This window comes from Amblyomma americanum, chromosome 10 (genome assembly GCF_052857255.1).
Source record: "Amblyomma americanum isolate KBUSLIRL-KWMA chromosome 10, ASM5285725v1, whole genome shotgun sequence".
Classification (NCBI taxonomy): domain Eukaryota; kingdom Metazoa; phylum Arthropoda; class Arachnida; order Ixodida; family Ixodidae; genus Amblyomma; species Amblyomma americanum.
The window spans coordinates 9,056,804-9,199,976 of NC_135506.1; the positions used below are offsets into that span (position 1 = coordinate 9,056,804).

A 143,173-nucleotide genomic window follows, 5' to 3' on the forward strand; every position below is an offset into this window, starting at 1 on the left:
AACTTAAATCTCGAGAAGGATGGCAAGTAGCAGTCTAAGAAAGGAGTGAGGAGCAAACATACCCATCTGGCTCAAGCACGGGTTCCAGCATGACAAGTGTACAATGAAGTTCATGCTTTGATTTAACGTCTTTCTTCTGGAGCTATTCCGGCCACATTGCATAATCATAAGTGACACTGAAATTTTGCAACTCCACCACGTATCTTCAGCAGGCCTTTCTCGTCGACTGGATGCCTGTGTTCTAAAGCAACCCACTAGATTGTTGTGAAACTTTTCAAGCAGTGTATGGCTAGTGATAGTAGTTCTCAGACATTAATTCATTCTACTTAGATATCCCCCTTTATGCAGTCTTCAAGAGAAGCCTTTAGGTTGTCGTCTTACAAAAATTTGCGACTTTCTTTGTCATAAAATTCTGTGATTTGTCGATAGAGGTCACATGATTTTGTGATGTCATTACAGCCTGCCCTGATAGGCCACCCTGATTGGTTGAGAGAGGTCGCGCGACCTTGTGGCATTATCACAACCTGCCAACCATGCCAGGTGGAAACCTGGCCACTGAATTGTGTGCAACCTGCCTGAATGCACTCAAACATTCTAGAATGTGATGACTCAAGACTCATGTATGCCGTATAACGGCAATGGAACCGGTTCCAATGGGAGCTTTGGGAGGGAAATTGCGAAAACAACATTAGGCACTCATTGTAGACATCATAGCAGGCAACCTAAATGCTCTCGCATTTTCTTTTTTAAGAATGGTTAAGAAAGCACCCAAGTTTTTTTACCTGATGAGTATATCTGCAGAAGATGCCAGTACAAAAGCAGGCCAGCACAAAAGCAGTGTTCAGGGATGCATGAAACGCAAATAAGGATAGGCAATGACTTCAGCTTGTTGCTAACTTATAGAAAAGATGGTTACAAGTGCGTGGCAGTTTCTGTAGCTGGTATAACTTTTTATTTTTTCTTAATTACTACGACTGCAACTACTTGATTACTATATAAGTAGTAGTATTGCTGCACATGTGTAAATGTAGAGTAGTGACTTTGTTCCATACTTTTCATGCAACATTGTTCAAGCTATGCATGTTGTGGGATCACAAGAGCATACCACTTTTAATTAGTACATCACTGCTACTCCACTAGGCCTTAGCAGAAGTAAAACCAAGATGATTTGAGAGGGGGGGGGGGGGGGGGGGGGGGTATAAAATGATAAAAAACTGGTAGAGAATGAAACAAAGAGGTATTACAATATATAATACTAAATATGGCTGTTGCAGTAGTTGATGTTTGCTTTTTGGTATTGCAAAGTGTTTGGTTATTGCTTGGCCTGAAAAACATTGTTTCAAGCTTTTTGCCTTGAACAGGCGACCATTTTGTAGCTGCGAGTATAGCCTGTGCAAACAGGCATGCTAGGTTTCGCAGCATGGCACACCACGTGTGAACCAAGTTGCACTTGTAACTTCCTCCCGAAGGGGAAACACCATCATTGGAAGTCGGCACTTGTCCATGTCTGTTCCTTCATTGGCCTTATCTGCTTCTTTTGTGCTGCTCTGCAATTGTGAATTCAGTGCCTGGATGCCAGCTAGCCTGTCCATTAGCTATGACAGCAAAGGCCGCACTGCTGTTTGCTTACCCTGGCAGGCATTAACTAAGTTGCAGCCTTAGCTTGTAAATCCATCTGTACCAAAAATGGTACTCGTGGAAGGATTTGACTCTTGAAGAGCACAGGGGAGTTTACGAAATAGGGCAATGTCCTGCTTCTTGTGTTACTAATTTCCTGAGCTGTATCGCATCATTTCACTTGTTTCACCTTAGCAGGGCCGAGTGAAACTGTTTAAGGTTTCATGACACCATTTTTCATACTGGGGCTATTTATTGCATGTTGTTTGCTATTTATCTCTGAACAACGAGACAAAATGTGAGCTTATGTGGTGCAGCGAGTAATTTGTAATTGAATTTTTAAAAGTTCTACTGAACCGTGTGGCAGTCAGGCAACACTAGCACGCTCGCGGTTCGTGACGACATAGACTGACAGTCACATGCTTGCTTGTGACTGAACAACTGAACTGCATGTAGTGAGCATAGGGAAGCGAGTTATTTGTTGTTTAGGCTTGAGTTGTGGTAGGGTGAAGGGGGAAAGTTGGAGGGGGACAAAGGCAACAAAGGTGTGTGTCCTTCCTTGTTTTGTCTAGCTTCTGCCTGGTCTCGGCGACTTCATCACAATGTGCCATGGCTGCACTCGAGTAGGCGCGCGCAGCAGTTTTGCAGCAGTCGATGACGCTGCCAGTTTATGACGTCACTCACACTGCTTCAATGTGGCCATCACTGCCAGAGGGAGGGACTTAAAAGCCGATAACTTCAAATTACAATTTCTAGCTCAAATGTGCGCATAGAGCCCTACTTCTTTTTTAAGTATGCATACTTACATTGTGGCTAGTAGCTGCAACGTAAAAGCACGATTTGTTGGTGGACCATGTCATGACCTCTAAGGTTTCTGAAAACGTGTACATGATTTTTTTTTCACTAGGAAAACTTGGTGCTGAGCTTGGAAGTTGAAACTCCCTAACCTGCAGTGCCTGAACGTGTATTTCAGGATAAGCTGGAAGAGAATTAAATGAGTAGCGACACCTGCAGTGATGTTGCTCAACTTCAGTGCATCAAAACAGTTTGTCATCTCGGAACACCTTGAACATGTTGAGCTTCAGGACTGGGTAAAACAAGATTGTTTTAGACCTTTCCTGTGCAACATTAGCAATCATCCTGTTTATGACGAAACTTGTAGTGCTTGAAACATAGGACTAGAATGAAGCTCATATGTGTTGTCCACGTAGTTCCATCTTTTTATTTCAGAAGTGTTACAAGGTTCATCATAAGCAGCCATCTATTCCATGCAGCTGCTACCCTGACTCTGTTTTTGTTTCTGGCAAGTGCATACGCCTATTGCACTTCTCTAAGCACAGATATTTACGCTTTTTTTTTGTAAGGCTCATTTTACCTTCAAGGAAAAAAAAAGCACTGTCTTCTTCCTCCATAAGCACAGGAAATATTTTGTAGTCGCGACCTCACCTGAAACTTCCCGGCAGAAAGCCGTGAAAGTTTGTACACTCTCCTGCTGCCAATTTGGTATCATAAAGACTCATGTTTACTTGGCATCTATGGACCAGAACATGACTTTTGGCATAGAAGCAAATGTAAGTTTGTAGGATATCATTTGGTCAGAACAGCAAGTCAAGTGCGGCTGGGAGCGGCTGATTTGACATTTTGGTTGGTCTAAAAAGAACATCGAATATCAGTGTCATGCTGTTCTTGGAAATGTTTGTATGACTTTTTGGAGCATGAATCGACATTGCTGTCATTTTGTACAGATTGCAGTAGCCTCAGTTGCCGTTTGCGACACAACAAAATGATTCATCTATTGCTGGGGTGGCCTGGTGTGCGTGAACACAGTGTACGAAGAAAGAGTTTTTTTTTTTAATGTCGACCAATTTTACAAGCTGGTGTTGCTAGCATTTCAATGCAAAGGGTTATGGTCGAAACACATTTGTCAACTGGTTATGCATTGTTGTTGTACTACGTACTGAATGATACTTAAAGTGCATTCGTACTATTTCATTTATTTGCATTTAATTCCAGCACCTAGTGTAGCACTATCAAATGTTAGTAATCGTTGCTGGTATACTGTGGGCTCTGGCATTTATGTGTGCAGTGAATGAGGTTTAGCACACTATTTGCGCTTTTGCATTAGTTTTGATCTTCAGTTTTCTGCAAGTTTCACTGCAGACTTGTGCTTAACTCTGTAGCAGTTGTTAGCTGTGGTGATTTTGTTGTGCTTGATGAATAGCAGGTGAGCTGAAGATATCCTGTGTATAGTCACTCACCACCAAGGTGCAACCATAGGTGGAGACAGCTGTTGGTCATGGAGCATGAATATACAGGAGCAGGAACTCCATGCTGTGGAGTGGCCTGATAATGTCACAGACGGCTCAAAGCCACTTAAACACTGGCGACATCTGGTGGTCGGATAAGCAACCATCCCTGATTTTTTTTTAGGGTGCTATTTTTTATGATTTGGCAGTTAACTGATGCTTTTTGTTTGCTATCTGATGGCTTAAAGAGCACCGAGTGATCTATCTTGCCATTGCTTCCTTAGCAATACACAGAGCAGGAAGCTTGCATTCTGTCCCTCCAGGTGTCACCACTGCATGTGCCTCTACCGGCGCTTTGGGTCATGCAGTGCTGTCTGATCGTCTGCTTGCACTCTAGTCACTGGGGGGGTAGTGCAATCCTGTATGTTCCTGTTCTGTGCCAATGGCGGAGCACATTTGCCTTTTACACAAATGAGCTTTTTATGCCTTGCAGTAGAATTCCGTGCCTCATGTTAGGTACTTTACCTTGCACCTTTTATTGCATTCCGTTGGCTCTCGGTATGGCTGTGATATTTTAACCACTTCACTGAGAAGCTGCGCTGGTTTTGAAATGATGCAGAGTGTTCTTGTGTATTGCAGTGCTCGACCAACGTTAGCAGGGGCCTTCCTCGGGCATGATTATCGTGCCGACCTCTGCATTAAGACTGAGACTTTTGTTACATAATAATAGTTGATGTCTCGTGCCAGTCTTCATTCCCTCTCAATGGCACTTTGAGCATGCTCACATTCTTTTGACGGTACTGCAGAGATGTAGTGCGATGGAGAAGAAACATGCTTGTTGTGAATGGCCACTCGAGGAAAGTTCACCCAAGAGTGATGGAGCTTATCGGCGTGCTGCGGAAAGGCACCAGTGTAGACTGACAGATAGGAAAAACCTGCCCAAAGTTGATTCTCCTGATGTGAATCCTGTCTTTGAGTTACCTATCATTTTCAGGTTGTCACAACGTTAGCACATGTGCACCAAGATTAGAAATGCTCGAGGCCAAAGCTAGTCAAGTTCGCTCACCACATAAAGCACAGCTCTTTTCTTCTCTGAAGTCTGCACTTCCCAACTTGCCTGTACCAACTGCTATCGATTACTTTTGAAACGAAAAAAAAATGTGAGGTTACACCAAAATGGGTGTGTCATATGATCATTAAACAATAGTTATCTGTGGAGATTCATTTTATGTGATACACGTGTGCAAGTTCCTTTTGTTTCTGAAGTGCTGAGAAAGATGCAGCACTACTGAAATGTGAGACCGTATAGTGCACTGTTCAGAGAAAAAGCACCAAAAAATGGCACCATGCTGCATCAAAAATCCACCCATTTTGGTGTAAAATTTCTTAAAATATAGGTTGCTGTGCCTGCCTCTGTCTCCTCATAGCACCTATACGTGCAGTGCATTCGAGGGAGATTGCCCGTCCATGAACTGATGTAACTTGCATTTTATCGAGTTGTTTCCTGTCACTTTGGAACAGCAGTACAACACCACTTACAACACCTTACTAGTGTGTTTTCTCTGCAGCCTTTTTGGATTGTATGACCATACTTTTCTTCGCTTTAGAGGCTAACTTTTGCCCAAGTCGTGCTAGTCATGTTTTTCCACCTCTTGTACAAGTTCTTTCCTTGTTTTTGGTAATAAAAAACTCAACGAATATTTCCGTCTGCTTCACTGCAATATCATTTATAAAATATCCCACGCACTTGCAGCAACTAATCCACAATAAACGCTCAGAGATTTTCTTCTCGAATTGAACACTAAAGTGTTCGGCAAAATCTAGCTGTGTGTTACTACACAACTATTGCTTTACACTACTTTTATCTGACCGGCATGGGTTGTCAAGCATACATCTGACAACTGCAGACATTTGGTCTTGCTGGTACAATATGGTCTCAAGCAAGCAGTGCAGAAACTCTGGACAGGAGAAAAAATTGAGATAGTCAGATGGTGTGATGCTATAAGCTGCGTAAGCTGAATGTGCTTTCAAGATGATGGTTTTCCAATTGATGCTTTTCTTTTTTGCCGCATCTCACTGCCTGAATGTTACACCAATTAATTTCACACTACTTTGGCTAGATTTTTAGCTTGGTAATCATTATTTTCTGCTTTAACGTGTATTCATTATGCACATTTTGCCTTGGCACGCCGCATTGGATCAGCCAATGACGTGCATTCATTTTTGGCGCTGCTTTCCTTCTCCGCACTAGCCGCTCGCTTGGAGGCATTGCTGCAAACGCCTCTCCGCTGATGCAGATTGGCTCGCTACAGACGTGGGCAGCTCACTGCAGCTACTGGAGGCGCCATGCGGCAGCCATACAGAGACACACGCCGGCATTTTCGCCTAATGGCACTAGCACTGACAGTAAGATGGAATGACACCAAAAAGCACCAAGCTCATAATTACAGGGAATTGTGTACACAAGATAAGCAATCATGACTGCCACCGTGCAGAATGCGATGTATAGCACTCAAGTGCATATTCAAGATGTACTTCCAATTCTCTCTTTTGAGTTTGGCACTACATCAAATACATTTGCTGGTATGCACATACATTACCAGTATTGGCCACTTTGCTTGTATCTGTAATTTAAGACCTAAGATGATCCTTTTGTCTGCGTAGAATGATGCAGTCTTTTAACAAACAGTAGTAACTGCATGTGTCGCAGTGAGCTGGAAGGTATTGCTCATGCCCATATGCGATACTGTCTGTGTTCCCACAGTTCAGTCCTCAATACAAGAAAGCGATTCTTACAATGTAAAAAAATCGCCAGTCATTTGCCCTTGTGGTAATGCAAATTTCAGCCACAGTTGCGCCAGTGAAAAATGCCGATGCTGGTCAGAGTGTTTAGAAACTACTGCTAGAAGTGTAGGATGTCTGTTGCATTTATATCACCATGGGTAAGCTCGAGCGAATGTCTTCTGATGAGAGTGGTAGTTGCCGGGTGCAGTAATTATGGGGTAAGGGTGTCATAGGCATGGCACACAGTCGCGGCTTGCTGCGCTTGTCATCGCCAGATGTCTGCCTTATCTAACAGTAGGCAAGACTATTCCAACCAGCCAGCATGGAACGCAGCCTCTGCTTTTTCTCTCCTTTCCTTTTTGCACTGTTTTGTGCTACACCACCAACGACAACGCATAGCCAGAAAACGTGGCCTTAACAGCTGTCGCTGTACAATGACGAAAAGGTTTGTCGAGAGTACAGAAAATGTTGTGCACCGTATCCATTTATATGTGATAAAGAACATTACGTGCAAATGTGCTGCACTGGACGTACTAGATGCAGTTACAAGAGGTGGCGGGGGGGGGGGGGGGGAGGAGGGTTTAAGTGAAGGTATGACGGTTGGCTCATTGCAACACATGCAGTTTAAGTTGGTCTCACTAGCTGAAAGACAGTGCTATTTTGAACAGACAGAAGGAAAGCCTTACACATGAAATAATGAGGGCAGAACAGCCTGCACCAGTGGCGCATTTGTCGTTACATTGTTGAGCACTGCTGCCGGAAAATCAGTGACCATGAATGCACATGCCATTAATTTCTCTTCCTGCGTGTCAGTTCTAGTCTCTACAGCTGCAATCATGATTTCTATTTGACATGGTTCTAAATAGATTTTGTTGGAAGGTCAACGCTGTGCAATGTCTGTCCTTTTTACCAACCTGCTTCTTAGCATTAATTGCTTGACCACGGTTGAGTCCTGCAACGTCTGCACTTTTCTGCGACCATACAGAAGCGCACGAAGTTCATGAATACTGTCTCAGTGTTTGTAACATGTTTATGAGAACACTGCATGCACGAATAGCTCGTATGATACCTTTACAATTGTACCAATCTTTTATCGTGCTTCTAAATTGAAACTCCTGCAAAGCAGAGGAAAGTGGAATCCTGTGCTCAATTATTTTCTTGCGAGGTGAGGAAAAAAAACTTAGTTTGCCTACACATTATGAATTTTATGAAAAAACTGCCATACCCCGGTTACCGCTGTCAAAAGCGAATTTCAGCAACAGCTATTAGTGGTGGTTGTGGCTAAGCACACATTGAGCTGCAGCCTCTTGTATGTTCACTTTGACGAGCGACCAACAACTTTTGCGCTGTTGTTGGTTAAGTGCATAGTGAGAAGAAAAATGTTCTGTATAGGGTCTCTTACTTAGAACAAAAAGTTAATACGTCTTCTGGTCAGTGGTCACACGTACTTCCCAAAGTAGTGGCAAGGTCCACCACTGTCGATATAACACACCTGGAGATACCTGCAGAGAAAATGCTACTACACTTGAAGGGGCCCTGCCAGACGTATAAGCAGTCAATAAGCCTTCCCAGTCGCTGAACTATGCCATCAAGAGCAGATCTAAGTTAAATATCATACTTTTGCTAGTAGTAGTGAGTGTACAGCAAAGTTGGAAAGGCTGTGTGTCTTTTTCTTCAGTGACTTAGTATCGCTGCTACCTTACTGCACAAGGCACCACTGCTTCTGTGGCAATTGGCTGGTTTTCTCTGAAGCATCAGGAGCAGCTTCGCAAAGGACATGGTATGGTACAGTACCTGGGGTTTTTAAAACTTTGAACCTAGAAACAGGTGGGAAAATGGAGGGCTCAGGACCAAAGCCATTCAACACTCAAGCACCAGTTCTTTAAAATGCACTGAATTCTCAGAACACCAGAATTTTTGCATTTCACTTCAGTGGAAATCAAGCAGCTGCTGCAGAGACTCATTCCTGTAACCTTGTGATCGGCAAAAGAGCACCTTAGCCAATGAGCCACTGTGGCATATGCAGCTACAATGGGTACAGAAACCAAAGAACCACAGAAGCGTAGAAATTACCACAACGGTGAAGAATTACGAGTGACCGAGCAGTGCACTGGGTAGCATGATGACTGTTGCTGGCGAATGGTCAGTTACCAGTGAGCTACAACCAATGAAGGGGGTGAGAAAGCCTTGAAAGTGGTGAAAGGTAAATACAGATGTGACACACATCACTGTACATTAAATTTGTATGGCCCAAGCATTCCATATATGTGTACGGGGTGCTACGAAAGCTCAACCAAAGTAAAAGATTTAAGTGATAGATTTGTTCGAAACTCTCACGCCCCATGGCTTCTATCGTGCAGCTAAAGTATCGCCTACTACCTCAAGTTGGATGACATACAAACTAGGTTCTTCCGAGCACATAACTGCCTTAAAAAGCGCGAAGCGTTATTTTCTTTCTAATAGTTTGACATCCATGTTAAAAACTAACGTCCGTAAGTTCTGGCGCGTAGTTAACACCTCCCCTGAAAACTTAATTTGCAGAACTTGTATGGCCAACATGTTCCACCTCCCCTGAAAACTTAATTTGCAGAACTTGTATGGCCAACATGTTCCCAACACCCAATGTGAATCTTTATTAAACGATACGTTTGTTAAAAATTTTTCCTCTACTCGTAGTTTTCACCTCCCTGAATTGCAGAATTATAATTACCCGATCATGTTCCCAATTTTTGCCGATGTCGCGGGTGTTGCTAAACTTACTGAAAACATTTACTATCATGGTTCTCCTGGTTTTGACTGTGTCAATGCAAAATTTTTGAAGAATACTTCCACATATAATTCCATCATACTAACGAGCATCTTTTAGCAATCTCTTGACACATGTACCTTACCTACGCAATGGAAGATTGGGAAAGTGGGTCCTCTTCAGAAGTTGAGTGGCAAAAAAATTGCCAATAATTATCGCCCCATCTCCCTAACAAGTACATGCTGCAAGTTACTTGAGCATATAATCTTTAAAGTGCTGACAGAATTTCTTGAATCTAATTCATTCTTTACTCTGGCACAACATGGATTCCACAAGTCATACACGTGAAATTCAGCTCGTATCTTTCGCCCATAATCTGCACCGCATTCTGGACCATTCTTCAATCGCTGATTGCACATTTTTAGATTCTTCTAAGGCTTTTGACAAAATCTGTCATAAATTACTACTTCATAAGCTTAGTCATTTTAACATTCAGCCTAACATTTTAAAATGGACTGAATGCTTTCTTACTGATTGTTCGCAATTCGTCTCGGTTAATGGTCACAACAACTCTTCGCTTTCCGACGTGCACTCCAGTGTACCTCAAGGATCTGTACTAGGCCCTTTACTTTTTTAATTTATATTAATTTATACTAATGACCTGCCCTCTCAGATATCTTGTAACATTCATCTCTTTGCTCATGATTTATGTTATTTTCCATGAAATTAACAGCTCTGATGTATTCGGATTATGTAATGCACCTGCAACATTCGAGCGGTTCATGGATACAATCCTGCGTGGCCTCAAGTGGCAAATTTGTTTATGTTATCTGGACGACGTTGTAATTTTTGGCAAAACGTTTAGTGAGCACAACCGCCGTCTGGATATTGTGCTTGATTGCATGGAACGAGCTGGCCTTATCCTCAATTCCAAGAAATGTCATTTTGGGAACCGTGAAACAATTGTTCTTGGTCATTTAGTTGATAAAGAAGGTGTTCGACCAGATCCAAAGAAAATTGAAGCTGTCAAAAGTTTTACGGTGCCTCAATCAGTGAAAGAGCTGCAGAGTTTTTTAGAACTCTGCTCGTACTTTCGACGCTTTATAGCTAGGTTTGCGGACATCGCTTACCCACTCACGTGTTTGCTGCATAAAGATGCACCGTTCAATTGGACCAGCGAATGTGACGCAGCTTTCCGGCATCTGAAATTTCTTTTGACCTCGGGCCCCATCCTACGCCACTTCTGCCCATCTGCACCAATTGAAGTGCACACTGATGCAAGTGGTATCGGTATCGGCGCTGTACTTATACAACGCCATGGTCACGATCAGCACGTGGTAGCATATGCCAGCCGTTCGTTGAGTAAGAGCGAAAGAAATTACACGGTTACTGAGCAAGAATGTCTCGCCGTTGTTTTCGCTGTACAGCGCTTCCGCTCCTATCTGTACGGGAATGCTTTCACCGTCGTGACTGACCACCACTCGCTTTGCTGGCTAGTGAGTCTTCGTGACCCCTGTGGCCGGCTTGCTCGATGGGCTTTGCGCCTACAAGAATTTAATTTCACTGTTGTGCATAAAAGCGGCCGTAAACACTCAGATGCCGATTGTCTTTCCCGTTTGCCGCTTCTAACGACTGAGGACGACGCAGACAACTTTGATGAATACTTGTCGTCACTTTCACAAGCCTTCCCCGATCTTCAAGTTTTTCGAACTGAGCAACGCAAGGACCAAACATTAACCTCTTTGTTTGATGCCGCTCAAGATTCTGTAAAGAATACTTTTTGCATTCGCGACGGTTTGCTTTATAAGAAGAATTTCGCTTCTGGAGGAGCACGCATGCTTCTTGTCGTACCCGAAAGCCTACGCATCACAGTTCTTGAAATGATGCACGACGACGCCACGTCTGGGCACTTGGGAGTGACACGCACACTCCACCGCACACAACAACGATTTTACTGGCCTAACATGCGTTCAACCATCCAGCACTATGTAGCCAGCTGTGTGCAATGCCAGCGCTTTAAGCTGCCGACTTCAAGTCCACCGGGCAAATTGCGGCCAATCACACCTCCAACAGCCCCATTTGAGCAAGTTGGCATTGACCTCCTTGGACCTTTCCCACGATCCTCTAAAGGAAATCGATGGATTCTTGTGTGCGTAGACCACTTAACCCGTTATTGTGAGACAGCCGCGATACCAGTTGCTACTGCGTCTGAAGTATCTAACTTCTTACTTCAATTCGTCATTCTTCGGCACGGCCCTCCTGCAGTTCTCATTAGCGACCGTGGACGTCAATTTACAGCGGACGTTGTTGAAGAACTTCTCCGCCTCAGCAGCTGCAGTTTTCGCCACTCCACGCCATATCATCCCCAAACGAACGGTGTGGTAGAACGCACTAATCGTACGCTCACCACCATGCTTGCCATGTATGTCGCTGCAGATCATAAGGACTGGGATGGCGTACTCCCGTTCATCACTCATGCGTACAACACCGCGCAACATGAGACAACTGGCTACAGCCCCTTTTACCTGCTCTATGCTCGCTCGCCTCGCTGCGGCCTTGACACCATGCTACCATTTTTCATCCACGATGAACCTTCTCTTGCGACCACACTCTGCAGAGCTGAAGAAGCTCGCCAGCTTGCCCGCGTTCGAATTTTATCTTCGCAAGAGCGTTCCAAGAACCGCTACGACGTCCAACACCAAGAAGTTTCTTATGTTCCTGGTGACATTGTGTGGTTGTGGACCCCTCTACGCAAGCGTGGTCTGTGTCAGAAACTGCTATCCCACTACACTGGACCATTTGTTGTGTTGGAGTGCATAAGTGACGTTAATTACGTTATAGCACGACTAACTGCTAGTGGTCGACGGTCACGCCAATCTCAGGTGGTGCATGTAGCCCGCCTCAAGCGATTCCATCCCAGACGGTCTGTTTAACTCGCCCGACGGGCATCGTCTGCGAGGAGGGAAATGTAACGTGCTTCCACAGAACCTCGACGGAAGAAGCAGAAGATGAAGGACTGACCCGCGGAGAAAGAGGAAGAAAAAGAGAGAGCTGAAGGACGCTGCTAGGCTTCCTGCTTCCATCCTGCTTCGACCGCTCCCCTCTTTGAATAAACCCCCGTGCATGCAAAGCACGTAACAATATTAACTCCCTTCAGTTCGATCTCACTACGATTGCTATCTGGTGTGAATAACAGCTAATCCAACTTAACATGAGTAAATGTAGATCTATGCGCATAACCAGAATTACTAATGCCCCGCACGTCTACTATTTAAATAACGTTCCTTCTGAATCAGCAAATTCATATAAGTACCGAGGCATATTTATTTCATCTAACCTCACATGGACAACCCACGTCGAGTATGTAATTAACAATGCTAACCGCATGCTTGGCTATCTACGCTGTAACTTTTCTACAGCTCCATCCTCATTAAAGTTATTGCTGTACAAGACTCTAAAATGCCCAAAACTAGAATATACATCATCTGTATGGGATCCAGGCTACGAAACACTAATCACCGCCATGGAACTTGTTCAGAATAACTCCGTTCGTTTTATTTACTCAAATTACAGTTGAACTGAAAGTATTACAGCCATGAAGTGCGACCTTCAACTTCCATCATTAACATCATGACGTAAAATAGCTTGCTTAGTCTTGTTTCATAAGCTGTATCATCATCCTATCCTGAATAACGAATTTGTTTTTCAACCTCATTATATATCACGTCGCTTAGATAATCATCATAAAGTCTTCCTCGATAGATCTAACACACAGGCTTTCCTGCAGCCATTCGTGCCTCGAACATCAACAGAATGAAACCACCTTCCCAGAAACACTGTTTCCATCAACGATAACTCAAACTTTCGTACCGCTTTAGATAATATTGTATATTGACAGGACTATTGTGTTGTTGCTCGTATTTTATTTTCGTGTTTGTCATCATGTTACTGTTGCTATTCATACCCCTGTAAACACTTCAGATATGCATTTTTGTTTTGTTTGTTTAACCCACTCCCCTCTTCAATGCCTTTTCTAAAAAGGCCCCGAGGGTATTGTAAACAAATAAATAAGTGCATTCCACCATGAATGCCAATCCTTAGCTTAGTCACTGTCCAAAGATTTTTTGTTACGAAGAAGCCAAGCCGCCATGCTGTGTTTAACAGATGATGAAATTTTGCCCAAGAAGACAAGAAGCTGGTCCACTCGAGATGTAGTTCTTGTCGAAAGAATTCTAACCCTTTCCCAAAAGGTTGTAGTCATGCTCGGCATTAGCTGCAACAAGACAATGTGCACTCAGTTATACCAGAGGAGCTCTATGTTCTACTGAAAAGAACAAAAAAAGGCTTTAATGCAGCACTTCTCCATGCTTAATCCTGTTTATGGCTGTGCATTATAGTGGGGCAAAGCATAAAGTGCGACTCGGTCATCACTATTCCAACAGACTGCAGGAATGTTAACACATGCATGGAGCTCACGTGCTGTTCATAATTGCTATGAAAAGTTCATGACAGCCGGAATTGCAAATGCATGCGCAGATGATAAGCTAAACCTGGTTCTCAGAGCGCATTCCCCTCATTCACCAGCAAAGGCAGTGCTTGTCACAAGACCATGCTTAAAATATAGGCCACGTGCTGTGTAGAAAGTGCTGCATTTACAATGTAAAGCGGCAGTAATGCAACATTACTGATGGTAATGTTACAAGCCAAGACAAATCACTCCTGTAGGCACAGTGCTTGAAGGGATGATGCCCAAACTGTGGCATCAAGGCAGCATCCCGACACCTATGAGGTCAACCTGTTTGCACGAGAAGCTGAGGCAAAGGTGAAAGTAACAGATTGCCGCATCGTAAGAAAGCTCTAATGCAGCTGCTATTTTTAATGATGACAATCACTGAGTGCTCTGTATACACTTGGCTTGCCAAAGTGGCCTGAATATACATTAAAAATTTTTCATTTACATATGACAGGACAGGGTTAATTGGAGAGACATGGGAGAGGCCTTTGCCCTGCAGTGGGCATAGTCAGGCTGATGATGATGTGGTCCTAAGCTCAACTCACCTGATGTGAACGCAAGGAAAAATGGTGCCTCATGTAGAACAAGGGTAACTTTACTTTTAATGCTTCCAACTGGCTACCAAGGGCATATGCTGCCCAAACGTCACGCCACGGTGCAAGAATAGGAGTTAGGGGATTTTGTTTTGATTATAAAAATCCCCAGAAACAGATACCTTGACACCCATGTCCAGTTCTCATTTTGCCACCGCGGTGGCTCAGTGGTTATGGCACTCGGCTGCTGGCACGACCGACGTGGGTTTGGCTCTTAAGGAAAGAGGTGGTAAGCGATATTGTGAGGGGGCATAATAAGGCTGCAAAGTTTCTAACCGAGGGAGAAGAGTAACGTAACTGGCCATTAGGTTGTTCACAGTTGACAAGACATGCTTTTAATGCACCACACAAAATAGACTCACTCGAGTTCTCATTAATGCGGGAAATTTTCTTCAAGGCGGAATTATGAGATCTTGTGCATCTGTTTAGTTTATCAGTCTAGGTTAGTTCGATATATAAGGAGAACTCTAGATATATAAGTTAGTAGTTGCACGATCCTTTCGTAATTAACTTTCCTAGCGGTCACGACAATTCTGCGCAATGCCACAAGGAAGGCTGGCGGTGTCTACTCTAGTAGACTGTACACACAGCCTCAGAGATCACCACCACAGGATGCACACAAAAGACTGAAAAAAATGGAAAACATGTGCCTGAATTGCACCTCACATGTGCAAAAAATGTTACTCAGCAGTCAAATTACATTTATGCTTAAACCTATTAAACTAATAACTTATTTATGACAATTGTCGCCCAGACTTCTTAATATGCAAGTACCCTTCTACGACAGAAAGGCAGCTAGCCGACATATGACTGACATAGGAACCTTTTGCATTGGCTGGTTCTGTCCTAACCTAACTTTGGCGGGATGCCAAAGCTGTCAAAAGACCTTGGTAGCCCTCTGGAATAAAAGTGTTTACAGGTGATGCTAATGAGCAATTAATCCCCTGCAGAAACTTTGCAAAGTAGCTATGTTTACTCAAGACTCCTCCATACCTTCACACTGCTAAGCAAATGTCTTACTGAGCTTAAAAACAATGTGCCAATTACAACCAACTATCAAGGCCACCTGGAATTCATTTCTTTGCCAGGCTGGAAGAGAATTTCCATACACAAACCAATGTAATTATACTTTCATGGTCCTGAGTCTGCGTTAACTGTGTGCAAAAACTAAGTGGGTCCTGCTAAAGATTTTCTCGGCATTTTGTACATTGAAAGCTACACAGCCCAATCAGTGCTCGGCTAATTGGAGACTTCAGCTTAACAGAAGTTATCCTGAAGGAATGGGCTGCTCTTCATTGCATTCAGTTCAATGTACCAGTGCTCAAAGTAAAAGCTCAAATCGATTAATCATTGCAATCTGTGTTATTGAAAAGACATAACTCACACTCATCCCCATTTCCGGACTCCTTAAAATCTTGTGAACAAGCGTTGATCACGTGAAACATGCACTGCTTGAAAATCTGGCTGGAATGTCGTGGGCTTCGAGAGGCCGCTGATACAACATAAAATCAACCATCTCTACCACAAATTTTGCTAGTAAATGTTCACTGCAGTACGTGTCAATAAAGGTGCAGCATTTAATAAAATATATTCTGCAGACAGAAGCTGTTCAAATCACACCATGAATTCAAGAATCACAATGAGCACAGACCTTTGTGAACACAGTTGCTTTCTTAATGGGACTCATCTATTTGTGCTTGTCCAAGCTCCATCTAATGCTTCAGATGTGACCATCACCATTCAGTAGCATTACAAAATTACAAAATGGAGGGGCCATAACAGTCCCTCACAAGCTCAATGAGAAAGCAACATACACACATAATGGGAGTTGCTTGAAAGTTGAATGAATGTTCAATTGACGATGATTGCTTTGTTTTAGCGTGCAAAAACAGTGGGCACCAATTAAATGAAATGACACTAGGTACAGTCTTGGGCAACACATAGTAAAAATGTCCGAGCCAGCAATGAAACAAAAGCACGGACACAAATGAGCAGCCATGGCCAGTCAAAACATGTCCTTTTCCATGCTTCTCTTACCTAGACACGCAGTCTGGCTGCGTCAAGTCCCAGCAACTACATCACCGGAAGTTCAGTTTCTTGCATTAAGGTACTATCACTGAAATCGCTCTGCGATTGCAGCTAAAGTTGTTTAAGACTGTACAGCCCACTCGCACGAGTAGCCGTGAACACTGCTTTGGCAAGAACACACCACCAGTGACGAGATTCGGCACACAACAATACACACAGATTTTAATGCGGTCACTGGCTGTAGTAGGGAAACTGTGGGTCTCCACATGTCCGCTGCTGCATCATGGCGCCAGGGGGCGTAGTCGGGGGTGGGCCAGTGATGGGCCTGGGGGGCATGACTGCCGTCCTTGGAGGAGGCATGCTGGTCGTGCCACTCCAGTGGAACGTGGGTGGGTGGTTGGGTTCCTCATAAGGAATGGCGGTTGCAAAGCGTGGCGGCGGCGGCTGCGGAGGTGGTGGGTGCGCAAATTGGGGTGGCGGCTGGTGCACGAACTGCGGTGGGAGAGGGCGGGCCGGAGGTGGAGGAGGGGGTGGGGCCGAGGCATTGTATGTGGCAGGGGGAGGCAAGCCCTGGGTGTAGGGTGGCTGGGAGGGGTTGTAGGCCAGGGGCGGGGCATTGGGCGGGGCCTGCGGGGGTGGGTATGACTGCTGGGGAGGAGGCGGTTGGCTCATGTGTGGCGGCTGCGGGGCGTACTGGGGTGGCGGCGGGGGCATCTGCGGTGGTGGCATGGTTGTTGTGGCTGCAGTGGCACCCACCGCTGCCACTGCCACAGCTGCTCTTTTGTGACTGTCGTCCTGGATCTGGACGGTGATGAGGTTGGGTCGGCTCACGGCTGGGTTCTGCTGGTTTTGGTATGCACGGGGAGGGGCTACCATCTGCTGGGGTGGCTGCTGGCTTGGGATCACGGGCGGTGGCAAGTCCCGGTACTCTGGTGGCAGAGTCTTCTGCGGTGGCGGTGGAGGGGCTTGCTGTGTCTGCTGCGGCTGCTGCTGCTGCAAGACACTGGGGCGAGACACCTCAAGGGGTGATGGGTGCTGTGACACAGGTGGTGGATGCTGCCGGGGGTCGCGGACCATCAAGTGGTGTGGCGGTGGTGGATGGCCAGTTACCACCACCCCCATCTGTTGCGAGGGCTGGCCGTGAGACACCACTGCGGAGGACTGCGAGGCTGCCACCGAGGCTGCCGCACCTTTGAGGTGGCGGTGTGTGATGTGGGCCTGCAACCACAAACACCAGATGTTAGGTTCCATTCTGCCAAAGCACAAGTTTTTAATTTGGATAGATGAAACACCTAGACTAAGCTAGAGGTTTTGTCCAGCACGGGCAGATATCCGCACGCAATTGTCTTTTTCACCGGTTACTAGGATATTGTAACTGCAACAGTAAGGGATTAGATGAGCACTTTTGAAACTTACAAAGTCACGCTTAAAATGAACACCACACTACCATGATAGGCCACGTGCTTTGCTAGTCCACCCCTCTGCTTCATCGTTCACTGCACTGTACACCTTCAAGTGTGGTCCAACAGGCCTCAATCCGATACTTTCGGAGTGGGCAATGTCGCATTCATACCGTCAGTTACCGTGGAGCAGTGGTCAGCAGGCAGCATGACAAAAGTCTAACTATAGGTTCGCTTCCCAGCATTTACGCACTACGATTGAAATAGGCAGATGTTACAGTAACCTAAGAAAACTGCAAGTGAATAACACAGTGATGCAAAAGTTTGAGAGCACTTGTACAGCTACCTTCTTTACTGCACACACCCCCTTTTCCCACTATTTCACAATGAACTTGCCTGTTCACTGTCAAGAAAGAGCGCAGCAGCAGACATTAGCGTGCTGCTGTTGAGTAAGGGGAGAATTACCTGCAGGTCCCGCTGGCTCAGGTACGTCCGTCGACAGGAATCCTTGCCCTGGCGACTCCCACCAAAGGTGCACATAAACACCGTCCCCAGGTTGCTCTGCTCCAGGCGCTGCACCTTATCGTTGCACCTGCGAGGACGTCACTCTCTGTGCTTGCACCACAGCGAAGCTTCCCTACATTTTGGCAGCCGTAACAACGTGTGCGCTACACGAAAGCAATGGAGATGAAGACCGAAACGCACAACAAACATGCACAGAAAACAAAGCTTCCCAACTTCATTTTCCAAAACAGGCAGGCTAAAATTTCTACAACCTTTCACCACTCGTGTGACAGAAGGCTTTAGGGCTGTGGCAACTGCACATTTCTAGTGCCTCAGGTCTGCTGCATTTGAATGATGCGTGCCTTCCACAGCCCAGGGTCAAGCACAGTGTTGTCTGTCGAGCTGCTGTGAAAACATCTACAGCTCAGGACATTTATAATGTAACCGCTTGTAATGCGGGATGGCATTATATGCGGCTTTTTGTGACAACTGCTTCGCTTACCATAGAGTTCAATGTATTGGCGTACCACTTAATCTGCGGCAGCGCGTAACCGAAGACCGCGTATAGTGCGGGTTCTGGAAAGCCTGGTGGCCCACACAAAGGCGCGGGCTTGTGGGTACCGACGGGTGCGAGGAGCGTGCTTTCCAGATTGCGCAAGAAGGGGGCAACAGGCGGGGCGGGGGAGCATTGTCAGTGTGGTCCAAGACAAGGCTAAAGGCAGGAAAGAATAGAAAAAAAAAAAAAAGTCGCAACGCAGGCGTTTTTCCTCTCCCTCTCCGATACACCTCCATTGGGCATACTGATTGGACAAACTTGAAAGCACGTGATGGCAGGGCCGGAGGAGCATGCTGGAGCAGAGGTGGCGAGCGCATGGCATGACGCTGCAAGCGCTGCTCGTACCACACGTGCGTGCGGCAGCATCTTGTCACGCCCGAGCCCATGAGCGAGACGTGTCGTCACGTGTAGCGAAGAGTTGACAACGTAGGCAATTCAGCTGACAACGTGAGCAAGTCTACCAGCCGCGGCTGTCTTCAGTTCCGACGGTGTCTGCTCCTCCGAAAGCCAGGAAACAGCAAGCTCTCGAAACCAAGCACAGCATTGTGAGGGACGTCGAGAGCGGTTTGAAAAAGGCTACGGTTGCAAAAAAATATGGTGTCGCCGAAGCTACTGTGTCTGCCATTTGAAAGAATAGCGACAAGTTGCGACAACAGCTGCAGGAAGACTCCGCGCGTCGCTTGCAAGGAAGTGGATTCATGCGTCAAAGTACGAAGCTGTTGCTGCTTTGTTTGAACGGTTTCGCGAGGTCCGAGCCCAGAGTGTTCATGTGAGTGGCTCGATATTGCAAGCCAAGGCCTGATGTCTTGCAAACATTTTGGGGCATGATGGTTTCAACCCACTGAACAGTTGTTTTCAGCACTTCAAGGATCGGCACAAGATAAGCTCGTCGTTGTCGTCGCAAACCCCAACGGCGTTGTGTTTGAAGTAGCCGCCACAGATGAAGACATCGGGGCAGCGGTGTGCGGTCGCGATGAGCCTCAATCTGAAGATGAACCCGACGAAGTGAGTGAAAGTGCAGCAGAAGTTTCGCGCAAAGACGCGCTCGACTGTTGCAACAAACTGCGCCTCTACTGCGCTCAGAGAAACCTCAGGGAGGAAGTACTCAAGTGCTTCACCATTTTTGAAGAAGGTCATTAGCAACGCAGTTCAATAGCAGCGCCAGACTAAAATAACGTCGTTTTTTCATTCACTACGACGCTTCGACAAAAAGGTCAAATAAATTGGTTTTTTGCCTATGATTGCAGCATTGTGCATCTGATGTGTTGTCAGGTGCACTTTGAAGGCTGGCCATTCTGAAAACGCGAATGCATGGAAAAGCTATTTTTGGTTACAGTGCAGTGCTGCTTATAATGCAGATTTTCCATACTCTCGCGGTACGCTAAATAAGCGGTCTATGCTGTACATGCAGAAATCACCGGCAAATTAAAAAACAGGAAACAAAACAACCAAGAAATTATGCAGCCACCCATGAAATCTACCTTTCCAGCATTAAAAGTTCTGCAAGTTTGTTGTTACTGTTGATTTTGCATAATTCCTTTCAGTAGAGTACTCGCCAGCCAGCCCGTGAACGAGCATTGGTGAACACATTTAAGGCACAAGCAGCATCACAGACAAAGGAAAAGATGAGAGATGAAAAGAAACATCGTGCGTGGTGCTTGTCTTTTATACCTGCTCGTGTTATTTGCACCAGGACATACAAACTTGAGAAAAATTACTATGCTCATAACCTTGCACTACAAAGCTTAAAATTTTTTAGACCTGACTTGATGTGGCCTGGCAAAATTACGCAAGTTACTTGTGATGATTCTATGCTTCTATTCCTGATCACTTAGCAAGTGGAAGACAGGCCAAGAAATAACTGCATAATCTGTCCCTTCAGAAGTCTGCATCTCACTGAGCAGGCACCATGCCAGGTGCATATCAACAGACCTGTGGCTCAACACGTGCACAAGGCAAGTATATGCTGCCTTGAAGCTTAAAAACAAAACAAAAAAACAAAATATGCATTGGAACAAAACAACACACAACAAAGCAGAAAAATTGCTGGACATGTAGTGCAAAAATATTCTCTTAGTCAGTCATGCTAGGTACTGCATGTTCAAGCTAGAAGCAAATGTTCACACTCAATTCCATAACTAAACTGAATGTTCTACATGGCTACCAGTTTGATAACTACAGATGCATGCGCTTAACAATAGCAATGCCCCACCTGTAGCATGTCTTGTCAGCCTTTTTGGCACAATCGTAGCAGAACACATGTTTGCATGGGATCTGAAACAGTGAAGATACAAAATCCACCAATGTTCACTTTAAGGTTGCAGTCACTCGCTGCATACACAGTGCGCCTCAGCATAGTGCAAATAAGAAGCCAGGCATCACTGTTTTTGTTTTGTTCGAGCAACAACACTATTGTTGAGGGTTTGCTCAACACCAACGTGCTTGCAAAGTGTGGATAGCTCGGCCAATTGGTGTACGGTGCCAATACGTACCGAATGCAAAGCAAAACAGGACAAGACTGGACCTGAACACACATGCATTTTTGCATTCATTTTCCCTGTTGTCGCTCTGTTTTGTGCGCAAATTACTGCCCACTGGCGTAACCCGACATGCCATCACAAGTCAATTAGCCCATGCATTTCGAAGAGGCAGCAAATCACAAGGTCTCTGTAGTTAGGCAATGCCTTTCACTTTCACTTTGCAGAGAAGAAGGGCCTGTTCACTTGACAGTAACAACCAACGTTTATAGATGGTAACTAAAGTGTGCATGGATTAATGAAAAAGCTACAAAATAAAGGCTATTAAGATATATGTAAAAAGACTGCAGTGCACAAGTTTGAATAACTGATGATTTAACCTGTATCTGATCTCAGCTATGTGAATTTCCCTGTTATAATCACAAACAATCGAATAGTATGACTGTACTGCTAACCTATAGCTTGTCCTAGTCCCGTATCGTTGGCTCCGAGAATTCGCGATACGAATCGTGTCATCGTTCTGAAATCGTTATTTCATGTTAGGGTATAGCGTAACTTTCAATAGGGGCACTCTTCAAATATTAGGAGGCCAAAATCTTAGATCGTAGTCAGAACAGTGCATATATGGGTGGTCTTCAGCGGAGCCTAGCCGACTAGCGGTCGAACGAGTTGTGCCACGATCGCGGTGTGATGCCTTTTTTCACTTCCTGAAGTGGAAATAGTGCAAACGTTAATCGTTTCCCGCGATGCTGTTTTAGAACCTCGCCTGCAGTGTTGCAAAAGTTTGTTGCCACTTCGTTCGCAGACGTCAGAATTGGCCGCGCCAAGATCCACGGCTATCCTAGCCGATCGGGGTTTTACCTGATACGAAAAATCTCACAGCTAAACATGTCTTGGCTGAGCCACAATATCAACGTGTGTATATTCGTACGGCAAGATATATTCGTGTTTTGGTACGGCAGGTGCCTGTGCTGCCGCTCGGGCGGCAGTGACGAGCGCGCCAATCATAACGCCGGAGTTGTCCGCTCGGTTGCATGCTGCAAACTTGATAGTACAGCCCCTCATCCGCAACGCGCCCTCGCGCTCCCGTGCGCATGGTTGCAAGGACGCGTGTGCATGCGGAAAAACGATCGTACAGCGCCCTTAATATAAAACTGCAATCTATATTATGTTTGTTTGGATCTTGTGTTCAACCATTTGAATTGTCTCTCCATCCCAACACAAACATGCTCACAACTCTTCTTATACCGCAATATTACTAGCACTATCATCATTGTGAGAACCGCCACTAATATGTATCACAGATGTGTACAAGTACCACCCGCTCATAATCTGCATCAATTATGCTTCGATGTTCACACTTTCGTTTCTCAGTTATCGTCACCCAGAGCTCTCTCTTTGTCTTGCCAGTACAAGCTTCAATAAACTTTGTTTCAAAGATGGCCTTGCCGTAACTTGTGACTGCAGTCATTTACATGAAACAATAATTCCATTTCTAAAAGCAAGCACAGACATACTAGCAACTTCAATGGTTTTGACTGCCGTGACCAAGAGTGAAAAGCCCATATGTTGCACATGCTCACATGAAATCTGATAAGAGGAGTGCTCACCATTCTGCCATAAGTCAAGATGGGCAGGCTGCACTTGTCGCAGCAGTGGATCATGGGGTTGATTAGCTTCTCCCCAATAAGGTTCACCTGCATAGGAACCAGTCACACACACGATATGCAGCATTACCTCCAGGAGATATTAAAATGCAATCCAAGAAGCCCAAAAATAAGCTGCTTTCCCCATCTTTTTTCAATCTCTCACTCCCATGTGGGCTCTGTTATCAGGCATCTTTTACCTCCCAACCAAAAATAAAATGCTGCTAGTGATTGCCTTTCTTGAGGCAGATGAGTACAAGCATGTCACTAGAAACTAAGATTTAAAAAAAGAGAAAAACTCAGCACGGTTAGCACTGTGTAACACAAGATTCAGCGACAGATGTTTGCAGTGGTGACTATAATACTGTTTCTTCATTATTATTTGTCTTCATGAGTGACATCACTACATGCCGACCAACGAGCAAGGCATGGTGTTACACCGACGCCGCAGAACCGGGAAATGTGCTTTTTAACAGCTGTCGCTGAAAAAAGTGCTTTGATGACATACAGATGACTGAGTGTTGGGAGGGTCATTATGCATTGCATTGGGCTTTCCACAATAACTTCCTGTGCTCAAGGGATGGCATCAGGAGAGAAAAAAGCGCCTTAGGCATTTAACTAAGGGCTGCTTTGACTCAGGAACACGACTTGTGGCTTTGACTTATAAATGAATAGAACAAACAAACCTTGTGGTCCCATCTCAGCTTCTTGTTCTGATGCAGCGGCTCCGGAGGACCTGTCCGACCCAGTGGCGAGAAGGTTGGCGGCTCGATAGTGTCAGTCAGCAAGGTCCGCTCCTCCTCCTCGTCCTCGAACTCTGCGGGAGTAGTTGCATTTAACTTGCGCATAACAGGGCACTGAAAACACTTTCAACCCCGATTACGTTGAGACAATTGCCACGTTACGCTAACTATCGCGCTACCAAGGCGTTTTCCCCAGACTCGCACAACAGGGCGCTCAGAAACAGTCGAAGTAACCGCAACACGCTGAACTCGTAAATGGGAAAATGGATGCGCATCGCTATTTGCGAGACTGTGCAAGTCAGCAGATTGATAAAACGTCGCACGTACCTCGCAGGTACGGCCGGTAAAAGAACCGACGAGGCGGCGGGATACGGTACAACATATTCATTTTCGCTCGGCACTCAATGCGTCCAACTTTCCCGGCAAGAAGCGGCTACCAGATCGCTCGGCGAAGCGTTCGAAAGTCGCACGTGAGGCACCATCACAGGAAAAGAAAGAGGACGCGGTGAATACGCTCACGAGGATGATGCCATTACGGATGCACTGGAAACGTACCACGCGGCACGCGCAGATCGCGCACGAACGGTGGTCAGGACGAAGACGCTCGGGAACTCGGCGGGAACTCGGACGCCGGGCAAGCAAGCGCACCTAACGCGTGCGTACAAGCAATCGGGGCAGGTTCGAACCAGTAGCACCCCGGTCGGCAGGCAGGGAACGTGCTTGCCTTTTGCGTTGGCCTCGGCTTCATCCTCGGCGGCCGACAGATGCTCTTCTTCCTCTTCTTCGATGGCGGCGGTAGTCTTCTTTCCCGCGGTAGCTGCCTTGCGGCCTCGCGCGCTCTTGCGACCGCGCCCGCGGCCCTTGGCTCTGCCCGCCTTCTTGGCCGTCGTGGCTGAAATCGACCAAACCACGGCAGAAAGAGCCCCGGTCGGTTATTAGGCGCACGGCGATCGGCGGCCGATCGACTCTCTCGCAGGTGTTGCCAGCGGCTACGTCCCCAGGACAAAACGCAACGCTCGGGGCGGAGACTTGGGAAAGAAAGCGCTTTGTTTTGACAGCTGCTGTTCACGTAAGAGAGCAGTAAGTTCGCAATGGTCTGTGCAAATATGAAGTCGCAGTTATCCGGTAGGCACTGTGAGTACGTCCGAAAGCGGTATCCCAGTTAGCCGTTGAGAAATATTACGCATAAAAAGCAGGCAAGGCCACAGACTCCTTGGAAGGTCCTATAATACCGTCGTCTGTAAATAGATGATGTAAAAACAGCAAAGAAACAAGCAATTTCGGCACATGTTGGCTGTTTGTGTACCTGTGTCCGCCATCTTGTCCCGGTCACAGACGATTTGAGAGAGACGATTTCATTGGACCATAGTAGACGTAGTTTAAACCACCGTTGTGATTGGCTAATAATGGTCACGTGAGCTGATTGTTTTTTTGTTGTAAGGTAGTTTTTTTTCTCCATTGTTTCTCGTCGTCAGTCCAGTTATTGCGGCTACACATATTGAGCCGCAGATTTGCAATCGCAGAGGTACAGAATGTAAATGCGGAGGGATGCAATGGGCTTGAGACTTGAGACATATCATATGCGAATGGCCCCCTTTGTTTATGATGTCCATTCCTTGCACATGACGCAGGAGCGCGCAGGTTTCGCCACGGGCTATGGCTGCATTTGCTTTCACCGTCCGTACTGTTTTTGGGTAGTCATGAAAACGAAGTTCGCGACCTTTGAAGAGCACAAACCGTCGAACCAGCGGAGGGTCTTAAACTGCAGTGTTTACTTTCTTTACCATCATGCCTAAGTAGCGAACTACCACCAAGGCAACCAAGGCTACCACCGCACAAACCGTCGAACCAGCGGAGGGTCTTAAACTGCAGTGTTTACTTTCTTTACCATCATGCCTAAGTAGCGAACTACCACCAAGGCTACCACCGACTAAACGAGGTCATCTACCCACGTGGTTTCCTTTACTGTAGTTAATTTGATGTTTAATGGATTTCTGAACATGCCGAACTTCAAAGCTGATATTTGCTTTTTTTTTTTTACGCGCCGCCGCTAGGGTGTCGCAAAGCTCGGAGGCCTCAAATCCTGTCCTTTCAGTATCATCATCACCAATTTTGAGCTCGCGTTTCCCTCACTCGCGCTGTCAGGTATCGCTACACTAATCAATCGTAGAATCATCTGGTAGGTCGAGCGGCGGCGCGGCGGCGTTGTGCTCGCCTCGAGGTTCGGACTGTAAGAAACAAAAGAAAATTGCTTGTGATTTGCCCGCGAGTGCTGCACGGTCGCACACCGCCAGGCTGACGAGGGAGCGAGCCTTCGCTCGGCTCGTCGATTTGCACAGGTTGCTTCATTCGCGCATTTAGGTCTTCCTCTTGCTGTCTCGGTCGTTGCGCACCAAGCCATCGCTGCAGTGCAGGCGATATTGGAAAACGTCGGAGAGGCGTTTCAAGAGGACCCGATGCAAAATGGAAGAGAAACGACATGAGAACAAGCGGCGGAAGGAGAAAGAAAACTCCAGCAAGGAAGCCGACAGCCGAGCCGAAAAGAAGCGTGAGTTTTCAGCCGTGTTGCAGCTACCAGAAACTAGGTTCGCGCGCTGCGGGGCCTTTCTTTCTTTGTGCGTAGCTGTCGCAACACTGTGTTGACACGTTTTTGGCTGCTTCCGTTCTACTATGCTACCTCACTTGCGCACGAGCAGTGTCGCTTTAGAAAACCCACCAGTCATTACTGGAAATGCGTTCATATTTTTTTTTCCGCCCAGCTGTGCTGCCCAATCAATGAATGATCACAACTCTTTTGATAACAGACGACCCATGTGTCTGCGTTAGTTCAGTTACGGTTCTCGCTGTGGTGAGTAAACCAATGGCTTGCTCTGAAATACGTTTGTGCGTTACTCGTTCAAGGAATCCTGAAACACGACTGGAGCCAGACTCATTCTGAAGTGAGTGCTACGCTTGATGTTGGCTTCCCCGTCGATTCCAACCAGGTTACTCTCGAATGCACCGACTGCCAGTGCTCCGTCACGCTGCCAGGTGAGTCAGCACTTTGGCTCAGAAAAGCGCGGGGCGTACTTAGCGAAGGGCTGTAATTCTTGCACGGCAGCCTATGCTTGTACCATTTATTACGGCGCTGGTGCAGTTGCAGTATTTAGGAGCAGCCACTGCTTTTAACCCAAAGGCGCCCCTAAACTGCAGTCTGAGAACTGTTGAAGCAATGGTGTGAATTTGTCTATAAAGCTTTTGGCTGTGGACGTCATACCAAGTGTAGAGTCTTGCCAAGTTGGTCAGAAGTGGCCCAATGCGAAAGATGAGTAGTCAAGGGTTCATCAGAATTCCATCAGGTCAAGGGACAGATTAGAAAAGTGAAAACTGTAACACACTGACAGTCACTTGCTGCATTTTTATCGCGAAATCTCATGCAGATGGTCGCCAGTGGCAGTGTGAGCTGTATGCACCTGTGGTGGCCGAATGCACCAGCCTAGTGCAAAAGTCCAAAAAGGTTGTCGTCAAGATGGTCAAGCAGGACCCCAGCATTGACTGGCGACAACTTGAGGTAAGAAATTAGCTTGCTAGCATGTTTCTCAGCTGCACATGCCTGATAGTCAAACCAGGGACACGTGTGGAGCATCGGCGTTCACAGGAATATAACCGTAGGGGATAGCATCATGAAATTCTTCAATTTTTTGGCTCACGGAGCAGTTGTAGTTCTGGTAGCCATGATATAAAACTCTTATCGTCCCAACTTGTGCCAAATAATTTTTGTTTGTTGTAGAGGAGTCTTTCGTTTTGCTGTGAGCAGCGTTCAGCCACCACGATATCACTGGTTGCCTTAGAAAAAAAAATGGCACATGAAAACTGTGCTGGTGGAAAACACTCGTATTGTTTACTTCAGTCAGTGGCATAAGAAAGTGTGTGTCAGTTGTGGTTATAGCAAGTGAGAATGTCCCAGACACACTCTTCAATAGGGATCAGTTAATTCTGTTACGCTTTCACAGACAAGCACACAGTGCAAAGTGCTAGCAGCATGTATTCACTTGTACTTGCGGAATAGCGCCCTACGGCTTTAACCGAGAAATGTGCACCCTCGAAAAGCAGTGCAGGTTTTCTTCAATCACATGGTTAACTTCAGTCACTTCTTCGATTGTTTGGCAGAAACTTGAGGAGGCACAATCTCTACCTGTTTCGGATGAAGAGCCAAAGGAAGAGAACCCCACCGTGGAACTCGTCAATCCGAAATATGACTACTACGAGAGCGGGGTATGTTTGCGTTTCTCTACGTGACGTGCCTGTAATAATGTGGTACCATTAGAATCCTAATCACAGAAAAAGTACGCCGTTGTAATTTTTCGTAAAATTTATTGATTGGTCGAGACAGTTGTGACTTCAACAGGTCACGTGATGTGCCACCTGCTGCCATGCGAAGGAAATTTGGAAGAAGCCTCGTGACGGAAATTTTAAAAAATACTGCATTGCAGTCTGGCATAAAATTCGCTGAGTGGCTGAGACAGTTATGACGTCATCAGGTCACATGACATGCTACCTTTCACCCCCCCTCCCCACCCCTTTCCACCTGCATCACTGCAAGCAAAACCTCATCACAGAAAAAAACCCAGTGTTATGATCTGTCATAGAATATGCTGACTGTAATGCTATTGCATTCCCCACACATATTGTGATTAACGGGGGTGCGGGTATTTAGTTTGCAAAAAATCGCGAAAAAGTCGATTGCTCAGAGAAGTTTTTCATGCTTGATATATATCAGACTGTATCTCTGCAAAATATCCACGCTGTAAACTATTCGAACATACAAAATAAAATATTCTGAGTGTCTCACGGCTGGAAAACAAAGCATGAACTTCAAAATGATGTTCCACTTTTCTATCCCAATTCTGAATCTCCTCCTCAACCACCGCCATTTCGCTACGCCTGAAAAAGCTCATTTCGTGCCCTTTCATTCGACACCTTACAAGACTGCATCAGAGCAGTACAGGCAACGCTACAGCCGTTTTCCCAAATCTCGATTTTCCGCGACCTGATAGGTGCGGTGCACCCAGACTGTAAGTCCCTTTATCTCCGTTTGTAATTTTACAAATACAGTCTCTGCCTTGCGGGCTTTTTCTCTGGTGCGCCATGGGCATTTGAAATGAGCTGGCATCAATTTATTCCGGAGGAGTAGAACTGTGTGGTGATGCTATTTTTACTGGCTTTTGCATTATGCATTAGATTAATTAGTTGGTTCCCTAAAATACCAGTGAACCGATTTTGTATGTTCTATTCTACAGATTTTTTTAGCAGCGTATTTTCACTGGGGCCAATGCAAAAACAGCATCACTGCACAAAATGCATCTTAAGTTATGCAGTTTTGTAAATATTTCTGATAATTTATAAACATTTCTTGGTCAACGGCCTGTAAAGAAGTGTCCAATTAAAGTTGCAAAACTCCTTATAACTCATATCCTAGTTGAGCTATTCAAAATATACTACTGAACCGTGCAAGAAATGTCTGCGCAGACCCGGAAAGCTCATATCCTAGTTGAGCTATTCAAAATATAATGGCATATTTAGACTTCGCATAAAAAAGCACACGTTTATGATAAAGATTGTTCCAGGAATAAAAAATAATTGTAAGACCAGCATCCCCTCACGTGTGTCTATTTTTTTCAAGCAAACATGTGATGTTCCTTGGCAAGTCTGTTATGGAGTCAATAAATAATAGCTGGTTGAGCGTAATGGATCTGCTCAAGTGGGTTTCTTAACACTGTGGAGGGTAGACGGAAAATCTGGCATAATGGCATACAGTAAAAACAAAAATTAACCCTTTCTTCTATTCACAAAAACATGGCTTGTTCTAATTAAACCATTCAGACCATTGCCAGTTTACTTGTTCGGAGTTTTCATGATCAGATTCGGCTTACTTATTGTTGTTTTGTGTTTGTTGCATTGTCAGCATTTTAGAGTGAATGGAAACCTTTAGAGAATTTGATTAGCATCCAGGTTATGAAGTTGCAACATCAATAACTGAAATTATTCTGCCTTATTCATCCACATCCATTACAACAAACCTGATAGAAGTGTAGCTGCTTTGAAGAAATAAACTGTCAGGTCCCTGATGCCTACCAAACTCCAACTGTTTTAATATTTATATTAATATTCACGTTGTTTAAATCCGTTGCTCATTCTAGTTGCAAAGAGGAGTGCTAAGGAGCCCGCTGGTAAATCTGACATAGCAGAGCTTGATCGGTGTTCATAACGGTCAATGTTTTTTAGATGGATGCTTTGAACAGAAAATCGGAGTGAGCCTTATATAAATGTCCTAACATACACATGGCGTAGAACCGGTATTTCTTGAACACTCATAGTTGACTCGCATGGTTGGCCATTTCCTTTACAGGTGAACGGGGACACGGTCACGGTCACTTTGTTTGTCAAAAGTATCTCCAAGGAGGCCTTGGTTGTGGACTTTGATGAGAGGAGCTTCTTGGTGAAGTTTCGCACGAAGTATGGGTCACATGCACTTTCTACATAGGATTTGCTTGTGCTTTATTGGTCTTTTTATCAGAGTTATCAATTCTTGATTGATACACAAATGGGGCATACTGTACAGCATTCGACAAAGATCAGGTGGTCTGCTATAAGTGATCGCTGTATAACTGTTCACAATTGGCTTTTGGTTTCGTTGCGGGTAATGAGCCAAGTAATGTCTGGTCGCTTACGTTGCAGAATACATATCTGGTTCACAGCCAGTTGTAGACTGCATCGTGGCACATCGTAGTGACATTCCGCGCAATGTGGCATTCATTTTCTGACCTGTGAGCACACAGCGGCCACAGTGCACTTATTGATTTAATGCGCGAAGCTATCAATGAAACTATCATGACCTTTTATGAGCAGTGACAAAGGTGACACTCTAACAATTTACATTTTTCAATCCGAGGTGCCTCCGCTATTTCACAGTTCTACTGATGCTGACGGCAGGCCGCGGTAGTAATGTTCTTAAAATTGGGGTAACATTCATCTCATGAGGCACAGCGCACTGCTAAGTGCGTGAACGGCTTCTTGCCAAGACATGGCCAGTGCTGTCTTGATCGCATATGGAGTCATCGCCCCGCCGGGCTAATATAACATATACTGCAGGATAACGGAATGCAGTAAACCACTCCCAATGCGCACTGGATGTTCATACTTCACAATGCATGCTTTCTGAGCTCCTTTCTTGGTCCCTTTAGTGTCCATTTTTGCCTTTTGCCCAACGCTTGCACAAATGTCACCCAGCACGGCAAACACAGAAAATGCAACTTTTCTAGCAAATCTTGATCCCATGTTTTTCAGGCTGTTAGCCAGCTTGTGAATATGTGGGACGACAGGCAGGTTGTGTCGATCACTCGTTGCCTGCTTGCTGTGCTTCTCACTATCAAAAACCGAAAAACATGTGGCACGCAGGCAGCGCGGTCAGGAATCAAATCGAATAGTAAACACTGTTTGCAAACTATTTGAAGTTTCGAATATTCGCGCTCTCCTACTACAAAGTATGCCTGTTTCTTTGTTCCAGGAACACGAACTCGGAGTTTCTGGAGCAGCACAATTCCACAGAAGAAACAACATTTACATGGCGTGTCAACGTCAAGTAAGCTCGCATGTTCTTCCTTCACATGCTGGCACATATTCACATGCTGAGCATTGCCCACATGACTTGTGCTTGTTTTCGATTCACTGGATATGCAAGCTTTTATTAAGTTTTCTGCTTGAATGTAGTCTTTTGTCTGCATTTTGGAGCAATGTAGTGTTCTACGTGCATTGCCTGCTGTGATGCAAGTGCTCTGGATGATTGCCGGGAACACCTGTTTGCATATCATTCTGACAGGCGTAGTGGCTTAGTGGTTATGGCGCTCGGCTGCTGACCCGAAAGACGCGGGTTTGACCCCTGCCGTAGCGGTCAGATTTCGATGAAGGCGAAATTCTAGAGGCCCGTGTACTGTTCGATGTCAGTGCACGTTAAAGAACCCCAGGTGGTCGCAATTTCCGGAGCCCTTCACTATGGCATCCCTCATAGCCTGATTCACTTTTGGACGTTAAATCCCCATAAACCAAACCAGCCCCTAGGAAATTTGTTGCTGTTGGGGAATTCTTACCACATTGTCCTAGTAATCGCTGAGGATGTCGTTAAACATAGCTTGCTGACGTACCTGAGTATTTGGGTGTAGTAATTTTGTCTAGTTCAGGTACCATGCATAAAGGTAGCTTTGAAGAGAAGAAAAATGGTGTAGCACTGAGAGTGTGCGTAGTGAAAAGGATTTTATTATTGTAATGAAATCGCTTTGAAAGCACTCTGGCATGAGAACCGTGTACCGTTTATCATAGTTGCATGGTCATAACAATTGTGTGGGCGCGCTGCAGGGAAGCCATCCGACCGGAGGATTGCCGGTACCGGCTCAGCCCGTGCAAGCTGGAGCTGATTCTCAAGAAGCAAGTGGCCTCACGGTGGTCCTCGCTCGAGCTTGCCCCCCAGCCCAAGAAGATTGGTAAGAGCAGTAGTTTGTATAATTAAATTAAAGGGACCCTCAAATTTCTTTGGGTATATTCTTGTGCAATAGATGTGCAGAGGTGGTTTTTTGGGTATTCGAGTCAAATTTGAAAATTCTGCATGGGCCCTATTATTTAGAAATAATTTTTAAAAATCGTTGCCTGCAGTAGCTCGCAACCGGTTAGGGCGACACCTTACCGAGCGTCCCCTATCCCAATGAAGTCGGTGGGCAGCCTGTGTGAGGCTCACCCAGACTTGCCGTCACTGTTGCCGTTAGCGTAACCTAGCACGAGGGGATCGAGGACAGTGAGGGGAGCATGAGCACGCTCTCTTCGAGACCAGCTGTGTCGAGTGAACGAGAGTTGTCCGTTATTACTGCATGTGCGGAGGTAGAGTTGCTAGGGGAGCGGAGGTTTGTCCGCGGCGGCACGGGCACCACCCATGCTTCGCCTCCTCGCAGTCACGCCATGCTCTGCTTCGTTGGTAGGCAGTGCTGGGAAATGTGCTGCACGCGATAGATTGTCTGTGTCGGCCACGCCACTCACAGCATTGTCTTCCTAGTATAAACTGTCTGCTTATGAACCAGGCATTGGTGCAGCAGGTGGAATATATGGCATTCAATTTTTCCGACCACCAAACCACCATCATGACAGTTTAAGGCTGGGAAAGGAATTTTACTTGAAGAAAGAGCGTGCGTGGAAAATAAAGAGTGCTTTGTAACTGTGCACACACACGTACATGTATCTCTCAAATTCTTTACCTCAATATACCGCAAAATGAAAACATCTACAGAGCTGCACTCAAATTTCGCATTAAGGAGTATCACAATCGTCCTTAAATTTTTTTTTTGCACCTGTTCAGGTATTCCTCCTTTTCTTTTGCCCCTTTTTTGAAGCACCCTGTACGTTTTTGTGGTGTGCTGACTGTTTTTCCTGTCATATTACTAGCAGAGCCTGTGCCGGCACCCAGCAACACATGGGTGCCTGTGCAAAGGAGCGTGCCAGGGAGGACGCCGTTGAGCAATGTGGCGCCTGTGCACCAAATGGCCACTGTCCAGCCGCCCACCCCGGACCCGTGTGCTGGAGACACCGTAGCTGTACCGGACAGCCCACTGCCCAAGGTGAGGGGTGGGGAAGAGAGAAAGCTTATTCCTTTCACAGCGACAGCTGTTGAATGCATGTTTCCCAGTTGTGTGACGTCACTGGCGTAACGTGGAAGGACAAATTAAGTGCAAATGAGATTGGTGCCCTCTTTGTGTGATAATGCAAACTATTGATTGTGCCGCTCACGTGTCTGCACACAGAGGGCATCACTCCATGGTGTGGAAGGTCGCGTAAAGGTTACATTTTCCAGTGTTCTGCTTGGTTTTATTGACTGTTTGCTTCTTTTGTATGCCATCCTGCTTGCGTTGCCTGGTGGCATAGCGGTACAAATGTGTTTTTTCTTAGCCTAATGACTGCGTCTAAACAAATATTGTGGAAGTTATTCGGAGAGATTGAGCCAGTTTTTGCGTGTTTGTGTTGGAAACTGGAGTATAAATGTTCAGTATGGATAGATTATCTCTGTAGCATTTTAATGTTGTCTGAATATCCACCTCAATGGTGGCATTCAGTTGATCTGGAGAGGCACCTAAGTGGAGCCCATGTCGGGTGGATGGTTGGTTGAGTAGTGAGTGTTCGGTTTCAGTTTGAGCTCTACTGTGGGGCTGGTCTTGGATTGGCCATTGGTTAAGCAAATGTGTTTGTAAAAAAAATTGAGACATGGTGTAATGAGTTGCTATGTAATTTTATGGTGAGAGCTGTTTTACGAAGCCCCTTCTGAGCCGAGTTGCAGCGTAATTCCACGGCACAGCTGGCGTAACACCAGTGACATTGGCGTAACGCCAGTGAAATTATGACATTGTGTGGCCTAGGGTAGGTTTGGTTTTATGGGGGTTTAACGTCCCAAAGTGACTCAGGCTATGAGAGACACCGTAGTGAAGGGCTCCGGGAATTTCGACCACCTGGAGTTCTTTAACGTGCACTGACATCGCACTGTACATGGGCCTGTAGAATTTCGCCTCCATCGAAATTCGACCGCCGCGGCCGGGATCGAACCCGCATCTTTCGGGCCAGCAGTTGAGCGCCATAACCACTCAGCCACCGCGGCGGCTGCCTAGGGTAGGATAGAACTGAGAAGCAGATGGTGGGAGCCAGGCTTAGCGTAATGCCAAGACTTTTGTGTGTCCAGGTGCCAGAGCCATCAGCTGGCCTAAGATAAGAAAAAGGAGTAAGTGATGGCGGCATCCACATTTGGCACGACACAGAAAATTCGGGCGGCCGTTTTAGAGTCTAGAGGAGCAGGTCGTTGCGCCATGCATGCATACCGGCCGTAGTTCAGCTAGTGCGGGGGCCAAGAAAGAAGCTTTCGCTGCTGCGCTCAACAGTGTGAAAGTTGTCATTAGTGTAGAAAAGCCCCTGCTCTGCGTGAAAGCAGTAAGAAAAAGAAAGAAATTGTAAAATATCACCTGATTTTATTGTACATATGTAGCACAGCATAGCACACCTGTTTTGACTTTAGCTGCTCTGTGCTATGTGAGCAAAAAGGCAAAGCGCTACAGTGGGCAGTAAACTGGCTCTCACTGGAAATTTCTGTGCTAAGCAGCGAAGCTTAGCACTGCTTGAATTTTTCTTCATTTTCTTTCATTCTTTGCCCCTCCTGTGCTGTGCAGAAGGCGTTGCCAGCCGTTCAGCTGCGGCCGCCCCCTGCTCCGCCAGCTGTGGTGGCGCGTGGCTACACTGGCCTGGACAACCTGGGCAACACCTGCTTCATGAACGCGGTGCTGCAGTGCCTGGCTAACACACGCGAGTTTCGTGACTACTTCCTCAGTGAGTGCTACTACCATGCCCAGCTGGCACAGTTGAGGTTGATGAAGTCGAAATTATGACAGACTCCTGCTTGCCTGGGCCGCAATGTGTTGACTGCGTTGAAATTGCTTAACTAAAATTGAACATCATTGCGGCTCCCACAGAGAAGCCCTGTTCACAAAGCCATTGTCTTGTGTAAAAGCTGTGATGTCATTTATCTTTAGTTTTCGTGATTTCAGCTGGGTCGGCAAACTTCTTTCCTTTTCTGCCGCAGCATAGTCTACAGAAACCTGCTGGTTATTGCTTTATACAATCAGTAATTTGGATAGGCGTGATGTTAGTCTGGTACTTTTAGACTGTACCACTGTGGGCAGGGCAGCTTTCTAGCAGATGAACCGTTTGCAATGCAGGTGCAGGTGTTGCAGGCATTTTCAAATTGGCTCAAGCTTAGCTGCTGCAGGCATGGGCAGAGCGACACCAGGCTCTTTGTGGATAGGATAATGTACTTGGGCTGTGTTGAATGGAATGGTCCCCCACATTGAGTGTTGAGCCAAAGGAAAGCTGGGTTAGAAGGTTGTAAGAGCCACAAAGGGGAATTAGTCATATCAGAGGTGTTCCGAAGGTTCTGTATTTCTTGAGAGCTGAGGGCAGTTGAGGCAAATTTTGCCTTTCATCAAAGGCTTCAGAAAGTAGTCATAAGGGAGAATGCACAATTATTTGAAAGGTCGCCTATTGCTGCCCTTCTTATTGCATGTCGCTTTGCAGAAACCACTGCTTGCTTTGTTCATGCTAATGATTGTGCTTAAGAGACCACGTCCGGGAATCTTTCATTTGGCAAATCAAGTGCTCTCTGGTTTGAAATGCGGTCGCCCATCTCTGTGGCTGTGGTGGCCCTATGAAAACTAAGGTGAAATCTGTCATTTGAATCTCAGCATCAGGAATTGACTCTTTGTAGATTTCATGCGCGAAAATTCTCATGCGCAGGTGCCACCTTCCAAGGGGAGCTGAACCGCGAAAATCCACTGGGCATGCACGGTGAGCTGGCTGTGGCATTTGCCGTGCTTGCCTCGTGGCTCTGGTCTGGCAAGCAGCGTTCGTTTGCACCCGCCCGCCTCAAGAGCCTCATCAGCATCAAGGCGCCCCAGTTCACGGGCTTCGCCCAGCACGATGCCCAGGAGTTTATGGCATTTCTGCTGGATGGGCTGCACGAGGTACGTTGTGCTGGCCGGACTCGTGCAGAGCTCACAGTTTGGCTCGCGAGATGTCACACGGGGTGCTTTCATGATGCATTGTCTGCACTCATCCAAGTGACGCGTTTGAAGCGTCTGGAAGCAAGCTGTTCATGGGGAAAGCTTGTACCTACCTTAGGAAATGAATGAATTAATTAATGTAGGTGAGTGAGTGAGTAGGAGGTTGAATGGGGGGTGGGAGGGTGAATCAAAGGTTGAGATTTCATGAGGTAGTTGGCCTGAGCCCTGGCTGAACAAGGGAGGCAGTTGGGGGTCCTGAGATTGTTGCGCGTGTATTGTTTCTCAGTTGAGGTGGAGATGAGAAGCTTGTCTCCAGCAAAGAAAGGAAACTGACGGCAGGGACATTGATGTGCACAACTTACGGTTTGCAAACGAGTGCCGCAGCTGACATCAACCATGTAGTATTTGTAAGGTGTCGTAGATTTGAGTCAGCATGGCATTCATTGCAGTTGTCTTGCAAATGCTAATCACCTTTTTTTTAATATTTTGCTTCTGAACGTGTATCGCCCAGTAGCCTGTTGTGCCAACAGGTGATGCACAACAGGCGGTGTGGGCAGGGTGTTATTATTATTCTTTTTCTGACCCTCCTAACATGATGGTAACCTTGCCCAGTATTGTGGTAAAAAAACAGTCTGATAACGTGAATAAAAGCAGAATAACATTGTATGTGCTGAACAGCACATGCAACGTTATTGTGCTTTTATTCATGTTATCAGACTGTTTTTTTTGGGTGGAGAGAAGGCAGTTTATACCCGCCGCAGTGGCTCAGTGGTTAGGGCGCTCGATTACTGATCCGGATTACCCAGGTTCGAACCCGACCGCGGCGGCTGCGTTTTGATGGAGGCGAAATGCTAATGCACCCATGTGCTGTGGGATGTCAGTGGGCATTAAGTATCCCCAGGTGGTCGAAATTATTCCGGGGAGCCCTCCACTATGGCACCTCTATCTTCCTTTCTTCTTTCTCTCCCTCCTTTATCCCTTCCCTTAATCCCTTCCCTTAAGGCACAGTTCAGTTGTGGGATATGTGAGAGAGATGCTGCCCCATTTCCTTTCCCCAAAAACTAATTTTCATTTCAATGCAGTTTGATGTAGTTTCTTATTCGATGGCAGCATTGATTTCCTGTCAGTGGCACATTGTGTTCAGTGTCTCCAGATTGACTGAACTTTTCCATGGTATTTTGTGGCTACCATAGCTTAGTAAAGATTGGTTTTTATTGTAGTTATTATTTTATAAATACAGTAATTCCCCATTATAACGAAATCACCTTACTCGAAATAACGCTTTGTTCGAAATTTCTTCCGGTCCTGACCCAAACACATGCATTTTAAACCGCATTACTCGAAGCACACGAAGGGCTTGACCCGCTTAGAGCGAAGTGGCAAGCGGAGGCATCACCGCTGCCGAGCGGGCAACCCTTTGCGCATGCAATGTCAAATTAATACCGCCGACGAATTAGTCTCATACCAAACCAAACCTACGACTGATGACCTGCCTAGTAACTAGTACCAAGCGAGTGCAGAGTGCTCTCAGCTGTTTACAGCAGAGCAAACGGAAGCTGTCAAATTCCGTGGTGCAGCGTGCCCGAATCGGTCTCAGTCGCATCGCTGGTGTGCGTCGTGATTGAAACCACACGAAAATAGAGTTTTGTGACGGTCTCTTGCGGTCTCTTGGATGCCGAAAAGTGGCCAAAACACCGCGGGCAGACTTGCGCCATAGCATTCCATGGAGTGCACCTGATGAGCAAAATTTTACCGCTCTAAAGAGCACTTTTGGCTCTGAAATGTGCGAAAAAGTGCAAAAGAAGTGTCCCTCCAGTTTTGAGCCCATTCACACTTGCGAGTCGCAAGCGAGCCGATCTTTCGGCAACAACGCCGACCGCGGACGCGCCGGGCAACGAACTGAGTTGCTCCCCGGCAGCTGTAGTCGTCGCTAAGCCTAATTGTTTCACAACGACCAAAGACAAAACTCGTGAAAGCGTGCGAACAACGTCATTCTCGAGAGTTTTTGCTTCAAACGAGAAGGCGACCTGCAGGTCGCGCTTGCAAGCGTGAACACCGGTGTTGTTGAGCTGCTGCCCTGACGCAAGCGACTGCTGGTCGCATGCCCTTTGCCATGTTTGACGCGAGGAGCTACGTTAACAAATCGGGAAGACGACTTTGGGGAAGCTGGTCTAGAAATTTGCTCGCTGCTCGCCATAATCGGCCTGCATCGCAATAAAATACTGCCCCTAGCTTCATTGCAGTTTTGATGATGCAGATCGGCTGATAACATGCTGAAAACTTAGCGAGTCAGGCTGTCAACATGGTGGATCAACGCAACCATGGTGTTTCCGCAGCGATTTTCTCAAGCCGGTCATGCTTGATTTGCGCCACCCGACTAGACTAACTGTCTAAATGCGTGGTGGGGTCAATGAATTTTGTTCCTAGACATTTTTCAACAGCGCGGACGCGACACTGCGCGAACACCCGAACCGTAGAATTAGCACATATGTCGTCGACAATTATGCGCCGAAAAACTTGTTTTGCGAAAATCACAGCTGCACAGCTCAGGAAAAAATTGCCCAGTAATCATGCAAAGCCCCTACTGCAAAGCCGTTCAGTTTTCACAATCGCGCTGCGTACCCACAATGAGTGGCTAATTGTTTTTTGAGCACAACAAACACAACCTCGGACTCGAGCCACGGCATTTGCGGTGCTTTCCAGCGCGATACTCTTGTAGTCTTCCTTGACTGCCCATAAAAGTGGCCACTGCCTACGCGATTCGAAATACCCCGAAGATTGAATGCATGGGCGGCGACCGCGGCCTTGTGCAGTGCTTGGTAAAATTGGAGCAGGGGTTGCATGCTCTAAGAACCTGAAACTGCCAAAGCTCACTACCTTTTTTGCACCCGAATAAAGTTTTGCTTCACTGAATACACTGTATTTTGACATCCACGCAGTTGCGGCGCAACTACAGCTAGACGGCTTCAGATTTTCTCAGGTGGTCGCTTATATCGAATTACTGCACATAACGAAGTTTTTTCGCCGTCCCGCTGACTTATTATAAGAAGGGATTACTGTACAGTTGGTATGGATATATTCATGAAAAAGATGGTCTAGACAGACAAAAGGCAGGAGTAGAACCATTGGGTGCATTTTCACAAGCCTCTACTGGTACAGGCTCATATTGGTGATGTTGCTTTTTTGCTACAAGTTGGTTAAGCTCTGCCAGAGCTTTGTGGGCTGTTTTGAGATGATTTTGCTTATGGTTGCTGACTGCATGCAGGCTTCGTCGTTCAAAAGAGTCAGTGTGAGTGTAAATGAGAAACTTGCTGACATCTAAATGTTGTGTTTTTGATGGAGGTGACATTCTTCATTTTCTCTATTCTTTGTTTTCTTGTCATATTGCGAATTTTTTCTTTTAGCGAAATCAAAAACAACACCCCTTCTAATTGTTTCTAGGATCTCAACCGCATCCACAACAAGCCCTATGTGGAGAGGGTGGAGTCAGCTGGCCGTCCGGACAGCGTGAGTAACTCTGAGCACAGTTCAAGGCATGGCAGCTTTCTGGGCTGTAATGCACATCATTTTTTATGGCCCCTTTTGCTGGAAAGTTTTTCCTTCAAAGCGCTAATTGCCGTGCCATGCACATAATTTCAAAATAACTTCGAAGAATGGCCGATGGGAATGTCAAATTAATAAAGGCTCAACACCTGTGGTTGACCAGCAACTGTTGCCCTCTTTGACAGCGCAAGAGACGCAGCACTCATTGTGTGTCTTTTACATTGCATGCAGCGCTAGTTTTTAGTTAGGCACCTGTCGTTAAACAAACTTTCTGCTTATTTGTGTGCATAGCTCAGGTGTCTGTTACCAGCATTTGGTCTGTCAGTCCAACTGAAAATTGATGTCTGTTGATTGTTAGCTTTGGCATTTGTTGGCAAATACTAAGATGAGTACCAATCAGTTGTCTACCGGCACAGCTGAACAGTGTTGCTTCGTCCCCCGTTTCTCACCTGAGTGCTGTTCTCCAGATTGTCGCTGATGAATCCTGGAGCAACTACAAGCTTCGCAACGACTCCATCGTGGTGGACCTCTTTCAGGGCCAGTACAAGTCCACTGTCATCTGCCCAAAATGCCACAAGGTAGGTGAAATGTGTTCTGCTCGGGCAAGCTTCTACGCATGCTGCATGATTGCATCGGCTTTTATAGGCCGCTACTGTGCCAACTTGAATGAATTGTCTTCCACTGAAGAAAAACTTTCAGGCCGCTACAAAGGCAAAAGTGGTTGGGTACTCCATCTGCGATGTTACCTTGGAAATTTACGAGTGAAAATAGTACAGAGCATCTTAGTAAATGAGCCCTGAACGACGAGCAGGGTAACGAACGAAAACCCAGTTGCAAAATTATCTGCTGGAGAGAAAACATAGGCTAGCTCCAGTAACACGTCCAAAGAGCCGTCTTTGCACCTTCGAAGTAAAAATCAGCCGCCATAGTATTCAGTGTCTCTCGTCTAAGATCTTCTCGTTTTGCTGTCCGCATTTTGATTGTCTTGTTTGTGTTTAATTTGATGCTGATTACATAATATTGGAGAAGGTTGTAGTAAAAGATTTACTATCTTTTTAACAAATCAGGCTACATGTGTTAGGGTTTACTTTCTTTTGGCCAGGAAGTCATGATGTTTTAAGTAACAGCTCTTTTTCTTTCTTTTCTTTTGTTCACGCAGTGACCTTCTTCACAAACGGTGCTTTTTCGTGATCCATTAAAGCAATAACCATCTGGCTAAGTGCCTTTCTGAATCGTGTTTCACTGACGTCGTGTATTGACACATGCTGGTGATCTGTCTACTCGCAGGTCTCGATCAGCTTTGACCCCTTCCTGTACCTGACAGTGCCCCTGCCAAAGAGACAGCGGGTGTTTGTCGTGAACTTCTTCTCTCTCGACCCACAGTCTATGCCAGTCAAGGTTTGTATGCCAGCCTTTGAAGACCTCAGTTCGGGAATTCTGGCCGCTCTTTCGACCACAAAGGCAGTGTTCCTGCAGTTTTCAAGAAGTGTTAAGGGGGACATGGGGGAAGAGCATGACTATTTTCTACTGCCTGTCGATTCTGGCTTGTGACAATAGTACAACATAACTGCACAATCACTGCTTGGAAGTGTTGGACCATGTGGTCTAATCTCTGAGATCATGCATAAAAAACTGTGTTATCATTACCTCAGTTTTCTTGGGAAAACAGCTGATAGTGGTGAAGCCTGCATTTCATTTTTAATTTTTTTTTAGCTTATAAAAGTACTGTTTTCAGTGAAGTTAGCCTCTTTTTCATTAGAACATAGTAATTATCAATGCAGGCGACTCTAGTTTGTCCTCTGTGTCCCTTTGAACTTAACGTATAAATGTCTTGGGAGCTGGGAAACTTGTCTACGTTTGAAGCCATTTAAATTGTGCTATGGGATGTTCAGATTCATTTTTATTGCTTACTTGCTTCATGTTGCTTGTTTATCTTTTTCCAGCTGCGGGTCAGGCTGAACCATGATGCTAAAGTCCAGGACCTCAAAGAAGAGATCTTCAAAAAGACGAACGTCTCCCCCAAGAATGTATGTTCCGTTTCCCATTGATACTTTTGGCTGTTTTCCCAACTGCTTGTTGATAATGTGGCTAACCGCAAAGCTGACAAGCATTCTCTTCTTTTTTTTTTAATCAGCAGTGGGTGTCCTAATTTGCCTCTGGTAATTTATACCGCCTACCCACTGTGATAGCAGCTCACTTGGTCAGCAAAATAATAAAAACCCCATTAATCGGGCTCATATAATTAAGTTAGAAGTAATTTAGCCTTCTTAGGGGATTTTGGCAGGAATGAATAGTCTGTTTAGAGCTGTTAACACTTCCATCTAAAAGTGTAGCTGGCCTGACATACGATATAGTATATGCGTGTTTGAATCTTAACTTCTAGTGTGTGTGTATGTGTACTTGAGCAGAGGCTTGTTCTCAAATTCGCAAGACTGCTTGTGACTGGTGTTTGACTCCTCCTCTGATTGGTGCTTTCAGCTACATGTGCTGGAGGTCTACAACCGGAGGATTTACAAGGTGTATGGCAAGGAGGAGAGCCTCGTTGGAGTGACTCCCAAGGACCAGCTCTTTGCGTGAGTGTAGCCTGCATTGTGTCCCAGGGTTTCTCAAACTTGGTTCTGGTAATCCTTGGGTTCCTTGCAGTGCATTATGGGTTCCCCATGCACCTAAATCCACCCATGCCTCTCATCCTCCACCTTTCCTTTTTTTTCCCACTTTAATTTTGGACTCTTCAAACTGTATACGTTGATACAGTTACACCTGTTATATATATATAGCGAGCATGTAAAAAATTGTGAAATTGTTTAATATAACTGAAATTGGTGATATAAAATTTTACAAAAAACCCACGCACGAAGTGCGTGAAAGGGCAGCAACTCAAAAAATTCTTTCTGGAAAAATGGGGAAACCTTTTCTTAACTGTTTAGAAGGTGCTTGTGGCGATTCTGGAGGCCACAAAAAACTGAGCACCAGTTAGGTTGGCTTCTCTGCACAGCACGAAAAGCGGACGGGTCGTGTGCCAGCTAGGGCGGCTTCCCTGTATTACAGCCGTGTTGCATGGGAAGTGGCCTGTCAAAGTTAAAGCCATGGCTGTTCTCCCCACCTCCGTGGCAGCTGACATGAGCGCAGGATGGTTACCGCAAAGCTTGCATCTGTCCACGCCGCTGCTTCAGGGAGCACTGTCGAAGGGTGCGAGAGGCGTGAACGCATGATGGCTGCCTAACTATCAACCCTTCACTTTGCTATATCTTTCGTGGCACCGCTGGCGAGTGCGATGAGCGCAAATGCTGGTGTATACACTTGCCACACCACCACCAGTCACTTGTGTACTGTGGCGAAGCCTGCTGCATGCCATCCGAGCAGGCACCACTTGGCGCTGGGGCTGTTCGCCATATCCGTTCTGTGGCGAACTGTGTTTTTTATATATAGTGTAATGGGACCGACAGGCGCAGCGCAGCGAAGAAGCGGACGAGTTCAAGCGGGACAACGAAGAAGCAGACGAAGTGCAGCTGGGTTTTTCGAACGACGCCTTTGAGTGTGCCCGTTGTGTCGCCGGACAACCAAGACCAACCGACCTGTGCTTCAAATAAACGCCTTGACACTTGGTGGAGGTGCTGGGTAAGGTCGAAAGAGTTGCGGAAGCGGCAGAGAAGTTCCAAGAGTTGGTCACGGTAAGCGGACGGAAGGTCGGGATCGATGTTACGACGAAAGACGTCGATGGAAATCGGATCGGGCGCTGTCGCACAACAGGCTAAGGCAGTAACTGGGGAGCAGGCACGGGTATCGGAGAACTCGGAAGCAAGAGCAGGGTCCAGTTCTTCAATAGAGCCGAGGCATTCGCCGCGAAGAACAAACGACGGGTAAGAAAATGGGTTGGTGACATAGATGGCGCAGTGGCCATCGGAAATCGAGACAACGGCGAATGGAATGAGGAGGCGCTGATGGCGAGTGGGTGCTGCGGTAGGTGTGAAAAGAACAGGGCCGCTGAGGAAAGAGTCGGGGCGGAGCGGAACGAGGGCTGAAGAGGAGGGAGGTATGTCGGTGTCGGCAGCTACAAGAAGCTTAGCGGAGCGCACAGGTAGGTCACACAACGAAACATCACACAGGGGAGAAAGCTCAAGTTCCGCACGGGCACAATCAATCACTGCACGGTGGGTCGAGAGGAAATCGCAGCCGAGGATGACATCGTGAGAGCAGGCGGTCAGCACAACAAACTCGATGGTATAGGCGACGTCGTTGATAGTAACGCGGACCGTGCAGGCTGCGATGGGGTGGATGCGCTGAGAGGTGGCCGTACGTAGTGAAAAGTCAGACAGCGGCGTTGTCACCTTACGAAGTTTGCGGCGAAGAGCATCACTAATTACTGACACTGCAGCACCCGTGTCGACGAGCGCGAGAACGGGGACGCCTTCAACAGACACCTCAATCACGTTAGCAGGAGAACACGGAGGACTTAAAAAGTTGGCAAAACACGCAGTTCTTGCCTCCTGAACTGCGGCAGTCAGTTTTCCTCTGGGAGAGGGTCCGGGCGGCGGAGCATCGGAGAAATGGAACGTCGACGAGGGGAAGGCGAGCGACGAGTAGGGTACTGGGAGCGAAGTGTAGAGGAGGCAGAAGAGACATTAGGCAAGGGCGGCCCGGAATCGTACCGGAAATTGCGCATGAAATCGCCAGAACGAGGAGATCGCTGACGGCAAAAGCTTGCGACATGGCCCGGAAGACCGCAGGAATAGCATATCGGTCGATTGTCCTCGGTACGCCAAGGGTTCGTAGGGTTTCGGCGGGGTCGACGAACCGGGACCTGCGGCGGGGGTATAGACGGCGGTGGAGCATAAAAGGCCGGGCTGCTAGGGTAGGCGGCAGAGGTGGGCGAGCGCCGTGTACCGGTGACTGCTTCAGCATAGGTGAGCGGCGCTGCTACAGGAGGAGGTGGGGGACTGGATGGCAGAACTGCAGCGACCTGCTCCTGAATAACACGACGGATTGTGGGCGTGAGAGATGGCGCCAGGTCGTGCGGAGGGCAAACGGGGTCGGGAAGGTGATGCAGCAGAGAAAGCTGGCGAGCGACCTCTTTGCGGATGAAGTCTTTAACCTGCTGCATGAACAGGGACTGCTCAGCAGACGAGCCACCAAGGGCCAAGCCAGCAAGACCCCCCGCAGGCGCGCCGGACTGCCGCGTAGATGCGCGTTGCTTGCGGAGTTCGTCGAAGCTTTGGCACAGCTGGATGACGGTGGCGACGGAGGTGGGGTTCTTCGCCAGCAGCATTTGGAAAGCGTCATCGGCTATGCCTTTAAGTATGTGGTTGACTTTATCCCCTTCGGACATGGAGGGGTTGACACGCTTGCACAGGTCAACGATGTCCTCGATGTAGCTGGTGAACGTCTCGGAAGGGAGCTGAGATCGAGCACGAAGACGTTGCTCGGCGCGAAGCTTCCGGACGGCGGGGCGGCCGAAAACGTCGGCGAAGCTTGTTTTAAAGGACGACCAGGTGGGAAGGTCGGCCTCATGGTTGCGAAACCATAGGTTGGCAACGTCCGTTAGATAGAATAGGACGTTGCTAAGTTTGACGGAATCGTCCCAGCGATTGTAAGTGCTGATGCGCTCATAGGAGGCCAGCCAATCGTCGACGTCTTGGTCATCGGTGCCACTAAAAGGAGAAGGGTCACGCTGGCGCTGCACCCCGTGACAGAGGACGGTGGCAGGGAGGGGCTGCGATGGTTCACTCGGACCTTCCGGCATGGTGGCGGAGACGAGGAGCGTTCCACTTCGAAGTTCCAGGATGAGGACCGGGACGGGAACCGAGGCACCTCCACCAAGTGTCAAGGCGTTTATTTGAAGCACAGGTCGGTTGGTCTTGGTTGTCCGGCGACACAACGGGCACACTCAAAGGCGTCGTTCGAAAAACCCAGCTGCACTTCGTCTGCTTCTTCGTTGTCCCGCTTGAACTCGTCCGCTTCTTCGCTGCGCTGCGCCTGTCGGTCCCATTACAATTACGCCAGTATCATCGCCCCTTTAACGCAGCTTCTTGCCGGCAGCCCGAACCTTTCGTCTTGGTCCCCCGCCTGCGATACCGCGTTCAGCACTTTACGTCGCCTGCTGGTCTCTCCCCCCATCCTTCGCCATTTTGATCCCGCCTGTCCGACAGAAATTCACACTGACGCGAGCGGTGTGGGCTTGGGCGCAGTTCTTGCCCAGCGAAAGCCTGGGTATCCGGAATACGTCGTCGCTTACGCCAGCCGCGCCCTCACCAAGGCGGAATCAAACTATTCTGTTACAGAAAAAGAATGTCTCGCCATCATTTGGGCAATTGCCAAGTTCCGCCCTTACATTTACGGCCGGCCCTTCTATGTCGTCACAGACCACCACGCCCTATGCTGGCTATCCTCCCTCAAAGATCCTTCTGGCCGACTCGCCCGCTGGGCTTTACGTCTCCAGGAGTTTGATATACACGTCATTTATCGCTCCGGCCGCAAGCACTCGGACGCCGACGCCCTTTCTCGTTCACCACTCCCATGCGAGTCAACCTCTGCCCTCGTCTGTGCCTACGAATTCTCTTCGGTCAACATCCCTGATATGCTCTCCGAACAATTGAAGGATCCTTGGATCACCTCGCTGCTAAACTTCCTGAACACTCCCTCGCCGCATCCTTCGACCCGGACCCTTCGCCGCCAAGCCCACCACTTCGCCGTTCGTGATGGCCTCTTATACCGCCGTAATTACCTCCCCGACGGCCGGAAGTGGCTGTTGGTCATCCCTCGACACCTCCGTGCTACAATCTGTGCCTCTTTTCACTCCGCTCCACAATGCGGCCACGCCGGTGTACTGAAAACATATGCTCGCCTTCGTCAGCGATTCTACTGGCGAGGTATGTACCGCTACATACGTCAGTACATTCGGTCATGCATCGCCTGCCAACGTCGCAAGAAACCTCCCCACCCCGCCGCCGCTCCTTTGCAGCCGTTACCTTGCCCTGGCCGTCCCTTTGACCGCGTCGGCATTGATCTTTATGGCCCGCTTCCAACTACTTCGGCTAATAATCGGTGGATCATCGTTGCCGTTGACCATCTCACCCGTTACGTCGAAACGTCGGCTCTCAAATCTGCTACCGCAAACGATGTCGCCCACTTCATTCTACACAGTCTTGTTCTTCGTCACGGCGCCCCGAAAGAACTTCTGAGTGACCGCGGCCGTGTTTTTCTCTCGGACGCCGTCGAGGCCCTGCTCAAGCAATGCCAAATCGTTCATCGCTACACCAGCGCCTATCACCCCCAGACCAACGGCATGACTGAGCGGTTCAACCGCACTCTGAGTGACATGCTCGCCATGTACGTTGACACCGCCCACTCCAACTGGGATCAAGTGCTCCCGTTCGTCACGTACGCGTATAACACAGCTACTCAGACAACAACGGGGTTTTCTCCTTTCTTCCTCTTATATGGCCGGGAGCCTACATCCACCATGGACACCATCCTTCCTTATCACCCTGACCCTTCCGAGACCACCTTACTCTCCGAAGCTCACCTGTATGCCGAAGAATGCCGGCAACTTGCCCGCTCTTTCACCACACAGCAACAATGGGATCAGAAGCACCGTCGGGATTCCCCGGACCCTCCAGCGTCATACCCATCTGGCGCCCTTGTTTGGCTCTGGGTGCCTTCCTCCACTCCCGGCCTCGCCACGAAACTACTGTCTCGCTTTCACGGACCTTACCGGGTTGTCCACCAAACTTCTCCGGTGACTTATATCGTTGAGCCGCTCGTTCCCTCTTCGGACCACCGTCGCCGGGGGCGCGAAACTGTGCACGTTGATCGCCTCAAGCCTTACTATGACCCGCCCATCCTCTCCTCTCCGTAAGTCGCCAGGATGGCTCCTTTTTCGGAGGGAGAGTAATTGTAATGGGACCGACAGGCGCAGCGCAGTGAAGAAGCGGACGAGTTCAAGCGGGACAACGAAGAAGCAGACGAAGTGCAGCTGGGTTTTTCGAACGACGCCTTTGAGTGTGCCCGTTGTGTCGCCGGACAACCAAGACCAACCGACCTGTGCTTCAAATAAACGCCTTGACAATAGATAGAGTAAACATTGCATGTGTTTGTAAAAAATATTGGGGAAAAGTTTTATGAAATAATTCATAATATACATGTTCATTATACCGAGGTTCGAATGTAGCAAGCTGTTTCACTCTGCAGTCAGTCATTATCGACTGGATTTGGACATTTTTCTGATGGGCCGCATTTGTGCGGCCCTTTGTTTCTTTTCATGTGTCCTAAGCAGGAAGGAGTGGTTTAAGACATGTAGGTTTCATCAGTACCTGCATAAAAAACTGTTTGGAGGCTCCTTAAGGCCAAAAAAGAGTGAGAACACCTTGCCTAGCTCATTGGTGACAAATGTGTGCGCCCATCGCAGTTATAGACTTTACTTCAGCTGCCATGATTACTGTGAGAGATGGCAATGACTTCTGCTGTTTAGTTGCAAACTTGGGCTATAGTTGCACTGTTCTTAGTGCAGAAGTTGCATGAACTTTGGAAAAAATTCACCTCTAAGGTTATTATGTTCGGTGACTTAGGTTCAGGCACTTGGCGCCAGAAAAATTCTCTCGCATTTTTTGGTTTCGCATCCTCATGTTTGTCTTAGATGCGAGAAGAAAAAACCTTTTTTGAATGTGGGAGTGTAGATGCCAAGCTGGCTAAATGGTTATGGCGTTCGGCTGCTGACCCGAATGATGTGGGTTTGATTCCAACTGTAGCGGTCGAATTTCATTGGAGGCGAAATTCTCGAGTGTACTGTATGGTGTAGGTGCACGCTAAAGAACCCCAGGCGGTCGAAATGTCCGAAGCCCTTGACTACGGAGTCCCTCATAGCCTGAGTCGCTTTGGGACGTTACACCCCCATAAACCATGATTGTGGGAGTGAGCCAGAACCTTTGGGAATCATGGTCCTTCATCTTTTCTTGCGAATGCTGGTTGGGCTTGTTTCACTTTGTTGTACAGGAACTTGTTTTCAAGGTGCTTTTCATGCAAGTGTTGTCGTTATCAGAGTGAGGTGTGCAGTTGAACATCCATGCTTATGACTTTTACGCGTCATGGCTATACATAGGTGTACACAGTGGTAGTTAGGGCATTTTTTTGAGGCAAGTGAATGTTCTTTTGAATTTTGTGCATCTTGCAAGTAGCAACTACAAAGAAATGATGTATATAAGTATTGTGCTTGTCATGGTGGCCAATGGAGGAAAAAAGGTTTTAAGTGTGCATAAAACACAAAGCAGTCAATGAAAAATGAAAGTTGTTTATATGCTACTTTAGTGCACATTGGAATGCTTATCTGTTAAGGGGAGACGCGGGTCGAAAAACGGCGATTTTAAGTAAAAAAATCACTTGTGTTTTTGACTGCTTTAGTAAACTTGAGCATTCCTCTTTCATGTATGCAAAAATCAGAGCCATAATTGATCTGGAAATTATCGAAAACCCCTGTTAAAGTACTCGCGGTGGCTAGGAAAGGTGCAAATCTGACCCATTTATAAGTGCGTGAGGCGTCAAATCGCGGAATTGTACTGCGCTGGGCTTGCGTGAGGAGCTAGGCCTATGCTTTTTCTCCCGGAGGCGGGCTTTGCCGCTGCGCAAACTGCCAAGATATAATAATAAAAATGGCATTTTTCACCGGCAAAACCGAGTGCTTCCACATCACGTGGTTTGATCGTGGCCACGCCATTGGCCCCTAGCTCGCGAAGCGGCATTGCGGCGTCTGCTCTTCTGCGACATGCACCTCTTGCTCTGGGCAAAAATTGTGACAAACGCAGAATTTCAAGAATGTCCACAAAGCAGACAGCTGAGGCAAGGGCTCGTCGCTGCCGTCTAGCCAAGAAGACTTGTCTTCAAGACGCTGCTAAGAAAAGCTCTGAGGGACCAACATATGGTGCAGGCCTATTCTAAAGCTGTATGCTCTAGGAGAATGCTCTGGCCTGTATTGTCTCCAATTTTCATGCAAATATACTTAGTAGAACAGTAGTAAACAACATTTGTAACTTTAAATCGCATTTTTCTCAACTTCTTATTTTGGACTGAAAATGGCTATCGGATGCAACCTTTTATGTACTTGTTGTACTCGGATCAAGACCAAATGCATAATCCTTAAGGTATGTAGAATGCAAGTATCTAAATTTCAATACAATTGGTAATGTTTATAAGTATGAAAGGTCCCAAAATATTTATGCGCTGGCTTCTGAAAAGGAAGCATGAGCTTAAATTCCGGTAAAATGGTGCATGACATAGGTGCACCATTTCCTTGCTTATTTGCACTTAGTGGAGTATTAGGAACAAGAAAAACTATTTTACACTGCTTTCTCGTGCTCACTGGCATGTCCAGCAGGTGTCTTAGCAAGCATTGTTTTTCACATGTGCATGGTACTTGGAACATGAAAGCATCACGCTATCTTGGAAATAAAAACAGATTTGGAAAGAGGAGATCAATCTCTATAACTGGTGCAATTTTTATTTATCTGGCATCAATATTAAAGAAGAAATGTTTCCAAGGAGCGTCTCCCCTTAAAACTGAAGCTCTTGGCAGGGCTGGAAAGAACTATGACATGCAACACACATTGGCATTTAGCCTCGGAGCATGACCAGAAGAAAAAAAAGCTTTCACCTGTGTGCTGTCCATGGAGAGCTTGTGTGTGTGTTGTCAGCAGAAATGCTGGTGTATTGCTGAAGGCATGAGGCAGTGCTTGCAGAGTGCATGCATTTCCCTGATGTGTGTTGCTGTTTCCTCCTTGCAGGTTTGAGGTTCTAGACAAAGAAGCTACAAGGGAAAGGGTGGTGGAAGTCGCTGTTGTCCAGGCAAGTGCTTCTCTTGTGGCTTAAGAGTTAAACCGATTGCACTCCCTTTGTTCAGCTGCACTCACTGGGCCTCAGGTTTTGACGAGCTCTGTCGCCTGTCTGTTTTCCAGCTCTGTAGGTGTGCAATTGAAATCGTGCCTTTTTGCAGTGCTTCTTTTGAGTGTAATTGTGCAACATAGTTTTGGTATATGCCGTAAAAACCGGAATAAAGGTCGAACTTTTTTTTCAAAAAACCATGGCGAAAAGTCGACTGCCGTCTTACATACTGGTCATTGGCGAAAAACTACGAGTCTTGCAACATGGGCGGTCGAAGTCAACAGCCTCCATCACCATCGCCATCAGCAGCAGTGCGGCGTGGCGACGACGTCGCACCGCCATTTTGCATTTCCGTTGTTTGGTTAAAGGCTGCTTTTTCACATTTTGTTTCAAAATGAGTGAAAGCTGGTGGCAATTCACCGTCCCCTTTAAGAAAAACGTGATTGAGTACGTGGAAGCTCACGGCAACCTGGCGGCACGGCGTGAATTTGGAGTATCCAAAAAGAGCATTCAGTACTGGCGGAGGCAAAAGCTGCGTATTACAACTTGCAGCAACCAGAAGAAAACATCATTTCGTGGGCCGGCCGCAGCATATCTGGAATTGGAAGGAAAGGTTGCGCTGCGTGCAAGATCGCTGCCTGTGACTGCCGAATGCATCCGCGTGAAAGCGGTAGGGATCGTGCGTGCATCTAGGCTCACGAGGGCGCAATTCAAAGGTCGCCATCTTGGGTGCGGTGGTTCATGAAGAGGAAGGGCTTTGCTCTACGGCACCGTACTTCTGTGTTTCAGAAACAAACACGCAAGTCGATGGGTGCGCTATACTGTTAAAAAATTGGCCGGGTGTACATATGAGCAGCATTTAAATGAAAATAAATACTGTCACCATTGTCCAACCTGTCGAGTCGCATTTGTTTCAAGGTAAGGGTGTCTTTCGGTACTTTTTCTATTGATAAAGATTTTTTTTTCATTTTTAGAATTAGTTAGATGGGGGGTCGACCTGTATTCCGGTCCGACCTATAGTCCGGTTTTTACGGTAGTTGTGTGATTTTATTTGAGAGTTCTCTGCCTTGGCGAAAAACAAAGCCTAGTGTGAAAATATAGCTTTTTGATGCTTTTAATAGTGCCGCCACCGCGGTGGCTCAGTGGTTATGGCGCTCGGCTGCTGACCCGAAAGGCGCGGGTCCGGTCAGCGGTCGAAATTTTGATGGAGGCGAAATTCTAGAGGCCCGTGTACTGTGTGATGTCAGTGCACGTTAAAGAACACCAGGTGGTCGCAATTTCCGGAGCCTTTCACTATGGCGTCCCTCATAGCCTGAGTCACTTTTGGATGTTAAACCCTCATAAACTAAACCATAAACCAAGCTTTTAATAGTGTACAGCCCCGACTGTGAACAACAATCATTGATGGCTAAATGTTGCTGTGCTTTGATAGTTCCAGGTAAAGAACTTTTTGAGCTCAGCTGTACAAAGCCGGCTGGGAGTTTCAAAATGGTTTTCCTAAATTGAGAATTTTAGCGAGTCCAGATAGAAAGTCTCAACAGCTTACAGTAAGAAAATCACGCTTTGTTCGCTGAATTGAGCTTTGCTTGTTCACACTCCAGCTGTGCAGTAACAAGGCTTGTCCCTCTCTCTTAGCGGGCCTTGATGCCTGACCTGGCAAACACCTGCTCCTCGTGCGGCAAGGAGTGTGTGGCGGAGCATGACAAGCTCAAGCGCTGCACCCGCTGCCTCCGCGTGGGATATTGCAATCGGTGAGCTCAAAGACCCCTCGTAGCCTATGGCTGTGCCTTGCTATTCACTCGCATTCGTTAGGCTGGGTTGGGAAAAATGTGATGAAAAATTGTAGTGCCCTGGCTCTTCCATCAGCTACTGAAACTCCCCGGAAGCACTGCCTTCGCCAGTAAAACAGTAGCCTTTCTATCAACTATCAACACTCCTATGTGCGCCGAGTGCACAGTTAAAAGTAAAGAAAAAATTTTAAGTTCTTCCAAACAAGCCCACAGAATAGCCAAATGCTACTGGGCAGAACCGTAGAGCAAACATAAAATTGCAACCACACTGTAGCGCCCTTACATCTTGTTTCTCTCACCTTTATTGATGGTGTCATGCTTTTGTTTCGATTGTATGTCGACTCCCCAACATTGGATTTTCAAATTAAAAATAAAAGAAAGGTGTACTTACAATCTTGTAAATGCAGTACCAAGTTTGTCACGCATGTCATTGTGAACAATCAAATGAAAACACTGGCTTGTAATGCAATGGCTCTCCGTGTTTGGTCATTCTCGTGCATTCTGACGGCCAACTTGTTTTTAAAAATTGTACTGAGTGTGCCCTTGGCAACTTGGAAGTTTTCTTTAATATCTGATTTCTTTTCGCCATGCTCGATGCGGTCAATAATCTCACTTTGTCGGAAGCCAGCAGAGATTGCCGCTAATTCATCGTCATTGTGACTGCAAAACATACTCGCCACAGGGCATGCCAAATGGAGTGTCGGAAGGCTATCGGCAGCAATATAGGAGGGGCCGGAATCATTCAAGGAGGGGTGCTTTGCCCTCATCCGGGCCCTGCACAGTGGTGCATGGGTCCAGGTGCTGGCACTGATGGAGCTCAGCATTCAGTACATCCAATGTGAAGTTCGTTGTAGAAAGTATATTTTACATAAATAATGACAAAACAGCTTCATGTGTTCTACCATATTTACTTGCGTAATGAACAGACTTCTTTTTCCAGAAAAGTTGATGTTCATTTGGAGGGAAGGTTCGTTACATGGAGAAAAAAAAGATCTTGCAGATTTTTTTGCAAGCGTTGAAATTCTATATCATATGTCTGCCTGCCTAACCGAACAAATGTCCGTCTGTCCACCCACCCATCTGTTTGTCCATCCATCCATTGTCAACAAAAGCACGCGGTGAGCAAGTTGTGTACCTGTGTCACCCGCGTACGTGCCGTGCCGCTGGTGTATAGCACTTTTCGCATCGGAAGTTATCTGCTGTATCGCGGCATGATCTGTAGAAACCCATGCAATTTCAGCTCAACTGTTACATTGCTGTTGTGGTAGTGGTCCCGCTTGGTACATTGTCAATGTCACCTCTTGACAGTGCTTTTTACCGTGCTGGCATTTTGGCAGCCCAAGTTTAGTGCGCGCGGCATGGCTATGGCGATGCGAGCCTTTACACTTCATCGGTGCTTGACCACCGCAATGTTTGGTGGCTTCCGGCGCACTGCACCCACGCTGGCGCCATGTGTGGCATGAATTTTGTTACAGCTCTTGCTGCAGTTTCATCACCACAGCAATGCGAGTGTGAATGATTGCAGGCACAAAAAGAAAACTGCCTCTGCAGACAGGGCGCACCTCACAGTGGCTACGAGGTGTTTGTTTCTGTCGTCCTCTTTTTTCTTGTCGCTTATAGCTTAAAAAAGCGGAATTTCTAAGATTTAAATAGACGATCATGTAGGATTCAAGCGGCCGCACCCGCAAACAGCGCAGATGTGCAGACCTACTGCAACTACGCCTACTTTGCGCGCAGTCCTTCTTCGCTGCTGCTGCCCTCCTCCTACCAACAGCTGCTCAGGCGGACAGAGAGCCGTTGCAGGACATTTTGGACATTCTGTGCATGTGACATTGCTGAGAAGGATGCTTTGCTCGCAAGAAATAGAAAATGGCAGATAGCAGTGAACATTTTTTTTCATGCACCATGTTCGGTTACTATGTTTCCTGGCTGGTGTTTCCTCCACAGACCCGCGACAAACATAACAGCCAGGTTCTACAACAATCTATACGATGTCAGATAAAATGCGTCCTTGTATGACCTTTCCACCCGGAGAATGTGCTTCACTTTTCATAGATTGAGCTGGTCCTCGTTGCTGCAAGTGCACTGGAGTGACAATGACATTGATGTGCCTTTCCCCACTCCAGCTGTCGTATCCACTCACTGTGCACTGTTTTTCAGGACCTGCCAGAGCAACCACTGGCAGCAACACAAGAGTGCCTGCAAGTTCTCCCCAGAGTTGGTGGGCCTGCCATTCGTGTTGAGCTTGCCTGCGTCCCAGGCAACCTACCAGAATCTCTGCCGCCTCATGGAGGCCCACTCCAGGTACCTTTCCCATGGTGCCTCGCTTATCCCTCGTGCAAGACCCCTGCAAATGATTACTGCTGCAAGCAGAGATGTTCCATGCGGTAACCAGAACTTCACCTATTAGACCCTGAAAATACTTGTTGGGGCGGTTTTTTCCTGCAGCAGTGTAGAAAATTGCTGAATTTTAGCCCACTTAATTTTACAGTATTCTTTTTCTCACTAATCCTTGCTGTTGGTCAGGATTAGTGAAGGCCAAAATGCAGGAATTTTGCAGGAAAAGTGCACAAAGGAAAAGTTGACATTTTTCTGCGAATTCGGATCTCCAAAATTTCCTTGAAGTCGAGAAGATTTCTTCTGGGCACAGTTTTAGTCTGAAAATTCTCTGAAGCAGGGAAAATTTTCCGAATGGAACATCACTGGTTGCAAATCTTTACTGCATGCGAATTTTGCACCTGAGCAGGCTGCATATAGGCTCGGATGTGGGCATCATTTTGGCTTTAGATGTGTTCCACCTATGGTGGCTCACTCCAGTACCTTCCCTCAACGACTGGTGCTTTACTGTTGGACGACATTTTTGGAAAACTCCACAAATCACCACTGTTTCAAATCTAGTACATGTGGATATTGTGCCTGAGCAGACTGCAGTGATGTTTTGGTTAATTCGAATTGCCTAATTCAAAATTGACGTTTATTGAAACTGAGGGATTTGTTCCCATCAACATAAATTCATTAAAAGGCTGCACTTAGCATGGATTCCTCCGTATTTATGCACTTTTCAGTCCTCCTTGAGTTCGTTTATCGAAAGCCGGCTGTATACACAGCATCATGCGAAGCATGCATGACTTTGGCATGCTCACCACTGTCAGGGCAAGGGAGTGTGGAAGACTTGCATCCTACAATGCATAGAGACAGACTGACCACGGCGTTTTGGTGAAAGAGGGCTTGCTGCTAATGCAGTGAAACTGCTTGCAATGAACTGTTTATTATCATTTCAGGCATTCTGTGAATGTCTTCCAGCCACCAGTGGAGTCTAAGCGATCTTTGGACGCAGCTGCAGGTGCTGCCACCTGCAACAATGAAGTGGCAGATACCAACCAGCAGGAAGTGGAGATTCATGTGAGTATTAGCTTGAGTTTCTTTTTGTTCATTTGTGTATGTTTTTACCTGCTGAAGCTTTAATCTGGCCATCAGGCCTGCTTTAGTGAAGCACTGTGAATTGTTACCACTTGTTCTTTAATCTTCGCCTTGACCTCAGTTACATGCGAATCTCTGCAGTTCACCTCTGTGACTGTACAGCAATGACACATTTGTTTTTAACCTTGCCTTGATTAGGTCACAGTATAGCTGCTTTTCAAAATCTCAGCTCAATTGCTTTCTTAAATCGTGGATACTTTTTTTTTATTAAGGAGGTGCTTCTAGCTTTGCATTTTTTTTTTAACTCTTTCGAGGAGTTAGATTTTCTGTCATCAGTTTCTTTTTTGTGGAGAAGTTTTTCTGTTGTGATAACTGATCAGTATAAGTGCAGTTACTTTTTTTGTGAGTTTACCAATTGTAAATGCTATGGGAAGTTTGAAATCTCTGCGAGAAACTACATCGGACTAGCAGTGTTTAAATTTGCTCCTTGTGATTCTTGGTGTATGATTGCTCTGACTGCCTCCGAGTGGTGTCCCATTGTGTGCATAAGCACAGTGCAGAGGAAGTGCAAGACATATTCTTCATATTGGGTGAAATTAAAAGGAAGAGGTGCATTTGGCCTGCATGTTATGATGAGGGGCAGAACTAATGGGTGGACTACTGGAGTGGAAAGCAGCTAGCATTGGAAGGAAAACCTAGTCGAAACAGCGAAGTGCTGAAGTTAGGGGATTCATTTGTATAGTGTGTTCACGTAGGTCGTTGCTGGCTGACAGTGGTAATGTGTATGCACTGACCCAGGGCGACTGTACGAACCAAGGCAGTGGAGATGGCAATGGAGCCATGTTCATGGTTACCAGCATAAGTACGGAGAATGCAACCTGCAAGACTGACTTTGTTCTTGAAGATGGAGGTGAGGGTCACAACATTTCTTATGTCATTATTGTCTGCAAAATGAACGCAAATTGGTTGCTTCTGTCTTCCCACAAGTCCCTTTATTTCTTTGCCACTGGCATCCTTGCACATCTGAAATGCTCAGGTGTGGTTGGTTAGCTCTTAAGCTCGTTTAGACGTTTAGGTACTGCCATCAAAGGTGTTCACTTATCGCCCAGTTGTTGTCTGCTAACTGCCCTTTATCTACCCTTTTTGTTAAGAGTCAACACCTTGCATCTCTAATGTAAGGCTGCAGCCACCTGCTGCTTTGACCTGAATGCAGGTTGGAATTTGCAGAAACTGCTGATTCTTTTTTATCGTTATCTGTCAACGTCACGCTAATGCTGGCATTACTGTTAGCATTGCTCTAATTTAAAAGTACTAACATCACTTCTCTTAGCACTATTGGATGAACGTCCACTGGTTTCACTGGAAAATCAAAAACAAACTTGCCAGACCACTGCTCTGGCGGTCTTGAAGAGTCTAAAATGCGCTACCCTTTCCTGGCTAATTGGCGTGCTTCCATCTGTCGCCTTATGATGGAAACACAAGTATGGCGCCTATGACCTGCCTGTGAGATGTGCAGCGTTTGATTTTGGTGGTGAGACAAAGCCAGTGTGCCTTCTTGCACAACCTTCAGCTTGCCTGGGCTAGCCTGTGGTCTTACTCCAACATGTAGCACTGTCTGATGATCAAACATTTTAGTCTGTTTCTGATCATGAAGTCTGATGGTGAAGCGTTTTAGTCTCAGTATCTAATGCTAGAGTCTGACGAAGAAGCATTTTAGTTCAATAAGATTGAATATTAAAGAGAAATAGTTTTCAAGCAGCATTTTAAAGATACCCCGAAGAAGTTGGCCTGTATCGACAGATAACTGTATTTTAAGACAGAGACTCTACTTTCATCAAAAGGGAAGCTTTCATAAGCTAGGAAAGGTTAAAAAAAAATGAAAAAATGGGTGTCGCCATCTCTGGCCGATTTTGCAAGTATACCGAACTGCTTAACGGTATTTTTTCGCTGAAAATCCCAGCGCCTAGGCTGCACCTCCATTCACTTCAATATGGTTATCACGTCGTCCCTTTTGTTCTATAGCCGCCGACTGATTTTTCGGACTTCGCGTAACCTGAAAAATCATCTGAGTAATCAGTCTGAAAAAATTTATGAACTTAGAAAAAATTGCTTTTTTTTTGCAAAAAAAAAAAAACGCTGCCTTCACCATTTCCCGCATTCCGTTTGAAAGCAACAATATTAGATTTGTATATGAGCAAGAGTTATGCTTTCATTTCCGCACCACCTCAGTCAGCGATACGAGATTGTAACGCAGGCTGTGGATTACGGTGTTTTCACGGCGGGTCACGCCGGGAACACACCGTAATCCACACCCCGTGCTGCAAGTTGCAAACACAGTGTTTCCCAGCGCAGCAGTGGTTGCGAAGACCGAGGGAGAGAACCCACGAGAAGAAGAAAACGGAAGTGAGCATCTCCAACTGCATCTGTGCCCCCACATACATCGGCCCCACACCACAGGCAGCGTCATTTGAGCCGTGGCGGATGCTGCAGCTGACCCCTTTTCAATGCTATAGATTGTGCGCTTTTCTTTGTAGGCCACCCTCAATGGCATTTAAGAGCATGCCCTTAGGTCGAGTGCCAGCAGTGACAAACAAGTAGCCGAGCCTACCCAAGCCAATCCTCTGGTACTTTCTTAAATCCAACACGATGCCTTTTTCGACAGCTCAAAGCCGGTTGCTTGCAAAAGCGATTCTCGCTCATGCCTATGTTAGGTCGAAAAAACGAACTTTCGCTTAAAAAAAATGATCTCCACAGTATCGTTGATGTTTTTAGTGAAAAGAATCAGAATCGAACTTTTGGACTTCACAGAGTCCGAATAATCGGTCGCAGTAATGTACTCATTCCTATAAAGTATGTGACTGTCCCTCAACTAAGTCCGAAACATGCTAGTCCGAATTATTGGAGTCCGAAAAATCTGTCGGCTACTGCAGATGTCACGAGTTCGAATCAAGTGGCAGGGAAAACTTTAAATTTAGTTTAAATTTTAAACTTTAAATTATCTCAGCAATAACTGAGTCTTCTGCTGCCAGACAAAAGCTGGCATAGCCAGAAATAGCCAAATAATCAATTTTTGGTGGGAAGAAAAATGGGATGGAATTGTCCGCTGTGTCCTTTTAGCTCATATGTGCCTAAACGTCAGGAATTTAAAAAGAAATTAATACTTTTTGTATATAATACTTATTTCACTTCACAATCTAGAAGCACCCTTTTATTGATGTAAATACACTTGACTTTTGAGTTGCCCTGCAACATAGGATACTGGATGTGTGACAAAACATCAAACATTTGATGTCAACTTTGAAATCACATTTCTTAGCACATGTGGTGGTTTGGGGAACCTTATCGTTGCATATACTGCCATGCCAATAACAACCTGCCACACATAGGTGAACTTGACAGCTGAGATATAGTACCAGTGCGCTCACCATTTTTCTTTTCTTTTTTTCTGTATGTGTGTGTGGCCAGGGAACGAACCCTTGGACTTGAGCAGAGTGGTCCGCTTGGCGATGGACTGGAAGAATGACCAGCGTCAGGGGAACTACGTGCTTGTCGAGTCCAAGGAAGTGGTAAGTGGCACATAATGGGTCTCTCTCTGGTCTGCACCTGGTTTTAAGGCGAAAGCCTTTAATGGCTCATGCTCGTGTTCTTCCGTCCGTCCGTCCGTTATGCTCTTCAACTCGATAAGAAGAAAAAAATCTTTGTGCACGATGGGGTTCGAACCTCCATCCTTCTGTTCCACTACGCTGCTTCCTGCCAGCGCATATGTAGTTCTCCTTGTCTAGGACGCCGGAGAGTGTTTGCAGAAAGGCGTCGAATCAGACGGATGCCTCACAAACGCCCTCCAGTGCCTCCGGCATTTAAGGTTCACAAGCAATTGTGTACTTAATCAACATCTTGACCACACATCAGTGACACAAGCACGAACACCTCGCTAAAGGCTTTCGCCTCACCACACTTGAGGTCAACTAAGTGCCCCCTTGAATTTTTTAACCAGTGTTCTTTGAGAACCGTCCACCTCATGCAGCTTGTACTGATAGTTGCATACATAAGAGACAGCTTTGGGAGGTTCTTTTCCCTGCTGAGCTGCTCACCCGTTTAGGCTCAAATTTCACACAGATGGGGCAGCTCTGCTCCCACATTTGGCTACACCCCACATTCGGCTACACAGTCTCCTTTTTGTTAAAAGTAAATGAAATAGTCCATTGGCCTTGGTAACTTTTGTTCAAAGTAGACCAGTTGCCAGCTTAATCATAATGTGCAATGTGGAACTGGTTGCTAAGCGGGCAGTAATAGGTAACCTGCCATCCCTGCATGCTTCTTGCTTTGGCTACAGGTAGCATTGTACTGTTTTGTGCCTGTGTGGGACTTGTACATCATTGGATGAAACTGCCTGCAGAGAACAGCATATTTAGAGTTATTGTGGGCGCACCAGGCAGCTACCATCATCTATCTCGGCACTGGCCAGAGCGCTCTACGAAACATCGCCCTTGCTTCAAATGAAGTTATCATACAGGGTTCTAGGGAAAACATGCATTGTACTTGCCCCCATTAATGGTGCATGTGTTGGTGATATTAACGCGATAGCATCAAAGGCCCCATTACCCAGAAAATCTGGCATCAGCATTGTCGGTGCTGTGAGCGAAAAATCACTGGAATGGCTCTGGCGCGTGCTCTCCAGAGAGCAGCCTAGGAGGCAGGTGGGCCACCCAGGTCACTTTACGTTGTTGTGTCATCACAACCTGCGCACCGGATTGTGAGCAAACAATGATTGGTCCCTCGGGAAGAGCAACCAGGGTCTCACAAGGCCCACCGCTGGGAGCAGCTGCCATGGCAGGGCAGTGGCGCATCGCTTATAACCGCTGCACCACTGCGCCAGGAGGGGTATGAGGACTCCCATTGGTCTATGAATGTAAAGTAGAGAATGCATACTATACAGTGAAAGCTCGTTAATTCACAACTCGTTAATTCGAAATTTTGGATAATTCGAAATAGTCATCGTGGTCCGGTCCGCAGTGCATAGAAGTCTATGCGCGTAACAGCTCGTTAATTCACTCAAAAATTGGCGCCGCCACTCATAATTCGAACTGCGCGCCGCCAAGCGCCGCTGTTGAAAACCATCGTTGGAAGCTTTCACGGCAGAACGATAGATGCCACAGCCATCGGGGCGCCGCTAGGGTGCTGGAACAAGTACTAACCAGTCTTTCCTGCCGCGACTGCTTCGAGGAACGACGTTTTAGTGTTTTAGCCCTCGTTTTGCACGCCGCTTGCTGTGAGCTTGTGTCCGCGAGATGTGTTCGCGTGGGAAATACTGCGCCAAGACTGTGAAGGAGAAAGTGGCGATTTTACGCGAGGTGGACGAACGGAAGGCCAGCAAAGTGGAAATCGCGAAAAAGCACGGGATTCCACCAAGCATGTTGTCGACCTATGTCCGAAATAGGAAGGCTATCGAGGATGCCTACGAAGCCGAAGATTTCGCCAGCAACAGAAAAAGGCTCCGATTAGCCAAGTATCCGGAAATTGAGACCGCTGTGATCACGTGGGTGAAGAAAATGAGAAGCGCTGACATTCCACTGAGCGGCAAGAGCCCGACGGCAAGAGACGGACGCAAGAGCCCGTGCGTCCGTCCGCGGCAGGAGTTATGGGAGCGCTGAATGTCGCGCGCCTTTTCTTCAGCTTTGAAGAGGGGGAAGAAGACTCCCTGCGTCACATTCGCGTGCTAGAAGACTGAGTGACTACGGTAGCCCTCAAAGAGAAGAAGCAGAAGATGATAACAGATTGTTTTGCTAAATAAATGTTTTGCGTGCCCTCCGGGCATCAAACGCGTCCATTTTTGCTCACTTTCATTAGTTCGAATTTTGGTTAATTCGAACTGGCCTGGCGGCCCCGTGGAATTCGAATTAACGAGCTTTTACTGTATTGGAATTGGCTCATTGCGCTATCGCTTCAAACCCTTAAAGCGGAGCTTAAATGTTCCCTCCAATTCTTTTTACCGAGTAATGTTCAGATTGCAGTTGCTGGTCTTTATGATTGTCTCTGTGAGCAGCCGAGACTGTTTGCAGTGCTTCTAAAGTGGTCTACGCAGGATGCATTTGCGAAATTTTGAAAACTGCGCAGCTGCATATGTGGGGGACGAACTGCGAGTGGCCTGTTCCTGGAGCCAGTTGTTTTCAGAAGGTGGCCTCAGTGGTTCTACGCTATTTAAAACTTTTTTTTTTTTTTTTTTTTGCAGGAATATGCAATGTCCGATGACGACCGCAACATGTCCATTTACGGTGAGTTTTTCACTTGGTTGCTGTGTAGATTTCCCCTGGGAAAAGCATTGCTGATGGGTGTTGTTAATCACCCCCATTCATTTTCTTAGGGAGGAAGAGGGTCTTGGAAAGGAAAAAATGTTTATTAATTAAGCCACGGCTATGAAATTTTCAGGAAGCTTGGTTTTATGCACTGATTCCAAGTATGTCATTTTACTTTACGTAAAACAATACCTTGTGCACCTATGTGAGATGTTATTCAGGTTTTTTTGCCAAGAGTTTTTAAGAAACTTGCTAAATTTCATCGCAATGTCTCTTGATGTCAAGGAATGCAATAAGGGTAAAATTATTTTCCTGCCTATCATAGCTCATGAGTAATATGTTTCAGATTTACCACTCAGAAATGGAAATACAGTAAAAGCTCGTTAAATCGGAAATCGGGATAATTCGAACTGCCAGTGCAGTCCTGGCCAGTGCCCATGGAAGTCTGAGGCATTGAACGCTTGCTAATTCGACAGAACGGGTCTCGCATAGTTCAATTCGAACAGGCCATTGAAGGGTGGCCGCATCCTGGCTGGCACTTGTCAAAATAGACCTACTCAAACCTGAACGTCATGTTGCAGAGTTGCCTGCACACCTCTTCACATCCGCGCAATGACAGACGTGACGGAAAACTGACGAGTCTGTTTCTGGGTTTAGTCAGATCGCATAGTTTCGGTTTTCTGAGCTTTGCATCGGCCCGCTCTGACGGCAGCTATTGGCCGCACATCAGCCAGACAAACAGGCCCTGCTGTGCGCCGTTGCAGACACTAATTGGTGCTGCTGCGCATTTCCCTCACTTCCATCTGTGTGGTTTTTCCACTGCGCCGCAGTTGCGCACTCATCACGTGCCACTTGCCGTTTGTACGATGGAGCCTCCTCACACACGATGCGGCCACTAATGAGGGGGCTCCACCACTGCGGCGTCGCACCATAAAGGATTCCGGGGAGGCCCTTACCATTTTGGCGCATTTCTGCTTCGACGCTCCTGACAACGTGCACACGTGTTGATGGAAATGTAAAAAATAGTGGTTGTCACACTGTTCTCATTACAAAAGCGGGCTACCTTTCCCAATCTGTCACATGCAAGTGGTTGTTAATTTTTTTTTTTTTTTTTTGCAGTCATTTGATAATTTCAAGTTCATATAACAAACATTTTTTTCGATTCCTTGAAACACGAATTAACGAGCTTTTACTGTTACAGCTTTTCTCCGTGTTTCTGAAGTGGCAACTTTGAGGTCCTATACCTTAAGTTTTATGATAGGCAAGATAATAATTTTACCGTTATTGCATTCCTTGCTGTCAGGAGAAAGCAACGGGAAGTAAGTTTTGTAGTGATAGCTACACTACGGTAGCATTTCGAGCCTTCAGCGTGGTGGTGGCGGCACGTGACCAGCCATGTGGTGCGGGCGGAGCAGCTGCTGCTGCCGGCGGCGCGGTGCACCGGCGAAACTGAGCTTCGAAACCGAACAGCTGTGCGCATGCGCCGTGTCAAGTGGGACGAAGATGGAGGAGGAACGCCCAGCGAAACGGAGCGGCGAAAGACTGACTTTGCAATTCGACTGAGCAAGTTCCGCTCGGCCAGCTGTAGCTATCGCGTCACTCCACGTTTAACCAGACCTAAACCACTGCCAATTTTTTTTAAAGCTCTTGGCAAAAATCTTGCATAACATATTACTAAAATATGCAAGGACTTGGTTTACATAAAGTTAAATGACCTATTTGGAATCAGCGCACAAAAACATGTTCTCTGAAAATTTCTTGGCTGTGACATTATTAATACAGTAATAAACATTTTTTTTATACCTTCTTCCCTCTTAACCGTGTATGGATGTTTCTCTTTTTTTTTAATGGTACCATAGACATCACTTAGTACCTGTGCTGCCATCTGTCGGCAAACCGGAAAAATACTTTGAATGCGTGCCACTTGCCTTAAAGGGCCAGAGAACATAAGCTGGACTTTTCATGAGCCAGAAATGACAGTCGGCTTATGACGAGCCTGGCTCGTCCAAGTCTGCTACAGCGTTAATTTAGGGTTTCTTTAGTTTGTGTGTGTGCTATTGCCGTAGATGGATACGGGAATGCGCTTTTGTGGGTTTTTGTAGAGGAGGATGGCATCACGCTGGACCAGTGCCTGCGGCTGTTCACGGAGCCTGAGGTGCTGGACCCGCAGGAGGCCTGGTACTGTCCTGGCTGCCGCGAGCACCGCCAGGCCACCAAGGAGTTCTCACTGTGGCGCCTGCCTGTTGTCCTGGTCATCCAGCTGAAGCGATTCTCCTTCACCCGCTCCATCTTTCGGGACAAGATCGACAAGATGGTTGACTTCCCCGTCTAGTGAGTGCGGAAGTGCAGCGGTTTTTACGTAGTTAACCTGGGACACTAGAGAGCAAAAGAACGCAAATGAGCTGGGGATGGCGGGCAGCCATGTCTGTGGGCGGATAAAGTGTGGGCGGGGATAAAGTGGCATAGCTGGCAAAGGGCAGGTTAATTGGAGGTCATTATTAGAGGTCTTTGTCCTGTAGGCGACATAGTTGAACTGATGGTAATATTGACGATTACTAGAGGTCAGTCTCGTTTTCCAAAGGTGAGGGCTCTGTCTTCTATTTGTATGATAGGGGATCATTTGGAGGCTGGACAGATTTTGTTCCATGATGTGGAAGAGGCTGTTCTCATCCAGAAGAACCAAAGAACAATGATGAGGTACAGGAACAAACAGGAGAAAGGTGACGACAGGCAGGGTGCATGGCCGTTTTGGGAGGAAGCTCTTCGGTAGAGCTTTGGGAAAAGTACTATTCCCACATCCCTAATTGTGACGCCACGTCAATAGGGCAATTAGTCAACAGTAGTGGCTGGTGCCCCGGGGGGACATCCTTTGAAGAGGATTTGCCACTCTGTTCTTGATTTGTATCCAACTACTGTCGGATACGAGTCAACTACGAAGCAGCAAATGCCCCTTACAAGGGCCATCAGACTAATGGTGTCCACCAGTTGTCGTGACATTGCGGTTAATCCGTGGTTAATCCTAGTGTGACGGGGATGAACCATGGATTTACCACAACTTCATGTAAATTGGGCTACAGTTTCGGCTGTAAGGTCTCCTTTTGAGGGGAATTTGCTACTTCGTTGTTTATGTGTATCCAACTATAGTATTTTTGGCAACTGGTATGTTTTCTGGCTTCCGGCTGTCATCTGTGCAAACGTCTTGTTTATCTGCTTGTATGCAACAGGCCATGCTGTGCAACCCGCCTTTGCACTGTACGCAGTGGCCTAGACATGAGCCCCTACTACTCTGGCCCCAAGAGCGGCGAAGGACCTGCTCCCATCTACGACCTGTTTGCCGTCACCAACCACCATGGGGGCATGCTGGGCGGCCACTACACTGCATTTGCACGCTGCGTCAACCCTGATGACACGCGCATGAGCGAAATTGGTAAGCTACCAAGCTGGAGTGGGGCTTGTTTAAAGGCTCCTCTAAGTGCACTGCCTGTTATGTACACTCATTGCAGGATTGTTAAACAGTATAGACACCAAATTTTTTGTTGCATCTCTCTTTGTAAGAATGTGGAACACTTTAGTGTACAGGGTTGTTCATACTTAGGGTGAACACGTGAGTGCATGGCCATGCTCTTCGGAGGACCACTGCATCTGGCATGTCTGCATATTGAAGGAAAGAGATGGTGACGAAGGTGAACCTGAAGGTGGTGCTTCGTGTCATCTGCCACTTTGCTTCGATATGCAGCCGTGTTGGACACAGTGGCCCTCTGAAGAGCGCGGCCATGCGCGTGCGTGTTCACCTCAAATATCACATGGATCGCCATGTGATATTTGTGCACGACCAGTAAATGCAGTAAAACCTCGCTGTTACGTTCCCGGGTGCTACGTTTTCGCAGCTGTAACATTTTCTTGGACCAGTCCTGAGCAAGCTCCCATAGAAACACATGCCATACAAACTCCGCTGTTACGTCACAACTGTGGCAGTGTTCCCGCATGCTACGTCGTGAATGTCACTTTGCAATAGTGGTTTACCTGTTCCGGAATTTTTGCGACCTACGCTTAGGGCTCGCGGAATGACAACGGCATACTGTGGCCGAAGCGGAACTCGATTCCATCGGCGCCAGGCCACCATAGTGTTCGGTGGCTTCCAGCATGTTACACCCACACCAACACCGAGCACACCTGAGAGCGGCGTGAATTTTGTTGTGGCTGTTGCTGCTGTTCCACCACCGTTGTGGTGCGAGCATGAATGAGACCGAAGGCACGAAAACAAAACTGTGCCGCAGCAAACTCCGCGTGGGTAGCGCTGCATGACACAGATGCACGGGTTGGCTCCGATACGTGTTTGTCATCTGCATTTTTGTTGTTGCCTGCAGCTTAAAAGCGCAATTTCTTGATTGCAGCACATGAGGATTGTGTAGAATTAAACCAGCTGCCGCAAAACAGCACAGAGGCATGCACGCATGCCCAAACTCCGCCCACTCCATGCGCCAGCCCTCTCCACTGCTTCCTCCCATTTATCAACAGCTGCTCAGGCAGGTGGAGAGCTGTTGCAGGGTGTTTAAAATTTTCTGTGCATGCGAATGGTAGCAAGAGCTACAAAGCCTCGAAACTTCCAGAGAAGCATGCTGCCCTTAGAAGTAAAAAATTCTAAGGACGATTACGATACTCTTCAATGCGAAATTTGAGCGTAGCTCTGCCTGTTTTGGTGGCGCAAACAGCAGGGGGTCAGGGTCCTCTCAAAGGCGCCACCTAGCCTCTACTTTGGCACCGCGAACTCCTGCGGCGACGATGAGCTTGTGCTTCAGCAGATTCTGAAGCGTCGGCAGCGCTGAGCCTCTGTTTGGGCAGCTCATTAGCAGCAGCAGCAGACGAAGCATTTTCACCGGAAAGCATCGCTCATTCTTCAGAAAGAACTAGCTGAGTCTGTTTTGTATTGTATTATTTAAACAGATAGTTAATATTAGGAAGACAGTGCTGTGAGTGGCGTGGCCGAAGCGGACAATCTATGGCATGCAGCACATTTCACAGCACCGCCTGCCAGCGGAGCGTGGCGCGACTGGGAGGGAGGAGGCAGCACATGAGTGAGCATGGGTGTGCATGGCACATGCTGCCACAGACAGACCTCCCCTACCCTAGCCACCCTACCTCCACTCTGGCGCCATGTTTGAGCGAGTGGCGGTACTCTTGTTCACTTGGTTACACTGGTGACGCGACGCAGCTCAGCCCACGAACGGGTGCTCAAGAACTGCACTCTAAAAAGAAATGGCAGACAGCGGTGTACATGTTTTTTTTTTCAAGCGCTTTCTGGCTACTACATGTCGTGGCTGGTAAGTTTTTTTTTCCGCAGTCGCGTGAAAAACGTAACAGCAGGTTCTACTGTAATCATAGTTTCTTACTAATACCTAGAGGGAAAGCTGGCGCCCCGCCCCGCCTATGGGGGTTTGCATGGAGCTTCCGCGAGACCACTTCAGCCACCATGGGCGCTCTAAGCATCATGGGACGGAGAACTACTCACAGCAGACCCACAACTTTTGGCCAAAAAATAATAAAAAGTAAACGTTCGACAATCAAGAATGCCCTAACATTCAATATCCTGTCTATAAATTGCAATAAACGAGCAGAAAAGCATGTGAATGCAAAGTTTGCCTAAACTAAAAGATGGCTTGCTCTCCTATTGGCCAAGTATTGCACACCACAGAAACTAATATTTCATGCTTAACAGGTGCATTTTAAAAAAATATGTTTAAAAAAATGTTGTTGCTTAAACACAAGAAGTTTTTTAATGCCATTTCGGAAAACATAGACCTTTTATTGGCGTCGTGTGCTGTTGCGTTTTAACTACTATGGCTTTTGCGCACTACGTTCACGCCTAAGTCGTCTGCATGCAGGGCGCACCATGGACAAAATGGGACATCTTAGTAACGCCACTCTGTGTTCCCGAAAAAATCTGACTGTCCCGCACCAAGCAGCTCACTGGCCCATGATGGTTTGAGCACCCATGGTGGCTGAGGTGCAGTGCCGCCAGTTTTCCCTCTAGTTAATAATAAGAAACTCTATGACCGTAATATATTATTGAATCTGCTCTCTTGGTTTTCATGTTTCATGTGCTGGATGATGGCTACGATGTCATTATATTTCAGTATAGATTCATTATAGAACAGCGATATAACCGCTGCTTAATTGTTTTAAATATTGTTCTGCTTGTTTTTTGCCATTTTCTCAAAACTGTTATTTTGTGTCAAGTTGGAAGTTTGCTCAAGGTGTATCTCGGCACTTGGAGCAGCTAGAGCTGCAATTCTTTTTGCATTGTGGAGCTGGAAGCATAAGGCATGCAACGCTGGGAACAGATATTTAATTTTCACCTTTCTAATATTTTTATTTTCTTGTTTTTTCGCTCCAATGACCATGTTGCGAGCACCAAGTTCATTAGGCTGCTAAATCTATATCATTAGCTCAATTTGAAAACTGCTTGCAGCATTGCATTCCTCACACATTGTACTATTCGCCCACATATTAAAATTAAATTTCTGATTGCCCCTTCTTTTCTATTGTTTAAGCAGACAATGGCATGATATATATTAATATCTCAGGAATTAACTGGCCTAGAAATAAACTGATTGCATATTTGAAATCAGTGGAAAAAACTGAATAAGCATGTGCAGTTTTATCATATTTGGTCTGTAAATAAATAAAGCTCTAAGACCCTTGTCCCCCCCCCCCCTCATTTACTAAAACGCTTAAGCCAGCCTGCTTGAGAACAATTGAAGTAGCAGCAGATGCAGTTTAATTTATGCCTCACGTGACCTATACTAAACTTTTGATGTAAAAAATTCGTTCCTTAGGAAAGGAAACTGCGCAGTATCTATTTCGCATCTCGGTGAGCACTGTAAGGGAAGGGACAAAGGAGGGAGTGAAAGAAGAAAGGAAGAAAGAGGTGCCATAGTGGATTGACCACCTGCGTGCACTGACCTCACACAGTACATGGGTGCTTCTTGCATTACACCTCCATCAAAACGCGGCCATTGCGGCTGCGTTCGAAACCGGGAGCCCCGGATCAGTAGCCGAGCGCCCTAACCACTGAGCCATCGCGGCAGTCAAAGCTGCCGTTTGGCTGTGGAAACCGAAACAGTGCGATAAATGAAAATCTCTTAACTGCTTAGTGGTCACAGGCGAACAGGGGATACATGTAAGTTAAAGTGTTGGGCATCACTACACTACAGGAAGGACACTAGAAAAGTGCTGAAATGCATGCACATTCTAAAAGCATCTCTGCATCTATGCCTGGTTTGGTAAGCAGAGGGTTGCGTGGCAGCAGGTTAGAGCCGTTAATGTTTGTGCATGAAAACTGGAGGTACTTCAAACATGCTGATCCTCATCTGTTTTCTCTTTTCTCTGTGTGATGAAGATTTCTAATGTCTTGCTCCGGCACGGTGCTTGGCTTAGCAGCATTCAAATGTTGATGTGTGGATGTACAGTACTCACGGATTGAAATAGGACATTCGGAGCGCGTGGCCGTCGCTTCATGGAGCGCCGCCCGTAGACGCTCATGGAACCAAGGTGGTGCATTGTGGTATGGCGTGAGAGGGAGAACATCTACAAAGCAGAATTGTTCCTTCCAGTAGCCAATGAGCCGGCCTGTGGTTTACCACATGCCTGCGTGGCACTGCAAGGCTAGCGCTCCGAATGTCCTATTTCAATCCGTGAGTACTGTACATGTGTTTGTGTCTATTTCTTTCTCTCTCTCTCATGTTGTATTTTGAAAATTTTCTTCGCCTTTTTCTGTGTCCTTATTACTAAACTTCCATTTGCTAATGCTCCCTCATCCTGTCTTCTTTTCTTTCAGTGTTCGGCTTTTGCATGCATTGCTTCCTGTTAAAAATCAACACAGCTGTTTTATGTTGCCTCAAAGTCCGTACAAACGATATTGAATGAGTTTCCAAGGCACAGTAGAGAAACAGGCAAAGGAGACTGAAACGCCGGGCAAGAGTAGAAGCAGTGTTAGAAGAATGTTTTATGTTCTCTTGTCTTTCTCGGGCAGGCTGGCGGCTGTTTGACGACAGCCGTGTCGTTGACGTCTCAGACACCCGAGTCGTGACGTCGTCAGCTTACATGCTGTTCTACCGGCGTCGAGGCACCCCCTTCGAGCTTCCTGCCTTGGTGCCGCGCCCCGCTCCCTCCGCCGCGAGACTCGTGCCCGTGCAATCGCAGAAGCTCGTCAAGGACCAGGAGAACCTACTTGACCAGGAGCTGGCCTGCCTGAACGATAGCAACAACAACCGACACGCCACCTGCAACAGTTCCGACGACTCGGCAATGGAAGACGATGAGGACGACGTGAACTGCCCTGACTGACAACAGTGGGACTGGAGGATTAGCAATCTGCAGCAGCTACAACAGCAGCCTAGGTGGTTTTGAAATTGTTACTTTTTTGTTTTGCAAGAGGAGCTCTTTTTTTTTTTTTTAACGTTGTCCTTTGCATTGTGGTTTTGGCGAGCGACCTTTTGCTTGTTGCCTGCTGCAGACATGCGGACAGTTGTGGCAGGGCAGCTCTGGCCCTGCAATATTCATCCACATGCAAGATGGTGTAAATTGTTCATGACTGTCTGTAAGGCTTGAGAGTCTGTGTCCTGTGCGGTGTTTAAATTGCTTTCTTTCTAACATTTGTTTCTGTGCAAGTCGTTTGTGGTTCTGTGAGCAGCTGTTTCGATTTCTGAGAATGGCTGTTCATTCACTGCGGCTACCTCGAAGAACAGGATCGACGTAGCTCTAATATATTTATTCGGGTGCACATTGTTGCATCCAATTTCAGGCCCTGAAGGTCTTTTATTGCTGCCAGGCACTTCAGAGAGATCGCACAACTGTATCTGACTTTTTCGAAGCGTTACACACGCTGTGCATCATTTGAAATACATAGTCTGTTCTTGCTGGTTAGCTTAAATGAAAGAGGAACTGTGTGATGCTTTTCATTTCTGAAAAAAAAAAAAAAACCATCAGTGTGTCTTGCTTTTTTTCTTTTTTATCTGAGCAATGCCTGTTTCCCTATCTGCATAGTACCTTAATTTTATGTCTAAAAGCCTAGACTGTGCTTGTGGCTCTTATTTCGGACAAGGGATATTCAGCAGAAATGGACTGGTACAGTCGTGCCATGTCTGCTGTTGATGTTTTAGGTAGGGCACTGCAAGAGTGAAGAGTTTAAAAACGAATTACCACAATGCACATCTACCGAGAGGTGGATGGAAATTTAACCGGTGTTCTGCAGCACTCGATTGCCATTTAATCAGTGTCGTTAGGCAGTCTCGCCCTTAAAAGCGGTTCACGTTTGCTCATGTTTGCTAAAAGCAACGGCAAGGACAAAGAGGGTCACTTGAGTCGTGCAAAGGACTGCCTCAAATGCATGTGAATTGTTTTTGGGTTTTGGAAGCCATGGAGGGTGGGAGAACCTCTTAGCTGTACTCATACTTGTGAAAAGTCATTGCATCAAGCCAGCGCAAATGACATTCTTGATTTCATTTTCCTGCCATGCTCACTGTTTTAAGGCATATATGGGCAATGTCATTACAACTACAGCTTCTAATTTGTGCATCCTAATGTCGAATGCATGCAAAAGCCTGGCAGCATATTGGCTGTGCACATGCTGTGTTCATCTGTGGGCTGTGTCCTGGCCAGATTAGCGAAGCTGCCACTGATCGTTTCATTACTCATCTCAAAACAGCTGTTGCTCGTTTTGCCGTTACAGTTCTCGTGGTGAACGGCCGAACTTGCACATGCGCCCACCTTTTGTGATGCTGCAGAGTATTTTGCTTAGGCCTTCCAAACACAAGCCCACATTGCAACTCATGTTCAATGCCTTTTTAATGCGTACTCATCAACCAACTGCCTGTCAAGGGGTGAAAGTTTGCAAGATGTAGAGTTGAGTGACTCTTTCAGACTGTGGCCTATTTAAGCATCCTAAGGCAGGCAGCTGAGCGATGTAAATGATCCTCATTTTAGCAATGCCTTTGTGGCTTGGTTGCCAGTCCAGAGCATGGCATTCAGTCTGTGAGAGGGCCACTTCATCTGGCAACACACAAAAATGTTAGATGCTCAGGTTCTGTTTATTTTATCTTGCAGTGTTCTTGGCTCACTAGCACTAAAGACAAGTAAGGGCTGCCCATGCTTTGTGTTGAGCTTTCACTGTGACCTAAAGGCTAGCAGTATGACATGCTTGAAACATATTTTAACTGAAATTCTCCTCCGCACTAAGGTACTGATGTGGCATGTAAAGCGGCAAGAGCATTCGTCTTCCTTACGAAAGATTCGGATTCGGAGGCTGCCAGTCATTTACTCTGAGTAGGTGAACTGGTTTGCAGTTCATCTCAGCCTTGCCTTGCAATCTTCCTTAATGAGTGGGAAAAATTTTATTGCAGTTTGGTTGAGCTGTCCTCTTGCCTGTTCTCACGACTCTTAAGCAATATGTATTCCACAGCTAATTGTGTGTGCATTGTTTTATCAGCACCGTTTTATAATATAAAGATTAAGCCACAGATGCTTGGTTCTGAATACTTTTGGGGAGTATTAAAAATGTTGGGAGTGGCTTTCATCATAGAATGAAAAGCACACTACAGGGGAAGATCAAGTCAACTGAGAGTGATAGATTAGCATTTCGTAACGGGGTGTGCATTTTCACCGAGGAAAGGGCTTTGCCAAGCCAGGAAATTACACAAAGGTGAAACATGTAGCAGTGCTGTTGAGTGAATTTTGACCATGCTTTGCCATGTGTATTCTTTGGTGGTCATGATTGGGTAATCAAATTTGCATATACTAATGCATTAGTTTTCCTAGCAAGTACCAACACATTGGTAGTTGGCACGTGTGAACTGATCATATGCTGAAACTTCAAAAATGCAAGCTCTCAAGGGGGAGGATTAAACTGTGGGGGCCTCATCGGTTGGCAAGTCAAGCAGTTTCATTTCTGTCCAACACAATGAACCGTCTGCTTTCACCAGGCCTCATGGCTCACAAATCGGTAGTTTCCATTTTAATGTTTTTTTTCCCCATTGTGCACGTGTAGCGAGTACCGCTCTGTACTTGTGAGCTGCATTTGCAGCTCTACGCCGATTTCGTCATCGACTGCAACTCAGCTCACTGCTTCATGCTGTGCCAATTTTGAGGCTTCGCTGCCTAGCTTTGCATTCTCCCTGCCAGTGAGGTAAGGTGCTGACGTGTGCAACAACCTCAGTTGCTTGAGCTTTCACGCTCCTTAGAATTGCTTGGTTTTCGCACTAGTTCCATAGTGTCCTAGTTTCACAGTGCCCGTTTTGGCTAGAAAGTTATTGCATCGGAAGTCACCAGTGCCGGTGCTTTCCTGCTTTTGTTTTTTCACTGCTGTGTCTGCGTTTCTGTAGCTACATTTGTGCTTTGCAGTTCTTGCATTCTGATTCACCGAGTTCACGCAGGATTTTTCATGCAATCCCATTGGTTGCATGAAGGAGTAGTAAATGTTCAAGGGAATTGGGGAATTCATTTGTAATTCACAGCAACAGTTATCTTTTCTTGTCAAGAAAAATGCTAGGGTTTTGTAAGGTTAATTTAGATGTCTAGCTTAACTTATTGCTCCCTTATTATTTTCATTTAGTGCCTAGAGTAGCCGCTCTTTCACTCTGCTGAAAGAAAACAGCGCACAAGCCACATGTACCACACTATTTTCCCACATGCATGCCAAGGGGGTGTGGAATCATGCACTTGCTTGATTCGAACGCACAAATGCTCATGAGTCATTGCCAGTTTGAAACTTTATGCAAGAATAGTGGCATGGCTACATGAGCACAGCTATTTGAAACAAGATCTGCTTTCCCATTTTAACTTCCTTTGTGTTTATTAATAGACGCACAGACACTATGTATATCACTGCATGCATGATGCCAGGGTGTGCTGTTGAGATTTTCGTGAAGTTTGGAGAAATTGGAAGGCATCACAGTGTTTGAAAATAACAAGCTTTCGTTTATATAAACTTGTGCCAAGAACATAAGTCTGTTGTGGCTTCTAGTGGCACTTGTACTGTAATGCACATTTAAATGCTGTGACATCCTGTGAGCTAAACCATCCACACTTAGGGGATTGTGACTAGAGATGCTAGCCAAGTCATATTCAAGATGTTATAGCACATTTGCAGGGGCACACCATTTGCATCACCCTTTGCATGGTTTCATCTTAACATAGGCCTTTTTGTGACATTTCCTAAATCAATGTCTTGAATATCCTAATCTCTGTGTGGTTTGATTCCATCAACATAACTTGCTAGGCTGTAGTTAACCCAGCAGTCACAGACTGTGGGCAGTACTTTTCACCTGACGTGATGGCTCAGATGCTGACGTATTGTTTTTTCTCAATGTTTGTTTTTCGTCCAACAGTGTTGTCTTTCTACAACAACAGTGTTGTTTATTTTGTTTAGTTGTTGATATGGGGGGGGGGGGGGGTCAGTCTTGCAGCTCAACGTACGTACTGTGTGCACATCTCTGCCTTGTACCAAAGCTGTATATATTTTTACCTCAGTGGTTTGATTTGTTGTTTTATCAATAAAACCTGGCAAATGGTCATTAGATTGACTTCTGCTGTATCTTTTTCATATTGAGCCTTTTCTGTCTACACTGCCTTATCTGAAATTCATCACTGTTTCATTGTAGTCTCCATGATAGAGAACTGGCTGTTGTCAGATTACTCAGATCAGTCACTTTGCTCTGTCATGCATGGTAATAGTGTTTTAGCGGGAAATATTACCAAACTTAACGCTTGTGGGACTAAAATGCCGCCCACCTTGACACTGTGGGTTCAAGACAGAAACCTCAATTCCACTGTTATCATGATTAAAAAAGACTAAAATCTTGTGGCGAGCATTGCCACGAACTGTAGTCTTCATAGCCGTGGATGGTAGCTGGATGGGCTTGGGTGAATAGTGTTTCTTTTTGGTTTTAAGCGAATATTTAGGATACTTCTGCCACACAAAACAGGTTGAATATCGCAAGAGGCATTTTCAACACTGTGTAGTATGTTCACACAAATGTAATGCGACCACGATTGTAACGTGAGGGTGCGAAACATGAAAAACTTAACCGAAAATTACAGTACTTCCTAATATGAAATTTGAGCACAACTCGATTATGCGGTGTTTTGAGGCCGAAAACTTGGACAGCGTTTAAGCTACCCTTTACAGTACAGTGCGAAGCACTGCCGGTGCAACCATTGCCCAGCTGCGGCGCTCTCTTTCGTTTGCTGTTCCCTGTGAGAACACATGGCAACTTGCTTGTCTCATTGCTTCAAAGGATCACGGAAGCGACAAAGGACAAGTCTTCGTTTAGAGAGGGCCACATTTAGAGCAGCGCGTGGCAGTTTTCATGGTAAACAGCATGGACTCTCGTAGACGCCCATGAAGATGCTAGTTCACAGTCCTACTGCCAACTCATGGCTGACTCAAGTTGCAACTAGCAGGTTTGTGGTATATCTTACGCTGATTCAAACCAATGACTAGGCGCTGCACGAACACAGCGATGTCAAGCAAAAAGGGTGACGCCATAGGCCGTATGACTCACTCAGCAAGCCGAGCACTACCACTTCAGACAATCCTATACATGTTAGTCTCTATATACCTGTCACTGGCCGACCTCCATGTTGCAACAACCATGTGGTAGCATTCATATTAAAATAGTGATACAACCATTTGTCGTACAGCGTTCTGGTTGGCGTAATTTGATTTCTCGTTGCATATAGCTGACATCTACTAGTCACGTTGGTGGCTAGCTTGCGACAGGGATTCGAACTGACGACGTATGCATCTTCATTTGTGTGCCTTCCCAGAATTTCCTATCAAAATTGTTATGCAATCCGTCATTGTACAGCATTCTGGGTGTTGTGTGTGTGTGTGTGTGGGGGGGGGTGTCACACTTCAAAAAAAGAACGGTGATCGCCTGTATTAAACACTGTTTGCAAACCGCAACTTGTGTCCATGTCATGCTTTGGCATTTCCATATGTAAGCCGCCTTAAGTGTGTCTGGCAAATTTTTTTGCTCAGTAAAAGTGGATTGTTGGGCTCTTTCTTGGCATGCTAACATTTGTCCGGCAGCAAAAGGTGCATTTATGGCTGAGAAAATTGAATTTAAACATTTTTACACTACTGGATTCACTCTCCTCTGGGATCTTGGCCCAAAAAAGGGTGCCGACCATGGAGGGAGGTGCCGACATGTGCTTTTTACTTGCTGAAGCCGACCAGTGATGGCGACACCCGTATTTCAGTTTCGAGCGCAGCTCTCCATTCCTGGCTTGTGCGTAGTCAACGGTGGCGTAACCGACAAAGCAATAGCAAAGCGAAAAGCATGGCCACAACGATGGCAGAGCAACTATGAAAAGGTGGAGAAGGGGGTAGTGGCGGAAGAGAGGAAGGCAGAAGCGCAAGATAGAAAGTTGGGGGGGGGGGGGCAGCGGTTGCACTCAGTTCGCAGCCGCCATGCGCAGTATGTGCACTGCGACCATCCGCAAAAACGACTGTGATGGATGCGGTAGCAGGCAGATACCCCAGCAACCCCTCCGTTTCAGGCGGCACACATTGGAGTGTTTTTGAAAAATGATGCATTGCCTTGCCCAAGGGAGGTGATTCCTTGCGCAACGATTGTGGGCATCTTAATTTTCGCACATATGTGCTGCTGATTATGGTCGAATCAGCTCAAGATCTGGCCAAATGTTTTAGGGGAATCCCCCAAGCCCCAAGGTGGAATGTATATTTGTAATAAGGAAGTAACTCACTGGCATCCACCCAAGCGCAGCCATATACGGCTACAAAGAAAAGCTATACAGCTTCCACAGGAACTTCTTAGTTAAAGCAAAAAATTTGATCTCCACTGTTCCCACTTCGAGTTATTGATCAGTTCGCTCACGCACTACCATATGCTAGCTGTCCCGGTTAGCTCAGCTGGTAGGGTGACTGCTCTGGGGAAGCGCTAGTCCCTTGTTCATACCCTTGATCACGATAAATTTTTTCAGCTACTATTCGCTATTGAGTCAGCCATAAATCGGCAGTCGAACCGCCAGCCAGCACGTCCAGGGGCATCTACAGGGGAAGTTTGTGGAATAAGCGCCGTTAACCATGGGAATGGGCACGCACTACTATGAATGTGCGGGCCATGCGCCTCGTGACCTGCCCGGGCAAGGTCAAGGTCAAATTTTGAAGGTGTGTTGGGCCAAATTTTTGGAAATGACCCAGGCTAAATTTGGAGGTCGCCATCGCGTCCGGCATGGTCAGCTCTAGTTGATCATCGATTTTGGTCCAAATCGGCCAAGGTCAATCTGTGAAAGTCAATGTTGTTATGCTGTGCTTACTTCTCAAGGTTAAAACAAGGTCAAATCAGGCACGGAATGGTGAGTGACTTTTACGCTGAGTAGAGCTAGCGCTCTAAAACCCCAGGTATGTGTGGAGCCTCAACCTGTGACCTCTGACGGAGAGCCAGCGGCGGAGGCCTTGCGCAGCTGCTTTGTCAACGCGCGGCTGCCGATAGCGGCTGACGATAAGATCTTGCAGACGGTTGCCTTTGAGGTGGTGTTGCCTCAAGTCTTTCGCAAGTCCTGCTGGATTTAGCTACGTGAAAACCTATCGTTTTTTTACCATTCTCGCGATTTTTATGATGTGTAGCCGGTTATCTAAACAATGCTCTTCAAGCCAAAATTTCTTTTCAGGTTGCGATGGTGGTGGCGTTAATTAGTGGGTGGGATCGTAATTATTTATGAAACTGTTCCGCCTGTCTCTCTTAAGCAAAAAGTGACAGTCGCTTATACCCTATATCATGTAATGCACTAAACTCGGCGAGAAAAAATTAAAAAAAAACTAATTTAAAACAAATTCAGTGGCGGCTGCATCTATTGGCGAGACTTTGAAAATGCCCTGGCTTCTTAACCGCATCAATGAATGCTCATCGATCCTGATGTTTCAAAGCTTGCCCAAAACGCAAAATTTGAAGCAGCTCACCCAGCAAATCTTAGAGCATGGGAAAGGTAGAAGTTCACGCCCCCAATCCTCCCATAGAATCCATTCCTCACCACTCGAAAAAAAATGGAAAAAAGGAACTGCAAGCTCTGCTATTAGAGAACAAAACATGAACAAAGATCAAACGTTATGTGCAGCACCTGTCAAGTCTACCTCTGATTGATATCTTCACGTGATTGCTTTTCACAATGACGCCGCTGACTCGACCGGCCGTGGAAAGTGCAATAATTTTTCCTCAGAGCTAGAACTTGGAGTAATGACAGCTATAAACTGTGAAACAGTTTGTACATTCCAGTTTTTCTCTAATGAAGTTCTCGCTTAGTGCAGCCGGTTATTTGTTGTTTTTTTTCTGTATACTTTTTCCGTGTTTTTGCCACATTTACTAATAAATATTCAAGTAGTTTTGCACACACGGCTCTACTGTTTGTTTCATTCAGAAAGGAAACTAATAAGCTAAAACTTCATGTATTGTAATATGCGCTGGGTTTGTTACTTCTTGTGAATTTTTTTTTCAGTACACTCCAAATCGTCCATATTTCTGCGGTAGCGAAAGAGTTCTAAAGCTCCTTATATCCGAGGTGTCATACTAGGGATCGTTATATCCGAGGTTAACACACGAAAGTTCGTTGTATCCGAAGTTGGCATACTTAGGTTCGTTATATATTAGGTTCGCTGCCATTTCTGACATTAACAATTTCAAGACCACTGTATTTTCTGCCGCTTTGTAAAATAATATTGTATAATATGCACTGTTTATGTTATGTACCAATACCACTTCTTTCTGTAATGCCTTCGGGCCTGGAAAGTATTTGAAATAAATAAATAAATAAATAAATAAATATCCGATGTTCATTTTTTATCCGTTAGGTTCGTTTTCTATATATGCCGTATACTATATTTGCAGTGTACTGCAGTATACTACGTTGCGTTCGTAATCCGGTGGGCAGGTTTCCACCTGCTATATTGACAGACGGCGGTTGCAATTTCCACTCGCGCTGATCACTCTAATGCTAACTAACGCATTTATAAAGGAAAAAAAGCAAAAAAAGTGAAAGGCAATTTAAATCCTAGCTATAGACACGGTCATCCGTTGAACAATATCTGCATTGCGGTCCTGCCCTCTGTCAACTACTCTGCGGGCAATCTGAGCATCTGTCAGTCGCCGCCTGTGTCTTGGTCTATCTCCCGCAGTGGGTACGCGCCATTAACCCCTTGAGGACAACAACCTGAGGCCATGCCTATGTCCATCCACTGGCTCGTTCCATACAGTGCCAGTATAGTGAAGACGAAGAAGAAAGGCTAAGGGAGCCTCCTAAGGCTCAACCGCATCTCGTTCTCAAAATTCGTGCCCGGCCTCCGTGGCACGTCAGCCATGAGACGTCGCCCGTGAAGCTCCAGGAGTGAGGGCCTCCCAGCGGGTAAAAATTGTGCCGAATGCCTGATCCCTTCAATGTAGCAGCGCGGCCTATCCCATTATCCGGCAGTGCGTCGACTACTCGACGTCCTACGAGGCAGACCGCTGCTCGGTAGTGCTTCTTTCATTCTTCAAGCCCGCCGCGAGGGAAGCCCGCTGACTGCCATCGGACTGAGCAAAAGTGCTGCGCGGCGGTGCGTCCCACAAGGCCATCAACATGCCGCTACCTCGCCGTGAGAAGACCGCGTACAACGACATTCGGCAGCCGAATACGGAACAGGTGCCGCATATTCCGAGTCTGCCGGAGGGCCCCGTCTGCATCAAGCAGTCTGTCAAGGAGTACAGGGATCGAGTGATGCCTGATTGGTTTCAAAAGGTAAGCCTTGTTGCCACTGTATGGACACGCTTTGGGTTCAGTCTACTATGGCAGTAAACACGAGATCATGTGACCGCCTGTATGTTGTACAGCAGCATGCAGTCTCAGTAAATATTGCCAATTTTCCTGGACATTGAGCAACTAGAGCCATCTGTTGGCTGTCGGTAGCGAGCCGCGTAACTCAATGGGGATGTTTTAATAATAATAATTGGTTTTGGATGGAAAGGAAATGGCGCAGTATCTGTCTCATATATCGTTGGATGTTTTAAGATTGTAATTTTGAGAACTCTGGAGATCCCGAGAGATTCTGCGCGAACATGGTGACTGTCATGACTGATTCTTCCTGCTCGATGGAAAATGTGTCCTATAAAATGCTTCGTGCGCTCACACGCGCCCTTTCCGACGGGCAAAAATGACCGAAAATTAGAAAATTAGTTCCGGAAATTTGAAATTCCTGCGGTGATTTAGTGTTCAACGCCGCGCGTCTCGTCTCTCTCTGTCTCCTTATGTCTGTGTTAAATTGTTGCATGCGTCCGCTGCCAAAAGTTTATGGACTGCAACACCGTCGGGCTGCGCATGCGCAGCTAGTGGCTCCACCTGTCGACGCCCTTGCTACTGCGCATGCACAGGAGGCGTTCGGTTATCCGGTATACATCTATGCTAGTGAGTCTACGCTGTGCTAAAACTCTATGTTGTCGAATCCCCAGGTCACGGAGGAAGCTGACAAATGCCAGAAGCTGAAGAGAGGCCGGGCCCGCTACGCCAAGGACGGCAGCGGGCCATCGGGCCTGCCACACAAGGAAAAATCGAAGGGCAGCGTAAGTGAAACTCCACGACTTTTCTGTGCTGGAAGTCAATGTTACTTGTTGATTTATGCCATGAACACTCCACTAGCGAGCGTTATCGTGATTGTGAAACGGCCATATTATAAAGTTAGAGAAGACCGGGAACACGGTTTCGGTTGGCACCCGGCACGATATTGGTGCCACATACACGCAGGCAGAGGCCGCTTTGGAACATCTCAGCACGCGCACTTCGAAATGGTACCAGGGGTGGAGCCCGCTCTGAGACTTGATTCCCTGCCCATTTTTGTCTCTATTTCTATAGGTCTTACGCAAACCTTTAGCATGCCTGCTGCAGACCCCTTTTATTGCTTTAAACCGATAGAACTCTATAAATACACGCGTATCATGAGAATTATTCCCGTTTCGCTTAATCATTCTCTTGAAAATGGCAGTAGAACACCTATGTCGGCTCTCTTCCTTTCAGTCACGACCCGTCATTCGTGGCTTCTGCTGCGTTCGAATCGTTTTCTTTTTTTTTCTAAACGTCTTTATTTCTGCATAAAATAGGCCTAGCCAGTGTAGTTGGTTTTCTAGTGCACTCGAGGGCGTTCACGAATAAATCCTCAACGAAATGAGACTCAGCAGAATGAGGCGCATGACTGATTGTGCATCGCGTGGGTGGCACGTGTATACCTGCCTCTGCTTAGAATTGAGAGTCTTGTCGGATCTGAGAAATAACCTCCTGACGTCCGGACCAGAATCCACCGCCGTAAATAAAGGGAATCCTCTCCGCGTCCATTATGGACTTGGTGAACGAAGCCTATTCAATGTGTCAGAAGCAAACTTCTTTGAGGGCATTATCGGTGCCTGCATGCCAAGGCTGTTCTGGGTGCCTACGCGCAGAATGTTAGTAACCAGACAGCGCAAAACAAAAACCTTCGGTGAGTTTTTGCACGGTTTCCGTATACTCTCCGTTAGTCACTGTATAGGCTTCCCTTATCGATTGTGCCGCCAAAGGCAGACTTCTTCGAGGTCACTGCATGCAGGCCGTACCGGGCGCCCTGCTCTGCCATCAGTGTCGAGGCCAGGGGGCGGCCGGTGGCCTGTACCGGGGCCCGCTGCTTAGCTGCTACTACCGCGAGTACGCTCGGGACGCCGGCGTGTGCCAGTCGTTCGTGCCGCTGCTGCACACGATGCGGCTGAGCGAGACGCTCAGGGTGCCGCAGCTGACGGCCCCGTGGAACAGGCGACCCCCCTCCCTGGCACCGGCACGCTGTCTGATCAGGTAACGCCGGAAGGGTTACTCAACCGAGCCAGTCGCGGAGGCTAAAGAAAAGGCTTGAATCAGTAAGCTATTTGGAAAGAAAACTGAATGGGCAACTTTAAAGTACCCGCCGCGGTGGCTCAGTGGGAGGGCGTTCGACTACTGATCCGGAGTTCCCGGGTTCGAACCCGACCGCGGCGGCTGCGTTTTTATGGAGGAAAAACGCTAAAGGCGCGCTCACACTAGCGGGAAGCTTCCCGCGCCGGCACAGCGTCAACGTCGACGCTGCCACGCTGCCTCGCAGCTCCTCGGAATGACGCTCACACTACGCGCGTTTTCTCGCTGCGGTTGTCTAGGAATGTGGAGAGAGGAGGCGCTGAGGGAGGACCCGAACGAGCAGAAAGAGAAGGGGATAGTCACGTGACACTAGAGAAGACTGGAAAGCGCACCCTGCTAGCTCCCCTCCCGTCGCCCTGGCAAAGCAGCCGCCGAGTGCCCGGCCGGCCGGACGCGCGCAGCCTCCGCCGCCGCCGACGGGGTCACTGAACTGGGACCGACGTCACGGTTCACGGTCGGCGCCCGTTGGCTGTTCTGTCACCGGCACGGGAAAAATAGGTACAGGGGCGCTCACATTAGCGGGAAAACGCGCAACGCCGGGCGTTTCCCGCGTGCCGCTTCCCGCCCAAGCCGGTTTTTCTCCCGCGGACAGCCTGCTCTGCCGTCCCGCGGAGCGATGGGTTCGGTACCTATTTTTCCCGTGCCGGTGACAGAACAGCCAATGGGCGCCGACCGTGAACCGTGACGTCGGTCCCAGTTCAGTGACCCCGTCGGCGGAGGCGGAGGCTGCGCGCGTCCGGCCGGCCGGCCCCGGCCGGCCGGGCACTCGGCGGCTGCTTTGCCAGGGCGACGGGAGGGGAGCTAGCAGGGTGCGCTTTCCAGTCTTCTCTAGTGTCACGTGACTATCCCCTTCTCTTTCTGCTCGTTCGGGTCCTCCCTCAGCGCCTCCTCTCTCCACATTCCAAGACAACCGCAGCGAGAAAACGCGCGTAGTGTGAGCGTCATTCCAAGGAGCTGCGAGGCAGCGTCGACGTTGACGCTGTGCCGGCGCGGGAAGCTTCCCGCTAGTGTGAGCGCGCCTTACCGAACCCATCGCTCCGCGGGACGGGAGAGCAGGCTGTCCGCGGGAGAAAAACCGGCTTGGGCGGGAAGCGGCACGCGGGAAACGCCCGGCGTTGCGCGTTTTCCCGCTAATGTGAGCGCCCCTTAAGGCGCCCGTGTGCTGTGCGATGTCAGTGCACGTTAAAGATCCCCAGGTGGTCGAAATTATTCCCGAGCCCTCCACTACGGCACCTCATTCTTCCTTTCTTCTTTCACTCCCTCCTTTATCCCTTCCCTTACGGCGCGGTTCAGGTGTCTAACGATATATGAGACAGATATTGCGCCATTTCCTTTCCCCAAAACCAATTATTATTATTATAACTTTAAAGTTACACCGCCAACAACAGCAGGCAATTTTTGTTCGTAGCAAAAATTGATTCTATGGCTTTCTGTGGCTGTGTTGGTGCTTATCCGGCAGGAAAATATATGCACTCATTTTCGAGAAAATTGCACTTACAAAAGGGGGATATTTTTCCCTGCCACTCGATTCAAACTCGTGACGCCAAGACCGAGAAGGACTCCGTGATCGTGGTTGAAGTGAATGGCGGTGTAGCCTTGACTCTGGGATCCGCACACAAGAAACTGTCTGGGCGCATCGCAGTTTGCTTGTGGAAACAGCAGGTAGCGGCGCTGCCTCCATTTCGTTCTATGCGAAAGCAGTATGAGTGCCATTGAACGAAACTACCTAAAATGCAGAGCAGAGAAGAACGGTGGATCTTAAAATCAATATGCAGAAAACCAAAGTAATGTTCAACAGACTCGGAAGGGAACAGCAGTTTACAATTGGTAGCGAGGTGCTCGAAGTGGTAAGGGAATGCGTCTACTTAGTGCTGGTAGTGACGTCAGATCCAGATCACGAGAGGGAAATAACTAGAAGTGTAAGAATGTCGTGGAGCGCATTTGGGAGGTTCCCTCAGATCATGGATGGCAGTTTACCAATATCCTTCCACAGAAAAGTGTACAACAGCTGTATCTTACCGGTACTCACTTACGGGGCAGAAACGCGGAGGATAACGAAAAGGGTTCAACTTGAGGACAACGCAGTGAGCTATCTCCTGTTACACATCACCACTAGAGGGGTTACGGCGTGTCCAACTGATTACTGGATTGGATCAGGAGAGTAGAGCGGGTGTACGGGGTGTCACACGGTGATTGACGTATATGATCATCACACCATGCACCCGTTCGCATGATCTGCAGCCGTCATCGTCAGCGGCTCCTCCGTATGGAGGGAACAATGCTAACGCATACTCTACCGCATCAATCGCATCGATCGCGTGTGGATTTTTTTTGTTCGGTCTTCTTGGAAATAACTGCGCAGAACACTTTATCCGAGTGGGTTAGTCGCCAAATGATCATATTGATTCCGGCGAGTGCTGGATGTGTAGCGGTCGGTGAGAAGGGAATCAGTGAAAGCTTTCTTGCTTGGCTCGCAAGGGTCTGCGCGAAGATAACGTCGTGTCTCTTCTGCTCGCAGATGAAATCGGACAGCCAAGATGGCTCGACGCCGGCAACCAAAAGTAAGAAGTCGGTGAAAAAAATCAAGGACAAAGCCAAAGCCAAAGATGCCACGGAGGCCGAGGTCGAGAGCAACGAGTGAATCGATAAACAACATTCTGTCGTTCTCTTGCTGGTTTTTCATTGCGTGCGCGTGTTCGCCGTTGTGCGCGTCGACTTTATTCATGGCAAACGGTTACGGTGACTTTTAATAGTCGTCCGCACCCGTGTTCTCCTGTGGAACTTTTAGCACAATAGCGTTAAGGGCTCCGTTCACGGCAGAACCCGGCGTATAGTAGGAAGCGTTAGCGTCTCGAGAAAATTCGGATTGGTCGAAAAGGTAATGACGTCACAATATTTCCTCGCGCGGGTAATTCAAACACCCCACAACGATCACGCAGTACAACAGTGATGTCACTACGCAGTTCATCGATCTGCAAAGTCATGACGTAATTGCACCACCATTACGTACTGCTTCTGAAGAAAGAAAAAAAGCAAATGCCCTGAAAAGAAAAATGGTTAAGCCGGGACCCGAAGCGTTACCCCTTGGTACGTAGTCTTTGTCAAAAGTATACAGCCCAAGGGGTCTACTTCTGAGCCCTGCGGCACGGTTCCTCTCGCACACTACAGGGACCCTAATCTCACGAAGGGGGGAGGTAATTAAGTCATCAACCCTCCCAAGCTTACAACTGTAAAATGTGCTAACAAGCCCCGCTACACGGTTTGGAAGCAAACCCGTTGGACTGTATAGTTTTGACAAAGACTGTACGTGAGCCGGGAGCGCTGCCCTTCGATCGCAGAGGAACGTTGGTTCGACTTGGCTAAAGGGAGGCCTTATGTGTCTTGTGATGAATTAAAGAAATAATAATGAAATATAAAGTAATAAAATGAAATAGCTATGTTCGTGTCGCCAGAGTGATATAGCACCCAGGCTTGTTTCCTCCTCCTGTGTCCCGTTCGTCGCGCTGTAGTCATGGAATATCGTCACCAACTCGCCCAACAGCTTACCTTTTCAAACCCCAGGCCGCTGAAGCAACCCATTAACGCTATCCTGCCATACCCTCCAGGCGGACCTGATGTGTCCCCCGAATTTTTCTATATAGAGGGCGTTACGATTAATTGGTTTGATAGCATGAAGGCAGTCGCAAAAAAATGAAAAAGGGACGCGGGGGAGAAGGTGGACACAAAAGTGGAATGCTCAACGCCTGGCTGGTCCAGAAAAAAAAATGACGTAGAGGAGGAGGAGGAGGAAAGGCAGGGAGGTTAACTGGAAGAATAACCGGTTTGCTACCTGGCACGGGGGGAAAGGGGTGGGGGGATAAAAAGATGAAGGAGAAAAGGGTAGTAGGACATTGAAGTCACTATGCGAAGCCACAGCGTTCGGTACACTCACAGCCTATCGTGCAGGCCAGAAGTTTTCAAGAAGCGGAGCAGTGCCTTGGACGCCTTCACCGCCGACAATCGCCGCTGCCAGTGGCCGAGAATCTTCATCTCCGTCAGTGGGCACGGATCTAGATGCTCCAGCGCACGGCAGAGAGACTGCCTTTCTGCGCTGTAGGCAGGGCATTCACAAAGAATGTGAGCTATAGTCTCATCACATCCGCAGATGGCACATAAGGGCTATCAGCCATGCCGATTTAAAAAAAAAAGTAATACTTGGTGAAAGCTGCACCAAGCTACAGGCGACACAGCGAAGTTGCTTCACGTCGTGGTAGGCCGGATGAAACCCGAAGCTTCAGATCTGGGTCCAAGGTTTTATTATTATTATTGTCCAAGGTTTTCAAACGCCAATTCGAAAATTGGCCTGAATTTCACGCGGCAAACCTGATGTTCCGTGCCAGTGGTCGAAGCCTACCCGCTGCGTCGGCTCTCGAGATGGGGATGGGCACACAGTCGCCCTCATGGTGAGCACTTCGCGCGGCCTCATCCGCGCGGTAGTTGCCAGCGATGCCGCTGTGTCCTGGCAGCCACTGGTAAACAATATCATGCCCTCTATTCATGGCGGTGTGGTGGAGCTCTCGGATTTCCGCGACCAGTTCATGGGACCCTTGACGAAGAGCAGATTATAAGGCTTGGAGGGCTGCCTTTGAAACCGTGAAAACAGACCATTGCTGGGGTGTTTCTTCACGTATATGTTAAATGGTGACACGAATAACAGGAAGTTCTGCCCCAGTCGATGAAGTCCGGTGTGATGTTTTCACTTTTTTAGCTATGGTCTTTACGGGGAGGAGGACCATGCACGTCGGCCGAGGAGCTGGAAGGGGTCACTGAGCCATCGGTGTAACGTGCAGTCGGTGTCCGTGTTTCTCATGCAAATATTCTAGAGTGGTCTGTTTTAATGCTGTCGACGATAAATCAGCCTTCTTTTTGATGCCCCGTACGGAAAGAAGCACACGAGGTTTGTGCAGACTCCATAATTGAGAAGACGGTCTAGAGGCTGGTGTAAATTGGGTTTGTAGGAAGTCGCGATGCGCATTAATAGACGTTTTTAGCATACCGGAGACGTATACCGGTTTACCGGACGCCGACTGCACATGCGCAGTGACTCCCCCTACCCCAACAATGCCTCTGCGCGAGAGGGGTTCGGTAAACCGGTATACGTCTCCGGTACGCTAAAAACGTGTAATAATTTTCGCAAACAATGTACTCGGCCGATTAGCAGGAAGACCGGCAAGGTGGTGTGCTGGAATCCGAGAGAGGTGGCGAATATGCGCTCTCAAGGCTTCGATTGTGACATATAGGCAGTCGCTGGATTCTCCTGGGCGATGAGTACTTTTGCGGCTGTATAGACGCGCATTTTGGCAGTCCCAGGCACGTCCGCAGAGCTTGAGCCTGAACACTTTGCAGACACCGTATGTTCGTTTTCCTCAAGTTTCCCAGTGCATGGATACTGTACCGAAGGAATCGCATGAATAATGCTGTGTACAGCTGGAGCATCGACTGCACTGATGCTCCCCACGACTTCCCTCCGAGAAAGGAGAGAACGTGAACGATCAAGGGTGGTTTTATTGTCTGGTTGTTGCCTGTTCGCTTATATTTGCCTGTTTGCTGTGATTAAACTTTGAGAGTAAAACAGCGCTTGTCCTGTGTTTTCTACCCTTGAAGTCCCCGTTTTCCGCGCTGTTATTTTTTGAATATGTGACTTTGTCCACGCACCACGGGAATTTGCTGCCATATAGCCCTGGACGGATCTTACTGAGCATGTTTAAAGTTCCCGTTTGTAGCTGCCTCCAATAGACCGCTTCCTTCTGGTGGAGATTTTTGTGAGGTGGGGGATATCTAATCCTGACCCCCTCATAGTATAATTCAGGTTGCTCGAGGCTGGTTTGGTTGGAGGCTCGGTTTGTAAGCTCTCGAGCTCTCCTACCCGCCTCGGCATTCCCCGCGATGCCTGTGTGTCCCAGTACCCACATTATTATGTGTTGCAATTGTTTTAATGATGCTGCGGCCTGTAGGGGTGGAGGAGAGACTCTCAAGTTGTGCCGTACGGTTAGCTTCTGTAAGCTCGGCTAGTGTGTTATGTATGCCCGTGCCAGAGTGCTTCAAGCACTCTGGCACGGGTCGGCCCGGTATTGCACTGCCTCCGGGATCGGCCCGCGGCATGTTAGCGCGCGCCTTTTCTTTCTATCTTTGCTCTCCTATCCTTTAACTCTCCTACTTTCAGCACGCGGCAGCGAGCGTGGCTCGGCTTGAGCCAGTAGGCAGGTCCGTGCACTTTCTTTTTCTTTCTTCCTATCAGCCAACAGCAGCAGCAGCGGTCTAATGTGGTCGTTATAGAGAGCCCGAATGAGACGCAACAACGACAGAACGAAGCGAGGTAGAGACAACGCGCTCAAGAAACGCCAGAAGAACGCGCCGCAAGACTCGAGAAGCGTCGTAACGCAGATGCGGCTATAAGTCGTGCCACGTCCCGGGGTGACTCTTCAACCGCGGTAGAGACCGCTTTGAGTTCTCCAGAGCGTCGGAATGAGACGCTGCGTAGACGACGTGCCGAGGAAACGAACCTTCCGCAATTCAACGAGGGTTAACCGGAGCTAAACCACAGCCAATTTTTTGGCACTCTCCTCGGCAGGGGTGCTGATTGTGAATGACTTATTGTATGGGTTAACTCTGAGTGGGTCGTGCTGCCGGGCGTCAAGGTAGTTGAGTTCCACAGCCGCGCACACAATAGGGAGCAGCGCGCCGCCGTTACATTGTCTAAGATCCAATCCGCCACCAGGTCAGACAATTACTTTTAGGTCCGTAGCCGGGAGTTCTTGTAGTGGAGCATGACGTTTAAGTTTTGGAGAAATAGTCTTGCCAACTTGATTGGGCGACGTGGCCGGGCCGGCGGGTGGCTGAGCCTGGGAGGCCTTCTTCAGAGCCGGATTCGAAGTTGCTCTAGCGTGGGGATACAAGACCACATTGCGGGCTTGGATTGCTCTCGGCCAACGCAGGTCATTAGAGAAGTCTTTGGGGTTGATTTCGTCGCCTTCTACGCTGTAAACCATCATTGCTGAGGCCAATACGCAGGCGAGGTGGGTCTAGACGCGCCGGTGGCTGTAGGCCTAACCGGCGGGTGCCCTTGTTGTGCTATAGGTACAATGCGAGGCCTAGCGTTCCGCGCCTGGCTCGGAGCGAGTGTGTCTTTTTCGGGAAAAAATGGTCGGAACTGCAGAGAAAATGGTGGGAACGGGTGCCTACCACCTTCTCTGACCGGTTATGGGTATGGTATCAGTCCATTTCACGTCGAAGATCCGCCGTCCAGAGTGAAAATCCGCGGAGCCGAGGTGAGGTGCGTCCGCTCACTCCGCCGGCCTCCTGGCGGTCCCTAACTCTCCGCAACGCTAAAAGACATCCCGTAAAGTGCTAGCGGCGCGGTAAGCGGCGGCGCATGCGCAGATGTGGCCAGCAGAGTCCGGTAAACGGTAGCTAAACAGAGTAAAGTTATCCTATAACTCATTCCGAAGTGCGCCGTAGAGTTCATTTTTCCGGTTTCCAATCGCTGACGGGTCCGTGTACTAAGGTGCAGAGTAATTCATCAAAATTACTGCTAATGCAGAATTTCTAGCAGAAAATACACGTCGTCGAACTACTCCGTGACGCCAAGACCGACCCGAAAGGCCGCTTTTGCCAACTTAGCCTGTTTCTATTCGGGCTGCACTGACATCACATTGTTTGCGAACAAGGTGATGTCCATTCCTTATTCGTTTCAAATGAGGATTAACGTAGCTTTCGCCGAATCCTATTCCAGCGATAATTGTTGCAATTATTTCGTGAAATCATTTCAGTGGGAGGGAAATTTTCAGTGATATGTATTCGTTAAGAAGATCAAACACTAGTAATGCTCTTGTCTTAAAACTCGCCGTTTCGTAGAATCGAGGCAGTCTACTAGTCGTAGAGTTTCTTACTGTTAACTAGAGGGAAAGCTGGCGGCACTGCACCTGTACCTCCATGGGCGCGCAAAGCATCATGGGCCGATGAGCTACTTGGTGCAGGACAGTAGGTTTTTTTTTTCAGGAACACAGAGTGACTTAACAGAGATGTCCCATTCAGTATCCACGGCGCGCTCCGCGCGCAGACGACTTCGGCATAAAAGTAGTACGCAAAAGCCATAGTAGCGAGAACGCAACAGCACACGACGCGAATAAAAGGTTTTTGTTTTCCGAAATGCTGTGGAAAAGCCTTTTAAGATGTTGAAGGGATAATATTTTTTTCAAAACATAATTTCAAAGCATATTTCTTTAAAATGCACCTGCTAAGCACGAAATATTAGGTTTTGTTGTCTGCAATGCTTGGCCAATAGGAGAGCAAGCCATCGCTGATTTTGGGCAAACTTTGCATTTGCGTGCTTTTCTGCTCGTTTGTTGCAATTTATAGACAGGATATTGAATGATAGGACATTCTTGATTATCGAACAACGTTTGTTTTTGGCCAAAATTTGTAGTTCTGCAGTCGGTAGCTCTCCGCCCCATGATGCTTAGAGCGCCCATGGTGGTACAGGTGGTCTCGAGGAAGCTCCATGCAAACTCCCATAGGCGGGGCGCCAGCTTTCCCTCTAGTTAATAGTAAGAAACTCTATGCTACTAGTCGATATGAAACGAAAAACAACCAACGAGAAAAAAGCCTCGAAATACGAGTAGTTGAGATAAACAAGAGGCACCTGCAGCAACGGCGGATCTCGATCCGGCGCTCAGCTGGTGTAAAGGTTAAGATCTTCAGCCAAAATATTGACCTTCCTTTTTGAGGTAGTGCTGCCCAAACATGCACGTGCCACCGCGCACGCTGCTGTTTCTGTGTGTCCAAAGTGAATAAGGAAAAACGCTTTAATTAGTGAAAAATGCGTAATCATAAGGTGGAGTACATATTTATTGCCAGAAGACAATGGGAATCTGGACGTTAAGCAGAATAAAAGTTAAGCAATAAATGTTAAATGATGTTAAGCACAATAAATTAAACACAATAAACAATCAGTGACTAGCACTAACGCGGAGCAGGTAAAAAACATCAAAAACGAGAGAAGCATCTGTCACGCTAAGGTTACACAAAAGTTGCACATAAGACCAATAAAGGCTCAATGAAAAGACAAATTGCACTGCGTTTCTTGAATCCGCTGATAAATGGGAGATACTGGGAAGAAAAAGTTAACAACGAATCCCATATTCTCGCAAATTTCAGAGTTCGAATAATAGTCAGTGCTGGCGTCATTAAAGAACCAGCTTCCTAGCGCATTCCAGGCTGGTCCACAATGTCAGCCACGCGCAGATATCGGCGCAAGTGCAGCCAGCAGAAGAACGGCAGCGCATCGAGGCTGGGCCGACCGTCGCAGACGACGCTCTCCCGGACAACACCGGCGGCTCTCATGAAGGCGTTCATGTCGTCCAGGTCGGAGAGCTTTCTTCTGGTCGCCTCCTCGGCTTCAATCTCACCCATTGACAGCATCTCTCGAACTTTGGAGACGACCACGGGGTCCGGGCCGAGTAATTCGAGAGCCTCTGCGCCCCTTTTGTCGACAGTGCGGCCAGTAACAAACCATGCGGCGCGGAACGGCAGCGCCTTGTTGCGTGCTAGCACTTCTTCAATGCGGTCCAGGTGTCTGGCTGCAGCATGCGACCGACAGGGCTTCACCGACAGGATGGTGCAGTTGGTCTGGATAGCCTTGGCGAGCATGAAGAAGAACTTCTGAGGGCCTTCACCGCTTGCCCAGTTGTACGTGAAAGCACGAATCTTCTTGCTCGAGCAGACTATATCGACGAGAAGACCTGTGGTTCGCTCGCACAGACACCAGCACTCAACGACGAGTACCGTGATGCTGGTGTTGTGCCTGAGTGCGTCTAGCAACACGTGTGACTGCGCACGTCTTGCATAGAAGTTCATTTCGACCTCGTTCAACGTCTTGGTCTCCCTCAGGAACTGTGCTAGGACCTCGGCGTGCTCGGCTTGAATGGTGGGCGACATGCATATGTCGCCCACGCTTAGAGTTGTCAGCTCATTCAACGTGCATATCTGCGTAAAATGCAGGAGCGTTTCAGCACCGACTGCTGTTTCACCGGCAGGCATGTCGAAGCTACGAACCCTCGCTCCCTCTGACACCCTTTCATACAGCGGGTGGCAGACACCAACTATTTCGATTATCCATCCGTTGCCGGTGTCGCGAACGACGCGGAACGGCTGTCTGCCTACATCGAAGCGCACCTCTTCGATAGAACGGTTTGTGTTCAGAGCCTCAAAAAGCCTCCCTTTGTACTTCAAGAAGAAAGGGAAAGGCAACCTGAGTTTCCGCAGTGACGTTAAGGTACGCACCATGTGGAAACAAAGATGGTACGGAATGCAAAATCCAGGGTATTCGTCTTCGTATCCGGGTTCTGTCAGAATCACACCCGTCTCATTTGCGGACCAGCCAGAGCAGGAAACTATCGCCAGCTCTTCCACAGTCCCGGCAATGGATAAGGACCTCGTCAGGGCCCAAACGTCACTGGTTTCGATGTAAAAATCAGTCAGCTGTAAGGCAGTCAGCGTCTTCGAGGCTTCCACCACTTCTGCAATCGCAGCCAGGTTCAAGGTGCTCGTTTCGCGCGTAGCGACAAGGTGAAGCGATTTCAGCGACCTGAGCTCTTTTAGACCTTCGCAGAAAGGATGATATTCTTCCTCCTTCAACACGGTCACATCGAGGCACAGGTCGCTAATGGCTGCGTTGGTCTTCAGCGCTTCCGAGATGCAAGACATACCTGGTGGATCCCACCCTCTCGGTATAAATCGCTCGACCACGAACCTATGTAACTTAGCATTTTTCGCGATCAGCTTTGCCAGGAGATTGATATTTCGCCCATCTCGGACGACGTGGATTGCGGGACAGATGATCTCCTCGAGGTCGGGCACCAAGAGCACTGCATTTAAAAGCTGTTCGTACTGCCCTGGAAAGCGTTCTGCGCACAACTCTAGGCTTCTTAGGCGAGTGCACTTGGCCACACCGTCAACGAGAAGGCCCTCGCTCAAGCGGAAAAATAAACACCCCCATTCTTCCACTCGGATCGCGGTCACGCAGCTGTGATTCACAAGCAGCCAGTGGAATAGAATAATCGCGCGTTCTTCGCCGCAATTGGGACCAAAAGCACCGCCCTCGCCGGAGGGGACGACAGCGACGAAGAGTTCACCAGAGCAGTCTCGTATCCCGAGCTGCGCGTGTATCTGGCCCAAGATTGGGTTCCACTGTTCCAGCTGATTCTGCAACTCGCAGCCAAGCGGGTGGCCTGGAACGCACCGCGCCTTCAGGTTGGCCCCGCGGCTCCACAGTATCTCCTCCAACTCCTGCAGTCTGGCGTACGCCATGTCGGCGGACGAAAAGACACGCGGGCTCAGATCTCTCAAGTAGGCCGCATGCTGATACAGAGCGCTGTCTTTTGGAGCCATCGTAACCTGCAAGAGAAAGCAGAACGTGTTCGAATCAGACTTTTTGAGGTAACATGTTCTACAAGAGTGTCGCATGTTGTTTTTTTTCTTTTTTTTTGCGGAGAAATGATTATCGAAACAGAGTACAAATGAAACAGAAGCACCAGCAAAAGGAGTGCTGACACTGTATGCCAAAATGTCTGGATATTTTCTGTCTGCTTAAATGAACTCCGGAAAACTTGTAGTCTGCTGGAAATTTATTTCTTTACGAAGGAAAAATTGCGCGCTTCGCACATCCCAGAATTTATGCTCCGATCCCAGTATAACAGGGTTTTATAGCGGAATATACCGTTAATAATTATTACCTTTATATATTCAATCTTTGAAGACCTCGTAGAGTGAATAAAATAAGGAGGAGGATGAGGAGCTTCTGCGTAAAAGTACAAAAAACGAGGTGAATGATGCTGCTGCACAGCACAAATTCGAATAAAACGTTTTAAAAATTCCAAACAAAAAAAGGTAAAGAAAAGTACAAATAAGTAGCTGAAGTACACACCTGGAATGTAAAGGCAGATATATACGTAGTTATAAAGTAGGAAGTGACACAACAACAGCTCTTTAAATTTGACAGGGTTACGTTCAATGGTAGCTGGTATCGTAATTTATTGATTTCCTGAATTTTATGTCAGTTAAAGTGGTTTATGAAAAGTAGCAGCTGATCCAGCAGGCGCTGTGTGCTCATGGTGTGCAACAAACGTCGTCGCAAACGTGCTTCTGAACGAAGTAATTAATTAGCGCGGACGGCGGGAGTTTTAGAATAACAGGTGAAATCGGGATATTCCTGCGATGTTGCGTCTGATGGTGTCATGCTTGGATACTGCTAATATATATATATATAGCGGACCTCGAGGATCTCGACCAATTCTATTGCATTAATTGGGCAAGTCTAATGTGGAGTCTAATACGGATGTGTATCAGTTTGGTTCGGAAAATGTTTTATATGGGCCATTGTCGGCAATTTTTTGAGGGAAAACAACTTTCGATCATGTGACACTTGTAGTCGCACTATTACATTACTCAGGAGCGTTGCGAGGCAAGCACGGGCTAGCGACCTCGACATGGGAGAAGACTGATTCGCTCAGTCATGGTCCCTGTATTCGTCAAGCAACCGCCGAATTCGAGGAGTGCTTTTTATCCACTGCGTATGAATCGACCGCGTGGTGGTGTCGGCGGCCACGATCGCCATGTGATGTGCTCATGCGACTCTCATCGTACACGCTAGAAGAATTAAACGTTGTTTCATTGCTCTCTTCGAAGTATGCGGTTCACTACATCTGCGTCTTCATTCTTAACCTCACCTTTGTGAATTCTCCGTCATGCCCCAGCAGTAGCCTGACCGCGGCCATTGCAGGCCGAAGAGATCTCCCATACATCTCCGACTAACCCGTCCTCTGCCAGCTGCGTCCATCGTGTCCCCAGAAAACTGCCCAATCTCATCTACCGCCTAACTTTCTGCCACACCCTGCTACTCTAGCGTTCTCTTGGAATCATGTTACTCTGGACAACCGAAGTGCATATATTATCTCCGCAATATGCCGACTATAGTCACTCACTCGCGTTTCTTCTATCGCCCACTCTACTCGGTTCCTGTCTGTTAACTTTGCAGCTATCATTTCCGTTTGCATACCCACTGCGCTGTCCTTAATTTAATTTGAACACATTTCCTTAGACTCCAGCCACATCGGTGAACACCGGCAAGGTGCAACTATTGTGTACTTTTCAGAGATATTGGTAAACTGCCATTCGTCATCTGTGAGCACGGGGGGGGCAATTGACCTCAAGTACCTCGGCCTGACCTCCACCTCGAATAAAGTCTTTTGTCCTCAGTTAAACTTGGATAACTTAAACTTCATAACGTTCGCTTACCATGTTTTTTTTTTCTCGCTAATTTATCTTTCCGAGACATGCTTGTCATCCGACGACATGGTTGCAAAAACTCATTCATGCCGAAATTATTCCGGAGCCCTCCACTACGGCACCTCTTTCTTCTCTTAGTTCCTCCTTTATCCCTGCCCTTACAGTGCGGATCAGGTGTGCGCCGATATGCGAGAAAACGGGACGCGCTATTTGGAAGTCGTAGGTTCAGTTAACACCGGCGCTATCTGTTTTTTTTTTTTCTGCTTCCTTATCAATATTCTTTAGCGGATAAAATAATTGCAATAATAATCTCCAATTCATCAACGCTACAAATAAAAAAAAATCCGTGTGCTCGTTTCGTGACTATGCGTTACGTCATGCATTGTATAACTTACTCATTTCCGAAAATTGAACTGACAGGAGTCAATTTTGCCCATATTTTTTTTAGCTCCTCTGCCATACTTGTGTACTTATACTAATGTATTTCTGTCCGGAGGTCCCCCAGACAGTTTTCCTTCGTGACCTACTACTCTACTAACTTTTTTGTGCACATCTGATCGATTGTATTTTGTTTAAATAAACCACCAAACCCCAGATATGCATGGAGTATTTAGTTGCGGGCCGTGGGAACGACGCGAAAGCTTTGTTTACCATTGAGCGGCAGTAAACAAGATTCAAAACGCTACAGACAAACAATTACCTTGGAGATTAGTTGAAGGGATTCGGCGACTTAGACAAAGTGTGAGGTCTTCATTCTTGGTATGCAGAATAAGGGACATTGTGAAGCGTGAACACCCAACGAGGTTGCCGAAATCGTAATATTTAATATTTTACTCTCCTCCAGAAATGCTCGTTTCGAGAAGATGATGTCGCAACGCAGCGGCCATTTTCGGCAGCGGAAATGAGGTGACACTGAGATTGGGCGCTGCCTTTCCGATTGGTCGGGCGTCCAGTATTAATGTTGTTCCATTATAATCACGAAATGGATCCAAAATAATATGTCACCGAGTACTGCGAGCTTTTCACATGCTACAAAAATCGTACAGAAGCAATGAAATCGAACGAAAACTAATATGTCTAGGAGCGACACTTTCCATTCCGCAATAATTTCGACCACCTGGGGATCTCAAGGCGCCCGTGTGCTGTGCGATGTCAGTGCACGTTAAAGATCCCCAGGTGGTCGAAATTATTCCGGAGCCCTCCACTACGGACCTATTTGTTCCTCTCTTCTTTCACTCCCTCTATCCCTTCCCTTACGGCGCGGTTCAGGTGTCCAACGATATATGAGACAGATACTGCGCAATTTCCTTTCCACCAAAAACCAATTATTATTATTATTCCGCTTCGAACTTTCGTGGGGGCGAGCGCTGTTCTAACCACACCAAGAAGGCAGCGAGAAAAAAAGCCAGTCGACGCATCTTGCCTGGGGTGGTGCTACCCTGGCTACCTCACCTAAAAATGCAATCAGTAAAGCCGGACGGGTCAACACCCTCTAGAGAATTTGAGGGTGTTGGACGGGTTGTTGAGGGGGGGGGGGGGGGGGGTACAACCTTCCAGTCCTACTAACAAACACCTGGGAGCTACCTTTGTGGCTAGTCTTCCCTACCCTATGTACAGCAGGTACGGGGGGGGGGGGGGGGGGGGGAGCGCTGTCAAAATGAGCGGATGCGAGCTGCCTCCACCAAACGATTGCACGCAAGCTTCGGCCGTATGTGCGCTAGGCACGGTTCTAATTGTTAGCACCCAATCTGAGTACACGATGAATGAAACGCGTTATCATTTGATCTTTTTATTTTCAGTTTTCAACGTGCAATAACTTCCTTTTCCATGCTCAGATTTCAATAATTCCTTTTGAACTGGTCTCTGGAACTCACGATGAATCCATTGATCGGTACTGGTGAAAGCACCGCCTTAAGAAGAGGTGTTTGTTACCTACGAAGTAACTTCAGTTAGCACAATTCATTCATAGGAATGAGAGAATTAGAAAACAACATTGCTAAATCTGAAAAGATGATCGACGTTAAAAAAATAAAAATACCATCACTTCATGTGGCGCCTTTTGACCGACACCGCGAGTAACTAATACGTGTCTTACACGCGCAAGTTTAGTGACAATTTCACGAAATGTCATTCCTTTTCTTGAATTAATGGTGCTTTCGGTGCCCGTATGTATGCCGGCAACCGTTCGTGGTTAGCGAAAGTTTCAAAGCTGGGGGGTATCAGAGCAGCGCAGTATAAATTTGGCTCCGTTGTGGGCACCAGAACTTTGCCGAGATGCCGGCGTCAGCGCGAGCGAGCACGCGCTAGCCTTACGTAGCGGCAAACACGGTACGTGAAAGAGTAAGGAGAGAGCGGGCGTGCGAAGACATTGGATATTTTGGGATGCCCTCGAATCGTGAACACAGCCCGCACTGACCAACGCTGTCGCCATCATTTCGCCCCACCCACAGCAACGCCCGTCAACAGCTTCGATTCTGTGGAGGCTGATTTTCAAACGTGTTTCTCGCTTTTTTTCTGCTGCTTGTTTATCATATACTTCGTGTACGCGCTAAATGAGGACTCGCGGACTAAAGTACGGCACTGAGCACTTTCGGCACAAGCGCGGAATTTCCCCAGGTATGAAATGATGAGGACGACTGCACTGCAGCACTTTTGTTTACATGGTTGTGTACGAACAGTTACTGCTACTTTGTATGACATAAATCGCAAGCTGCGCTTAACTTGTATTAAGGAAAAAACTTTTTCTAGCAGCTATACGCTTGCTTGTTTACATTCGCCTTGCCGGACCAAGTGGAGCGTGTTCGTTATACCCACTACGGATCAAATGCCTTCGGCATCGAGTATCACTGAAACTCATCGTGTGACACTGCGCGAATGACACATTAGGCGAATGTCACTCGTTGAAAGTGACACTAAATGTGCCTGTGTGACTGCGGGATAACACGAGAAAACGTGGCCAAGAACAGCGACAGGCGAAGGGAGCATCCTTATGATTTCGTACCGTAGTAAACTATCATGTTTAAGGCGACGTAAAAAAAAACAACAGACGAAGTCTACTTACTTTCAGCATCAAGAGCCTCGACAGGTGGGCAGTGAAGTTTTTCGCGAAACTGACGAAAAGGAGTGCATTTAATTGCCTCGCAAAACACATTCCAGCTTGCACTCTAGAGTCACTAAATAAAGACTTAGAGTACCGTCACTGCAGCACGGCGGTAAGCAGGGGCGGCCATTTTGTTGTTTATCATTGTTGCCAGATTGCCGCTTCGGCGACCTCGCCGCTAACTTTGGCCCGGCCATTTTGTAAACAACGCTGTTAGCCACCCTGCGCTGCGGCGAGGATCGTAGCCGTACGGCATGGAAAGCGGAAAGCGCATGAAGCGTTTTCCATCATCCTGCGAGTTGAAACAGCCAACAACGCAGCAAAACGGCATGCTCTTGTGCAGCTGAAATGCTGCGAGGCGCGGAATCCCTGGTCACTGAAGGGCGGTTCACATGCAAGCGAATTGGCGAACAGAGCGAACAGCGGCGCGGAGCTGCGAAGCGGTTCGCGAGCTTTCGTTTCACATGCATCGCCGCTACGCGTTTCCCACCGCTGCGAAAACCAATGTTGCGGGCAAAAGATATGCGCCTGCAACCGGTTTTGGTGGCCTGCAAACACAAAAAAAGCGTAGTATACATAGCTTGCACGTGACGTCCCTTCCGCCCCCGTAAAGCTATGGCGGCCATGCTGCCGAACCATTCGTCCGTCCCCGCCCCATCCGCTCAGCAGCCTCACCGCTTCTGGGATGCTTTCGATTACTTTCTTATCATTTCGGGTGCGACGCCTACTTCACAGAGGAATGAGCCATTCATTGCAGGCTACTACTCTGATATTATTCTATTGGCGCTCGTACGCTACGAAGACAAACTGAAAATTTGCGACGATATGGGTCGGTCCGTACGCACTGAGTCCCGGAGTCGACACGATGATGGCGTTGATTTATTCCCTGAAGTGACCCACGGGGATATCGTGTACTCTTCCAGCTTTGTGACCTCGGAAGAAATGAAAGCCTTGAAATCGTTGGAGGCGCACAACGATTTCTTTAGCAGGTGAGTGAGAAGCCCGTCTGCGTTACGCCTACGAGACGAAAAGCTCGGCCTCGGCACGCCGCTTTCTCTGCACCGTCGTTGTCCGCTGCGGTGGTAGCGATCTGAACCGACGTGCTTAGGGCCGTAGCCAAGATGTAGCGACACAGACATAGTCTGTGTTTGTGTTGTCAAACAAATCGGATATGGCGTCAATCAAAACCGGAACATTCACTTCAGTATGTAGTCCTTGATTCCCACGTTTTCGCAAACATTTAGTTCACGGCACAGGCCCCTTACCTGGCACAAATTGCGCTCAGCACACAAATAAATTGGTGTTTCTCGGGGTCCAAATCGTCGCGCTTAATGCGAGCCAGCCACAGCTCGCACCGGTTTGTGTCGAGAGTCTTGGAGCGCTAACACTTGCATGCCTATACGATTATCTTACGAATGCGGAAGATGTTCGTGTTAATGAGATTCTTCTTTCGCCTGGAGCTGTCGCTACGGTTGGAGCTGCCAAGGGTGAAACACAAAACCATACTGAAGCTACGGATGGACGAGAACCAACACGAAGCGAGCTAACAGAGGCGGAGGTAGGCCTAGAGGCGGTCTGGCGGTGGTTCGGCAGCATGGCCGACTGGCATCCCATGGTCACCGGATGTGACATCGGTGCAAGCTATGTATAGAAGCACCGTTTTGTCATTTCTTTTCATAGTTTATTTAAATAAATATAATTATTGCGTTTTAAGCATTAAACAGCGCTTTATACAATTTCTTTCCTAAACAAAAGTTCGTACGTGCGGCGTACAAACTCGCGTGGCAACGCCGGGCCAGTCTAGCCACCCTTGCCGGGCGGTCATTGGTTGAGATGCGGTGCTGCCGCGTCGCCGCCGCGAAAATTTCCAACTTGCCCGAACCTCGCCGCTCCAGCCGCTGGGGCTTCCTCCGCCGCTTGAGAGAGGGTGTATGCGCCGCGGCGGCGGAGTTCGCGAGCGGTTCGCTTGCATGTGAAACGGCTTAAGTCGGTCACCGGCAGCACTAGGACTACCACAGTTGCCCGACTGAAAACGCATAAGCCACAAAATGGCAGCCCCCATGAACCGTCGCAGTGTAAACAAGTATCACGTGATGCAAACTGACCAATGATCGTGGCGGCGGCACAGAACAATAGGAGAAAAGAGTGCCGGTACTCTAAGTCTTAAATTTAGTGACTCTATTGCACTCGACACGCCTTCACTACTTCCGCTGCAGTAACACTTCCATTGTCTTTCAGTTTGGCTACGAGAAGCTACGCAATGCGGATATATACGGGGAAAATATTATTCAGGCGCAGTCATGCAAGACAATCCCGTGCAACAATGGAAGGTTGAGAGCGCGTCCATGCCGATTCATCTTGCAAAAATACCCTGCGACTAAGGCAACTATAAGTAGGTCCCGCAGCCGATAGTACACATAATTCGTTTCAACGCGTTTGGACTGCGACCAATGAATAACTCACCGCGTTAGATGGCCGTAGGTTTCCTTGGCAAGCGTTGAGCCTTGCACACACGCCGGAGGTGATGGCTGGCGAAAGTGGGCTGCAGGGAGCCTGGACGAATCGGAGCCGCCTCGTAAGTCGACAGCGCTGGTGCGACTGCTGCGACGTCTCGCAACTTCTGCCTTTCTATCACCGCCAGCTACCAGCGAGGATAAAGCGACAGGCTGCTGGCATGCATGCGCTGACTCACCCCGGCTGCCGTTTCGAGGAAGAGGGCGCCTTTGTCCCGAGGGGTGGATGTTTACATGCACAAGATACCAGCGAGTCAACCCTCACTCTGAGCATTCCAAGGAGCGACAGCGCGATTAGAAAACCGGTTCCCGCTTCCCTTCTCGCCTACTGAAACGCTTTCCCCTTCAAGAGGAAGACGATTTTTTTTCCCCAGCCAAGAGGAATTTGTGGAGGAGGCTGCCAGTCACCCCACCCTCTGCCATGCAGTTGAGGATTGAGCCCAGTCGACCCTCAATCAATTCAGTTCAATTAAATTCAATTCAGTCAATCACCTGGTTGTACGCTAAATCCCCTCTATTGTAGCTGGCAACCTGGCCGGCAGAAAACGTCACGTGGGGCTTTATGTCGGCATGTCCCAAACTGCAGAGCTTTAGGGATGCAGGACTGGGGGATTAAGATGGCTTAGCAGTGCCAAACTCAATAGGAAATTCATGGAAACTTTCAGACGCCGTAGCGAATCCAGATGTGGTTAAATTTTCATGGGATTTTAGGCCTCGTTTTTCTCCTTATTGAATGAAGCAAATGTTGTGGACATCGAAAACTCCGCTGTCATCAGAAAGCCGTGGCAGGCACGTGTGCCAGATACGCGGCCCGCGAATGACGCCATCAGCCTTCCTGGATCAGTAGGCACTCAAAGGGGAGAAGTAGATTTTTAAAGGCAAATCACCTTTCGGGCTGAATGGCGCCATGTTTGCAACATGGTTGCGGCATTTGAAATTCGCGGCAAATTTAGCCTAGCATAGGTAGTAGTAGTAGTAGTGGTTTATTTAAAATAACATAAAAGGAAGGTAAAAGATTTTTGCTAGCCCCGGCATCTGCCATCACGTGCGGCGGCACCTGAGCTGGGGCAGCGGAAAGAAAGGATAGCAGGCAGGTGGGAGAGATGAAATAAAAGAGGTGAGGGGACAGAAGAAAGACATGGGGGGAGGTAAATAGTACACTACATAAAATAAATATACACTGCATAAAAACATTAAAAGTGAACACTATAAATGCAAAATAAATATACTATATACATTATTTACACAAAGAGTCAAAGCATAGGTTGGCACACTCCCTAATGAGTGCACTCTTATCGTCTCAGTCACACTCGCGTCTGCGAGTTTGAGCGTGAGTGAGTGGTTGTGAGTGAGTGAGAGCGGATGTGAGCGTGGGTGGTTCTCATGAGTGTGAGTGCCAATGAGGGTATGCAAGTGTATCTGAGTGTGAGTTGGAGTGAGCGTATCTGTGAGTGTGAGTGAGTGGATGTGAGTGTAAGTGGACATGAGTCGACTTGAGCGGACATGCGTTATGAGTGAATGTGACTTGACGTGAGTGACTCGTGGATGTAAGCGGCGCGTGGACGCGACAGCGAAGTTTGTCGCGTACGTTTTGTGACGACGGTATCTCGAGGCTTCGTGTCTATATGGACAATCGGATAAAGGGATTCCGCTAGTGCCGGTACGGCAATGTTTCGTTGCTGTTCGCCTTACATGTTCCCCGTTTCCATGTGCACCGGTCCTTTGCGGCTGCACTGAGCCGCTATAGGAGTTGTGTCAGATGTTTTGATCCAGTTCCGCATTGCCACTGCTGGAAATGTAGATGTCTCTTGTCATGCCTCCTACACGGCGAGAGCTCAGCGTTCCAATCCTTGCTGCAGATACGACTGTCCACATGTCGGCGATAATTAGAGTAATGTGGGGGTCTCGAGTACTGCTGCGGAAGATTAGGTTTTTTTCTGTGCCCAGGTGTATGCATTGTAGAGCACTGCTCTGGCCGTAGTTATTTACTGTGCCGGATACACGCGAAGAACCTGACCAACTTGCTCCGGCTCTTGAACAGCACAGAAGCGCGCTCTCGCGAGTTTCGGCAACGCCAGAGGTTCTTGTTTCTGTCGTGTACTTGAACGAGCCCTGCGCCGCAAATCAAGCGTGCGGTTTTTACTTTTGTATGCATAGCATCAGACATGGCGAAGCGTTGACGCCAAGGAGACAACCGAAGGGGCAACGTTAAATGTTTTAATCTGCTCCGGAAACGATTGTTTCGTGCCCATGGCTATGATATGTTGAGACGATTTTCGGCAGTGGTTATGGGGTGGCATTCAAATTGGTCGCACCCTTTGGCTGGATGTACACTTCCAACTTTGTTCTTATATACTCACGAAAGGGTTCCAAGATATGTCTCTGAATGTTGTCTCCATTTCGCTCCGGAAGGAAATTACAAAAGAAAAGCAGTACAGCGAACGAAAGCTCATAAGAATCTCATGCAGGACAACGCACTTTTCGCTTCGACGAAAAGTATCGCTCAGGTGGGAGAGTGGGAGGGTGGCGAGGAGCTTTCTGTGGACAGGTCGAAGGGTGCCGCCATGTTGGACACTGGATTGTGCTCGTAGAAAAGAAAAGTGCCCCCACCCTCTTCTCGAAGTCGAAGTCGAAACTTTTTTTTTTCTTTATGGTCACCAAAAGGTTACTGTCAGCTTCATGTACACGAAACTACGCCACCGACAATGGACAGCTTGCAGAATCGCAGGAAAGCTGACTTCGAGGAAGGTTTCTTTCAACCAAAAACCCTCGTTCACAGACCGCGTTTTCACTTTCCTGCTCTGCGGAGTGAAGGGCTCAGCGCGAGGACAGATGAATCAGCAGCCCTCCACTCTATCCTTCTTCAAAAAGGTGAGGAGGCCTTCCCCCTAATCAGCGTGAACCTGAAACCCCGATCGTCACCGCCAGCTTTCGAGGTTAAAGGAAGGTTGTGGAAAGGTTACAATGAAGCATTCCCTGACGAGTACCTGTCTCGACCCGCTCCTCGCTTTCGCGCCCCTGCCATATTGCGTAATTGAAAACTAAACATTTTGACACATTTGCCTCTCTGGTTGGGTTTGAAGACTTATAATAAACTCCAATAATAAACTCCACATCTCCAACCAAAAATTTCAACTTTTACCCAACGTTTCGAAGCCGACTCGGCTCCTTCATCAGGGGTGACTGAGGGCAGTAGCTAGCGTCTTTTAAGTATGGAGGAGAGGGAGGGGGGGGGGGGGGTGAAAAGAACGACAGCTGTGTCGCGAAGGCGCGGGGGAGGGGGGTTTAGGCTATTAGTCACGCTGGCGCACTGCAGGGAGGTGCTGAATGACTACTTTTTTTTTTCGTCGAGTTGAAGAGCGAAGTCCCTGGGCATATACTGGGGGCAGGTTTCCTTTTGTGCGGTTGATATTGTTCGGGGGTGGTTTGGATATGCCAAGGATTCCAGAAGGAGCCTCTTGTGGTAATTTGTTTCGGTTCCGAGGATGCAGGTTTCTTCAAAGTTGATTCTATGGTCGGAGTCCTCGGAATGTTCGGCTACTGGATTGCGCTCTCTTGCGAATTTGCGGACTTCGTTTTTACGTTACCGAATTCTTTCTTTGAAATTTTTGGTTTCGCCGATGTAGCTTGCGTCGCAGTCGGCGCATGGAATTTCGTAGACAATGCCTTGGGCTCTTTCTCTCGGCGGCCGGTCTTTGGGAACAGGTAGGCAAAGCGCAACAGTGTTTGTTGGCTTGTGCGCAACCCGGAGACCCGATTTTTTCAGGATTCGGGCGATGGTTTCGCTGACACCTCCGACATATGGTAAAGTGGCGTATTTGGTGGTGGCGTTGGTCTTTGTGCGTTGATTTCTTGACGAATGTTGTGTTTTTGACGTCGAATGGTTTTTTGAACAATGTATTTTGGGTAGCCGTTCATGTTGAGTTCTTCGAATATCGTGCGTTGTTCTTTTTTTTCTGTCAAGTTCTGTGCTGCAGTGTGCCTCAATTCTTCACCACTGATGCTTTATGGACTGTCGGGTGGTTCGAAGAGAAGTGGAGTTACCGGCCTGAGTGGGTTGGTTTGCGGTATACGGAGAATTGAAGGGTATTGTGGTTTCGAGACACGAGGACGTCCAAAAACGGCAGGGAGTTTTCTTGTTCCACCTCTAGCGTGAACTGAATGTCAGGTTCTACGAGATCAAAAGTCGCCATTCAGCATCTCCCTGCAGTGCGCCAGCTTGACTAACAGCCTCCCCCCCCCCTCCCCCCCCCCCCCCCCCCCCCCCCCCCCCTCCGCTTCATACTTAAAAGGCGCTAGCTACTGCCCTCAGTCACCCCTGATGAAGGAGCCGAGTCGGCTTCGGAAACGTTGGGTTAAAGTTAAAATTTTTGGTTGCAGATGTGCAGTTTATTATATTGTGTCATTTCAACAAGTAGCCTCTCATGAAGGCATTGTTGCTGGGCTAGTTGTTACTAGGGAAGCGCACCCAAAGGTTGCCGCCACCGCACCAGCGCCTCCTCTGCCCTGGCGGTCATTTCCGCAATTCTATCCGGGCACGTCGCTGGCGGAGCGCATTGAGCTCGCGTGCTGCCCGCACCGCTGGAACCCGCCTTTTTTCATTTTCCCGTGCTGCCACCTCGCGTACAACGCTGGAAGCTCACTGGAAGGGTACTGTGCGCCCAACCCGGCCAGACTGAGTGCCGCTGCGGAGCCCGTTTTGTTGGTATCTGTCAACGATGGCGTGTCCTGGGCAGCCCCTGGTGCCTGGAGGATTTCTACGATTGACTGATGTCTGGGTGCAAAGTCCGAGGCAGGCTGCTGTGCCCACCGAAGAGCAAATTCTTCAGTATATCCGATCATCCGGCATGCAATGCGATCGCCAGCTGAGCAAGGGCCACCGCTTGAGAGATGAAGGATACATTCAGAACATAATTTTCAATGCTTTTGGAGATAGCAAAAACGTTAATAGCAAAAATAACGCAAGCCTGTCGATCGATGGGAGATTTGCGGATTGTATTGATTGTTATAGTGAAATCACAATGTATGAAAAATTTGCACTCATGAACTCTTTTTCGTTCAAAAATGGCATGAAATGGTTCTGAAGTTCTCCGAGTATTTGTTACTTTCTACCGGGGACTGCATTTTTAATTTTACCGCCTGCATCGTCAGCCTGTATGTAACTGATGTTATCGTAATCGGTGGGAAGGATTTTATGTTCGTCTTCTCGCCTTTCCCTTTTTCTTTTTCTTTCTTTCGTTTATTACATGTTTATCGTACAAGGTTAGAAAAACTGGAATACAGAAGGAGGTCCCAACGTAAGAGACTGTGGGCGGGACCTCGTGTAAGAACAATTGTAAAAAAGAATTACAGACAGCAGATGTAAAAAAACTAAAGTTGTTGGCATCATAAATGAGCAGTGAGTGAAATGCGAGAAATAACGCAAACCCTTATTTGAATGAAAAATGATTACACACCTAATAGCATACAGACCAGACCAATACAAAACACAAATCATTGAATGATATGTGACAAAACTAGTACCATATACCAAGTAAATACTATTAGGGGGATTGTAAAAACTGGCGGAGAGCGGATTTAAAGGCACAGATATTAGATGATTGCTTAATGCTAACTGGTAATGAGTTCGATAACGTAGTGTGTGCGTGTTTGTGTGTGTGTGTGTGTGTGAATAAATCAAATTCATTTTACTCTGTTTCCAGCTGTGCGGAATTAGCTTATTTCTTATGACTGCCTCCAATGCTTTTATCAGCGTTTCCTTGCCTCTTGGAGCAAGTCCATTGATTAACTTAATTAACAATAACATTGTTTAATGAATTAATCAGTGCTGATTCAGACGGGCTGCCATTCGCGGAAAAAAGGAACCGCATGCAGCTGTGCCAGATTGATGGCTGTCTATTTGCGGAAACTCGATACGAGCGAGCAACCTCTTGCGGTGCGCCCTCCAAATTGGCGGGACACACACACACACACACACACGCACACACACACACACACACACACACACACACATACACACGCACACACACACACACTGACACGCACGCACTCACACACATACACGCACACACACATGCGCACACTCAAACACACAAACACGTACACGCACACACACACGCACGCACACATGCACACACACGAGCACACACACACTCACACGCACACACACACAAACACTCTCTCACATACACACACAAACGCACGCACACACACTCACACGCGCGCACACACACTCACACGCGCGCACACACGCACGCGCGCGCACACACACACACGCACACACTGGCAGGCTGGCACTCGCATCGCGGTGAGTAGACGCACGTGAAATTCATGTCTTGAACAAACGTATATGCTGAAGGAAGAGCAGCCTGCTCTCAAGTCAGACTACAGCGTGACGCCGCCGCAGGGACAGCTTTCATGGAATTGTGTTGAGCATTACCTTAGGAAAGCAATTTTATTTGAGCTTTGCGTTCACAACTGCGGAAGCCTAAGTCTGAATGGACTGCGAGACGCATATTTGCGTTGCTGGAGAAATTAGAAAAAAAGAGAGAAAATTGAAAAGTTTCATATTAGCTTTTGCCTAATTTTTCAGTTTTCACAACCGATGCGTAAACAGTTATTTTTATGTCTTGTTTAGAGCGGCCGAAAGAAGGGGCGCCTCGGTGCCAGAGTTGTCATCCAGACAGCTCGCGCAGGTCTTAACCGGTACATATCGAATAGCTCTCTCTCTCTCTCTCTCTCTCTCTCTCTCTCTCTCTCAGTACGTTCAAGCCTGGTGCTGACGTGAATTCCAAGACGACACAAAACATTATTTCCTGAATACCTCGTGCGTTTGTAAACACTTGGCATCCCAAGCACATGCGGCATTTCAGCAGTCGACGTTTCTGCAACCAATGGTGGTCATTAGAGGAGTGAGCCGCAGACCATTGTTGCGAGCACCTCGGAGGCATCGCCATCCTTTTGGTGGGTGACGCGGCCTCCAAAAACGCCTTGCCTCTCTGCCAGCATTTCAATACCACATCTCTCCCTGGTCTTCACCACTTGGAAAAGTGTAAATGGCTTATGAGTACTGTTTGACAACGCGGGTGAACACATTTTTACAAAGAGGCGCCATGAAGGGGAACAGAAGAAATGAGAAAAGCACGGAAGACAAACACGCCGGCGCGCAAGCACCTGGCAGCTAGTTTCCTTGCGCGCAGAATAAGTGAAAACGGCCAAGCGAAGGACACAGAAAAACCTGAAGCGCAACACGCAACTCAACACAAAACAATGTACAGTCACTTTATATCTTATTTATTATTATCTTATCATTATGTATAATTTTTTGCTAATGGACCCATAGTAGGTGAGTTCCTTCGCCAATACAGGCACTGGAACATCCCTGACACAGGTGTACGGGCATCAAGGAGAACAAAGAAAGGGCTGAATGTTTTAAGAGGTAGAAGAAGAAGAAGAAGAAGAACCCCGGACGTCTTAAGAGGACGAAGAAGAAGAAGAAGAATCCCGCACGTGCACCAGCGTTCTAAGGCCGAAAAGAAAGCTACGCACGCTTCTTTCCCGGGAGGAATTTCCATTGGCTAAGATGTGGATAGTGCGGCTGGAAGGCGTGCCAGAAGGCGCAAACCACACGGCTGTCCCCATTAATGGCAAGATCTACTTTTTCGACTCCTACCGCAAGTACATGGAAATCCGTCGACGTCTGCGTCTTCGACCCTGCGACCTACCAGTGGAACCAGCTGCAGACGCTCCCGGACGGGAGACCCTGGCATAGCGACTATGGCCGCACGGTCGTCGCCTACCTCTGGACCCGGGAGGAATTTCCATTGGCTAAGATGTGGATAGTGCGGCTGGAAGGCGTGCCAGAAGGCGCAAACCACACGGCTGTCCCCATTAATGGCAAGATCTACTTTTTCGACCCCTACCGCAAGTACATGGAAATCCGTCGACGTCTGCGTCTTCGACCCTGCGACCTACCAGTGGAACCAGCTGCAGACGCTCCCGGACGGGAGACCCTGGCATAGCGACTATGGCCGCACGGTCGTCGCCTACCTCCGGAGCAGCCGGGACTACATCGAAGTAGGTAGCGTTGTTTACCGCTTCGACACCAGAACAATGGCATGGAGTCGTCTGAATGCGTCTGGCCAATTGCAAGAAATGCGATGCGGCCAGACGGCTTGCTTGGTGGGCAGTCGAGTCTGCCTCTATGGCGGTTGGCCTGCCTACGGCCCTTCCTTGCCTCAGATACATTTCCTCGACCTGGAGACCATGCAGTGGCACAGTGTTCCAACAAATGGAGAGTTGCCGGAGGACCCTTCGTACCATTCGGCGTCAGCCATTGGGGCACGTATGCACGTGTGGGGCGGAAGCAATGAGCTCTCTGACCGAGGCGTCTATGACAGCTCTCTGGTGTTTCTGGACACGTCCACCATGGCATGGGTGCTCCCCCGCGTCGATGGCTTTCCCCCTCAAGGGTGCCAAGATCACTCGACCTTCCTCTACAATGGAGAGCTATATATATTTGGAGGTGTAGATGTCGACCGGGGCCGATACTTTCGCATCATTCACAAGTACAGCCCAGAGAAGTCCTGCTGGAGCGTACTAACGCCTAAGCGGTCAGGTCCGTCGGCCAGGAGGTTCCTGGGCTGTTGCGTGATTGACGACAGGGTGTTTATCTTCGGTGGTCAAGGCCTGAAATCCTACGCAAGGGTCGAGCAGCAGATGCAGTCCGGTATAGAGGATTCTTCTGATGTGTGCGAAGAGGTCTGAAGAGGTCTGCGAAGAGGTGCTGACGGATATGCACGTACTAGATTTTTCTGCGACGTTGAAGACGATGTGCCTGACGGCTATCATAGACGCACGCATGCATGTCGGCCATCTGCCGCCGGCCATTAAAAAAGGGATCAGAGCCCTGACAAGCTACAGCAGCACTTCGCCGCCATCTTAGCCTGGAGGCTTAAGCCGCGCACCAGACTGACAGGACTCTTTCGATGAGGCCATAGACTGTGGTGACGGTGATTTACGCGACCGCTGTGCCGACGCTCCAGCAAATAAAAAAAATCCCTTTCGATAAATCACCGCCTGCTTCGTGCAAAGTTTGCACACAAACGCGCAGATGTTCATCTGCGCGTTGTTCATCTACGCGCCGCCGGCTGTCGCGAGATGGCGCGACCGGTTTTTCGGGGCGCATAGGCGGAATCCTGGGGACGTCTATGCGGGAAGCGTCGGTGAAGTTTGCGCAGGTGGATTGTACAGCGGGGTGGACATTATGTATCTGATTTGGATAAATAATTGCCCGATTAGTTAACCAAAATTAACTAATAAATTTTTATCTTGATTTCAGGGGGCCAAGCCAATATTGCGAAATTCGAGGCTGTGGACATCGAAGATGAGTCCTGTTTTTAAATTTTCGTAATCGGCAATGTGGTTTGAAATATCGAACGTCACAAATCCGCATTTGAAAGCTGGTTGAGCTGGCTTCCTTGCATTGTATAATTATGAAATAGCGTCGGTCACATTTACTGGGCATCAGACACAGACGTCAACTTGTGTATTTGCTGATGTAGATGCAGAATACGTTAACTTGATTGTGACGACGACGCCACACGCAGGGACATCATTTCATAAATAACGAATGCGGAAAAGCCAACTCAACGAACTTTCAAATAGGTATTTTGTAGCGATAGCTACATTACGCCAGCATTTCGAGCCTTCAGCGTGGCCACCCCATGGCCACTGTGGCGGCGCCGTGGCCGGTCATGTGGTTGGTCACGTGGCGTGGAGCAGCTGCCGGCGGCGGGGCGCGCCGGCGAAACCGAGTGGGGGAGGAGTAGAGAGAGGGAGAGGGGAAAGAGTGAATCCGCGTCCAGAGACGAAGATGAAGAAGGAACGCCCAGCGAAACGGAGGGGCGGAAGACTGACATTGCTATTCGACTGAGCAAGTTCCACTCGGCCAGCTGTAGCTATCGCATCACTCCAGGTTTAACCAGAGCTAAACCACAGCCATTTTTTTTTACATTTGATGTTTGGAACCACATTTCCAATTTAGAATATTTAAAAACTGGACTCACCTTCAATGTTCATTATCATCATCATCAGCCTCACTGTACCCACTGCAGGGCAAAGGCCTCTCCCATGTCCCTCCAATTGACCCTGTCTTTTGCCAGCTCTGCCCACCGTATGCCTGCAAATTAACTTCTCAATTTCATCCGCCCACCTAACTTTCTGCCGCGCCCTGCTACGCTTGCCTTCTCTTGGAATCCACTACGTGACCCTTAAGGACGGCCTTCAATTTCGCAATATAATCCTGCCGCCTAAAATCGGAAATGAAATGTTTGTTAGCTAATTTATCGTCGAGTTATTCAGCTCGACCGCGTGCACAATGTCCACCTTGCTGTACAATCGATCTGTACAGAGTGCACCGACGCATATCTCGCAACTCTTGAAATAAACATCTGTAAACGTGAAAAAAAATCACCCGATATAGTGCGCGGTAAAGAAATCCCCTGCATGCTTTTGGGCGCTGTATAACGATTGCGGTACGGAAGTGCCTCTGGTATACCGAAAGCTCAAGGTTCGCTTCACTAATACTGCTGAGATAGTGCCGGTATGTCGTCGCTGCAGGTAATAAACATTAAAAAAAAGGCATTCTGAGCCTGTTTGGGAAGTTTTTAAGCTACGCCCTGCGAGTGTGCATTGCAAACATGCTACACGCTTCTTCAGATCTAACAATTTTTCGCGATCTTTTACGCCCATTACACATCAGTGAAGTATTTACTGCACTTTAAACGCGAATACGCCTAAGTGGGAGTAATAAGGGAGTAATCTGGAGAGGAGAGCTTACTCCTTTTCACTCTGTTCTATTTAGAGTGTGGGTGCGGTGTACTGCATGTTAATCTGGCCTTCGTGTCCTCCTCCACCCGTTCACAAACTGCGTTCTACGAGTACCTGTACCTTCGCTTGCAGCCAAGTGCTTCCTTTACTGGGAATCCAGAGGCCTTTACAGACATTGTGCAATGATATATATTTAGTACACATGTTCATTCTACACACTGTATATACAGGCTGATTTCTTTTAATGTTTACAGATTTTTATTTTAAAAATAGAGATACTTTGGTGCAATTTGTGCAGGCAGACTGCCCAGCAATGAGGGCCCTCTGTATACATTGTATGCATGATAGAGCTCAACTGAAATACGATTAATTACCTAAAATTAGGTAATCAAATTTCAGATGCTTATGTTTAGGTCACATTACTATATTGCACAGTTGAAGGCAGTCAACATCGAAGTCTAGCCCAGCTTTTAATTTTCATAAATTGGCCTTGTGGTTCGAAATATCGAGCGTCAAAAATATGCCTTTGTAGCACGTTGAGTTGGCTTTCCCGCATAGCATATTTGAAAAAGGCGTCACTGTGTTTGGCATTGTCCTCCAAATCATATTTTCCTTCATCTTCATTCTAAAATACACAAACTACTTCTATGTTTGCTGCATTACAAATGCGAGTGGCACCGTTTTATCAATTTGCAACGCGGCAAAGCCAACTGAACGAGCTTCCGAAGGCGCTTTTTCACTTTCGATATTTTGAACCGCAGTGCCGATCCAGAACATTTAAAATGTGGGCTCCCCTCTGACATTGACGGCCTGAAATTCTCAATATCATCTTCCGCCCTAAAATCAGAAAATTGATTAGATATTTTAGTCAATTAATCGTCTTTTAGATGAGCTCTACCCCTTTCATGATGTCTGCCTCGCTGTACAATCCAAATGCAGAGACTACGCCGACATACCTCTAACTGTTCGCAAAATAAAAATCTGTGAAGGTTAAGAAAATCCCCCGGTATACTAAAGCAACTTGGCCTAATATTTTAGAATGATGGGGACACAGCACACTAACATGCAGTCATGCACAATTTAAAGACTGCCTCTGCCGTTTTCACTACGTTGCCTGTTTTATCGCTAAACTCTGCTCCCAATGAGGCATTTTTTAGCTGATTTGCGCGGGGATTTTCCTGACATCCTGCGTCCCAAGATTTGCAACTGTGCAATCAATAGCCTCTAGACTCGCTAAAACGTAGCATAACTTCCTTCGTCGCTCTGGTCGCTTTCGTTCATGTAGGACTCTCCCCTACATCCTCTGCTTCAGCTCTGCACTCCAACGCACATCGAATGCCTCTGATTCGGCTGATGTAAAGGCACAGCCAAGCAGGTTAGAAAGGTGGCGCCCTCTAAGTGAATGCCGTGTGCTACGAGACCTCATTGTCTCCCAAGTGCTGTTTATAGGCACTCACAGCGAGGCTAATGTAATTCCTCGCAGCTTCTGCCTGGGGAGTCCATATCCATCGCATTTGTATGCTATTGCACCGATGCTACCGTCCCGAGGGCCGGCATCATCGATCCAGGCAGAAACACTTCTCCACTTTCTAGTCCCGTATTACTTTTCGCTTCCTTTAGTTCTTTATTTCCACCCGGGCTGGCGCGAATTCTGTAAGCGCGCTTGGCCTAAAGCGGGTCGACGGCCCGCCATGAGTCAAAACAATGGACACGGTTGCTATGCGACCGGGTTTGTGTGTTCGCGGCCATGTCGCGCGCGAAATGTGCGGCAACGCACTGTCGTGGGCGCCAGCTCACGTCGGCGTCAAATTGATCGCTTCGGCCGACCGCTTCTGCAACCAATCTTCTGCGCGCTTCGAAGGGATGCTTAGGCTTGAAAGGGGAGAACTGCGCTTTTTTGCGTGTTCTCGTCCGCCTTGGCATTCACGTCGCGCTTGCGTCCATCAAAACGCGTCCATCACTCTACTACTCTCCCTCTCTCTCTCTGTGCCCGGCAGAGCGGCCTAATTCGATCGCTTCACCCTCATCGGAGACGCTATGGAGTAGCGCGCCTGCCAGATCAGTGCACAACTTTATATCGCCGGGGCACAGTTAACTTCGTCGCGTCCGTCTCGCTAACTGCTTAGCACCGTGCTGCTTAGCCCATTCGCGCCCCCGTTTTCGGGAAGCAAAAATTGCTCCCCTGCTTTCCTGCCAGCGGCTCTGACTTGACAACGACGCCTCGAACTGTGACCAATGAGGGGCCGTGAAACCGGTCGCCCTGGGAGACGCGTTGCGCGGGTGTCGTGACGTTACAGCGCTCTCTCTACAAAGGAGAACCAATTGCGACTCGCGATGCTAGCGCCGCTTCGCGGCGCCTCGTGTGAGAGTCGCTGGCCAGCGCGCGGCACGTGGGAGTAGGTGTACTTGTATTGCGCGCGGCACGCAGAGCGGCGCCGGTGCGCGGCGCGCGCGCGCGCGAGTCATTGGAGATTTTGGTTTCGAATGCGCAGTATACGTGATGGTGTTACAGGAAGCCGCCGTACTTGAGGAGAGTTTCTCCGCGGGCCGTCTTCCGGTATCTGTGCAATAATCCCGTCGCCGCCGGCACATCTTCTCGAGTGGGCGGGACGGTGAAGGCTAGTTCGACGCCACGCGCGCGCGCGCGGCGGCGGCCAGGTAGTTTTCTTGCTAGCGCTTCACTTTGCCGGTGTCCCACCCCGCCCCTTCGACGTCTCGCTGCTGTCGTCTCCAAAAGTTGCGCTTGCAGCCATCGTCACTCACCGGTCAAGAGGAGCACATTTGCGGGTCGACACTCCTGACTTCGCTTTTCAGGTAAGCCGAGCGTAGCAGTCAACTACTACTCAGAGATTGCAGCGATGTAGTCGATCGCTTCGCTCGTATCCGCGCGCCCTTGCACCTGGGCCCCCCTCCTCCTGTTCCTCTTAATTTCGATGCGACACACATCGTGTTACGCGTTCATTAGCCGTCGTCGCGGGACGGTTGCATAGAGTCGACGCCAGCGCGCGAAGTCAGCTGCTGGCTCATGTTTTATGCGCGCCGTCTGCATGCGACTGAGGAGGCTGTCGCGGGATGTTAAATTAAAGAAACAGAGGGAGGGGAAATAAAGCAAGCAAAATGTCCGATAAAGCGAGCAAAATTGCCCGGATGTCCGGCCGGCCGCCTCTTTCCACGCCACCTGGTTTTTGGAGCGCCGCGTTGTTCGGCGGGCAGTTAGTCTGCTCGCTAGCTGTTGCCGCGGCCCGCTGTGCGACAGTGGCACACGGCGGCGCGCTGCAGACGACAGCCATTGCAGACGTTTCGCATCAGTGACGCCTTTGGCGGTTGAGAGAGCGCCGCCCGCTTTTGTTTTTTTCGCGTTTCCTTCTTTTATTTGTTTACTTCCTTCATTTTTCTTTGTGTGTCGTTCGCTCTCGTCCCCGAGAGGGTTGCTTTTACGCGGCGACGTCGTTGCGAGCGAAGCGGAAGCGTGTACAAAGCGGATTGCGCGAGCGCTGCTGCGTGACGCGGGCCTGAAGATAATGTGTCGACGCCGAAAAAAGAACAAAAAAACAACAGTGCAATGACAGCGCAGGTAACACACTTCTCGGCTGCAGCCCTTACTTCCCCCCTCCCTCAAGTCTTTTTCGGTGGGAAAGGGGGGGGGGGGGGGTCGGACCGCGGCGGCAGTCATGAAAGCGTAATGGATGTGTCAGCGACCCCCCTCGTGTATAGCCGCCCATTACAGGAACGCGTCGACATTGGCCATCGTAATGCTTTTCCCCCTTTCCCTTACACTCTATTTCCTCTGCGTGCCGTATCGTTCGCCAAAGCCGGCTTGCCCGCACGACTCCGCGAAATGTGGTCACTGTCACAACCACCTCTGGGCCGATTAGCCGCTGTCACGGTTATATCCCGTAAATGAGGCACTAATGTTGTTTTTAATGCAGTGTTTCCTTACTGATATATGTACACCTGAGGAAGGTACGCAATTTTAAATCAAAATTTTAGGTACTTGGTATGTAGGGTTTAACGTCCGGCAGTGGTACATAGGGTATGCGGGATGCTGTAGTGGAGGTCTCCAGATTAATTTAGTCCATATGGGGTTCTGTAGCGTGCACTGACATTATACAGCGCACAGGTGTTTTTGAATCTCGCCTCTATTGAAATCTTAACAAAGTGCACCACTCTGTGGTAGCATCTACGATCAGAAAGGCACATTGGCTGTTCGTTTAGAAAGGAATAAACTCAGTTTTAAGCCGAGCTTTGACTCCATGCACGTTGGACTCGGCTCTTAGAACAGCTGTAAGGTTCCCAGAGATTGTGACGCTTCAGCTCTAAGCGCGTGGCTCGCTAACGAAATGTAAACTTTAAGTAAACCGGGAAAGGCGAAAAACGTTTCTCTCGAGCTTTGGGCACGATCAGGCACACAAAGCGGCGGATATAAGTCCCGTCTCTTCAGTCAACAATATAAGCGTGGCCGTGTGTGTGTGACTGCCGCCTCGAGGGTGGCTTTCAGAGCCACTGCCTGCTCGCAGCACACCCTTATTAACCGGTTTTCTTCGCTTTCTGTTTCTTTGCCTCGTATAATACTAACCCGAGAGCTTGCTCTGCGTCCCTCGCTTTCCTCCTTCGTCCTCCGCGCCGTTCTCATTCTTTATTTTTATTATTCTTTTGTTTGTGTATACTTGCTCATTGTGCCAGCGCCGCCAGCAAGCAGCAGGTCGTGGAGGAAAGAAAGGCGTTCTTCTCGTGGTGGCCGTCTGCAATCAAAATCGCATCAGCAGACTGACTCGCGGCGCGGCTGAGTACTTCGGCGTTCTCTCTCTTTATGCCGGTCCTCCTTGGCTGCTGCTGCAGCGGTCGCCATTTTTGAGCCCGCTTTCTATTTTTTTTTCTCTTTTTTTCACGTCTCTGCGGATATCCGTGTGATTCCCAAGCGCGCGGCATTTCTTTTTCGTCTGCTCTCGAGAGCGCCCGCGTGGTGGTGCTGATGTCGTTCTCTTATGCTTGTTGTCGTCTGTTTCGTACACAGGCGCGTACACTTTTTAGTACTTGTCGTCTGCTGCTGCTCTGCTTCTTGCTCTTATTTTTGCGGGCTGCCCCCATTTAGGTGCTTTTCGGTGGCTTTCCCCTTCCTTTTTTATTTGTTTATACGTACGTCCGCGAAAGTTGCTCGACCCGCCGCGCGACTGCATGCTCGTGATATTTCGAATCCTGCAGAATGCCGTCCTGGACGGGGATTCCTTTTTTCTTTCTTCTCTGGGCGCTTATTCTTTTCTGTTTTTTTTTCTTTTTCGTAAGCGTAATTTCCCCCCTATCCGGTTGAGAAGTCTGAGCCGAGGCGTATGTACGGCAGGCCGTAATAACAATCGGGCGTGCGTGCGTGTGTATCGTGACGTGGCTGCGGAACCGTGCGCGCCTGTGGAGAGGGCGCTATGCAGGCCGCCTCTCGCTATGCGGCCGGTTGTTGGAGCAACGACGGGAAAGTACCCGCGCCAGACAGGGCGACCAGGAAAAATAAGAAACATGCACACACACACAAGCACGCGCGCAAAAAAAAAAAAATAACGCTAGAGCGCGGCACGCTCTCCTGCAACCCCACAACAATGGCGGCCCTCATCAAAAGCAGACGAACCAGTCAAACAGAACGGAACGCGCGCTCGCTCTCTTGACGCCCGCTCCCTGCAGGCCGCTTGCTGTTTCGTTTTGTTGTTGTGCACTTTCCTGCTGTTCTACACGTGCTTCGTTTGATTCCTGTACGTTATCTTTGTTTTCTCGTACCCTCGTCCCTACACTCGACGCGCTTGTATCGCAGGCAACGTTTCCTACAGAACATCACCCTCTAATGTCTCGATGGACGACGCGCATGTGTGAACCCGCGTCCGCCGATTGTTACGCGACATCATGCGTCGCCAAGCGGCTTCTGCGCCTAGCCAAGCCTCACAACGGCAGGAGCAGAAGCGCCAAGTGTCAGTTCGTCTGCTACATTTGAGCAGACGACGACGGTGCTGCAGCAGACGGCACCGCTTGCGCGGTGCCCACAAGAAGCAGACGACACGCTGCCGAGTCCCAGGATCAGGCCGCCTAAGCTTGTCAATCTCTCCAACAGAGGGCGCTATGCAAGACTCCGCAAGCGGTGACGTCACGACGTTGCGTCACGATGGGCTCTGCTGCCGCCGCCTTTCGGCGGGAGGGCGTGGTTGACGTTTCGTACGGCAATTTTGAATGTTTGCTTGCGTGCTGCTTCTTACTTCATTTCGTGTCCTGCGCGTTGTTGTTTTGCCGCATTGGCGTCGCGTCCACAACCTTATATGCGCCCCCCCCCCCCCCCCCCCCCTTCTTGCTACGCTGTTCAGCAGCAGCGCGTTCGAGGCCCCCCCACTCACCTGGGGTCGCTGTTTCACGGCAGTGCACACGCACGCACATATTCAGGCGCTTGTTTTTGCCTTACTTGTTTATGCGCGTTCGCGGGCGTACGTCAGGGTTCTGCCGCACTTCCTTCTTTCGAAAAGGCGCCGTTTGTTGCGTTCTTCTTGGGCCGCTGCCGTGCACGCGTTTCCCCCGGCGGTGGGCTTTTTCACCTGGCTCCGAAGCGGGCTGCCCGGCGCCGTGCGTGCTTTCCCTCTCTTCTTCGGGGCCTGACTTATCGGTGCCCCGCGGCACCGGCTTCCGTTTCTCTGCTGCCGCGTGTCCCGACCTGGCACCGGGCATATCCGAAGGGAACGCGCTGTGCGCAGCCTGTGTCGGCCGGTTTTTCTCGTGTGATTCTGGCCACGGCGTTCTCCTCCACCGCGCTTGCGTCAGCGAGCACTGTGCGACAGAGCGGCGGTGCGGACGTTTCGGCAAGGGAGAGCGGAAGGAGAGGCGAATGACTGCTGCGCGGTGCAGGGGAACTGTGCGTACGCGGCTTGGTCATAGCGAAAGCAACAACAGAGGTCGGCAAACGGTGGGAACGGCGCTACTGCCGAACGAGTTCTGGGCTGCAGCAGGGCCACGGAGCTTGGTTGTTGCAGGTGATGTTGTCGCATCGTGTAGCGGAGTGGTCAGTCGGCAGGCGGCAGCTAGCGCCATGGTTTATGTGAAGGAGTGATGGAATTCCGAGCATCTGGCATGCAGTGACATCCCCCTTCCGCCATTTACGGTGCAAACGCCGTTGTCATATAGTCTTTACAGTTCGTAACTGCAAGCTGCCACGATCGCCTGCTGGTCAATCAGAATTTCATCTAGAGCCCGTGTTCTAACTTCGACCCCCCGGGGGACTCCTAGTGCTCACTGATTGGCTAAACCACCGGAAGCGGCATACCGGCGCTCAGTCTCAAATAAAAATTCAATGGTGCCTCTGCTTACCACACAGTCTGCGCCTCTGTGAGTGCACAGTCGAACGCCTTTAGAAAGAAGCGCTCGGGACCTCCAGGATCCTTCGTTATGCAGGTCACTTCGTTGTAAAGGTCGCGCTCCGTATTGTACGCTATCGAGCTAGCTAAGCGCGTTCAGCAAAAGGAAACCGTTAGTTAACGTGGATTCGCGAGATATTAAATAAGATGATGAATTTCTGTGGCGCAAGGGCATCTGTGGCCAATGAGCGCCACGGCAGAAGGTTTCTTCTTCTACTCAGGTTGGGGTCCAAGATCCATTTCCCGAGCATTTCACCCCTGATTAGCCGAGCACCAGACCAGAGGAAATCTTGTACCCATTGCATCACCGGTGGGTGCCCGGCGGCTCTTGGGATCGAGCCCCGCACCTCCCACATGCGAGGCGGATGCTTAAACGACTGGGCCACCGCTTCAGTTCGATATCGTGGAAGGGTAGTCGCTAATTTTGTTCTGGAGACTTCTTCCGATGGAAAGTGCAAACGCAGCAGACCTTATCACCTTACCGCATGTTCCGTACCGAAAGCCGGTAGCGACGCAAGGTGCAGCTGCATAGCGTCGGATGCCGCTACTGCTTCTCCTGTCCTCACAATCCTTGTTTCTCCTGCAGACTGTTCTTCACGGCTATCTTCTTTGGCAGCCTTCCCGTCCTTGATGGCTTTGATGATGTCGTCACCCGTCAGTTCTGAACAGATCATCATGTCATCGTCAACGCGACGTATTCGTCAGCCGTTACACCCATTGCTGTTTGCAAGAAGCTCCGTACGAGTTGAGCGACTCCTGCAGTGGAGCTCTGCAGCAGGACTGGAACAGTTGCTCTCATCGGCGCGCTCGCGGAGACCGTTGCTGCTTTTATTTTTATTTTTTCTTTTGCCGGCAGGCAACGCAAGTGCCCCTCTTCAGAATGATCGCCGTTCGGCCCGCTGCACAGTTTTGTTGTTGTTGTTGTTGTTGTTGTTGGTTTTGTTGTTGTTGTTATTGTTGTCTTGGTGGGGCGGTTACCATGCCAATAATAATAATAATAATAGGTTTTGGGGGGAAAGGAAATGGCGCAGTATCAGTGTCATGTATCTCGGTGGACACCTGAACCGCGCCGTAAGGGAAGGGATAGAGGAAGGAGTGAAAGACGAAAGGAAGAAAGAGGTGCCACAGTGGAAGGCTCCGGAATAATTTCGACCACCTGGGTATCTTTAACGTGCACTGACATCGCACAGCACACGGGCGCCTTAGCGTTTTTCCTCCATAAAAACGCAGCCGCCGCGGTCGGGTTCGAACCCGGGAACTCCGGATCAGTAGTCGAGCGCCCTAACCACTGAGCCACCGCGGCGGAGCTACCATGCCAACTGCCGAGTTTGGATTCTCCCTCGTGGTCTTTGCTGTGTCGTCGACCGGCGCTCTCCGTACGCATCGCATCTCAGGGCGATGGCTGTGCGTTCGTTGCAAAGCAACAAACCAGCCGCTGGGAGCGCCCGAATTCCTTCGCTGTATAGGCAAAGTCGTCGCAGCGGCCTTCGCTGTAGAGGAGTTCACAATACGTTTGAAAGACTTGAAATTTGGCCGAGACGTACAAAATTACTGATTATACAGGAAATTTCGTTCTCGAGGCGTTCTTTGTATAGACATTTGACAGCATATACAAAGCCTGAAGGACGTGATGTGCTCGGTGGTTAAAAAAGGGACTAAATACAATAGTATTGGATAAAACTTCAGAAAACAGCAGTTGGCAACTCTGGGCCACTGTCAGCGGCGTCCTGTATTACTTCGCTAGCCAATCACAACAGTAAACGAAATCAGGTTTTTAATGTTTGACTTTATTTAACGAACCAGTTATCAAAATTCTAGATCTTATAATTTTTTCTGGTGATTAGTTTTTTTGCTTATGTAACAAGAAAAGTTTTAACAACGAACTACTTTTTTGTCGTGGAGGAATTCTGCGCGGCGGTCCTGAATCTGGCCGCAGCTTCACTGCAAACTTAAGTTGTATCCGAACAGAGGTCAGCTTACTTTAAGTCTGAACCCAAGGGCAAGTCATTCAGGCCTGGCTCGTTCGGTTTCTAAGCGCGATTGAAGGCGGAGATACTCAATCTCTGCTGCCATCCATGTTAGCAGCCTAGCTCGGTTTCCACAGATGCCTCTCAAGGACAAGAAGTAACAAAACTATTAGATTTTCCTCGGGTTCACGTGAACGGCGGCGAAGAACTAACAGCCATGCACTGCGCATCCCCGAACTCCAAAAGGCCCGCTCCTAAACCCACTGACCGCAGACTTGCGCGCGAATTTTGAGGAGCTTTTGAAAAGTCCCCGCTTCAATCTCTGAGAGAGACACATTTTCTGCGAGAAAAATCCCATAGCTGCTTCCCCCTTTTTGTTTCCTCGAAGAACGTTGGATGCATAGTGTGGAAAATTACCGCCCACCCCAGCCCTTTTCCTCGGAGCGTTACCCGTGAAACGACCTCACATTTATCACGTGAGACTTCGTTGACGTGTTTTTATTGGGCAGTTGGTTATCTCTGCAGCGGTTCGATCTTAGTGGCCACATTTCATTGTACGGTGCCAACTGCTGCTATTTCTAATACTGCTGCTGCTACAGTTGTTACATCTGTTACTACAGTGACAATGTCGCTACTGTGTTCTTCTGCTGCTGCTCTATACGTACTACTATAGGTAAGACTACGTCTGCTACTACTACCTCTACAACTACTACGAATACTATTGCTGCTACTACTACTTTGTTAAGCAATACTCCAACTGCTATTGCGAAGATACACTGTTGACTATAGGAGAACATCCGTGACACAGCTGTCGCGCACGTACAGTCGAGGACAAAAGTCTTTGAACCGTGCGTTCCACAAACGATGCCGATAGCTCTGTTATTATCTGCCGGCTGAGGACTCCACTTCTTGAGGGGAAAGAACAGGATTATTATTTTCACCTCGACAGGTGTGTTCTTCAGCTGCTAATAATAGAGCAATCGGTTTTGTTTACGAAACGCTTGGCCCAGAGAGTTTTGTCCTCGACTGTAAACCTCTGCCACTGTAAAGCGGAGTCGGGAAGGGTTCGTAGACGACCGAGAAAGGACCGCGCCTCGGGGCTGACAAACGCGCGGTCAGATCGGGAGCGGGACGCAGCGCCGAATAAGAGGAGTGGCTTCGCCACGCGCCGCACAGGTGTGGCTTGTCGGGATAATTACCGCGCTCGCAGTGGGTGGCCACCGCGGAACGAGTCATCCTCAAAGGGTCCCCCCCCTCTCCTTCCTCCGCGCGCGGTATTTTTCGGTTTTCAGGCGCAGTGTTTCCCCGAGCGCAGGGCACCTCGGCGTGTTTTGTTCGACTTCGGCCTCTTCTTTCCTTAACTTCTTATTTTTTCCCTCTCCTGTTGCAGTCAAAACCGTTCAATACGGGCTCTTCCTGGGATTAATGAACACTTTCGGCTCATTTCGATTCGCGCTTGACCGAGTGTTTAATTATAGGAACACTTCTATTCTCCCATATATTGGTATCGGGGCGTACCTATATATACGATGATATATTTAAATGACAAAAAAGCGAACCGTTCAGATTGGTTCGGGGATAAATTGTTTATTTTTTCTTAAAAGTCTCCCGTTTAACATAATGCGCACTTCCATTTGCTGCTTTGCTTTTTTTTTTAGAAGCCTTAAGCGATTGGAAAATTGAATGAAATGTGCGCTATATATAAATGCTTTCCAAACGCATTACTCAGACGAGCCGCCGCGATGGCTGAGTGGTTATGGCGCTCGGCTGCCGGCCCGAAATACGCGGGTTCGATTCCGGCCGCGGCGGTCGAATTTCGATGGAGGCGAAATTCTAGAGGCCCGTGTACTGTGCGATGTCAGTGCGCGTTAAAGAACCCCAGGTGGTCGAAATTTCCGGAGCCCTTCACTACGGCGTCTCTCATAGCCTGAGTTGCTTTGGGACGTTAAACCGCTATAAACCAAACCATTACTGAGACGAATATATATACTTGGCTCAATCTTCTTCTTTGGTTCGTTCGTCACCGGCTGTTTCCTTTCATGTGCATATATTTGAAGCAGGCTATACGACTCGCGTGTCATTGAGGATGACCTTGAGCAGTTCATATCCTCAAATGCTAGAGACGACTCGGGAAAGATCTGTACTGAAGATGCCCAAGTATAAGATCACGGATTAGAGCAGTTGCTTTTTGTTCACTTCCTCACTGTCTCGTTTTCCAGTAACCTTTTGGCTTAACTTTCGTATTCACCGTTGCCAGCATCGTAAATTGGGCATGTTCTCTTGTAGTTTTACGAAACCTGCTTTTTTAAAATTGAAATGCATTTTGGGTGGCAAAAAAGATATAAATTCTGTGGACACAATCCTCGGGTGATTTTTTTTTTTGACAAAACAGGTTCTTTACATCTACTTCTATCTGGGATTGAGAGTATAAGGCAGGCGCTTTAGCCAATAACTCCGGCTCCTATACTCGAGCTCCAAACCAGTTCCGTAGCCACATATCAAACTAAAACAGATATAAAATTGCGAATTACTGTAAGTGAACTCTGGCGCTGTGAAGGCTTTTCGAGCTGCGAAACTTCAGGGCTACAGCGTCCGAAGTTTCGCGGACGAAAATTGAGCAATGTCTGCTGAGATAATGCATTTTAATCTCTGGAAAGTTGCTATGTGTTGAAAGTAGTTAAACTGAAACACCTTTGAAGTTGCATAGAATGCGGTTTCTAAGAGGGGAAGTTTGCAAAAGTTCCTCCAACTGAAAAGTTGCTTTCAAGTGACGTTCGTTCAAGCATTTCGCTGTACTACTCCGATGCCGACGGCGCTATACACCCCATAGGTATGTCCAGCGTTCGGCTACATACTGAAACTCTCGATACCAACCGCGAATATGAAGACATGCTTAGGAGAGTTTATATGATCTGTGAAGCATGCGGAAATACTTACGCATTCCATTTTTGATTTCGCACAGGTTTCTATATCCTTTTTGTATACGCGTTTAGCACATGATTTCCTCATGCGTACGATGTCACACAGAGGCCGCATGACTTCCGACTTCCGTATTGATTTCCCGTATAGACTCCGCATATTTTGGGTGCCGTATGAGCCTCACGGGAAAGATACGAAATAATAATAATGATAATAATTGGTTTTTGGGGAAAGGAAATGGCGCAGTATCTGTCTCATATATCTTTGGACGCCTGAACCGCGCCGTAAGGGAAGGGATAAGGGAGGGAGTGAAAGACGAAAGGAAGAGAGAGGTGCCGTAGTGGAGGGCTCCGGAATAATTTCGACCACCTGGGGATCTTTAACGTGCACTCACATCGCATGGGAATTGCGCCGTTTCACCAAGGCTATATTACTTTAAAAACAAAATCTTAAGACCCCTTTTAACCGCTTCATCAAACTATATTCTAACGTTATAATGCACACTGTAAACAGAAAAGGAGTAAACTTGGAGCAAGCTTCCTTCCTTTTACTCCAATAAACTTTCTTTTTACTCCAATATAAACATATTCGTGTTTAGTGTGTAGGCTTGTCAATCTTCAGTACTCCGAATCCGAATCGCTGGGTGTCCTGTTTTTCAATTTTACTCCGATGCGCGTTGCTCCCTGACTCGACAAGCGACCAACCGCAGAGCACCGCCGCGCCCCCGGCAAACAGCAGCGGCGGTGGCGGCGTCCTTGTGCGAACAGCCACTCCTCCTTCCTAATGAGCTCGATCAGCGTAATTGGCCGCAATCGCGGTCTCTCTCGCGCGCGCCAGCTCCCTTGTACGCGCGCGCGTGCGCGCTCCTCGAGCCGCATCCCCCCCCCCCGGTGGTGGTACACATACATGCACGGCCTGACTGACCGCGTGAACAGTACAACTCCGCGCGGAGATCTGTATTGCTTTCGCGATGCTTTCCAAATGGTTGCCCCGGGGCTCTTGGTATACGAGCCACGCGCGGCTTGGCTTCGCTTCTGTCGCATACTAATTAGTGTGACCCGGGGCCTAAATTGGAGCTGCTGGCTTAGGGGCTCTTTCGACGACCGCCGTTTAGTTTCGCGCCGCTGTACGACGTGCGACTGGTTACGCGTAATTGACGTTCAACAGACGGGATAACCACTAAGCCGTTCTAGTTCTTACCTCGTTTCACTATATCAGCGCAAAGTAAATGGCTTCTTTGTTAAGCGATCCATTATTCCTTATGCGCGCTGATTTCGGACAGTTCTCAAGCCATAGTGCGTGGTGCCGAGTGTATATTTTGAAGAACGGCACAGCTTCTCAAAGCCCAGGGTCATGAGGGGACATTTATGTCCCTTTATTGCAAGCCATGGATGTTCCCATTTATAGTCTAGCAGACTGTAAGTGCACGAATAAAGCGATAGCTCGACGCACGGTGATTTTTGCGTGCATGCATGTACAGGGCGCTCAGTACTCGAATCCCTGTCCCCTACAGTCAAGCACCCTTACAACTGAAATGCTGTGTGTCACGGCGAATGGTTTTCGTCGCTGGTGCAGATGTTGCTTTTTCCCCGTCTGTGCTGCCGGTATATAACGCAGCTAGCAGCTGCCTCCGCATACCACACGCGTGCGCGGTCTTCCAGTTTAATGCCGCCGTATCAACGCAACATCGCGTGCAGAGTAGAGTTTGGAGGAAGTAGAAACAAAAACTTGACAGAAACAAAGCCCCAAGCGGCTAATTCGATGCGCAGCAGACGACGTTCGCCCGCAGCCGCCTGCTTTTTTTACCACGCGGGTCGTCTGCTACAGAGTTGCCTGCATGCATGCAGGCGGCGTGGGGCAGACTGCGGCCAAAAAGGCAGACGACCATCTGCTTTCGGCTTATACGCCAATACCATTCGTTATTTTTTTTTAGCGGTGCCCTTTTTTCTTGTTTTTCGACGTTTGACTCTCGCGTAGTCGCGTGGATTCCCGGAGCATCCCTCCTGCACGGTCGCGAAGGGGGCCGCACTGCTGCTGAGGTGTGCGCGCGATATCACCTGCTCTTTTTGCGGGTCGTCTGTCCTTGTCTTTTTCTTTGGTTTTCAAAGCCGTTTGTAGATGGAGCCGTGGCCTTGTTATATGTTGTGCTTGACACGCAAAGAGGCGCTGATTGCTACCGCAGAACACAAAAAAGAGAACAAAGTGCGGCCTCCGTTTATTTTAACGGCTTTCCCCGGGCCTCCTTCTCCGCCTCCGTTCCTGAGCGAGAAACTTTCTACGAGAAAGTCGCATTGGCTAATAATAATAATAATAATAATAATAATAATAATAATAATAATAATAATAATTGGTTTTGGGGGAAAGGAAATGGCGCAGTATCTGTCTCATATATCGCTGGACACCTGAACCGCGCCGTAAGGGAAGGGATAAAGGAGGGAGTGAAAGAAAGCATTGGCTACCGCCCGGCCCCTCCTTTTTCTTTTCGACGACAAAAGTGAGAAATGTTCCGGACATTACTCTAAACACGAATAAGCCTATATGGGGAGTAAAAAGAGGGTAAGCTGTCCTCTGGCGCACACCTTTTGTAAAAGAGTGTGTGCTAGCGGACATATTACTACATTTTTACTCTCTCCTGTTTAGTCTGTGTATAGTGTTCAAATAATGCTTGTGGAAGTTTTGTGAAAGGCAATTGTGGAGTCCTCGTGTGGTTTGCAGTCCACTGCAAGACCTCCATCTTTGCAGCTTCTTGAAATTTAGTGGAAGCTATTATATACGAACGCGACAGGTTCTACTGTGTTCCGTACTCATGCACTGATAAACCAGCATAAGGGGAAACTGTTGAGGACGACTTCATCCAACTTTTGTTTTTTTTTGACAATCGATCCCGGAAGCCTTACTAAAAATGTTGATGTTTTTCCGGCAGTGAAAGTCACATTTATCGCCGAGAAAACTGATTTTAAGGATGTTTCCGCTATTCGATTAAAAATCTTGACGTCAAGACCGAAAAGAACTCCGTGACTGCCATTTGGAACTCAATGGCGGTCCCTTACAAAAATTCTTTATAGAGTCTATAGAAAGTCTATAGACTGTCTATAGTCTATAGACTGTCCATAAAATTCTGTCTTTAAACCCTATAGACTCTCTATAGACAAACCTTAAAGAACAGTCTGTAGGCAATAAAACACATATACAGTCTATAGACAATCTACAGATTTATGGCCATACACTTTTAGTGGACGTTTGTCTATGGACAGTCTAGAGACATATGAATGGACAAAAAATTGGCGGTGGTTTAGCTCTGGTTAAACCTGGAGTGACGCGATAGCTACAGCTGGCCGAGTGGAACTTGGTCACGTGACCAGCCATGTGACGAACCACGCGATCAGCCACGGCGCCGTGCCGCCGGCACCTGCTCCGCACCACGTGACCAACCACGTAACAGCGTGGCGGCGCAGCCAGAGGGTGACAGCGCGGCCACACGGTGACAGTGCAGCCACAGGGTGGCGGCGCCGCCACGCTGAAGGCTCGAAATGCTACCGTAATGTAGCTGTCGCTGCAAAAGAAATATCTGTAGGAAGGCAGTAGTCTATAAGACTTCTATAGACTGTCTATAGACCATTTTCGCAAGGAATATAGCCTATAGCCTCAAAGATTCCCGTCAAGAAAACTGTCTTGACGAGCTTGCAGTTTGATTGCGAATACTGCCGGAGGTCGCGACACCTTTATTTCGTCTTTTTGTACCAATTTTCAGCTTAGCAAAGAGCTCCGGCCGTTTGCAGTGAAAATAGAGTATCATTAGAGCGTCCTAATCAATCGATACAGGCCGGCTTCATTTTGTGTTCAATGCCCCTTCGAGCCAGCGCGTCGCGCCCACGTACTTCACTGCCAGGAACTGCGAGGTGTAGAATATGTACGCACGTGAGGCCGGTTTCTGAGAAGCGGCCCTCCATTTTTACGCCAAGAACGTGTGCAGTCTAGTTCGCAGTTTCCTAATGTTTGCTTGGGCCCTCTACCGGCCGATTCGCGACTCATTTTGTCCCATCTCGTGGTCCTGCGACTGGCCTGTGCCATTAATCGATTGGCGGGTATACATTATAGATCTAGCGTTGGTACATCAAGGGTCTATGATTAAAGAGCATGTTTTAAAAGCGGTGACCAAAAATTGGCGGTGGTTTACTTACCTCTGGTGAAACCTGGAGCGACGCGATAGCTACAGCTGGCTGAGTGGTAGAACTTGGTCACGTGACCAACCACGTGACGATCCTCTTAATTCACTTCGCCACATATCGGCCAGGTGTGCGTCTGCGCTATCTTATGGCGTCGATCGATCAAAGGTAAAGATCTAAAGCTGTCTGCTTTCAGACCAACACACGAGTGCTTTCTCGATTTCTTCTCCAAACCCCCTTTCATCGGTGGTGCAGGCCGGGGAATTACCGCTGACTCCCAGTGGCGCCGTTATCGCGAGTCAGTGAGATCTGAGCCAGATCCTTATCGCGAACCATACCTCCTGTTACCGCGCCTGATCTCCCCCAGCAGGCCTGCCTGGCTCCCACGGCGCCACCTTTCCCTTTATAAAAAACTTGGCGCAGCTATCAAATCAGTCAGTGAATCAATCAGCTAGCTTCGCCGTGCACTTCGTCGAAAGGTGCGTGGCGGCGCCCCTGCTGCCTTTCTGGCGTCGCTGGCTCCCCCTACCGGCGATCCATCTTTCATTTTGAGCCGACCCGCGGTGCGTCGGGTCTCCTCCCGTATGCATCGATTGGTCGCCAGCGAAGGCCCAGCGTTGTGGTGCAATACGGGCGGGGGGGGGGGGGTTTGGGAGGGCCGGTCCCACATCCCACACGCTTCGGACAGCCAGGGCACAGCTGGCAAGCAGAAGCGCTGTAATTTACGCTCGGCCGTCCTCCCGCTCATATATATGGCGGAGGGGAGACCCTTACGGAAGGGTGAAGTACAGCGATATACATGAGGGCAGAGAGAGTAGGGGGGTAGTGCCGGAAAGAGGGATTAACGGAGGGTGTCTCCGTTGGGTGGAGAAGAGTGGGGAGCGTAGGCGGGTGTTGGCCTGCTGCAGGAATGAATAAATGACGCCGCTGTCCCGCACGCCACAATGAAATCAACGCCGTGTCGGCGATCTACCTCCGTTATTATTACCGACTTCTCTTCCTTTTAGGTTTTCGGTAATGGGAGTGCGTTAACCGTGAGGTCCAAGTGTTCCGTCCATCGATGTGCGCACACAAGAAAAAATGGGGTTCTTCAGAACTGGCTTCTCGCTGTAAGTTATAGTAAAGTCTGAGGACTTAATTGACCTAAAGTGTTTTTCGCGAAACTTAGCGCTTTCATCGAATGCACAGGATTCTTAAACATATCAACGTGCAGCAATTATTGACAAGGGTCGAGTGAAGGTCTTCCTTTCGATTGGAATCACCTTGGATGGGGTGGATGTGTGCATGCACTCTGCCCGTTCAGGGGAAAGCGCTTAGACCAAGTTAGAGTGGGATCAACGGTTTCGTGCCTGCCTGAAGTTAGGTTATGAATGGCACCATGAAGGGCTATGAATGGCCTCTGGATTTCCGATCACGTGATGTTATGTAACGTGCACTTACATCAAACAGCCATCGTATGAGCGGGATTCGATCATTCGACTCATGTGCGCCAAGTTGTGGGCTGCAGGTCCCCGCAGTGGGTGCTTGTATACGTCGACTTCAAATAAATGAATTAGGGTTGTCATTGGGTTATGTATGCGTGGAAGAAGAAACTCGCAAATTTTTCGTCATCCTACATAGGACGAAAACTTCCTGTGTCTGTGAGTTTATTTTGTCGGTCTCAGTTGACCTTTCCTCTTCCTGCATTCCATGTGTTAGCGCGGATTGAGAGCCTGTTTCACTCAAGCGGAGGTCTTGTGTCCGAGCCCACACTATGAATTCTTCGAACACGAACATTGGAGAAGGGGTTTTTCATCGCGGCCAAACTCATGCATCTCCCTTGTTCGTATAGCTCCGCTGCCCCTTGAAGGAGAAACTTGAACTGTGTCCGGCGCAGAGCAGCGGTAACCCGAAATCGCTGGCACAACTATTAAAAAATAAATTGGTGGTCGATCTGTGTAGTTATGTCAAATGCGAATTAGGTGCGCTATATTTTTTCGGTTTTCACTTCAGTTCCGGTTTTCCGATCCGGTGTTCACGGATGGCAGTTGTTCGGATAGCGATATAATGGGTCAGTGTCCATATATGCGGAATTGGTCATTCTCTACTTTACATTAATAGATCCCTGGGAGTCCTCATACCACTCTTGGCGCAGTGGTGCAGCGGTTAAGCGATGCGCCACTGCCCTGCGATGGCAGGTGCTGCCACTGGTGGGGCTTGTGCGACCAAGGTTGCTGTTCCCAGCAACCCCTCGCGACCAGTCATTAATTTAACTGCCACCTGTCACGGTGGTCAGTTTGCTCACAGTCCGCTGGGCAGGCTGTGACAACGCGACAAGGTCACGTGACCCAGATGGCCCACTTTTCGCCTAGTTTGTTTCTCTGCGGATTTTTCAAGGATTTTTTTGCTCACGGTCAACGACGCCGACGGCAACGCCCGCTTTTCTGCGACGCGAGTTAAAAGTTTACATTCACCTTTAAATAATAATAATAATAATAATAATAATAATAATAATAATAATAATAATAATTGGTTTTTGGGGAAAGGAAATGGCGCAGTATCTGTCTCATATTTCGGTGGACACCTGAACCGCGCCGTAAGGGAAGGGATAAAGGAGGGAGTGAAAGAAGGAAGGAAGAAAGAGGTGCCGTAGTGGAGGGCTCCGGAATAATTTCGACCACCTGGGGATCTTTAACGTGCACTGACATCGCACAGCACACGGGTGCCTTAGCGTTTTATCTCCATAAAAACGCAGCCGCCGCGGTCGGGTTCGAGCCCGGGAGCTCCGGATCAGTAGCCGAGCGCCTAACCACAGAGCCACCACGGCGGGTCCTTCAAAAGAACGTCAATTTGGGCTAGATGGTGCACACTACTTGAGTCGGAAAACAATGGCGCTAAAGGTAGACAAGCACAAGTAAGACCAACGCAGGACAAGCGCTAAAAGTGGTGGCGTCATCTTACAGCGTCCGCATGGCTGCGTGCACGACCTGCACACGTCTTCCGCAGCATACGGGCCCTCTCGGGCACGGGCTTCATTCCGTCGGGACAACTCTGGCAGCCAGCGGGGGTTTCGCCGCCGTCGTTCGTGTGCGCGCACATTAATTCCGCTTGCAGAGGGCTTCCACACCCGTCCGAGAAACTGCAGCGCTCGCGTGGGTCACCCAGACGACCGCTGCGCTGTGGATTCACACCGGCACCATGTGTTCGTTCCTCTTGAAACCGTATAGTGTCACGTGAGGTCGTACAGGAATGGTGTTCGTACACACTCTCAGCCTAAATGATCAAAGCGGGACGAACTGCAGCACAGGCTCATCGAGAGAAAGAGAGAGAGAAAGACGAACGGAAAGGCAGGGAGGTTAACTAGGCAGCGCCCGGTATGCTACCCTACACGTGGGAAGGGGAACGGAGGGAGAGATACAAAGGGGAGAGAGAAAAGGGAGATGAGCACTTTCCCTCATGTCCGTTAATTGGCCAATACTTGCAGGGTACACAGGGCACACACTGACAGTTCACAACCTTGCACTCAGTCCTGAGTCCTTTAAGAACTTGAGAAGCGCCTTCAAAGCTGTCCTCTGGGGATGAAGGATTACTCCAAGGACCCAGAATCTTGGCTTCAGTAAGGGGCCGAGGGTCTAAATGGCGGAGAGGCTCATCGAAAAGACTTAAGTCCGCATTAAGAGGCTAATTTGTCTAACTTCCCTCGCAGTGTGGTATCCAAATGAGTAATGGTTCCTGTCTGATGGATGGTTCCGGGAACGCAGCTATAGTCCCGAAATAATGCATCCCCACAAGGTCATACCCAATAATTCTGGACAAAACCATTTTTCAACGAGACATATAGTTTATGAACGCAATTTTTTTCACTATACCAAACAATATATCCACACATTTACCCTGGGCAGGCTTGCATTTTTCGCTATATATTAACGTTCTTACTACCGTCAAAAACGTCCCCTTTTGCTCTTCTATGGCAATCTTAACTGCTCCATGCGATCGATGGAAAAACTTTAATAGGAAGATTTTGCTACGATTCAGAAGAATGGACCGTTACCTTCAGTGTTTCCATAATGGTAGCGTACAATATTCCAATATTCAAAATTTTTATGCGAGAATATTGGACATGTTAATGGCATAGCCTCAAACTTAGCTTCATCAATACGTCTTTTTCCTGACGACTGCATAGTTTACAAGGAACTAGTCATGACGAGTTTGAAAATTTTCGCTTTGTTTAGATGCTGTTGTGGTGGTGGTGGTAGTGGTTTTATTAAAATAATAGTAAAAAGGAAGGAAACGATTTTTGCTAGCCCCGGCATCTGCTATCGATACTGAAGCACCTGAGCTAGGGCAGCGGAAATAAAGGACAGCAGGCAGAGTGGAGAAATGAAATGAAAGAGGTGAGGGGACACGAATAGAGGACAGAGGGAGAAGTAATATGTACAAACTATTTACAAAATAAGAAATGTGTCCAGGTTGTGCGCGCGATTAGTTCATTTTAGAGGAATTAAATCACACACGCGCACAGCACTGTGTAGGTTACAACTGGAGTGGGGCGTCCAGTTATTAATCGTTCAAGTAGATGCTGTTGTTTAGTTTACTGTTTACTTTATCTTTCCCCCAAAATTTCTGCGCACGCACCTTTGTTTCTGTTCTGTCATGTTCTACAATCTTTTTTTATCAGTTCCACCTATGCAATGTCCAGCTGGACCCTTAGGGTTTCTGAAATAAGTAAATAAAAAGCTGTGCCACCTGCATGCTGTTTGATCTGGCTTCTACGAAGGCTAGGGAAAAACATCGCCATATACTGCGTTCTTCCCGAAACAAGCCCTACGTTTTCAACAGCTCCACGCCCTACTCATTCACTAAAGCTTACGGAACTGCATCAGTATAGTCTAGTCGGATACAACTCAAGAACGCAGCGGCTTTTTCCCTTTCAAAGGACCCCCTTCCAACCAATGGCGTCGGCCGATTCTCATGAGCCTACTAGCATGACAATGCTGGGAGCGGTGCCACGATGGATAGACGGGTCCATCACCCATCATAGAGGGAAGGGAGTATCCCCTTTTATCTCCCTGCTTTGTCACACTAGCAGGGCCATGAGAATCGGCCGATGCCATTGGCTGGAAGGGGGTCCTTTGACGGGGAAAAGCCGCTGCGTTCTTGAGTTGTATCCGACTATAGATCAGTGAGCGTGGCAGCGCTAAATTCACCGTCATAGAATAACAGTTCAGAAATTGACGCCGAAGGGCTGATGTTATTGCGTTTCTCAAGACCAGCTATATACACAGTAGCTGTTACGGCTACTATATAGATGGATACAACTCAAGAACAAAGCGGCAAATGTCTCTTGAACGAGGCCCTCCAGCCAATGGCGTCGTCATATGCCCTGACGTCGGGGTAATACGCATCGCAGGAGGTGGCGGATGAAAGCAGACTGACCACGGCTTAATGGGATTAACCGCGCCGTCCTGAAAGTCGGTCGACGCCAATTGTTTATTTTTATTTATTTCACTTACTCTCTTGGCCCGGTGGGCATTACAGACGGGAGTGGGACTTGACAAAAAAAAAAAAGACGGGGGGTGGGAGATTAGGGACTTAAGACATTGTAAGTTATGAAGCCGAAGGGAGAGCCTGCCTTGAGGTGCGTGTGCGGCTTCGTTATTTATTAGTATCCGACTGCAACACAACTGCTTTACTATGACGACGATGGCTATAACTTCACAAGGCCTATTAAATAGTGCTGTCGCGGTTACGGCGACAACAAAATAAATGATGTTAAGGGGGTCCATACCAGGCGTTGCCGGGGCGACGCTCTCGTTGGGTGACGACACGACAATGGTGCCGGGGAACTGCCCCGTCGGGGTGTCCAATGGAGTTCCTGCGGCGGGGACACGCCGATAAGTGAAGAACAAACAAAAGAAAAGGGGCGACGCGAGGGGTCGGGTCTCCTCCCCGGCTGCTCCCCGCAGCCGTGTTCTCCAGCGCGCTCCCCGTCCCAAGAAAGGCGGGGACCCGGGATCGAAATTTATTATTCACGAAGGAAGAGCGCGGGGAGTTCCTTTTCACCGCGTCGACTCATCGGCGGCGGAGTCGTCGCTCGAGTCGCCAGACGGCGAGAGGTTTGCGCAAACGCGTGCGCTTTAGAAGAAGGGACGGATCGAAACTCCCAAGGTTTCTGGGAGGCGTTCATTCATGTATAAAGCCTCCAAGCCTTTTACTGTGTGTACCTAAGCACCTCAGTGTCGTTCACCCGATCGAGGGATTAGGTTGAGGTGGGTGTGCAGTTGAGGGTGTTGATATTTAGCGATGGGAGTGCAGCCCTGCGTTAGCCGCTACATTGGCAGCAATTGCTGCTCGCTGCCCGAGTTACAGCCGATTCGAGACCAGATAGGCGGTGGTACGTTAAGGCAACACAACGCATGGATTCCAAGGGAAAAACGGCGTATACATAGCATGTATAGGAACAGAGTGTCACATGGGGATATTCGCTGGGATATTAGGCGGCTGCATCTTACACCTGCGGGACAGGGCTAATTGGGGACCAACGGTGCAGGTATTTGTCTCGCAATGCACATAGTTGAGGTGATGATGATAACGATGATGATGTCATGAGTGATATATATGCCCGGCCCTCGGACCTTCACCAGGCGTGCGCGAAATTAAATGAACATACACAAAGATACCTTTACCGTGTTCAAATTTGCGTTCGAAAGCAATTGCAGATTCGTTCATTGATTTTGCCGGTTAGGAATGCCCCATGCATAAATGTGTCGTCCACTGTGCAGTTCGGCGCTAAGCGCTCTCGCGGACTCCAAGTTAGCGACGCTCTTTGGAGGCTCTCATCGCGCGAGAGAATCGAGTGATTGATATGTATCAGGTCAAGGAGCGTCCAACGGTGAGGACTTATGTCCGAAGGCAATATACAGGACGTCGGCTCCTCGTTATACTGCCGCGATACTCCGAGGGTATTGATCCTTCGAAGCACTCACCTATTAGCTGTAGAGGCGGAAGCGGATGTGCACGACACTCAGCTGCTGGGCTGAATGTTTCTGGATCATTCATGCAGTATATAATTCTCGCATCAAACGTGCATTTGGTTTCGTATATATACAGTCCTGGTGAAAAGTCTCCGGACCACAGGATTCGCTTCTGAGTCGTGTATAAGTGCTCACCCTGCAGACATTTGAGGCTTTAGGGGTCCCTTAAGTTTCCGACCGCACGACTCAGAACGGAGCCCTGTGTCCCAGAGACTTTTCGCCAGGGCTGCACTTAATGCATACCTCCAATATTAAAGACAGCAACATGTTTCCACGCAAGAACCAATTCTGTATTTGTGCTTAAAATTGAAAATGACTTATAGTCATTATATGTCAAGAATAAAACAATTTAAAAGAAAGGACAAAATGTACCTATCACTCATTACTGAGTGATCATTGGCTCATTGCCCGCACTACATATATGTAGAGGTAGGCATGACAACCGAAGACTTCGGCGACGCACTGTTTCAAGTCCAGCAATTTCGGACAAAAATTTTGAAAATTGCAAAATTGTAAGATACCTTTACGGTAATATTGAAGATAATCGTCCGTTCTTCTGATACGTAGTAAAATCTTCCTTTTAAAATGTTTCCATCGGTCGCATCGAACAATTAAGACTGCTGTAGAAAACCAATGGGTCGAACGCTTTTCACGATAGCAAAAAGGTTAACAAATAAAAAATTCGAAACTGCCGTCGGGTGATCTGTAGAGATATATTGATTATTATTGTGAAACCTTACATTATGTGAAAAAATTGTGCTTATAAATGGTTTCCCCTTACAAAAAATTTTTTGGACAGTCTAGAGATTATCCCTAGACTTTTGACTATAAACTGTCTAAAGACAAATCCTAGAGAACAGTCTATAGCGAATACAAATGCTATAGAGAGTCTATAGACTATGAATAGACAAAAGGAAATATCTACAGGAAGGCAATAGAGTCTATAAGAAGTCTATAGACTGTCTATAGACAATTTTTATAAGGGCCCGCTCAAAAATACTTTTGTCCAGAATTTCTGGGTATGATCTGGTGATCTGGTGGCTTGCCCACAACGAACCAAAGTTACGCGTTGGAGGCGACGGGGCTTTTCGCAATCGTGGCAGCAGGATGGACACCACTTTCGGCCACGCTCTATTTAGGCATGACAATGGGCGCGTTCTGGATGGGTAAGAACTTTGCATCGTCGATAATTGTTCTGGACGTATATTCCAATCGCAAATCCGGAGCGGTTCACCCGCTCCGCGACAGAGTGCCTGAATCCGCATGCAGTGTTCCAAAACTGCGTTTGGAACACTTGTGCTCCGGCCGGAGCGAGCCAGGGCGCTCGCGCGGACTACCGGTCAAATCCGCCGATTACGGCGGAGCAGTTCGACTCACTCCACGGAGCTATCTTGGATCGGCGACCACCAATAATCTGCCATTGGAACAAGCGACCCCGATCTCGAGCTGCCTTTGGAATGCAGTCGAACTCACTTATAACGAACCTGGTGGTCACGCGGTTAGCCTTCGTTGTACCCGACGTTCGCATAGTGAGTGAAATCCCCGCGTTACAGCTAAAAATACCAAGTTCGCGAAAAATGGCGTTTAATCCTTATAAGCTGCATCGTGCATGCGTCCATCTCTTTAAAGCAGACCCATACCGAGGCGCTTTTCATAGTCGCGGAAAAAATTTCTGGCTACGTGCCTGCCCCCTCATATATATATATATATATATATATATATATATATATATATATATATATATATATATATATATATATATATATATATATATATATATATATAGCCGAACTGCGATTGTGCGAATTACAGGTGCGCCATTAAATCTCGAGCATTGCGCCTTGGAGGCAAAGAAATAATACACTTGGGCGATCCTCGGTGAATCGTTTGAATGCGTTAGCATATCCGAGATTGACACACTAAAGTTGGCTACTATCCGAGACAACACACGGAAGTCCATTGTCTCCAAGGTGGTAGAATTAGGTCCGTTATATCAGAGGTGACAGGCGAAAGGTCATTATATCCGATGTTAGCACACGAAAGTTCGTAAGATTTTCATGGCTAATGTGCATGCCCTGAACTTTATATGTCATATATACTACATAGTCGCATCATAGAAACATAGACTGGATGACTTACATGACGGTCTCGTGGAACGATTAAAAGGACAACACCAGGATATTACGGTGAAGAAGAAAGAACGCAATTGCAAAAAGAAGACAAAAGGGAAGATATCAGAAACAGGCAATGGATATATTGCCTGCATGGGCAGTATACAGTGATGTGACATACATTTTTTTTGCTCCATATTTTCTTGCGGCAGCCGGCTGCTGACCCGAAAGACGCGGGTTCGATCCCGGCTGCTGCGGTCGAATTTCAATGCACGGTAAAGAACCCCAGGTGGTCGAAATTTCCGGAGCCCTTCACTACGGCGTCTCTCATAGCCTGAGTCGCTTTGGGACGCTAAACCCCCATAGATCAAAAACCAATCTGTTTCTTGCGGTAACAACAAGCCGACCTAATCAAATGCAATATGCGACGTCACATATTATGTTATTTACAACACTGCTTGGCGGCGTGAATATAGAAAACACGGCGTCCATTAAAAAACGCAAATCGCGGACTCAAGCACTTCTGTCTAAAAGCAATCACCGACCGCGTGATCTGACCACAGCCGACCAACACTCACAATGCTGCCACACGACTGGGGCTCCGAATAAGTGAGCAAAACATTTGTATTACGTTAAATGACTCCAATTTTCAATTTTACGCGCGAAGAACGAATGGGAACGAAGGAATATTCTAGGAAAATTGGGCGACATGGTCATCACGCTCATCCAAGTACAAAGCTCAACTGTGCCCATTCCAACCTGCTATTGCACACCTGCGTGCAGGCATTGCGTCGTCTGCATCGAAAACAATTAAACTGCCCTTAACCTAACCACTGCGCGACGCGTTCCGCTACGCCCTCTCGGTATGATGGTGTCCCGGCTGTGCGCGTAATTGCGCGTGCATTTTATCTTTTTTTGCAGATAGATATATGTAATTACGCCTCTTCTGATTACTGTGATTGACCGGCACATTAAAATGTCAAACCCTGCCAATGCAGCGCGAGCCTCATTTTTTTTTTTTTTCGGGGAAACGTATGAGAAGTATTAATTTTAAATGGCACGATCGGCGTGTATTCGTTCGTCGTCTCATTTTCAGGCGAATCGACGAGGACAAAGAAAGAAAGAAAGAAAGAAAGAAAGAAAGAAAGAAAGAAAGAAAGAAAGAAAGAAAGAAAATAAGTATGCGTCTCTTTCTTTTATACTCAAGAAATAACAAAGAACAAAAAACAGCGTACTAGTTCCGCGGACCAATCAGGTCCATCCACCGATCGATGGCGCTGGTTTCGCATTCACGCGAGGCGTGTAGGAAGTACGAAAATAAGAACAACGTCCGTCTAACTTACGGCTCGCTCGATAAAACCTCCCCTGCGCCCGGGGTCGCCGGTAGTAAAAAAATATATACACACATATATGCGGCCCCCATCCAAACGGCACGCTATGGGGCGTTCCTAACGCGTCTCTCCTCCACGTTAAAACAAGACGAAACGGCCAGCTCTCGCGACGGCAGTCTAACCTCGGGCTCAAACACATCTCGATCGAGGCTCCCATTTCTTTCCAGTGTCTCCTTTCTTTTCTTTTTTCCTCCGCAGTCCCTCCGTGATGGCCTACGTACAAAGAACACCACAAATAAAGAAATAAGCGCGAGTCCCAGCGCATTAATCGACGGGCGGGTAGTAAATGAACCCGCCGTACGGAAGAGGAGAGCAGACGATCAACACGAAAAACGAAAAAGAAAGCGCTTGCAGCGCCCTCGTCGCCGTCATGGCGACTTTCTGGCGCAGCCGTGCGTCGTCGTCTGCTCGCTGCGCGGCCGACGCACTACTGGCGGCCACACCCGTCGCCATGGCAACGGGGGACGCCTCTGTCTTCTGATTGGCTGCCGTCGGTTTTTGTCGTCTGCTTTTGTCCGAAGAGCTGTCGCCTGCTAGCGGGACCAGGAAAGAAACGAGAGGCTGGGGAGAGGGTTGGGCGACGCAGTCGGTGGTGGGGGGCTTTTACAATGAAAAATGGCGGCCGCACAGCAAGGGTGAGGTGACTCTCGCGTACGGTGCACATTATGCTCTGTGTACGGGACAGCGCTTCTAGACGGAGTATATGGCGCTTGCGCGCGCGCGGATTACTAGGCTTTTCTTGTTTTGTTTTGTTTGGTTAGCTCGCCGGAGGCTTTGTCGCTGGACGCGAATCTGCCGTCTCGGCGACCTGTGTGTGGGGCCTGCGCGGATTCAAGTGCATCGTCGTAGAGTACCGCTGCTTATATGGGTACGTCGCATTTCCTGCTTTTTTTTTTCTTTTTCTTACTGGCGCGTCGATTGAGATCGTCGGTTACCACCGCCCTCTGACCGGCGAAAAGAACTATGATAACGATTGATTTTCCGACCTTTACTCTGGTCTTTCGCGGCTGTATCACTGACATAAATTTGGCTCGCCCGAACATCACAGGAGTTCCACCTTAAATAACCTATATATATACCTTGTCGGCTAAGCCGCACGTATTTCATCTGCCTTGTTGAAACGGTTTTATCAGAGTTGAAAGATTTGTCAAGTGCGCTTCATGCAGTGATGTCGAGGGAATCATAGCTTGTGGCATGGGATAAGACTCATAATATTCGACTTTGTACGCTGGCAGCATCGCCTCGGAATTTTGGCAGTCTCTTCACTTGTGACAGCTGCAACGTTTACCATTCACGCGGTCGACTAATGACTGCTCATACGTGATAAATGCAGCGTGACCACCATATCGCGCTATGGAGGCCTAATATGGGAACACATTAGCCGAACAACGTGATTAGTTCTCATATTGCAGCGCTGACATGTTACACAAACGCGACATCACATTCCATAGCCACAATCTAGAGAGCATCGATTTTCGAAGTGAGTGATGCTGAAGAGTTATGTTTTATCATCACTCACGCATTTCAGACACTAGAGAAGACTCCCTGGGGCATGTCATTACATGCCGCTTCTTCTGCCGACAGCTCAGAAATTGGTGTGATTCGCGGGAGACGAAAATACACACCGCTGCTATGTCTCGCATGTCTGATGAAATAAAGAAGCATTCAAATTAAAGGACGGTCGTTTCCAAACCAGATTCCAAAACTTTTATTTGCGAAGTGTGTATAGCGTAATGATCCTCGGCAAGGTACACCTTCGTCCTTCCAAGTTTCCGGCGTGGTTTGGATGAATAACGATTCCATTTAAGATAGATTGTGAATATCTTCCAGGTATGGCGCTTATTTCAACTGCTGCAGTGGCTCAGTGGTTACGGGTCAAGTCCTGACCATGGTGTGGCCGCGTGTGCAGTGCGATGTGAGTGCACGTTGAAAAAAAAAAAAAATTTGCGGGAGACTTAAGCTCCGCCTTTAAGGGTATGACGCGACAGCGTTCATGGCTCCCTTCAGCTGATTCTCTTCACACATAATCTCACGCATTTATCACAATTATCGCCTGCAGCCCAGTTTCCACATTGTTGTCTTTGAACTCTTCCACACTGCGGCTAACGCACAAAGTGTTACTCTAAATGGTATGTCACTAATTAACGCGTCTCTATTCCACTCCAATGATTACAACATTACTAAGCTTCATATTAAGCCAGCACCACACACATATCACCCCCCTTGTACCCTGACCAAGTCAACGTGCGTACGTGTCCATGGTCGCTAGCGTGCCTGGGGTGACCCAAGGGTCCTGGGCTCGAATCTCGATTGACAATTTTATGGAAACTTTTATTTAGGCAAATTCAATTCCTTTACAAAGTTACGTCGTTTGAGTTATGCGCCGACTTTTAATTCACATTACAAGCCCTCTTTTCAATTATTTTCATTCGAGACATCCACGCGTGACATCTTCTCGACACAACCACGCCACCGTGGCGATGTCGGTTTTCCCGTCGAACGGGAAACTTGACACTGCCGTGTTAAGTTAACATTGTCGTGTTAACTTAGCATGCTTATACGGGAGTAAACTGTCCTATAGCCCACTTCTTTTTGTGGCACGAAGTTGACGTTCACATGGTGCGACTGTTGTTAGGCATGCTTGACATTAATAATCGTTTCTCTTTCTGTTGGCACAAGCGTGTCTCATCCATATTTTGTTTGGAAAGATTTCGTTTGGCAGTTTTGCATACCATGTAGACAGTTATCGTACAGATCTTGACGCCTTGACAGTTTGTGACCTCTTTCTGCTTTTGTCTTCGAGAACTGGAAGTGTACACAAATATAAGGAAGGAAAAGGATCCCTCACAAGCCTATAGCTTGCTCACTTTTGAAATTTCCGTAGATAATGAGTATACGCTTTGTATCGAGAAAGCCGCTTTGTGAATGGTGTTGCCAGTTTTTTTTTTTTCTGAATGTAAAAGCGAAACAAGATTAGTGGCTGAGTCAGTAAAACCGGCAAATATTCCGCAGGAGCAAGGCGATAGTATTAAACAATTAAATAAAAAACTGCAGCTGAAAACAGCAACACGTGGTCCTCAGGGGGCTGCATTATACTTCGCTAACCAGTCGCAACACAGAATGAAATCGACATCTTAATTTTTCATTCTATTACACAAGTGAGAGACACCAAAGTTCTTGAGCTCACAATTGTGTCTGTCGCTTAGCTTTGTGTTTAGGAACGAGGAAAAACTTTAACAGCGGACAATTTCTCGTCGCGGAGGGGAACAGTGTGAGGGGGTCACGATTGTGGGCGATTGATTATCACTGCAGACTTGAAATGCATACGGCTGTATACGTTTGTGTTGGTAGTTTATTTGTTGTTGCAACAGCACTGTCGCAACAGCTTTCGGGAACGTACGAATTGGTAAAGTTTTGTCAGCTTACCACTTGGAAATGCAAAACAAAGCGAAGGAGGGTCGTGGGGGAGCTTCAGTCCTCTTGTCGAAATGTTGGCTAGCGGACTTAGGTTCCCCCTCTGGCCTTGTTCACTTTCTTCAGCGTTCCCACTGAGTTAGCAGCTTCATGCAAATTAAGCTAAGGCGACAAGTCTTTACAAAAATGATCTCAGACAGTCTATACACTGTCCATATACTTTTATCAATAAAGTCTGTGCACGTTCTGCACACAAATCCTATAGACTATAGTACATAAACAAAACAAATCCTATACACCCATTAGACAATCTATAGATTTATGGCCACAAAAAATATTTTAGACAGTCTATACACTGTTCAAAGACTTATCAATAAGGTCTGTGCACTTTCTGCACACAAATCCTATAGACTATAGTATATAAACAAAACAAATCCTATATACCCTGTAGCCAATTTATAGATTTATGGCTGCACACGTTTAGTGTAATTTTGTCAATAGACAGTCTATAGACTATGAATAGATAAAAGAAATACCTTTAGAGTGTGAGAAGTCTAAATAAAGTCGATAAACCATTTTTATAAGGAAGTGCGCAAATCAAGAAGAGGGGCTGAAGGTGTAGATGTGAATATGACACGCTACAGTGAAGGCGTATAATCCGTGTGTTCATACCGTGATGCACAAAAGATAAAGAAGAGTGCGAATCCTACTGAAA

General features: G+C 47.8%; 5 protein-coding genes across 6 annotated transcripts; 3 read left to right on the forward strand and 2 right to left on the reverse strand.

Moving 5' to 3' along the window:
* Positions 1 to 16,722: 16,722 nt before the first annotated feature.
* LOC144107790 (uncharacterized) lies at positions 16,723 to 25,189 on the reverse strand. Its single transcript, XM_077640970.1, has 7 exons — positions 25,160 to 25,189; positions 24,578 to 24,745; positions 23,797 to 23,927; positions 23,075 to 23,161; positions 21,200 to 21,261; positions 18,393 to 18,519; positions 16,723 to 17,745 (listed from the first exon to the last, which is right to left on the reverse strand). Exons 1-7 carry the CDS (start codon positions 25,170 to 25,172, stop codon positions 16,759 to 16,761), a joined length of 1,575 nt encoding a protein of 524 aa, XP_077497096.1. The 5' UTR covers positions 25,173 to 25,189; the 3' UTR covers positions 16,723 to 16,758.
* A 707-nt stretch (positions 25,190 to 25,896) lies between these two features.
* LOC144107236 (ubiquitin carboxyl-terminal hydrolase 19-like) lies at positions 25,897 to 74,977 on the forward strand. 2 transcript variants are annotated; one of them, XM_077640234.1, is made up of 25 exons: positions 25,897 to 26,401; positions 26,755 to 26,883; positions 27,273 to 27,403; positions 28,003 to 28,107; positions 30,242 to 30,348; positions 31,400 to 31,474; positions 32,245 to 32,369; positions 33,322 to 33,491; positions 35,082 to 35,238; positions 36,202 to 36,428; positions 39,909 to 39,974; positions 40,478 to 40,588; positions 41,298 to 41,408; positions 41,954 to 42,037; positions 42,489 to 42,583; positions 50,780 to 50,840; positions 52,512 to 52,627; positions 54,827 to 54,970; positions 55,948 to 56,068; positions 56,885 to 56,996; positions 59,552 to 59,652; positions 62,316 to 62,358; positions 64,482 to 64,710; positions 65,640 to 65,806; positions 70,412 to 74,977. In XM_077640234.1, exons 1-25 carry the CDS (start codon positions 26,317 to 26,319, stop codon positions 70,723 to 70,725), a joined length of 3,186 nt encoding a protein of 1,061 aa, XP_077496360.1. In that variant the 5' UTR covers positions 25,897 to 26,316; the 3' UTR covers positions 70,726 to 74,977. The 2 variants fall into 2 exon arrangements, with proteins under 2 accessions (XP_077496360.1, XP_077496359.1); XM_077640233.1 differs by having other exon boundaries at positions 26,009 to 26,401; positions 33,319 to 33,491.
* Positions 74,978 to 79,627: 4,650 nt separating this feature from the next.
* LOC144107237 (uncharacterized) lies at positions 79,628 to 85,002 on the forward strand. Its single transcript, XM_077640235.1, has 4 exons — positions 79,628 to 80,169; positions 80,877 to 80,987; positions 82,001 to 82,239; positions 84,854 to 85,002. Exons 1-4 carry the CDS (start codon positions 80,011 to 80,013, stop codon positions 84,855 to 84,857), a joined length of 513 nt encoding a protein of 170 aa, XP_077496361.1. The 5' UTR covers positions 79,628 to 80,010; the 3' UTR covers positions 84,858 to 85,002.
* A 6,213-nt stretch (positions 85,003 to 91,215) lies between these two features.
* Positions 91,216 to 101,349, reverse strand: LOC144107961 (uncharacterized). Its single transcript, XM_077641210.1, has 2 exons — positions 101,222 to 101,349; positions 91,216 to 93,768 (listed from the first exon to the last, which is right to left on the reverse strand). The coding sequence occupies exon 2, from the start codon at positions 93,760 to 93,762 to the stop codon at positions 91,576 to 91,578; it is 2,187 nt and encodes a 728-aa protein (XP_077497336.1). The 5' UTR covers positions 93,763 to 93,768; positions 101,222 to 101,349; the 3' UTR covers positions 91,216 to 91,575.
* Positions 101,350 to 109,536: 8,187 nt separating this feature from the next.
* Positions 109,537 to 110,037, forward strand: LOC144107378 (kelch domain-containing protein 3-like). The gene has a single exon (XM_077640370.1). The coding sequence runs from the start codon at positions 109,537 to 109,539 to the stop codon at positions 110,035 to 110,037; it is 501 nt and encodes a 166-aa protein (XP_077496496.1).
* The last annotated feature ends 33,136 nt before the right edge of the window (positions 110,038 to 143,173 follow it).

Excerpts from the sequence above, each read along its gene's own strand:
- LOC144107236 (XM_077640233.1), top strand. The coding sequence starts at position 26,317 with ATGGAAGAGAAACGACATGAGAACAAGCGGCGGAAGGAGAAAGAAAAC. Across the intron at positions 36,429-39,908 it reads TGCTGGATGGGCTGCACGAG|GATCTCAACCGCATCCACAA; the intron begins GTACGTTGTGCT and ends AATTGTTTCTAG. Across the intron at positions 40,589-41,297 it reads TCTGCCCAAAATGCCACAAG|GTCTCGATCAGCTTTGACCC; the intron begins GTAGGTGAAATG and ends GTCTACTCGCAG.
- LOC144107790 (XM_077640970.1), bottom strand. Across the intron at positions 18,520-21,199 it reads GCTGACAAGACATGCTACAG|GTGCAACGATAAGGTGCAGC; the intron begins GTGGGGCATTGC and ends ACGTCCTCGCAG. Across the intron at positions 17,746-18,392 it reads TGAGCCAGCGGGACCTGCAG|GCCCACATCACACACCGCCA; the intron begins GTAATTCTCCCC and ends TTGTGGTTGCAG.
- LOC144107961 (XM_077641210.1), bottom strand. The coding sequence starts at position 93,762 with ATGGCTCCAAAAGACAGCGCTCTGTATCAGCATGCGGCCTACTTGAGA.
- LOC144107378 (XM_077640370.1), top strand. The coding sequence starts at position 109,537 with ATGCAGTGGCACAGTGTTCCAACAAATGGAGAGTTGCCGGAGGACCCT.
- LOC144107237 (XM_077640235.1), top strand. The coding sequence starts at position 80,011 with ATGCCGCTACCTCGCCGTGAGAAGACCGCGTACAACGACATTCGGCAG. Across the intron at positions 80,170-80,876 it reads TGCCTGATTGGTTTCAAAAG|GTCACGGAGGAAGCTGACAA; the intron begins GTAAGCCTTGTT and ends TCGAATCCCCAG. Across the intron at positions 80,988-82,000 it reads AGGAAAAATCGAAGGGCAGC|GCCGTACCGGGCGCCCTGCT; the intron begins GTAAGTGAAACT and ends CACTGCATGCAG.